At 41.6% G+C, this 136131-nt stretch overlaps 6 protein-coding genes across 8 annotated transcripts; 2 read left to right on the forward strand and 4 right to left on the reverse strand.

The window, feature by feature from the left end:
• Nucleotides 1–21232: 21232 nt before the first annotated feature.
• Nucleotides 21233–45918, reverse strand: LOC109200265 (nuclear factor 7, ovary). Its single transcript, XM_019355775.2, has 2 exons — nt 45356–45918; nt 21233–21390 (listed from the first exon to the last, which is right to left on the reverse strand). The coding sequence occupies exons 1-2, from the start codon at nt 45836–45838 to the stop codon at nt 21322–21324; spliced, it is 552 nt and encodes a 183-aa protein (XP_019211320.1). The 5' UTR covers nt 45839–45918; the 3' UTR covers nt 21233–21321.
• Nucleotides 45919–67789: 21871 nt separating this feature from the next.
• slc25a11 (solute carrier family 25 member 11) lies at nt 67790–73663 on the reverse strand. Of its 2 annotated transcripts, none has more exons than XM_003458551.5 (9): nt 73416–73663; nt 71257–71409; nt 71048–71165; nt 70821–70909; nt 70641–70731; nt 69028–69118; nt 68854–68953; nt 68725–68776; nt 67790–68066 (listed from the first exon to the last, which is right to left on the reverse strand). In XM_003458551.5, exons 1-9 carry the CDS (start codon nt 73469–73471, stop codon nt 67911–67913), a joined length of 906 nt encoding a protein of 301 aa, XP_003458599.2. In that variant the 5' UTR covers nt 73472–73663; the 3' UTR covers nt 67790–67910. The 2 variants fall into 2 exon arrangements, with proteins under 2 accessions (XP_003458599.2, XP_025761518.1); XM_025905733.1 differs by lacking the exon at nt 73416–73663 and adding an exon at nt 71505–71527.
• A 1073-nt stretch (nt 73664–74736) lies between these two features.
• LOC100699792 (motile sperm domain-containing protein 1) lies at nt 74737–77270 on the forward strand. The gene is given in 7 exon segments (XM_025905734.1): nt 74737–75023; nt 75474–75720; nt 75723–75752; nt 75826–75901; nt 75980–76197; nt 76296–76432; nt 76979–77270. Coding segments are annotated over 6 exon segments (867 nt in total). The 5' UTR covers nt 74737–75023; nt 75474–75548; the 3' UTR covers nt 77213–77270.
• A 1637-nt stretch (nt 77271–78907) lies between these two features.
• On the forward strand, nt 78908–84971 carry LOC100699524 (zinc finger protein 782). Of its 2 annotated transcripts, XM_025905731.1 has the most exons (3): nt 79101–79163; nt 79422–79505; nt 83141–84971. In XM_025905731.1, the coding sequence occupies exon 3, from the start codon at nt 83222–83224 to the stop codon at nt 84197–84199; it is 978 nt and encodes a 325-aa protein (XP_025761516.1). In that variant the 5' UTR covers nt 79101–79163; nt 79422–79505; nt 83141–83221; the 3' UTR covers nt 84200–84971. The 2 variants fall into 2 exon arrangements, with proteins under 2 accessions (XP_005463685.1, XP_025761516.1); XM_005463628.4 differs by lacking the exon at nt 79422–79505 and having other exon boundaries at nt 78908–79163.
• Nucleotides 84972–85277: 306 nt separating this feature from the next.
• LOC102078012 (uncharacterized) lies at nt 85278–87900 on the reverse strand. Its single transcript, XM_005463627.4, has 7 exons — nt 87702–87900; nt 87558–87617; nt 87198–87290; nt 86742–86783; nt 86604–86633; nt 86360–86518; nt 85278–85844 (listed from the first exon to the last, which is right to left on the reverse strand). The coding sequence occupies exons 1-7, from the start codon at nt 87753–87755 to the stop codon at nt 85602–85604; spliced, it is 681 nt and encodes a 226-aa protein (XP_005463684.1). The 5' UTR covers nt 87756–87900; the 3' UTR covers nt 85278–85601.
• Nucleotides 87901–98620: 10720 nt separating this feature from the next.
• On the reverse strand, nt 98621–121421 carry LOC109200266 (uncharacterized). The gene is made up of 6 exons (XM_019355779.1): nt 121036–121421; nt 112902–113287; nt 111357–111464; nt 102812–103132; nt 99539–99807; nt 98621–98671 (listed from the first exon to the last, which is right to left on the reverse strand). Exons 1-6 carry the CDS (start codon nt 121419–121421, stop codon nt 98621–98623), a joined length of 1521 nt encoding a protein of 506 aa, XP_019211324.1.
• Nucleotides 121422–136131: the final 14710 nt, after the last annotated feature.

Genomic DNA, 136131 nt, shown 5'->3' on the forward strand with positions numbered 1-136131 from the left:
GTCATCTTGTACCCTGTCAGAGCCCTGTATGCTTGCAGAGACCCCTACAGTAGGGAAACATGCAAAACAGTGTCCAAACCTTTGTATTTGAGCTTTATTTATGTCTTACACAGCATCCCAACTCTTTAGCTAACTTAATAACTTTAGCTAAAGTGAATAGTTAGTGTAATTCATTAGTGCAGCATTACTGGATCACCTCTGTTTGAAGTGATATAATATGATATACAACTATCACTGTGTTTAACTATCATAATAATTCTTAGGGTACTGAGTGCATGTTTAATTAGTTGTTTTTTGTTTTTTTTAAACATACTGCTCCATTGCTATGTTTGACAGGCTGAAGTTGTCGGGTCACCTCCTAAATCGACCATCTTTTACAGGTGTTTTGTGCCAGAAATGGAGTGTCCACTGAAGACTGAAGATACTGAATCTCTACGCCGTGCCATTGATCCCTCTTGTGCCTTCATCTAGACGAGAGACATCAACTTAACCACTCTCACATGCTCTGTACCTACATCACCTTCCCTGACAGTCGTAGCTTGGCTCATCTGAGGGTGAAATTATAAGAATGTGTTATTTTGCAAAGTGCTCTCTAGGGTTCCTAAATAAAATATGGCATTGAGGTCATTTCTTTTGAATTAATCCTTTCTTCTGAAATATAAGAACCTCTCCTGGTTTTAATGGCACTTTGGATTTCCTTACTTTCTGTTCCACTCCCAACCCCAAATAGATGCTGACACAGTAACATGGAAGAGGGAAAGAAGTTGGAAAGGACTACTATAAATAAACCTAATGCCTAACAATGAAAAATGTAAAATAAGAACAATAATAATAATAATAAAGATAAAAGATGAAGTAACAAGTTTTTTGTTTATTCCAAATGATCATCCAGATGTCTGTGACATGTGATGACAAACACCATAATGGAAGGCCTTTGTCATCACATGCTTAAACTCATATTTTTGCATATGCTGAACAGGCAGTCAGACATGCTGTAACTGTGGGGTAGAAAACTGCATGAACACCATACGGCAGGGGTCTCAAACTCCAGTCCTCGAGGGCCACTGTCCTGCAACTTTTCCATGTGTCCCTGTTGCAACACACCTAGTAGGTCATTAGCAAGAGTATAGAACTTGAATGCATGCTGAGTTGGCAATTCAGCCATTTGATTCACGTTACAGCAGCTCATAAGTGAATGAACATGGTGCAATAAAACTATTTTAGAAGTATATGTTTCCAAATACATATATTTACTTAAATTTACTTGAGTAGGTAGGGTTAGGGGTTGCCACCTCAGCATGCAGTCAAGTTCTATACTCTTGCTAATGACCTACTAATTGTATTCAGGTGTGTTGCACCAGGGACACATGGAAAAGTTGCATGACACCGGCCCTCGAGGACTGGAGTTTGAGGCCCCTGTCATACGGAATATGACAGGTGTGGTTGAACTGCATGAAGACTCTGAAGTTTCTCTTCTCTTCTGGCAGGACAGGAATGTCGCCTTGTCCTGTGAGCCACCGTAAGGATGTACTTGGAGTAGAACTGGACTGTCACCGGCCTCAGGCTCTTCACCTTTTCAAAGACAAAGCAGTCATTTAGATAAAATATTAGATATTGTTTACCTGTAAATGCACAAAGAGAATTTAGAAATGTAATTATTGTCAAGAGTGAACAAGCACTGATAGTGTAATCTACAGCTGTGGCCAAACGTTTAGAGAATGAGAAGTGTTGTTTATTTACAAAGTTTGCTGTCTCAGTGATGGTTATATATCATATTATATCACTTCAAACAGAGGTGATCCAGTAATGCTGCACTAATGAATTAGACTAACTATTCACTTTAGCTAAAGTTATTAAGTTCGCTAAAGAGTTGGGATGCTGTGTAAGACATAAATAAAGCTCAAATACAAAGGTTTGGACAGCGTTTTGCACGTTTCCCTACTGTAGGGGTCTCTGCAAGCATACAGGGCTCTGACAGGGTACAAGATGACAACTTTGGAATTCTACTAGAAACAGTCGATCATGTTTGTTTGTCAAAGCTGAATCCAGGGCAAACTAGGCTAAATTAGTGTTTTTAGCTAACAGCTACAATAAGCATAAAAGTTACTGTACGGCTATCAATTGTTAACATGACGCTTGTTCTTATACATGTAATACATTTATTACCAACCTGAGAGTTTATCCGCTGGTCATTCGACATGACGAATGACTTCTGAAGTCTTAATTCAGCTCAAGACCCTGTAGATTCCTGTCAGTAACACTTTTGGTCCGCTAGTAAAACGTAGTTCTATTAATCTGCGCTCGTTTACTCTTGAACCGGAACCGGATGTAAGTTCCAAAAAACTGAATTGTAGAACTGAAACTGAATGGTGGGAGTGAAACTGAAATTATTCGAGAGCTGAATTTTTAAAGGATAAAATGCAGTTTCAAAGCAAATGAATTCATTTTCAATATATAAAATTCAATTTCAATTTAGTGATGATCATTTTCAAACCATAAATTCAATTTCAAATTAGACTAATTCAAATTCAGTTTTCAAAAGTATTTATTCAAGTTACAATTCAGATTCAATCCGAGTAATTCAAATTCAAATTTAACTTATTCAAATTCAGTTTCTGATGGCACAGATTTCTGCCCATACAACCACACCTCACCTCACAGTAAATGATCATTTCCATTTTAAGCATTTCCAAATAATGATTTTCCATACTGCCAGTATAAATATACACAGTATACTGCCATCACTAAAATATACATGTTTTACACACTCCTTTTGTTGTTGACATTTACAGGCTGTGTACAAAATGCCACACTCTTCAAATTCATGCCAACTAATATTTTTATGTCCACTAGATGTCCTACTAGAGCAAATGAAGCTTCAAGAAGTTTTGCGCTGGGGTGAACCAATTGGATGAAAAGCTTCAGTGCTTCATGAAGCTTCATCTGCCCATCACTATGTGTAACACACAAAAACATGAAAAAAAATTTTTAAAATATAACATGAAGAAAGCTGAAAGCTACAACAACAAAAGTAGACAATTCATGTCGACACAGGAGAAAATAAAAGTCAAAAATTAAGATCACAAAGTAACTATGGCAACCTGCTCTACTTACTACAGTTAACTTCTTGTAACAGTCAAGTTGGTGTCAGTTATGAGAACATCCAGCATGCATTACAACTGCACTCCCTTTATAGTAATGATTCAAATTTATATCAGGTAAGGCTTGGGACTGTTATGGTCTCATTTATTCCTGGTACAGTTATCAAATAGTAAAAGTAGAAACAGGACATAAACAGTACAATGTTTTGTTGTAAATCCTGACCGGCTCAAGCAGATCTCTGGCTCTCCTCATGTTCTTCTTTACCATTTGTGTAAGTCAGAATGAAACAGAACTATGGATCCTAATAAACTGCAAACAGACAAAGCCTGTGCAGTGACGTCCACAGAAGGACAGTGTCTAAAGTGTTGAAAGAGATGCTGCAAAACAAATCAAGAGACTAGAGCCTATCAGGAAAACTAGTGAGTGGACCTCTGATTAAAGAATTTCTACCAAACTCCAACTGCAGCTGAACAAATGAGCTGTTGGTGGAACTTTACACTCCGAAATATTGAAAGATTTAAAGGATGAGACAGCTCAGCACAGCATGTTATTAACATCACACATGAAGTGGTTCAGTCCAGTCAGACTTCAGTTTTGCAGCCACCGTCCACATCCTGCTTCTTCAACTGGTCGCCATGGTAACTCTGGACTTTCCTCCAACGAATCCTGAAGTCTGTCAGTCCTTCTGACAGCATGAGGCCTGACAGCTGGACAAAATGTGCAGAGGATGAAAAACATGAAGCATAGTTTGAACTTGTGTCAAGTTTGTGTTGGTGACTGAACTGCTGACCTGCTGTGAAACCTGCTGCTGGATCTCTGTGCTGTGCATGTCTGCCTCTGACTGAAGCTTCATTTTCACCACTGTTTGCTTTGTCACTGCTAAAAATGAACCACATATAAAAACACAAACATTAGTGTTTTACATGATGACAGGATCTTACAGTGTTTGCATTCTGGATCTCACCTGTGAAACAGAAAAAATAGTATCTGTAGTTACGAGGGGCATCATACAGTTTCCCTGTCATTAAATGAAATGCTCCATAGTACTCATTTAAATTTGCATTATCAGGCTGAGAATATGCCCAGTTAGTGAATGTGGAGGTTGTGTTGTCAGACCAGAAGGACCAGGGATCCCTGTAGAGACCAATCCACACATACTGAACCCCTGATCCATTCAAAGTGAGCGTGATGTTGGATTTCTCCTCTTTGCTTCTTATACTGGTCAGGTCTGTGTGGTATGTCCTGCAGTACGACTGAGCCGCTGACCAGGTTTGGTTCTCCTTCACTAAGATGTAACTTGTACTGCTGGCTGTGAAAGATGAAAAGAAACAAAGAATTTTGAAACACACCCTATGAATCTCATAAAATTGTAGGGAAACTAGGGCAACAAATCTTTTTTCCTACCATTGTAACACAGGAAAGGGTAAGAATCTCCACAGGGTCTATCATTCATCTGTGTTTGTCCCTGAAGAGCCACACAGTATTCATTTGCATGTAGAGAGTCTGGTTGGCCGTTAGCCCAGATCAAAAATTCATGTGTACTGCCAACATAAAAAAGTTTTCCCTCCATGGACCACTTCCAGCTGTAAGGATCATCATAGAGCCCTGTCCAAGCCCCATTACTAATCCTTGGCGTCATTGAGAAAAGCAGTTGGTTGATGTTGCTGTTGTAGATGGTGACCAAGTCAGTGAAGTGTTCTCTGCAGTAACTCTGAGCTTCGGTCCAGTTCATTGTCTGGTTCACAAAGTGGTATTCTCTGGAGTGGGGAGGAAGAGTGGAAAGTCCTCCTGAGAAAAATAAAAAGGTTTTGTTGTGGAAACTGGGCTGTTAGATGAATCACTGAAAAAGACTTAAATATTAAATCCCTTAAAATAGTCACACAATGTGGAGGTTAAAAAGAGGTAGGAAATAACTAAGTATAAATAAATAAATAACTTAAGTAGAATTTTCGGTTTCCATCAACATTTGTCCGGGAGGGAGACAAGTCGAGGACGAGCCCCTCAACCCCGGACCTGGGCCCGCTGAAGGTTGCCAGGGATTGGCAGATGCAAGTGGACTTGGATTAGAGGCTAATTTTTCCCACAGAGATCATAACAACTACTCTGCGACCAGACCTCGTCCTTTGGTCTAACTTCAAAACTTGCGTACGTCATTGAGCTGACGTTACCATGGGAGGAAGCAATTGAGGAAGCATTTGAGCGTAAGAAGCTACGGTATGCCAACTTGGCAGCTGAGGCAGAGGACAGAGGCTGGAAGATCAAGGTGCGCCCGGTGGAAGTGGGGTGCAAGGGCTTTGTTGCCAGTACAACAGCCAAACTGTTTAGAGAGATTGGGATCAGAGAACAGGCGCAACGGCAGGCTATAAGAGAATTAGCTAACACTGCTGAGAGGACCAGTCACTGGCTATGGCTAAAAAGGGCTGACATCACTTGGGCAGCTAAGGCAGTCAGCTAACCGTGAGAGAAAAGAAATATTCCGCTCCTCTCCCCTCTGCTCTTCTTCCCTTTTCTGGGAGGCAGTGGGGAGGTAGATCGTACAGCCCGATCCGGCGGGGAGGTGTGGGAAGCCAGATCGGGCGCCCCCTTTCCGGCTCTCCTCTCTGCTCTCTCCTATCTTGTCCCTTTTGTCTTACTTCTCTCTATCACCTTTTCTATCCCTTTCAAGAAGTTAGGCTCCATAAATGCTAAAGAGGTAAGTATTACTTCTCAGTTGCAGTGAATAGATAGAAAATAAACTGTAGGAAACTAAACAGAAGAAAGAAGAAGAGAAATAAGAATTTAACATAAACCAGTGAGACACTCCAGGGCCTGATCAACCCTGGCAGGGACTCCTTGGATGAGGGTGTCTAGTGATAATGGCCGAAACATCCGATTAAGGAACACCCGATTCTTCCCAAGGAAGAAAAAATGGCAGATTAGCCTGGGTACAAGACAGAAAGTTGAGGCACAAAACAATGTGTGCTGCTGGTAAGGTTTCTGGCAACCTTTCCTCATAAAAGCCATCCCTCAAGAGTCTCTCCATTTAAAGCAATGCATTACCAGGGACTGTAACATCAAGTCCTTTTTACTGAATCTGTGAGGGAGGGGGCATAGCCTCCCCGTGAGATGGGCCAACATGTGAGAGTTGTGGAATGTTTGGGAAGGTATAAGAGAGTTCAGGGCAGTGTCCATCCTCAGAAAACTGGTGTTTTATCTGAATGTTTTCTCCACATTGCAATTTTTAAGTCACAAGATGGTGGCGCTAGCAGTCGCAGCGGCCCGGCGCTCTCCACAACTTAGTGGTTTTCTTTTTATTTTGTGTATTTCTGTTTCACTTGTCCTCCAACATGCAGGAGCAATATGCAGTACAGCAAAACTGAACTGCTTGCTGTTCTAAACCACAAAAACCGGCTCACCTTTGCTGACAATGACTGGGCCTCAATTCTCCCTGAGATCCGGAGGGTCACTGACTCAAATTTCACCACACCACCGCTGAAGTGGCGTAGGCGACAGAGGCACAGGAAACAGAAGAGAGGGAAGAGAGCGGGGCTGAGGGCTAGGCTACATGCTAAACCACACGGACCGGCTATTCCGAGTCTCTCCCTCACCAATTCACGGTCACTAAATAACAAGATGGATGAGCTACGACTGCGGATCACCTCACGCTGTCTGGATTACTGTGTTATGATCATCACAGAGACTTAGCTGGACTCTTTTTACCCCAGACACTGCGATTGAGCTAGCGGGCCACGCTACATTCAGAGCGGACTGGAACAAAGAGTCCGGTAAGAAATGCGGAGAAGGTCTGCTAGTGTTTGTAAACAATAACTGGTGCACCAACAACACAGTTAAAGTCGTCCACTGCTGCCCGGACATAGAATACATGATGGTTCAGTGTAGACCCTTTTACTTGCCGAGAGAGCTCACAGCGATCACAATAATAGCAGTTTATGTGCCGCCGCAAGCTAATGCTAAGTCAGCCATGGAGCTACTCCAGCGCTCCATTAATAAACAGCTAACAACGCACCCGGACTGCGCTGTGATCGTGGCAGGAGATTTTAACCACGCAAACCTGAAATCTGTCCTGCCTGGATTCTTTAGAAACGTGAGTTTTCCGACGAGGGAAAACAACACACTAGACCAGGTCTACACCAACATCCCAGATGCTTACTAGGCCACCCCCCTGCCTCATCTCAGACTCTCTGATCATCTCTCTCTGTCCCTGATCCCTGCTTATGGGCCTCTAATTCAAAGGCAAAAACTATCTGTAAAAACAGTACGAGTGTGGACCGGGGAAGCCACCACGGCCCTACAAGACTGTTTTGATAACACGAATTGGAGTGTATTTGCAGAAGGATCGACTTGGAGGGCCACACATCTGCCGTACTCTCATACATCAGCTTCTGTACTGAGAGTGTAACAACAACAAAGACTGTTAAAGTGTTCCCGAACCAGAAGCCATGGCTCAACAGTGAGGTGAGAGCCCTACTAAGAGCACGTGACAGCGCCTTCAAATCAGGAGACCAACAAGTCTACAAAGAGGCACGCCAATCTCTGGTTAAAGGCATAAAAGAAGCCAAGTGCAAATCCAAACAGCGCATCGAGGAACACTTTAACACAAAGATCCAGAATCCAGAAACATGTGGCAGGGGATCAAGACACTCACCGGCTACAAAGACAGTTGAACACAAACCAACTCCCCGGACATCACCTTACCTGACACCCTAAACCAGTTCTTCGCCCGCTTCGACCAAGAAAACAGGGACACCATCACCCATCCTGCCGTTACAGAGAGGGACGACGCCCCCATCCAGCTGGAGCAGCATCAGGTCAGAGCCACACTGCGCAGAGTCAATGCGAGGAAAGCAGCTGGTCCTGACGGTGTAGCCGGAAGAGTGCTAGTTGGAAGCATGTGTAGACCAACTAGCAGAGGTTTTCACTACCATCTTCAACCTCTCACTGCTACAGTCTGTAGTACCATCCTGCCTTAAGTCAGCCACCATCGTTCCAGTGCCCAAGAAGAACACAGTGAGCTGCTTGAATGACTATCGTCCAGTTGCTTTAACACCCATAATTGCCAAATGTTTTGAGCAGCTCATCATGCCACACATTAAAGCTGCCATCCCTGCAAACCTCGATCCATACCAGTTTGCATACGGGGCAAACAGGTTGACAGAAGACGCCATAATAACACCTCTTCACACAGCTCTCACACACCTGGACAGTAGTAACACCTATGTTAGTGGACTTCAGCTCTGCCTTCAATACAGTTCAACCCCTTGTCTTCGTTATCGTTCCCCCTGTACGTGTTATTACTCCAATTCAGTGTTTTCGCTTCATAACTAAAGCGTGCGGTTTACTTTGTGTCCACTCAAAAGGAGTCGAGTCAATTACCACCACCTGTGGCCAAGTGCCATAGTCTACAGCCAGATTAACTTGTGACAGCCAAATCTGCATCTGGCTCTATCGCCACGTTTGAATTCATTCCATGCAGTTTCAATTTGTAACTTTCAATGTTGACTATTTTTGTGTCTTGCAAATAAACCTTTAAACTGAATGAAATGATGTTATGTATTTATTTCTGGCCTACATCAGTAGAAAAGGCCAAATTATATGCACAAAGTTATAGAAATCACCACTCCTGTTGTTCATCATGATTTTCATTTTCTTTACCAAAGAAATACGTAACATGTAACATCACATCTTGTAAGCATAGCTTGCCTGTGTCTTTTCTCTGGAAATGAACATTTCGAGCCAATATGGGTAATACATAAACATGAACATGAACAGCTTCTTCCCTACAGCTGTCAGACTCCTGAACTCTGCCTCCTGACGTCTGACCCATATTACACTCTTGTACATACACACAACCACGACCACCTACACACACACAATGGACAAAAACAAACAAATGACCAACTGTACCCTTATACACACCATAACATGGATTGAACCACCACTCACAGCCATGAGTACTTTATATAGCCTCTGTAGAAATTATCCACATACTTCACTGATCTAAACTGCACTACTGTAAATGCTGTATAGACAATTATTCTGTACAATACAATGGTTATAATTCTACTACTACTATATAATTATAGTAATAGCTTATTCATAACATACCTTCATACTGTGTACATTGTAACATACCCATAACAGACCCATTTCTGTAATATATCTATATTATGGCTAAAGCACTTCTGGATGGATGCAAACTGCATTTCGTTGCCTTGTACTTTTGACATTTGCAATGACAATAAAGTTGAATTCAATTCTATTCTATTCTATTTAATTAAGTTTATTTAATTTAAGTTTACGTCACTTAATTGATTTAATACCAGCACCAATACCTTTATTCTCTGCAACATATCAGCCCCTTCTTTCCTTTTACAGTCACAGTGTCATGGTCCCTGTGTCTGTCCAGCTGGCCCTGTGTGGCTACATGTCTTTTGCTTTTCTCTCTCTCTCTCCTTTCACTCTCTACACGCTGCCTGGGCGGAGCTCATTGTGGGCTCCCGCCCCTGGCCTTCACCACCTGCAAGCAATCACCTGTGGCTCCTCACCTCGTTTGCTCTCACTACTTAAGGCAGTGACTGAGAGCACCTCGTCGCTGGACTATTGAGTAACGCTCGTTAGTGCTACTTTAGCCTAAGCCAATTTTGAGTTCTCTCCGTGTTATTTCTCAGTGTTAATTCCTGATCACTGTGTACAGATCCTTTGTGCCCTGTTTGGAAGTTTGGACACCGAAGCCTGCCGAGTGCGGCAGTGAGAGTGGCGTGTGTGAGAAAAGGACCTTTTCGAGTGAATTGTGTGTATCTGTTCGTGTGGAGCTGTGCGAGAGAAGACGTTTTCATGATTCTTCTGTGGACCCCTGGCAACTTTGGACCCTTTCCCCCTCACCTGTATATAGGGGTTAGGGAGTGTGTAAATAAAATTCAGTTTTCTGTGATTTCAGTCGGCGTCTGAGTCCTCCCTGTTTCACCCTGACACACAGTCCCTATATTCAAAATCCTTACTCTCACACACCATACTGCCTTTACCTCTCTCTATTTACACACCTTCCCCTATCCTCCTCCTTTGTCTAAGCCCAGCAGTTTGTAATGACGCCAAGCTTTGGCAAGTTTTAACTCAGGCCACTAACAATCCTGCATGGAAATGTAATTCTTATCCACACATTTGATTTGGTGGTGATTTGATGTTAGGTGTCCACAATGATGGAAGTCTTCCCATTTTATCTGGGCTTGGAATAGGCACTAAGAATACACTGGCTCGTTGTTAATAACAGTAATAATAAGAATGAGTAGGAAAAGAAGTATTTATTCCCAAACCTGGGGGATTACCATGTATCAGCATTCAAAACATTCAAAACTACTTAGTTCAATAGATATACTATAAATAGCTTCAAAAAGTCATTTAATGAATCAAAATCCAGATATTAAAAGAGTAACTTAATTTAAAATGAATACAGGTATTTTGGGATGAAGAGGTAAAGATTTTCTCTCCGTTTTTGTGGTTGATGTGTTAATAAATACATTTTCAAAATTTTTTAACATGTAATTTGATTTCCAAATAACATCAGTCTGCCTCAGCGTGTTTATAGGCTATATTTGAAATGTTTAAGATATTAATATTACTTAAAGAAAATATTAAAAAATACTAAATATTAAAAATACTTAAAAAGTATTTAAAAAAACATTTAAAACATGCGCAAATAGGTCTCATTACATACAGTACTCTGTTAAAAGAGGGAAAAGTGATGAGTTTCGAGGCCCTTAAGAATAAGTTTGGGTTGCAAAATCAAGATTTTTTTTTAGATATTTGCAACTGAGGGATTTTTTGAATAAAAAATTACAACATCCCCAGTTACTGATGGGGAATGAAGAAATTATTCACATATTCGAGAATGATTATAAGGATGCATCCCATCAAAAACTTATCTCAAAATTATACCCATCATTGATCAATTTAAAGGGTCATGATACAGAACATGTAAAAACAAGATCAGAAACAGAGGGCAATTTAACCTTATCAAGAGAGTAATATGATAGAGTCTGTATGCAGCAGTGGTTAGTAACAAGCTCACCCTCGGGGAGGGAACTCAGCTGGAAGAACGTAACTCGCTTTTTGTACCCCGGCGCAAAAAATTTAATATTCTCACCATTTTGGAAGGAAATACATAAGGTCCTGGAAACAGTCTTTAAAGAGAAAATACAGTTTCATTTTGCTGTACTGTATTTAGGAAACTTAAATAGTCTTAACTTGTGTAAATCGGATAATTACCTGCTCAATGTGCTGTTGGTGGCTATTAAAAAGGCCAATAGCACATTGTTGGCTTAAAGTAGATACTCCTACTACTAATGAGTGAATTGATTTGATATACACTATCTTTGTTATGGAAAGAATAACTGTCAGACTGAAGTCGCAGGCAGACCTGTTTGAAGAACACTGGGCAAAATGGTTGAATTACATAGCAAAAGGAGGCCTGATTTTGTATAATTTCTTTCTCTTTTTTTTGGTTTGGTTGTTTTGTTATTAAATTTACTGTTGTATTTTTTTGTGTGTGTGTGTAAAAAGAAAACCAATAAAATCTAAATTTAAAAATAGACATTAATATTACTGACCTGAGAGCAGCAGGATGAGCAGTAAACAGATTTCTTCCATTCTTTGCTTCTGCATAACAAATATAGTCATCATGATTATTATTGTACCATCATTATTATCAAAGATGTTTATCATGTAAGATTTCTAATCTCCAGTCTAATAAATTGATTAGTATGCATATCCAAAATAATTATATCCAATACTTTTTGAATATTTCAAATCTATTGTGTCTTTAAATAATGGTTTAAATCATCATCATCAAGTTTTAAAATAATGTTTAGAATATAAACATGTACAAGAATATAAGTTTAGAGTTAATGATGGGTAACTTACCTGACAGTTTATCTTTTCATCTGCTCACTGAAGCTTTGTTTGTCACTTTGTTTGTCTTTGTCTTTGCTTCTTCTTTTCATATATTTTACTGTCAAATGAGGAAACCAGAAGGGAGTGACCTCTCTGTAGAAACACACTTTTATCTAAACTATAATATGTTCTGAGCTTTGATCAAAGGCAAAACCAGTTTACTGATTATCACCTTAGCTTCTCTAATTGGAGACCTTACAAAAAAATTACTGAACATGAAAACGTTTCAGTTTAATGCTCCAAACTGAATGCTGTATATGTAAATGTTTGATAACTTCAAGTTGGCCTATCTGTAATTTTCAAAAACGTAAAAAGTGAACTTGCATATATGTCTGTGAAGGTTCTCAGTCATCCAGGTCATCGTACTTGAAGACGTTTCACCTCTCATCTGAGAAGCTTCTTCAGTTTAGTTCACAGATTTAAACACCCTGGGAGTATCCCCCCAAGGAGGGATCAGCTTCTAAGTGAAAGGATTAGACAGGCTCATTTCACTATGCCCTCCAGAGCAAGATTAGCCAGTCTATCCTATCCCCTAGCCTATCCTAGAAGAGATTTACAAGTTTGTGGACAAGGATCAACAGGCCCAACACTCTAAAGGAAAAGAAAGACAACGCAGAAAATTCCACACCTTGCTAAAGTGTTAGCCAAAGGACTCAATTTTGCCATTTCTCTGCAACAGTCGCCCATAGTAGACCTCATCACAGCCACAGAAACCACCATAAGGATTAATAAATTATCACAGACAGAAACAGAGCAAATCAGGATGAAAGTCTCAGCCACCCTCTCCAGTGCCAAAGTCCCTCCGTCCCTCCTCACAATACAAGAAAAGAAGGCCGTTGCTTCCCTGAGCAAAGACCATAACATCATTATATTACCAGCTGATAAGGGAAGGTGCACCGTGGTCCTAAACACTACGGATTACCACACAAAGATCACTACTCTCCTCAGTGACAACAATACCTACGAAGCTTTAAAGTGAGACCCCACAAGCAGCTACAAAAAGAAAGTTATAGCTTGCCTTCAAGACCTGGAAAAGGACAAAATGACTGACCACCTTACATATCACTGCCTTTATCCAGGGGATGCCATAGCCTGCATTTATGGACTTCCTAAGATCCACAAAGAAGGTGCCCCACTCAGACCAATTTTCAGCAGCATAAACTACTAGCTACTTACTTGCATTTCGAAACACCTTCCTACCATCCAAGCACCTCTTGTGGGGAACACCCCACACCACATCAAGAACTCCACCGACTTCACCAACAAGGTCCAGAAACTTACCCTGGATCCAGATGAAACCATGGTGTCCTTTGATGTAGTCTCTCTCTTCACTTGCATACCCACCACGGAGGCAGTGGAGACTGTCAGAAAACGACTACAAGAAGACAGCTCCTTGGAGGACAGGACCAGATCTGCACACTGTTAAACCTCTGCCTTACCAAAACATACTTCAAATACAACGAAGGCTTCTACAGACAAAAACATGGCTGTGCCATGGGCTCCCCTGTGTCACCTATCGTAGCCAACCTTTGCATGGAAGAAGTGGAAAGAAAGGCTCTTGGCTCTTTTAAAGGGAGAGTACCCAGCCACTGGTACAGATATGTAGACGACACCTGGGTCAAAATCAAAACATAAGAAGTGCAATCCTTCACTGCGCACATTAACGCCGTGGATAAGAACATCAAGTTCACCAGGGAAGACACAAAGGACAACTGCTTGCCTTTCCTGGACTGAAGTTTATCGGAAGCCCACACACACAGACCAGTACCTCCTCTTTGACTCCCATCACCCTCTGGAACACAAACTTGGAGTAATTAGGACCCTACACCACCGGGCAGAACATGTTCCCTCTAAGCCTGAAGGGAAAAAGAAGGAACACACACATGTAAAGGAAGCACTGAAAACATGCGGTTATCCTAACTGGGCGTTTATAAAGTCAGCAAAGAGGCACAGAAAAGAAGATCAGACACCAGCGAGGGAGGATAAGAAAGACAGACGCAACAACATTGTCATCCCCTATGTAGCCGGTGTATCAGAGAAACTCAGGAGAGTTTTCTCCAAGCACGACATCCCAGTGTACTTCAGACCCAGCAACACACTCAGACACAAACTGGTTCACCCGAAAGACAAAACTCCAAAACACAGACTTAACAACGTGGTGTATGCTGTACAGTGCAGCGAGGAATGCCCAGACCTCTACATCGGACAGACCAAACAGCCACTTCACAAGCGCATGGCACAACATAGAAGAGCCACCTCCACAGGACAAGACTCAGCAGTTCATCTGCATCTTAAGGATAAAGGTCACTCTTTCAAGGATGCCAATGTTCACATTTTGGACAGAGAGGACAGATGGTTTGAAAGAGGAGTGAAAGAGGCCATCTATGTCCACTGTGAGCGACCATCTTTGAACAGAGGCGGTGGTTTACGACACCAACTGTCTGCCATCTATAATCCTGTTTTGAGATCCCTCCCCAGACGCCTTAACACCCACTCACATCCTGGGCCATCTGACCTCAGGAAATCACATGATAGGGTGGGGCCAGGTTTCACAATGAGCTCACCCGAAACTCTGGCTGATTGGGACCCACACACATTTTCACACCTTGGCTCATGTGATTAGGTAGAGGATCACCAGGGGGTCCTTTGTCCCTCTTGGAGGGGATACTCCCACAGGGTTTAAATCTGGGACTCTCCACCATTTGACCTTAGAACTGAAGAAACTTCTCGGATGAGAGGTGAAACGTCTTCAAGCAACGTAAAGAAGTCCAGACGCTTTTTTTCCAAGCTCCTTAGACAACTTACATATAAAATCTGTGAAGCAACAAGTTTTGTGAGTCTATACAGTCATCAAACCTTTTCGCAGTGGCACCAAAGTGTTAAACTTTTATTTACGATGTTTTTATGATATATTGACCAACAAGATGTTGTATAGTGCTCATGTTTCACAGATTTTATTGACAATAAAATGGTCATGGGACCATGGCTATGCTTCTTTAAAACCAGGTATTCTGTAAATGACGTGCCTCGATGTTTAAAGAAACACACGCAAGGTTCCGCAAAGATGATTCTACATCCCCAACATGCAAATCATTAGGAAAATCAAGCTGTTAAATGAGAAAAAAGCAAATAAGCTCAGACGTGGTTCTAGGAACAGACATAGTTGTTAGTAGAAACAAGTGGGGAGGGATTATGGAGTCTGTGTTTGTCATTTGTATCCATGATTCAGAGAACTGTACAGTTTGTAACTGAATCTCAGGGATGGGAACGCTTAAGCCTCTAAATCCTAACCTGTCGCTGGCTTTAGACAGGAGTCATCCAACTGTTTTTAAACATCTGTAACACCTGAAACCGTTCCAATGGTTCCTGAAAGCAGCAACTCTGTGCTTTTCAGTGAGATCAGGGTGATTTTGGAAATCCCAGGCAGTGTCACAGCAGAACCACAAAGACAAATGTTGGTTGAAAGGAGAGAGTGAGTGAGAGTAATGCAGCTCTACAGCAGCTGAGATTTTACTTGACATTTGGGCTGTTTAAACCATGTTATTTGTTGTTTTGTTATTGCTGTTTTTTTCTTTGTTTTTTCTTAAGATTTGGATTTGGTGAATCAGCTGAACACATGGCTGCTTCAGCTGCGCGAAATCGATAAAAGCGACAGCAACGCTGTATTATTGGTGTTTGATCAACAGGAACATGATCGATACTTTACTTTGTGTCTCTGAGCTCAGCCCGCTTAATAAGACGGCAGTAAGGTCCCGGCACGCGCCGCTCCTCTCCCGCCCTCACTGCTCTGCTGTGGTTTGCAATGCGCAGTCACGTGACGCTATGCATTGGTTCATGTCTTACGGAGTCTGGCAAGGGGGATGTCCCTCGCGGGCCTTGGTGATACTCAGACAGCTTTGGATAAAAACACTCGGACATATAAACATAAATGTTTCATCAACCAGAGGTTAAACTTCCTCTTCACTTTTTAACAGCTGGTTCATCTTTATATAAAGTAGCTCCAGTGTGTTAGGCAGGGATGTCATCACGTTCATTCACAGGGAACAGAACTGGTTACTTTTTAAACCTGAAACCTGGGGTTAGGTTATTTCGTCATTCTAAATTGCCAATAGGTGTGAATGTGAGTGTGAACCTGAGTGTGCATGGCTGTTTGTGTCTGTGTGTTAAACCTGTGACAGACTGGCAACCTGTCCAGGGTGTAACTCTCTCACCCCATGGTAGCTGGGATAGGCTCCAGCCCCCCCGCAACCCTGAAAACGATAAGCGGAAAATAATGGATGGATGAAACCAAACTCATTTCTTCAGCACGCTTCGCTGGCTTCATGTTTATCTTTGAAGAACAGAGCAGTGTCACCTGCAAGCTGACTCCATTTCAACTGTTTCACAAACACATGCATGTCTGCTCTGCTGAACTTCATCAGGTAACAAACTGATGAGCAGTCAGGCTGCAGCCTCTATTTCTACCTGTTCGTGTTTCTACACGAACAGGTAGAAAAATCACCATGGCAACCACTCTTTGTGCTTGTTTTCATCTTCGCTTTGTGTTCATACATAAATACTAAGAGAAAGATCACGTGTGTCCTCATTAGTAGAGGGATGTGTGTTGGTGTGTGGGGCTGTAACCTGTAGGTTTATATCGTTACCTGGTAGTTATGAGACAGTTTCAGATCATTTTACAGAGTAACATGAAAGTAACTTAACAAGTAGTAGTATAAGGAAAGTATTTCTCCTGGGTTTAATCAAGTACACTGCATGCTCTGGGACAGCCCTCATGTCTGAGCAGGGACACTGGGATTGGACCTCTTACTACCATTGGTAAAAAGTTATATATAAACACAATTCTACTATAAAGCATAAGTGCAACATTTGTGAATATTCTCACGACTAACTTAAATACCTCTGATTTTAACATAAACCTCAAACTTCCACAGAGAGGAAAAAAAAGACAAGCAACAAAACCTTCAAACAAGCTTTACTTTCGTGGATCTGTAGCAATGTCACCTGATTTCTCACTCAGTGTAAAAACCCACAAAGGACTCATTCATTTATTAATAGAGAAATAAGCTCAAATTACTTACAACAAAGATTAAGTTCGAACTTCACTCCTTTTAAAATGATGATTCAAATTTATATCAAGTAAGATTTGGGACTGTTATGGTCTTATTTATGGCTGTTACAGTTATCAGACAGTATAAGTTAAAGCAGCAGATAAAGCCTGTGCAGTGACATCCACAGAAGGACAGTGTCTAAAGTGTTGAAAGAGATGCTGCAAAACAAATCAAGAGACTAGAGCCTATCAGGAAAAGTAGTGAGTGGACCTCTGATTAAAGAATTTCTACCAAACTACAACTGCAGCTGAACAAATGAGCTGTTGGTGGAACTTTACACTCCGAAATATTGAAAGATTTAAAGGATGAGACAGCTCAGCACAGCATGTTATTAACTTCACACATGAAGTGGTTCAGTCCAGTCAGACTTCAGTTTTGCAGCCACCGTCTTCTTTTGAAGACCACAAATTAATTTCACATTTTTATGCACACATCAACATCATTCCACAATTTAACCCCCAAAACAGTAATACACCACCAACCTTTTTTTTTTTAAGCCATGTGTGTTGCTGCTTGGTATTACGACTGTGCCATCATTGGTATGAATGTTTATTTGATTTTAAAGTGTTATATTACAATAAATTTGTTATAGCAAAACAGTTAGCAGAGAGACAATAGCTTGTTGAGGTCAGAGGAGAATGGACAGACTGCCTCACGCTGATAGGACAGCAACAGTAATTGAAATAACTACTTGTTACAACCAGGTCTACACAATAGCATCTCTGAGTGCTCAACACACCAAACCTTGAAGCAGATGGACTACAGGAGCAGAAGACCACACCAGCTGCTGCTTCTCTCTGGTCTAAAAGTCTGACAGGAAAACTGTTCTGAAGAGTTAAATCACAAAAGAACAAAACAAAATCTAAAAGTTAGAAAACAACTTAAAAGATGAAGAACTAAACTGTACAGATACTTCACAAAGTACACCTTAATATGACGAGAAGGAATTTTAAAAATGTAAAAAAAAAAAAATAAAATTATTATTCAGACTCAGCACAGAGCATCCTGTACCCCAGAAAAGATTTGTAGTCCCTCACATCGATGTAGTGGCACCCATCCTGTTCAGTCTACGTGTACAGTGAAACCTGTAAAATGCTGCCATTCATATGAAAGTGCTCTATTTACAATGTCCACTGGACTTTTTTAAGTGTGGTACTTGTTAGGAATAAAATGATTAAATAAAGCTGTCTTTTATGATTTCTATATACATATTGCTGTGTGCTCATTGGCACTCCATGTTTTGAGAGTTGACAGCTTCATTCAGCCCTGTGACTGAATTGAATTATTGTGATTGACATGTACAAGTGCAGAGGGTTTTGCGTCATGCTTACACATCATGCCATCAGGATGTTTTCTGACCCAAAGGAGTCCAAACAAAATGCCCCAAACTTAGATAATAAGTAGACCAGCAGGCTTAGGATTGCTAGATAATTTTAGTAATCAAGGCTAGGCTAGGGAGATGTTTTTTCCCTTCTTTGTTTTATTACAGGAAAAGCAGCAGATACGAGGTGAGGTCAGACGTGAACGAAGAATCAGAATCAGAATCAGAATACTTTATTAATCCCAAAGGAAGAGAGGAGAAGATCAGGCAGGGAGACAGTAGCACCACCACGTCACTTCAGCAAGAAGAAGTCATAAAACTGTTGGCCCACTCCAGGGACATCCTTTGTGTGAGATAGACGGCTGATTTCACATCAAGGTCAAGCATTGTTAACTTGTAATTTCAACTACTGAGGCAACTAAAATCTTTTAAACCATAGACATTCTCCTGTATTTCCATAAGAAAATGACCATGTCATACTGGAAAACATGCAACCCCTCAGTGAAATACCTAAAAAACTACTTTGTGGAAAATAACTTTTGTTTTTCAAATAACTGTACTGCTCCCTCGTTCTTCTACAGTCTGTCCTCTCTCTCTCTCTCCATCCCCCTCACTCAATAATCATTATCAGTGCAGGTTGGAGATCCACAATCAACAACAGTAGTTATGTTAAATCATTATCAGTGAATGAGGGTAAAACTGAAAATACAGATTAATAATCTTCTGTGAATTTGACCACGTGTCCTCTCTCACCTGTTTTTCTTTACCTAATGCTCTCTTTGCTTTCTTCATCCAATTTTCTCTCCCTCTCTTTTTCATTTTCACATGTGTGAGTACCTGTTGTATGTGTGGAAAAGAGAACAAGTGTGAGGTTTCGTAAAGGTTCAAACTTTGCTTTTTACTTCACTTTTTTGCTCTGTTAACACAACTTTCTTTCATTGTTGTAGTTATAGATGATTGTTTCCCTGATAGAAAGTTGTTTGTTCAGTCAGCCAAATGTTTAATGAGACAAAGGACTCCTGATGGCTTAAGGGATACAAGTGTATAACCTGCAAAAACTGATGCAGAAAATGAGAACTCGAATTTAATGTTGTACCTGAAGGATAAAAAACAGCTTATAAGATGTTGTATATTCGTTTTTTCTATCTTTTTTTGAGTAGCTATCAGTAGCTTTAAAATCTCATCTTTGAATCTTAGTGGTGCAAGGGATACAAAAAAAGGGTGATGTATTTTGAACATCTAAAATCTAAATGCATTGACATACTGTTTGCTCAACAAACTCATAGCAGTGTTGATATTGAATTTGACTGGAAACAAGAATGGGATGGGAGTTGGGTTCTGAGTCATAAAACCTCACTGAGTTCAGGAGTAGATTCTTTTCGCGAGAAACTTTCCGTCAGTTTCTATTGAAATAGACAATATGTAGGTAGGTATATGTACCTAGGAGGTTAGGCATGAAAATAGGAAGTTGACATTATTAAATGTGTATGCTCCAGTGTCTCCATATGATCTATGTGGGGTTTTTTTTTTTTTAGAAAGGTTAGCGAGTATGCTGTTAAGTTGTCCGTCAACAGATTACTTGATTTTAGGAGGTGACTTTAATTATACAGTTAATGATTTAGAAAGCAATCACTTGCATATGAATTTAAGGAGCATTATTCTTGACCTGAGATTTGGTCGATGTGTGGTGTTCTAAACATGGGAAAAAAAGCATTTTTCATGTATCGAGAATTACATTTCTTTAGCATAATTTTCTCTTATGGTAATCATTTAGATTTTTATGCAATTTGTGTCTGGTGGGCTTTTCTGATCATATTATGATCGTAGCAAATGTGTTTATAAATAGATAAAACCTAAGAGTGCCTACTGGCATTTTAATACAGTTTTATTAAATCATAGTTGTTTTTAAAAACAAGGATTTTCCTTTTTTGGTTATCAATGGAAAAATATTAAATGTCTGTTTACTTCTTTGCAGAGACAGAGGGATATTGATAAAACAAAAACTCAGCAGTTCTGTAATCAATACACACATAATGTCACAAGAGACATGACAGTCAGGCTATAATTCCATCAAATGATCAAACTGAAAGGCTCAACCAGGAACTGGAATCAGCCCTCTGTTGCATCTCCTGCAGCGTTGTTGGTGATGCACCTTAGGAGCAAACCTTCTGCTGACGTTTCCATTTAAAGCAGTCGAGAACGTTGGTTCGACTACAGGACTAGCTTTGCTTTTACAGAAAATAGAACTCAGAAACTTTTCTCTACACACCTCTACACTAGTTTATCTCATGACTTTGAATCCCCCTGAAGATACTGACAGTGAAGCACGTACATAATACTCCAGCCTTTCAACTCTGAGCTTATTTAGTTCTATTAATACACTGAAATCTCATTTGTGTCATGAAGAAAGTCTTTAATCAAACAGAATTCAAAGATCAGAAACATTTCATATATGGAGTTAAACATGAATCATTGTTTCAACAATATATTTATTGTTGTCATAAACAGACAAGAAGACAACAACAAACTGCTCCTCCCATTCAACACATGTCAGTCCATATCCCAGCAAACTAAATCATCTCCATTTACACACATCAAACAGAAACATGAATCACTTGTAATGATTAGAAACTTGATAGAATTTCAAATCTAGTTTGGGGAGTCATTCAGTGAGAAACAGTGAAATGATTTTCCATGTGAAAAGGTGGACAGCAGAAACAGAAAGAAACAGTGAGAACTAAAAGAGAAACAAAGAGCTTTGGAACAACGAGGCAGCAGGAGGACAGCTGCAGTTTAACAGCTTCAATTCACTGACAGGAAACAACATTAGAAATATCATCATCCTCAACTCATCTGCTCCACTGACACTGACACCTTCAAGGGACACACCTTCACTTCATCATCAGTGTTGATGTACTTTGGGATATAGAGCAGACTTGATTCTACGAAGAGCACAAAATCAGCTTCTAAGTGAAAGGATAAGACAGGACCATTTCACTATAGATGCCCTCCAGAGCAAGATTAGCCAGACTCTGCAGGAACTGGAAACCCTTCTGCCCTCTTCAATTTTAGAAGATGTTTACAAGTTTGTGGACAAGCTCATCGGGCCCAACACTCTAAAGGAAAAGAAAGACAACAGAGGAAATTCCACACCTTGCTTCCAAAAACACTCACTCCTCAGTCTGAATCTACACAACTCAGAGAAGAACACACACCTGAGGACAGTCAGGAAAAATGGGTGAAGAACTTTTCAGACCAGAATCTCACTGAACCTGAAAAGAAAGTGTTAGCCAAAGGGCTCAATTTTGCCATTTCTCCGCAACAGTTGCCCATAGTGGACCTCATCACAGCCACAGAAACGGCCATACGGATTAATAAATTATCACAGACAGAAGCAGAACAGATCAAGATGAAAGTCTCAGCCACCCTCTCCAGTGCGAAAGTCCCTCCGTCTAACCTCACATTACAAGAAAAGAAGGCCGTCGCTTCCCTGAGCAAAGACCATAACATCATTATATTACCAGCTGATAAGGGAAGGTGCACCGTGGTCCTAAACACTACGGATTACCACACAAAGATCACTACTCTCCTCGGTGACAACAATACCTACGAAGCCTTAAAGCGAGACCCCACAAGCAGCTACAAAAAAAAAGTTATAGCTTGCCTTCAGGACCTTGAAAGGGACAAAATCATTGACCGCCTTACATATCACCGCCTTTACCCAGGGGATGCCATACCCTTCATTTACGGACTTCCTAAGATCCACAAAGAAGGTGTCCCAATTAGACTCATTGTCAGTAGCATAAACTCAGCCACTTACAACATTTCGAAACACCTTGCTACTATCCTAGCACCTCTTGTGGGGAACACCCCACACCACATCAAGAACTCCACCGACTTCACCAACAAGGTCCAGAAACTTACCCTGGATCCAGATGAAACCATGGTGTCCTTTGATGTAGTCTCTCTCTTCACTTGCATACCCACCACGGAGGCAGTGGAGACTGTCAGAAAACGACTACAAGAAGACAGCTCCTTGGAAGACAGGACCAGATCTGCACACTGTTAGACCTCTGCCTCACCACTACATATTTCAAATACAACGAGGGTTTCTACAGACAAAAACATGGCTGCGCCATAGGCTCCCCCGTGTCACCTATTGTAGCCAACCTTTACATGGTAGTGTAAAGGTTGCTTTACATGGAAGTGGAAAGAAAGGCTCTTGAAGACGACACCTGGGTCAAAATCAAAGCACAAGAATCCTTCACTGCGCACATTAACGCCATGGATAAAAACATCAAGTTCACCAGGGAAGACACTAAGGATAACTGTTTGCCTTTCCTGGACTGCGCTGTGCACATTGAAGAGAATGACAACCTCAACATCGAAGTTTACCGGAAGCCCACACACACGGACCAGTACCTCCTCTTTGACTCCCATCACCCTCTGGAACACAAACTTGGAGTAATTAGGACCCTACACCACCGGGCAGAACATGTTCCCTCTAAGCCTGAAGGGAAAAAGAAGGAACACACACATGTAAAGGAAGCACTTAAAACATGCAGTTATCCTAACTGGGAGTTTATAAAGTCAGCAAAGAGGCACAGAGAAGAAGATCAGACACCAGCGAGGGAAGATAAGAAAGACAGACGCAACAACATTGTGTGGTGGATTTTTGTGTGATATGTATAACTATGTAACTATATACACTATATATCTATGTGCACTGAACATATATATTTTAACTTTCATGTGGAGTCTTAAGCACAAGACATTTTTGCTTCACCGAGGTTTATTAAGTTGGTACAGTAACAGGGCAGTTAATGTAAGGGGAGCGTTCTCTTGAATAATTTACTTAATAATTAATTAATTTAACATCTTTAATGCAGCACAACCAAAACAGTAACATTGTAACAGAGATCCTGATCACATCACGATAAAATACCATACAAAATAAACACACACACACACACACACACACACACACACACACACACACACACACACACACTTTGAACCCACACTGAAGTGTTTTTAAGCATGTAACCTGTGTATTATATGTTATAAGATTGTGCCACTTGCTGTATAAGATTTAATAATTAGGATTAATGTGTGACCTTTGACCGTGTCATGACCTATTGTGATAAGCCAGAGCAAGGGGTACTCAGAGTCCTGACTGGCCTTTGGCCAAGACCTTGGCTGCTACCTGACCCCAGCAGCTGTGCTGGGCATGTGGGAAAGTTACCCAGCAGCAGGGGGCGGGGATACTGGTCCCTATATTAGGGGACCAGAGGACGCCCCCAGAGCTCTTTTTCCTCCTGCTGCTGCTTCCTGTCCGTCTCTGTGTTGCTCTGCTGTCTGTGCTTAAGGCTGTACACCCCGGGGTTTTGCTTTGCTTGCTTTCTGCTATGTAATTCTCTTGCTAAATGTCTGTATGTAGTTTTCCTGCTGTTCATATGATTCAGTGTATTAAACTCTGTTCCAAGAATTCTACTCTTTTACAGAGCATCTTTTTGAGTTTCTTGATTTTAATTGGATTTGGATCTCCACATCGTTGGTGGAAGAAGGTTATCAGGATGGCTTCAAAATTTGCGACCACAATTGTCATCCCTTATGTAGCCGGTGTATCAGAGAAACTCAGGAGAGTTTTCTCCAAGCACGACATCCCAGTGTACTTCAGACCCAGCAACACACTCAGACACAAACTGGTTCACCCGAAAGACAAAACTCCAAAACACAGACTGAACAACGTGGTGTATGCTGTACAGTGCAGCGAGGAATGCCCAGACCTCTACATTCGAGAGACCAAACAGCCACTTCACAAGCGCATGGCACAACATAGAAGAGCCACCTCCACAGGACAAGACTCAGCAGTTCATCTGCATCTAAAGGTCAAAGGTCACTCTTTCAAGGATGCCAACGTTCACATTTTGGACAGAGAGGACAGATGGTTTGAAAGAGGAGTGAAAGAAGCCATTTACGTCCACTGTGAGCGACCATCTTTGAACAGAGGCGGTGGTTTACGACACCAACTGTCTGCCATCTATAATCCAGTTTTGAGTTCCCTCCCCAGACGCCTTAACGCCCACTCACATTCTGGGCCATCTGACCTCAGGAAATCACATGATAGGGTTTCAGGTTTCACAATGAGTTCACCCGAAACTCTGGCTGATTGTGACCCACACCCGTTTTCACACCTTGGCTCATGTGATTAGGTAGAGGATCATCAGGGGGTCCTTTGTCCCTCTTGGAGGGAAACTCCCACTGGGTTTAAATCTGGGACTCTCCACCATTTGACCCTTAGAACTGAAGAAGCTTCTCAGATGAGAGGTGAAACGTCTTCAAGCAACTTAAAGAAGTCCAGACGCTTTTCTTTCCAAGCTCCTTAGACAATCGTAGCATAAACAAATCACTCACTCACTCACTCACCCCCTCCCTCCTGGCTCATAGCTTCTTATTCTTCTTGGTTGGCGACCAATATTAAGGCGCATTACCGCCCCCTGGCTCACAGTTCAGTGGGCATTTAGATGAGAAAATATATATTTGACACATTTGAGGAAAATACTAATAAAATAAAATAAAAATAAATAAAATAAATGTTCCCTTTAGAATTTCTTTTGCTCTTTTTTGTTCTATAAAAATAGTTGTTTTTCTTTTTCAATCACTCATCTTAGCAGTAGGATATACTTGAAAAGGGAAACAAATTAAGTTTTAATAAAACTGTAAATTTTTTGCACTCTCTGGTCAACTGACTCAGTGACTCAAATGACTCAAAAAACCCGATTCACTTTGGTGAGTCACTCATTCAAACGTGATTCAGTAAAAAGAATCAAATTTACCATCACTACCACTGACGTGTGTCATAACATGCAGCATGTAGTGACACACACAGGAATATGAGTGTAAATGCAGCCTGCCATGTACAGATGTGCTCATGTGTTCTGGTTTAACAGCAGATTTCTCCATATGCTGAGAAATTCCTGTCCCTGTCCCACAAACAGTGAACGATATAAAGTGGCTTGCAAAAGTATTCGGCCCCCTTGAACTTTTCCACATTTTGTCACATTACAGCCACAAACATGAATCAATTTTATTGGAATTCCACGTGAAAGACCAATACAAAGTGGTGTACACGTGAGAAGTGGAATGAAAATCATACATGATTCCAAACATTTTTTACAAATAAATAACTGCAAAGTGTGGTGTGCGTAATTATTCAGCCCCCTGAGTCAATACTTTGTAGAACCACCTTTTGCTGCAATTACAGCTGCCAGTCTTTTAGGGTATGTCTCTACCAGCTTTGCACATCTACAGACTGAAATTCTTTCCCATTCTTCTTTGCAAAACAGCTCCAGCTCAGTCAGATTAGATGGACAGTGTTTGTGAACAGCAGTTTTCAGCTCTTGCCACAGCTCTATGGCAGCTGGGATAGGCTCCATCGCCGCCCTTGACCCTGAAAAGGATAAGTGGAAGCAAATGGATGGATGGAACTTTATTTATGAAGCGCCTCAAACAAAGTGTTGAACAGCTATTTGAAGGTAAAAAAAAAAAAAAGATGAATCAACAAAAATAGTACAGAAACAATACAGTTTAAAAAGACAAAGGGGGACAGCGATAAGAACCACTAAACATGTTAGGCATAGAATTAAGACACGTTGGATGGGGTGAAGAAATGGGTTTTTAACTTAGCTTTGAAAACCTCTACAGAGCATGCCTGTTCCAAAAAGATGGGGCATGAAAAGAAAAAGCAGGCTCCCTAATAGTTTTTCTTTTGGCTTTAGGAACCTTTAGAAGACAAGTGCCCTGAGATCGGAAAGCACGGGAAGGAACATCGAGGTCCGAAAGGTCAGAAAGATATGTTAAAGGATTATAGGTGAGCAAGAAGACCTTAAAATCTGCTCAAACCTAAATGATCAAGGAACTGACCTCCCAGCCCATTGTTCCTTCAGTGGGCTGGTTTCAGTCATTATGCAAATGTACTGTTTATAAGGTTTGGGGAAACCTGCAGTCAGCTGAGACTGAAGAAGTCACTTGGATGAGTGACGAAACGTTTCTCCCACAAAACGCTACGTCCAGATGAACAGAATCAACTTTTGGAGATACACACAACAGCAATTAAAAAACCTGAATACTGGTCAGTTTTTCAATTGGTATACTGCGTGTCACTGTGATTACAAAAATAAATATTCAGTTTGTATGTACTCAATTTCCATATCTTTAAAAGATGTATGCACATTCTATGTCATTCATCCAAATGACATCTTCAGTTGCACATTATCAGAATCAGAATACTTTATTAATCCTGAAGGAAATTATAGGTTACAGCAGGCAGCACGCTAATGGCGCATGCGCACTTACAAAGGAACCTTGTGACCAAACTTTACACAAGCATCACATTGGAAAGACATGTCAGAGAGGTAGGCTGATAGGAAAAAACAACAAAAATACATAACATGAGGTGAGAGGAAGAGAAAAAACTCCACTCAGACTGAGCTCCTAATGGGAGAACAGTTTGATAACAGAAAAAAAGACCACAGCACAAAAAGCACATGACTGTCACCATAGAAACACAAGACAGACAACAGGGGTAGATAAGGGTAATAGAGAGCCGGTGTAGACAGTGCATCCGGTCCTGAAGCATGTCTGCGCTGGTCCACTCGACCAGCCATTTGCCCCGGGAGGGAACAAGCATCGAAGGCGTTTGGAAAGGGAGGGGTATCAGTGTATCCGTGTGTGTCCACAGTTCAGCTGAGACAGTGTTCTTCGCCCTGCCAGGCTAAGTAAACAGTCTTCCAGCCAACCCAGGTGGCCTTGCATAGAATGGGAAGATCAGACTCAACACAGTTGTTATCAGGGTGAGAATTATAGATGCATAAATAATAACATTTGTTTAAATCTATTGCAAAGTTGGCAAAAAGGTTTGTACAACCTTGTGACAGGATAAAGTGTGTGAAACATGATACTTGACCTTGATCTTGGCTTAGTCCATCTCCTAACAATTAATTGCAAGCCTTCACAACCACAGACTGGTGTGCTTCATTTTTGTTTTGTCCTCTCTGAGCAAATGTCAAGCATAGTGTTGGAACTCACCGCTTCAGGATTACAGACAACTTGACATCAACCAAACAACAGCAAATAATCTTTTAAATCTTACTTTACTGACCCTTTTCTTTTGTTTCAAAATTTCAGGATGTGTGGTTCAGCTCTTGCAGAACTCATAGGCCAGCAGCTGGAATCTGGAGGAGTGTCTACGCAATGTCAGGAAAAGGCTTCATTCTATCAGGAAGAAGAATTCAGCACCAAAGGACCCCCTAGAAAATGTTCATCTTGCCTGGTACGAGAAGATAGATTTGTTTGTGCTTTTTGCAACAATCTAAGGTCTGTTGATGCCTGCTTCAATAGATGAATCCCAGGACATGAATCAAATATGATGAAATTAATGAGGGCTCATTTAGCGATGGAAGAGTAAAATGTTACTCATAAAGGTGCATGAAATGATCTGAGAGGGAGACTACCTCTTGCCAGGTGTTCATGTATGTTAAGTACTGAAAAAAATCATCAGTTCATTAGCTTTTTTAAAGTTAAAACTTTTTATATGTAATCTGTTCTAAAAACAAAGCTGCCTTTACATAACATGTCTTCATGTGTACTAACATGTACATGTGCTGTAACCAAAGACTGATTTGAGGTAATGGATATAATATAATGAATTATATACTTTTTTTTAACTTGCATTTTACTTTCAGTGATATATTTTGTATGATTATGCTGTCTCTCTTCTATGTATCATATGGCAATAAACAAATTTTTTTAGAAAATCTGTTTTGAATCTAGTTTTTATAAGCTGAATTTTATAGTAAGTAGAAATCTTAACCCAAACGTTAATGGTAATAAAACCCATGTGATGGGTTCTGAGTTTCGACCCAATTTTTGGTAACCTCAGCTTTAAACATTGGTCAATTTAACCCAATTTTTGGATAGTTATCCTATTCCAGTGTGCTGGATCAAATCAGTAACCCAACCCTGTTAAGTTGAAACAACCCAGCATTGGCTCGGTCCGTATTTGACCCAGCACTGGGTTACAAATTGGGTCATTTTTAACCCAGCATTTTAGGGTGTATGGTCACTCCTCCTCTGTGATTTCACCCTCTATGAACTTTCACTTAAAAAATGCTCACAAAATAATAACTACACCCAATAAAGAATCCCACAAAACAATAAATGTGTCCTTTCTCTTGGCTCTTGGCAGACAGATCTTTCACCCTCTCCTCCCTTATTTCTCCTGCTTGGCTTCTATGTCCTTGTCTAGCCTCGTCTAACTCTAACCCTCAGACACTCACCCATCCCGACGAGAAGCCTGGGCTCGGGAGAGCCTGACTGATACTCTATGGAGGACACTGAACGACATCTATCTATTCAGAACCATGACAACAGAGTTCTGGCTGATCCGACCTCGGACCTGGCTTATGGAAACACAAAGATGCAGTTACAGCTGTTCAAAACCCCCACAAGGCTGGCTGACATGATTGACGATGGACTAGCCGTGAGTACTCAGACTCTGTTTATTGAACGCAATATGGATAAGATCTTAGAGAAGCTCACAGCTCTGCAACAGGAATTGAGAGACTTGGTGACCAGTTGTGGACATTAGACCAACTGGTAAATTGAATGCAGTTGTTCGCATTACCCAAACAACCATCTCATGTGGCTCCAGAACAATAAATTCTTCTCCTTGATAACAAGACTGTGTTTGGACTCTCTGCTCCTATCCTTCAAGGACACCTGCACAGCTGGAGGACTGTTGACCTTTGCTTAACTGGGTGAAAGAATAATCTCTCTCAAGTTGAACACGGGATACACACACACATATGCATGTACACCTTCGATGCTTGCTACCTACCCAATGAAGACAGTGGGTCTCCGTCCAGCGCCGGAGGATGGTGCAGGACACGATGACTGTTGCCTACACCAGATCATTCCTTACCCCATTCCTCCCCCTGTTGCATGTCACGTCCTTTTACATGGTGTAAGATGTGAAGATTCATGTGCTTTTTGTGCTGAGGTGTTTTTTTTTTTACTATGTATGTTATGGTCAGAAGGGGTCCGGTTTCACTTCAGGTAACATCTTTGCATGTGACAAATAAAAGGAATGATTGAATGATTTATTAATTGATTGGGCAGGGAGCACAAGGAACAGGACCTCAATAGACTTTGAAAGCGGGAAGTAGAAACAGGTCGGCACAACCAATCACAGAAGAGGACAGAGATGGCTGGGCAGACAATCACAAACGAGAGAAAAAAAACAGGAAGTCACATCAAGGCACAACTCATCTGTAAAAAAAACATTAAATCACCAAATGATAAATAACTAACACAGGGAGGCAGCCGGTTCACTATCATTAGATAACTATGAATCCTGTGAATATGACCCAGTAGATAATTCAGGGTTCAATGTGGGTGAGCATCCAGGTGTTGACATCTAATCATCTGATGTCCACCCACAGCTTATTTCTCTCTCTCTATCTGACTCACCTGATTTAAATTTTCTTTGTTATTCTTAACATAAAGAATTCACATCACATTTAAATTTTCAGCCACACATGGATATAATTCACTTCATGTTTAACTCAGTTTATGCTTCAGGGCTGGTCCACTGTCTGGTCCAGGGCAAGGAGAAGCTCCGAGTCTTGGAGTACTCTGCGGCGTTGTAGTTGTGGCAGCCAGTGGTCTCCACGTCTGCTGCTTCTGCTTTGTCTCCGCCAGCAGTCCCTGCACCTGCTGGCCCGGCTACACTGTCCCCCGCAGTTCCATCAGTCATGACTCCCCCATTGTCACTTGCCGCCCCTTCAATCACGACTCCCCATGTACAGTACGACCGGGGCCTGCCAAGCTACGTACAGTTTGTAAGCTTTGTTTAATTGCTGCATTTCCTGATTTCTTAGTATATTGATATTCTACAGTTTTGTTTCATATCTAGTACAGTTCTTTGTTTAAGTTTATTTTATTTCCCTTAAGTCTCTGCTTTATTCATGAAATAAACATGTTTATAGCCGCTTCAAAAATACTTTGGGCTGTGGAGCTGATCTGTCACAGTCCTTTATTAATTTCTGTTGCTTCTAGTCTTTTTTTCTGCTCAAGCTCTCTGTGTTCGCTGTTGGTCTTCACGTCTCTGTGTGAGTTATGTCATTTGGTGATTTCCTGTTTATTCTTTAAAGATTAGTTTTCTCATGTGTTGTGCTGTGATGTGAATTCCTGTTGTTATTTCCTTCCTTTGTGATTGTCTGCTCCGCCCTCTTTGTTCTCTCTGTGATTGGCTGAGCTCACCTGTTTCTAGTTCCTACCTCCAAAGTCTGCCAAGGTCCCACTACTCATGCTCCCTGTGCAGACATTTGTTTTGGGAGATTCTTTATTGAGTGTAGCTATTATTTTGGGAGCATTTATTAAGTGACAGTGGCATGTACTGTGTGCAGGATTGGAGGACCCAAAGTGCAGGCGGGCAGAACACATTTTATGGGATGATGGAGATCACGACACAGACCAAGGAAATCACAGGGCTTCAATACAAAGAGGGATCAATCAGGGAACTAGAAAGCGAAAATTTCAGAAGAAATTTTATGTGTGCCTATGCCGCTGCTAATCTGTGTAGTTTGCCATTCTTACGGCTGCTTAGGGCAAAACTCAGAAGAGCAGCCATTCTCCACCATGAACTATGGTAAAAACAAACACCGCTCACACTTCACAGATGACAGCTTACAGTTTTGTGTAAAGATGAAGTTGCTTTGTACAGCCCCGATTTGCAGACGCTGTGCACAGAGGTTCATGAGCAGAAGTCCCCATTGTAGCACGGCAGACCCGACAATGTTTGCACGAACACGCTTTGAAGCATTACGTTATGGACCACTTTTCACACATGGTTGGTGTACCCACACAACCGGCTGTAGCTCTTCAACTTACACACACCCAAAAAACAGCCGAGAGAGCACAGACAACGCCCGAGAGGCGTGATTGCAGATGCCGCTCAGGTGGGTCCACCTCCCCTGCAGCGGCACTGCAGACCACGCCCCGCCACACACATCAAACACGTAAAATAAATATTTATGCACTTTCGCATTCACTTTTTGTCTTTTGTTATTTTTACACAGTGTTCTGAATGATGAGCAATGGTCTACAGCCAATCTTGTGTATTATTATACAAACTTTGGTTGTAAGATTCAGATAACTATTTAATAAAAGCTAAATATTTTATATGAGAGTAAGAAAGAAAAGTATCTCTTTGTGTCCACCTTTCTCTGTTAATGGCCTACCTGGCCCCCTGGCAAAAGCTTTGCTAGATCCGCCCCTGCACAGTTACCAGCTGTCAGCTACACAAAAAAAGGAGCTTGGTGTTTACAGGGAGTGCAGAATTATTAGGCAAATCAGTATTTTGTCCACATCATCCTCTTCATGCATGTTGTCTTACTCCAAGCTGTATAGGCTCGAAAGCCTACTACCAATTAAGCATATTAGGTGATGTGCATCTCTGTAATGAGAAGGGGTGTGGTCTAATGACATCAACACCCTATATCAGGTGTGCATAACTATTAGGCAACTTCCTTTCCTTTGGCAAAATGGGTCAAAAGAAGGACTTGACAGGCTCAGAAAAGTCAAAAATAGTGAGATATCTTGCAGAGGCATGCAGCAGTCTTAAAATTGCAAAGCTTCTGAAGCGTGATCATCGAACAATCAAGCGTTTCATTCAAAATAGTCAACAGGGTCTCAAGAAGCGTGTGGAAAAACCAAGGCGCAAAATAACTGCCCATGAACTGAGAAAAGTCAAGCGTGCAGCTGCCAAGATGCCACTTGCCACCAGTTTGGCCATATTTCAGAGCTGCAACATCACTGGAGTGCCCAAAAGCACAAGGTGTGCAATACTCAGAGACATGGCCAAGGTAAGAAAGGCTGAAAGACGACCACCACTGAACAAGACACACAAGCTGAAACATCAAGACTGGGCCAAGAAATATCTCAAGACTGATTTTTCTAAGGTTTTATGGACTGATGAAATGAGAGTGAGTCTTGATGGGCCAGATGGATGGGCCCGTGGCTGGATTGGTAAAGGGCAGAGAGCTCCAGTCCCACTCAGACGCCAGCAAGGTGGAGGTGGAGTACTGGTTTGGGCTGGTATCATCAAAGATGAGCTTGTGGGGCCTTTTCGGGTTGAGGATGGAGTCAAGCTCAACTCCCAGTCCTACTGCCAGTTTCTGGAAGACACCTTCTTCAAGCAGTGGTACAGGAAGAAGTCTGCATCCTTCAAGAAAAACGTGATTTTCATGCAGGACAATGCTCCATCACACACGTCCAAGTACTCCACAGCGTGGCTGGCAAGAAAGGGTATAAAAGAAGAAAAACTAATGACATGGCCTCCTTGTTCACCTGATCTGAACCCCATTGAGAACCTGTGGTCCATCATCAAATGTGAGATTTACAAGGAGGGAAAACAGTACACCTCTCTGAACAGTGTCTGGGAGGCTGTGGTTGCTGCTGCACGCAATGTTGATGGTGAACAGATCAAAACACTGACAGAATCCATGGATGGCAGGCTTTTGAGTGTCCTTGCAAAGAAAGGTGGCTATATTGGTCGCTGATTTGTTTTTTTTTGTTTTTTTGAATGTCAGAAATGTATATTTGTGAATGTGGAGATGTTATATTGGTTTCACTGGTAAAAATAAATAATTGAAATGGGTATATATTTGTTTTTTGTTAAGTTGCCTAATAATTATGCACAGTAATAGTCACCTGCACACACAGATATCCCCCTAAAATAGCTAAAACTAAACACAAACTAAAAACTACTTCCGAAAACATTCAGCTTTGATATTAATGTGTTTTTTGGGCTCATTGAGAACATGGTTGTTGTTCAATAATAAAATTATTCCTCAAAAATACAACTTGCCTAATAATTCTGCACTCCCTGTATGAGAGTAAGAAAGAAAAGTATATCTTTGTGTCCACCTTTCTCTGTTAATGCCCTACCTGGCCCCCTGGCAAAAGCTTTGCTAGATCCGCCCCTGCACAGTTACCAGCTGTCAGCTAAATAAAAAAAGGAGCTTGGTGTTTATTTCTCTCAGAAACAGTTCATAACTTCCCTTCAACTCATTCATGTCACCTAAAAAAAAGGTAAACCTGTTTCTCCATCACCAGTTCAGCTCTGATGATTCAGTAAGGTCATCTCCTGGTTTCGACCAGCCGCTTCTACAGCTGTGGCTCCAGCAAACATCAGCTGATACTAGAAATTAAAATCAAATGAATTCTAACAATAGCTGATCAAGCTTAAACGTGCTGCTGTTGTTTAGCGCGATAAACAAACAAGAGAGAAAAGCCGATCATTGATCAGTTTCATGACTGAAGTTTGAACAGGCGAGAGAATGACAGGGGAGGCTGTCATAAACTCCATCGTGCTAGCTACCACGCAGTACGAGTTATTATAACTGATTGTAAAAAGTCAGCACAACAAAAATAAACTACACCTAAACTCGGTTTATATCTGACCCAAATAGAGTGCAGGTCATAACTTCTTACCTGAAATTCAGTTCACCTCACGCTCCGACGATTGTAAAACGGCAGCCGCCTGCTTCTCCTGCCTTCGGTTTCCCTGATCCACGATCTACCACCGGTCGATCGGCGGTCGCCTCGCCGCCTCGTTCCCCACATGTTCTTTCTGACACACACCGGTGGATAGCTGCCCTCGGTTGTAGCTCCGCGTCAGCGACTACCAAACAACTCAGTTATTTTTTCCACATCGACCAGCATCTGGACAATCCACCGCCTTTCACTGTTTGTACCGTTACTAAAAAAAAACCCTCATCGGCTCATAAAAACGAAAAATAAGTCCAGCTATGACCCTGAGTCAAAAAGACAGCCAGCTCGGGTTAGCTAGCTACCTGTCTAGCTCTTTGCAGGCACCGAAAACATCAGAGCTAATATGGGATGTCTTGGTAACACGAGCAGATATTTGAAGTTTACATCTGGCCAATCCACCACCTTTCACTGTTTATACCGTTACTAAAATGAATAAATAAATAAATCATCGGTCCATATAAACGAAAAATAAGTCCAGCTAAAACACATACTGTCGGCGAGCGACCGGGTGCTGACACGAGTTTCACCCGCCTCAATATAAGCCAAGCCTGGGTGCTTTTTCACGAAGGGTCGCTAGCGGTGCTAGCTAACTATGCTAGCGGCACTAGCTAGCTAGCCGGCTATCAGCAACACATAAGAGAACTGCTGCTAAATAAACTACACCTAAACTCGGTTTATATCTGACCCAAATAGAGTGCAGGTCATAACTTCTTACCTGAAATTCAGTTCACCTCACGCTCCTGCCTTCGCTTTCCCTGATCCACGATTGAAACGACAGAGAGAGTCCCCTCGCTATCCATTTGCAGCCAAGTGCGGCAGCTAGCTAGGTAGCCGGCTAGCTGTCAGGCAGGACCGACGTCGTCAGAGCACTGTCGCTAAATATGGGATGTCTTGATAAAACAAGCAGATATTTGAAGTTTACACACCTACATTCTCGCCTGAAAATATCTTAAAAGTTTATTTTGTGACCTAGAAACACGAATAAAAGACATATAAAACGAAGTGGTGGCCGCCATTGTTCACTCTGTAGAGGCGTGCTATGAATTGTGGGATATGGAGTTTTCAACACAAGGATAAATCTTTTCGGCTGTACTACTCCCGGTATACCACTAGAGAGAGCCAAGACACCACAAATGAAGTCTGTTTATTTGGCGCCAAAAGATGAATTGGCCTAAATTTGTACTAAAATATTAATATTTAAAAAACTATAAAAGTCATAAACACCAAAAGTCACAACATAATAGTCCAGCTCCAGCCGCACAAAATGATCTAACATATGTAATCCTAATGTCAAAACTGTTTGGCAGAGGAGCGCGGGAAAATTTTCACTAAAATATTAATATTTAAAAAACTATAAAATTCATAAACACCAAAAGTCATAGCACACCATTCCAGATCCGGCCGCACAAAATGAGGTAACATATATGAAGCTTGTCTCAAAACTGCGGGGCGTGATACGTGCCGAAATTTAGGCGGAAGATGGAGAATAATAATAATAAGAATAACTAGAAAGCGAAAATTTCAGAAGAAATTTTATGTGTGCCTATGCCGCTGCTAATCACTGTAGTTGCCATTCATACGGCTACAGACAGCAAAACTCAGAAGAGCAGCCATTCTCCACCATGAACTATGGTAAAAACAAACACCGCTCACGCTTCACAGATGACAGCTTACAGTTTTGTGTAAAGATGAAGTTACTTCGTACAGCGCCGATTTGCAGACGCTGTGCACACAGGTTCATGAGCAGAAGTCCCATTGTACCACGGCAGACCCGACAATGTTTGCATGAACACGCTTTGAAGCATTACATTATAGACCACTTTTCACACATGCATTCACTTTTTGTTTTTTGTTATTTCTACACAGTGTTCTGAATTATGAACAATGGTCTACAGCCAATCTTGTGTATTATTATACAAACTTTGGTTGTGAGATTCAGATAACTATTTAATAAAAGCTAAATATTTTATATGAGAGTAAGAAAGAAAAGTATATCTTTATGTCCACCTTTCTCTGTTAATGCCCTACCTGGCCCCCTGGCAAAAGCTTTGCTAGATCCGCCCCTGCACAGTTACCAGCTGTCAGCTACACAAAAAAATGAGCTTGGTGTTTGTCTCTCAGAAACAGTTCATAACTTCCCTTCAACTCATTCATGTCACCTAAGGGTAAACCTGTTTCTCCATCACCTGTTCAGCTCTGATGATTCAGTAAGGATATCTGGTTTGGAACAGCCGTTTTTACAGCTGTGGCTGCAGCAAACATCAGCTGATACTAGAAATTAAAAGCAAATGAATTCTAACAACAGCTGATCAAGCTTAAACGTGCTGCTGTTGTTTAGCGCGATAAACAAACAAGAGAGAAAAGCCGATCATTGATCAGTTTCATGACTGAAGTTTCAACAGGCGAGAGAATGACAGGGGAGGCTTCGTAACGACAGAATAAATCGTAATATTTTCTCTGAATGTGGCACGATTCCGTTTGTACGGCAACTCTACGAACTAACCATTATGAATAAAATAAAGTCCAACGTCAGTAACTTAGCGCGCACACAGCTGTATATAAACTCCCGTCGTGCTAGCTAGCACGCAGTACGATTGTAAAAAGTCAGCACAACGAAAATAAACTACACCTAAACTCTGTTTATATCTGACCCAAATAGAGTGCAGTTCATAACTTCTTACCTGAAATTCAGTTCACCTCACGCTCCTGCCTTCGCTTTCCCTGATCCATGATTGACCACCGCGTTAGCAATCGCCTGCCCGGCCTCATATGTCTCGTTGGCGGCATGTCCTTTCTGTCACACACCGGTGGATAGCTGCCCTCTGTTGTAGCTCCACCACCAAACAACTCAGTTATTTTTTCCACATCGACCAGCATCATCGGCCCATATAAACGAAAAATAAGTCCAGCTAAGACACAGACCCTTGCCGAGCGATCGGGCGATTAAACAAATTTTAGCCACCTCACTATCAGCCAAGCCTGGGTGGTTTTTCACGAAGGGTCGCTAGCCGCGCTAGCTAGCTAAGCTAGCGGCGCTAGCTAGCTAGCCAGCCGGCTATCAGCAACACGTAAGAGAACTGTTGCTAAATAAACTACACCTAAACTCGGTTTATATCTGACCCAAATAGAGTGCAGGTCATAACTTCTTACCTGAAATTCAGTTCACCTCACGCTCCTGCCTTCGCTTTCCGTGATCCACGATTGACCTCCGCGTTAGCAAACACCAGACGATCGGCGGTAGCCTCACCGCCTTGTATGTCTCGTTCGCGGCATGTCCTTTCTGTCACACACCGGTGGATAGCTGCCCTCTGTTGTAGCTCCACCACCAAACAACTCAGTTATTTTTTCCACATCGACCAGCATCATCGGCCCATATAAACGAAAAATAAGTCCAGCTAAGACACAGACCCTTGCCGAGCGATCAGGCGATTAAACAAATTTTAGCCACCTCACTATCAGCCAAGCCTGGGTGGTTTTTCACGAAGGGGCGCTAGCTAGCTAAGCTAGCGGCGCTAGCTAGCTAGCCGGCTATCAGCAACACTTAAGAGAATTGTCGCTAATATGGGATGTCTTGATAAAACGAGCAGATATTTGAAGTTTACACACCTACATTCTCGCCTGAAAATATCTTAAAAGTGTATTTTGTGACCTAGAAACACGAATAAAAGACATATAAAACGAAGTGGTGTCCGCCATTGTTTGACTCGGTAGAGGCATGCTATGAATTGTGGGATATGTAGTTTTCACCAAGCATGGCACTCTTTAGGCCGTACTACTCCCGGTATACCACTAGAGAGAGCCAACACACCACAAATGAAGTCTGTTTCTATGGTGCCAAAAGCAGAATCTTTCTCAGGAGCCTAGAAATTGGCCTAAATTTGCACTAAAATCTAAATATTTCAAAAACTATAAAAGTTATAAACACCAAAAGTCACACCATACTAGCCCAGCTCCAGCCGCACAAAATGATGTAACATATGTACCCCTATTGTCAAAACTGTTTGGCAGAGGAGCGCGGGAAAATTTTCACTAAAATATTAATATTTAAAAAACTATAATAGTCATAAACACCAAAAGTCATAGCACACCATTCCAGATCCAGCCGCACAAAATGAGGTAACATATATGAAGCTTTTCTCAAAACTGCGGGGCGTGATACGTGCCGAAATTTAGGCGGAAGATGGAGAATAATAATAATAATAATAATAAGAATAATAAATCCGACGAATAGTAATATGTGTGCCTCTTTCCATAGGCACACATAATAAATCCGACGAATAGTAATATGTGTGCCTCTTGGCATAGGCACACATAATGAGAGACAGGAGGGAAACATAGCTGGGACAAATCAGATCTAACAAGACAAGCAAAACCAGGCAGTATCCCAATTCAGGGTCTGCAGCCTTAAAGGCCGATTACATCACAGCGTCGTGACGAAGGCTGTCCCAATTCAAAGGCTGCTCGAAATACAGCCTCAAATGCAGCCTTCATTTCCCCGGATTTGAAGGATGTGGCGGTGTAGACTTCGTGGCCCACCATATCCCACAATTCATAGTGCGGCGGTGGGTGTGGGTGTTGCCGGAAAAAATGGCGGACGGCTGAAGAGTAGTAAAAGTAAGTACTGAATATTATGTCATTTATTTATGTGCAAATGTTTAATAATGAACAGAAACATTACTGTTGGTCACATGTCGTCAAAGTTATGTGACATTAGCGATGTTTGTACTTTGTGCGTTAACGGGATTTTAAAGCCTATACTTTAAAATATACGACGGTCAATACTCGACTTTAATCTTACAGAGAATGTGATGATTTTATGGATAATTAAAGTCAGTCATATATCCACAAACACAACAAGCTGAAAGTCAGTGATGCTGTTCGGTTTGCAGTCCTGAATATGACGGCACAAGCAGGATTCACTGCACTGTTAATGTTAGCTATGTTATATTGCTGCCTCTGTTCGGTGGTGTCGAGCCAAACGGACTTTAACGTGTGTTTGAACGAGCTGACGGTTCACTCGTTAAGCTGAAAGAAAGATGCTTTAATCACAGGAGTCACACATGTGTCCACTGGACCATCTGGGAACTCTTCTTGTTTAGCACTCGTAATAACACAAACACTAAATCCTCCTTCTCTTGTGCTGTTTTGTAGCAGTGTATACACCTGAGACTGTCACCTGTCTGTCTGTCCTGCACTCTCTCTCTGTTTCTTTCTCTCTGATTGAGGAATAAAAGTGTCATGAACCGGCTGTGTGGAGGCAGGTGAGGACCCAAACGCAAAACTCACAGAAACAGAAGATGAACTCAAAAACGCTGCTTTATTGCAGGTCTTACAAAGTAACAGAACTAAACTGGGTAAACTAAACTGAGGACCGAGGGAACACAGAGACACACAGGTTTGGGGAGGAGACATTGACGATGCGACACTGAACAGAGAAAGACATGCACATAAATACACAGAGGGTTAACGAGGGAAGTGGGAGCACACGGGGAACACAGCTGACACAGATAATCATAACGAGACATGGCAGGGGTAAACAACACTGACGGGAGACTATCAAAGTAAAACAGGAAGTACGCAGAGGTGCAGACAGGAGGAGAGAGGACGGGGAGAACACAGGCATAGCGGGCTGGGGAAACATGGAATAAAACACAAGGAGGGGACACGGGGGTTCACAGATACAGAGGGGCACACAGAGGGTAACCAAATAAGGAACATTTTAACTGAACGACCCAGGAACTAATGCCTAAATAAAGAGAAAAATACAAAATGCACAAAAACTAAGAATACTGGGCCAACATGGCCCAGGACCATGACAAAAAGTATGAACATGTATTTATAAGTTACATTTGTGTTTGAATCCTGCAGCTTATCACACATTTGATTTCCATGTGTGACGAGTGCAAGTCTCCAGAGTGAGGACAGACTGAGGGACCCACTGCTGCACATCATCTGTGAGGCTTTGCACCCCTGATGATCCACCAGGACAAACTCAGCAGTGTGTGAGGAAGAGGAGGAGGAAGAGCCAGCAGCAGCTGACAGATGGAGAGAATAGACAGACTGTTCCCTGTTTGTGAAGGACTGCTAGGAAAGTTTAACATAACTAATTGTCTGTCCTGAATCAGTCTTGTTAGGTAATGTTCAAATAATGTTATCATTCCAGTGTCTTCAGTGTGGGAGAAAGTACTCAGGGCCTTCAAGTTACACACTATGAAAGGCAGCAACAAGTTTAATATTCAGAAACCTAAAGTATGTATCAGCAGCAGAATGGAGCTAAAAATAAATGTTTGTTTCAGTTCTATGAAGCTTTGAGTATTTTGGATTAGTAGTACTGCTGTGTTTGTTGCATCATATTGCTGTAATTGTTTATATGCTTTATATATTCTGAGGTAAGTTGATCTATAGTGTTACATCATATTCTATAAGGATGTTATGTGTTTGTTTACTTTCTACCCAGTTTGACCCATTTAGCAGAAGTCAGCCTGTTTAAGGCTCTGATATCTATTCTGTATGACTTAAAGCAGTTATGACATGGTCTGATTTTCTCACCCAATAAAGGAATATTTAATATATCAGTCTGATCTTCAGTCTATCAGAAACAGTTATCACAGCTTGTACATTTTCTTTCTACACATGTATGTAAGCATTGAGTCAAATTTAGTAATGTCAACATATTAAAAGAACAATACTTGTCTCCTATATATGATACATCTATATATACGCTATCAAAGATACTTGTCTTAGAGTGAAGATTTAAGGTGATAGGAAATATAAATACGCGCAACTTGAAGCTTTACTGAAGCCCAGTATTTGACACAGAGTTCGAGTTTACTGCTGTAATAACCACTAATGATTAATATAATAACTATATTATTGGCCATATTACATTTACATTACCAAAGTGATATGACTTTAGTCTCATGAACAACATTAGCTAACTAATCTTAAAATGACTGTTCAGTACAGAAATGAAGCCCAACAATCATGTTTTACAATCCTGTGGTCTCAGCCTCACATACTTATTAAATCAAAGCTCATGTAGAAACAAATGAATAAAATATGTTCTCCTTCATTTCTGTCAAACGAAGCTGTATGAAATGTTTCCAGCTGTTAGTATCATGGTTGCTAGGCAACCTGGGCAGCGCGACGGAGGCCAGACCGCCCCATTTCACAAGCCTGCACGCCTCGCACTTCTCCTTAGCGGTCTTTGAGTATGCGGCCCTTGAGGATTGTTAAGGCTGCGTACTTTAAGTCTGCAGACCCTGAATTGGGATACAGCCCCAGACACTGTACACAGGGCAGGAACTATCAAAATAAAACAGGAAACACACAACAGACACAGAGGCACGGGCTTGACATTGAACAAAAGGAACACAGGAACAAAACCTAAGAACTAGAAATCACAGAACAAAGGACTAAAACTAGAAATACAAAACTAAATAATAGAAACACTAAGTCACCAACTATAGACAAAATCAAAACTGTCACCAGACCCAGGTACCCTAACAGACAGTTCCTCGAGGGTGAAATAACAGAAGAGGACTGACCATCCTACCTGTGCTGGAAACAAAACCTTGTTCGAGCTAGTCACAACTGGTAACAATTAAAATCTTAGTTCTGCAGTGCATAGTATACTGAAAGTCTAGTTTTCTTCTTTTTTTTTTTTCCTGCTGTGCCACATTAGGGCAGCAGATTTTGCCTGGGGTTAGCTTCTGTTCCTGGGGATAAAGGTTGGCTGTGCTCCCTTACCTTCTCAAGGTAAGCTATGTTAGCCTTGTTATGCATGCTTTTAAGTACATTTTAAGGTTCGTGGGATTTTTGTACCTTTAGAAATGTCCTACATATTTTATCTCGTTCCACCACAGAGTTATATTCAAAGTAAAACCAAACTGGACTCTGATGCAGATGAGTTGACTCATGGATCTACAGGGTGGGCCATTTACATGGATACACCGTAATAACATGGGAATGGTTGGTGATATTAAAGTCATGTTTGTGGCACATTAGCATATGTGAGGGGGCAAACTCCTCAAGATGGGTGGTGACCATGATGGCCATTTAGGAGTCGGCCATCTTGGATACAACTTTTGTTTTTTCAATAGGAAGAGGGCCATGTGACACATCAAACTTATTGGTAATGTCACAAGAAAAACAACGGTGTGCTTGGTTTCAACGTAACTTTATTCTTTCATGAGTTATTTACAAGTTTCGCTTTATTCACAGCCATTGACATGTCGAAGAGGTTATGTGAGGAGCGGATCGAAATTGTCATTGACTGGGTCATTGCAACAGATTTCAATGCAAGACACCCTACGAGACCACCCATCTCCCATGCTACAGTTAGCAAACTGCTTGCTAAGTTTCCTGAAACTGGTTCAGTGTTGGATTTGCCAAAATGTGGACGCAAGAAAACTGTCACTAATGAAGAAACATCAGTGGCTGTCCTAGCTTCATTCAGCAAGAGCCCACAGTGTAGCAGTCGCCGCATGTCACTGGAGAGTGGCATTAGTCGAACATCCCTTAGGCAGATATTAGCTACTCACAAATGGCACCCTTACAAACTCCAGTTACTGCAGCATCTCAACGAGGATGACCCAGATCGGCACACAGAATTTGCAGTATGGGCAAAACAAAAATTGGAACAGGACCCTCAGTTCACGCAGAAGATTTTGTTCAGTGATGAGGCAAACTTTTATGTGAATGGTGAAGTTAACAAACAAAACCACCGCTATTGGTCTGACACTAACCCACATTGGATGGATCCCTCCAAGACTGTTGGAACAACAAAAGTGATGGTTTGGTGTGGTATATGGGGTACAACGATAGTGGGTCCATTCTTCATCAATGGAAACCTCAAGTCCACTGGATATTTGAAATTGCTACATGATGATGTGTTGCCCTCTTTATGCACTGAAGCTGGCATGTTCCCTGAGTTTTTCCAGCAAGATGGTGCACCACCACATTATAGTGGTCCACCGACCATTCCTAGATGAACATTTTCCTGGAAAGTGGATTGGTCGTCGTGGGCCAGTTGAATGGCCCCCAAGGTCTCCCAATCTGACCCCCTTAGACTTTTATCTTTGGGGTCATCTGAAGGCAATTGTCTATGGTGTGAATATACGAGATGTGCAGCACCTGGAGCTACGGATACTGGATGCCTGTGCTGGCATTTCTCCTGCGGTGTTGCTATCAGTGTGTGAAGAGTGGGAGAAGAGGGTTGCATTGACAATCCAATACAATGGGCAGCACATTGAACACAAAGTTACGTTGAAACCAAGCACACCATTGTTTTTCTTGTGACATTACCAATAAGTTTTATGTGTCACATGGCCCTCTTTCTATTGAAAAAACAAAAGTTGCATCCAAGATGGCCGACTTCTAAATGGCCAACATGGACACCACCCATCTTGAGGAGTTTGCTCCCTCACATATACTAATGTGCCATAAACAGAACTTTAATATCACCAACAGTTCCCATGTTATTACGGTGTATCCATGTAAATGGCCCACCCTGTAGATCCATGAGTCAACTCATCAGAGTCCAGTTTGGGTTTACTCTGAATATAACTCTGTGGTGGAACGAGATAAAATATGTAGGACATTTCTAAAGGGAAAAAATCCCATGAACCTTAAAATGTACTTGAAAAGCTTGCATAACAAGGCTAACGTAGCTTACCTTGAGAAGGTAAGGGAGCACAGCCAACCTTTATCCCCAGGAACAGAAGCTAACCCCAGGCAAAGCAACATAATGCATCCCGAGATAGCATACAGCTTCTTCAGAATTGAAGGCGAGCAGATGATACCAATGTTTCTTAGGATGAGCAAAGAGCTGCTGGAGAGGGCCGAGATAAAATGTGGATGGAGTCTGAATCGGAGGAGTCGGACACAGAATGTGAGGAAAGTGGGTGAGTGGGTGAGTGTTGTTATAGGAGCAAACACATTGTTATTGTTGTTTTCTTTATATTTATATAAACCGCTGCATTAATAAACAGCATTTGCAGCTATAATGTTAGAGTTACCTATTGATTTTTCTGATTCATATATAGAAGACATCTAATTCCTCTCATTTACCCCATCTAGTGCAGATAGTAAATATGCTGCAGAAAGGCTGGAAATGGAAGCTAACTGTACCTAGGTTCACTATGGCTGTCTCCAAATTCACGGGCTGCATCCTTCGAATGACCTCATTTGCAAATGAGGGATAGAGAAAGAATCTGGCATCTGTGTGCAAAAAGGGTTCTGCTTTTTGCAATGATAGATGCAGAAAACTGGCAACTCGGTGGTAGGAAGCCTGCTGCATTTTGCAAATGATGGCTAGAAAAAGAACCTGGCATCCCAGTGGCGAGCAATCAGATTTCCTTCATAACTGGATTTAGCAGAGAGAAGATAACTGAATAGATCGACGTACAACACGTTGGACAAGAAGACTGCTCAAAGTTTCACGGGACGGCTGGGGGTATTTGGTCTCTGTTTGGGTTTCTTGTATTGCCTAAGGGAAATCCGATGAAGCAGAGCTGTATGGTTCTTTGTCTGATGTGCTGACTGACAAGAGGGTAATTAAAAGCAAATGGAATAATGAGTAAAATTATATTACTCTTGTAAGATAAGCTGTTTTAAGGACCTTCTTGAGAAGTGTTCGCACCAAAACAAGAACAAACTGCTTGTAGAACTGGGGGGTCACTTACGTATACATAAGAACTGGAAGTGGTGTGTTTGGCGGTGTGGTCCCGCTACTGGAATTCAGATAGTTTATCTCCAATTTATCAAATGGGATTGGAAATATCAGAAACATTTCATATATGGAGTTAAACATGAATCATTGTTTCAACAATATATTTATTGTTGTCATAAACAGACAAGAAGACAACAACAAACTGCTCCTCCCATTCAACACATGTCAGTCCATATCCCAGCAAACTAAATCATCTCCATTTACACACATCAAATAGAAACATGAATCACTTGTAATGATGAGAAACCTGATAGAATTTCAAATCTAGTTTGGGGAGTCATTCAGTGAGAAACAGTGAAATGATTTTCCATGTGAAAAGGTGGACAGCAGAAACAGAAAGAAACAGTGAGAACTAAAAGAGAAACAAAGAGCTTTGGAACAACGAGGCAGCAGGAGGACAGCTGCAGTTTAACAGCTTCAATTCACTGACAGGAAACAACATTAGAAACATCATCATCCTCAACTCATCTGCTCCACTGACACTGACACCTTCAAGGGACACACCTTCACTTCATCATCAGTGTTGATGTATGGAAACATCCTGTGAGTGAAAGTGTGTCTGAAGGTGTGTATGTGTGTGTTAGTATCAGGATCAGAGAACGACAGCTTTCCTCTGTTCCAGTTCAGATTCACTCTGATCCTCTGGAACTTCTTCTCAACTGTGAGGTCAGTGGATCCAGCTGATGGTGAATGTGTGTAGTACATACCTAAACTGCACCCTATTATCCATAATCCAGACTGTATGTCTCCCTTCCTCTGCACAGACTCTGCTAACACCCCCAGTCCCCACCATGTACTGTCTCCAACATGAACATCCCAGCTGTGAGTCCCTGAATTAAAGCCCTCAGAACCCAGGACTGAGAAGATTAATCCATTAAACCTCTCTGGATTATCAGGAAGCTGTTGCCTCTTTCCTTCTCTAACATTAGTCAGATCTTCGGACAGGATGAGGTTTGGATCAGAAGTGTTTGGGTCCAGAATGAGAGGAGTGTAGGAGACCATGTCCTTCATGTTGTTCCAGATGTTGAAGGTCAGGTTGCCCAGGTGTTTGGCCTGGTCTATCAGAGCTCCTGAGGGCAGCTGTGGATCATCCAGCAGGGGGCAGCGCTGGACTCTTTCCACTGCAGCCTTGTAGTTGTGCAGGAATGAGACGTCTTCAGCTCTCAGCTCCTCCTCTGTGGCTCTGACTGTGTCTGAAAGAGCTGCTATCTCTCTGCTCAGAGCCTCCATCTTCTCCTTCATCATCCCACTCTTCTGCTCCTCTTCCTCCCTCAGTGCAGCCAGCCTGTCCTCCTCTTCCTCTGCTAGAAAATGGTGAAGCTTCTTAAACTGCTCCTTAATCTGCCTCTCTGTGTGTCGGGCCTGGACCTTAATGTGTTCTGCTGTTTGATCAAACTTCACTTGAACTTCTTCATAAATCTTTAACTTCTCCTTTAAGGGCTCCAGAGTTTCCTGAAGTTCCTTCTTTTGTTGTCGTGCAACTTCATCGATGGGTCTGAATCTGTGCTTGGTGTGTTTTTCAGAGTCTCTGCAGATGAGGCACACTGGCTGCTGATGGTCCAGACAGAAGAGTTTGAGTTTCTCAGAGTGCAGACTGCAGAGAGCCTCTGAAGCTCTCTGATCTCTCTCCTGTAAGAACGACTCACAAAATTTCTTCAAAGCCAGGTTTAAAGGTGGATCATACACTGATATTTTATTGCAAACTGGACACTCGTGTGTTGGTCTCTCTCTCCACCATCTCTTCAGACAGTCTTTACAGAAGCTGTGGCTACATGACAGAAGAACAGGATCTCTGAAGACCTCCCAACAGACCGGACAGCAGAGATCCTCCTCTGATCTGGAAGCCATTGAGTCTGTGAGTGAAGCTGAAAACAGCAGACAGGAAGTACAGTCAGTCCTGGCTCCCCTCCCTCCTCTACGACCTTCACTGAAACTTCCTTTGAGTCGTGTTTTTGCTCAAACTCACATTCAGTGTGTGGAGCGTCAGCAGCTTGAAGCAGCAGTGTTGGAGTTTTCCACTTTTCTCTCCTGTAGCTGGACTCACTCAGAGGAAGCTGCTAGTTTGGTCTGAACTCAGTCTGATCGTCTGTGCGTCTCTCTTTACTGAAGAAGAAGAACATCCTGTTTCCTGGTTTGTCGCATTCAAGTGATGTGAGGGAGCCTCTTTCCACTTCCTTTTATAGATGTGTGAGTATGACAGCAGAGCGCAGATGTTTACCACAAGTCAGGAAACAAAACCTTTTTTGAATCTTATATAGGTTCCCAGCAGCCGGAGTGTAATGCAGTCACACAAACACATGTGGTGTTAAGATGGATTCACTTTGTTACCCAGTTATAAAAGTGAAATGGATTGTATACGTGTTTCATTGGCTCCTCTCACTGAAGAACCAGCTGTTACTATAATATCAGCTAGTTTTCCATCAGACCAACACCAAATTCTGTCTTACACAATCAATGGCTCTTGGTGGAATTTAACCTTTGACTTTAAGTCCTCTTTATTCCCTGAAGCACACTGTCATTCATTCATTGATTATTTTAGTAAGAAATGTGTTTTATTACCATTAAATAAGATTAAAAATCAAATATTTACATTGAAGAAGCTTCGCTTAAGGAATTTTTACTTAAAAAACCAAAAATATTGTTGTTCATGACTTTTCTGGAGCTCATTGTTCAACCACAACCAGAGATGGGCAGTAATGCGTTACTTGTAACTCGTTACTGTAATCCGATTACTTTTTTCAAGTAACGAGTAATGTAAAGGATTACCATTGCAAAAACGGTAATTTGATTACTGTCACTTTCCCGTAGGAACACTGCGTTACTGTGTTACTAAAACTGGTAATGAGGTGTTTTTTTCAAGAATGTCTCATGACAGTGACGTAAGCGAGTGCGACGTTCGTGACAACAGCTGTGTGCAGATCAACAATGGATAATATATTGAGTGCGGGAGAGAGTATGAGCGTGCAGCGTTTAAAGCGTGGAAGTACTGACCTTATTTTGAGTTTGATTCCATAAAAAGTGACAAAAACATTAGTGTCCGTTGTGCGTGGGAAGAAAACTTCTTTTTACACCGAAAAAACCCCCCTAAACTTCCAAGCAAGCACCGAGTGCGCTACGACTGTAATGTGAAATTCACAGAGAAACTCGCGCAGTCTTCAACTGACTGCTGCGGCACACCTGCACCAGGGTAAACCTCCGCCTACCCCTGTCCTGCTTTACAGGTGAAAACAGAGCAACTAGTCTTTGATTTTATTTATTTTCTGCTGTGTTTTACTTTCATCTATTTGAAAGAGTGAGTGTAAACACAAAAAAACAATTATTTTATGTGCTGGAATGTGCAGAAAATAGGTTTAAATGTTAAACAAATTTCTTCCAGAGAATGTTGCATGTAATTAAATTTTTACTTGATGCATAAAGTTAAGAGACTAAAACTAACAAAACAAGTTTTAAGAAGAGACTTTTCCATTTGATTACATTTTGTATGGTGGATTATGCAGAAAAAGTAGAATTGGGCTGAAAGATCTATCGCTTTATCACCTATTCAGGTTGTAAATCATGTTTTTAAAAAGTAACTAAGTAACTAAGTAATTAATTACTTTTGAAAATAAGTAAAGTAACGGGATTACTTTTTGGGGGAAGTAATCAGTCATTAGTTACTGATTACTTTTTTCAAGTAACTTGACCAACACTGGCCACAACCAGAAGTTCTTGTTTTCCTCCATGCTGCAGATATGAAATATTTCTTTGTGGTGTTATAAAAATTTAAAAGAGCAGAAAGAACAGAAATACGTTTGAAGAGTACAGCAGCATACATGTTTTAGTGTGAAATGATTCATCTACTCCCGGAAGATGAAGGTGTGGATGGTGTGCGGTGGGCATAGTATGGAGTGAAATGGCATGGCAGTGACTCAGTGTAGTTAGACTTGTAAACATGAAGACGTGAACTGTATTAATAGCTTTATGAAGGACCAAAGGTTTGTAGAAAATGCGGACCCAGAAGCAAACTCAAAAGCTGACTTAGATCAGAACTTAAAACCTTAAAATTATTTTATTTACACACAAGAAACAAGGTTTATTTATATACATGGTAAATGGAAAATGGTAAATGACCTGTATTTGTATAGCGCTTTACTTAGTCCCTATGGACCCCAAAGCGCTTTACACTACATTCAGTCATCCACCCATTCACACACACATTCACACACATATATATATATATACATATATAGACATGAAAACCAGTGGCAAGGCGAGGGGAACAGGACTTCTGATAGGCAGCTCTGAAAAAGAGGAAAGGGTGAGTATTGTGTGTTGGATGTTTGCTTACTAGCAGGTGGAAAGCAGGGTTTGGCAGAGTTGTGGTCTTTGGCTCAGCTGTAGGGCAGGGATAGTGCAGCAGGCTCAAGGGGCTATGCCAGGGAGGCTGGCACACGAGCTGCAGCTCGTCAAGTGCTCACGCTCTCCTTGCTCAGGGGACAGCAGTTCCAGGGGGAAGAGGTGTGGTATGTGTGCTACAGGAGCAGGGCAGCTGGAATGCTGCATGCTGAAAAGCCAATAAAAACATGTTACAGTGCAACACTACTGTTTTTGGTTCCTTCATTGTCACAGTAATGCAGAAATCTGAAATCCCATCCATCACATAGAACCACAGCTGACCGAACCAGTTAGGGCGCTGGCCTGGATGGTGGCCGAGCTGGTGGCTATGCAGTGGGAGCAGGTGCCGCCGCCAGTTGGAACAGCTGCAGGACCACTATGAAAACTGGATAAAGGTGATGGAAAGTCTGGTCTCTCAGGCTGGTTGCTTGCTTTCACTACTGCAGAGTTAATTAGGCAAACTCAGGTAGGAAAACCGAGGAGTGATTCAGTAAGTGCAGCTGCTTCCTTGTATCAGAGTGGTTTTCCAGTTGGGAGGAGGAGTCATGAACCTGAGTGAGTGGTTTAGTGGCAGGGAATGGTCCAACCTGCAAATCCAGAGCTTCAAAGCAAACGGCGGGCAGGGGGCAGTCGGTGATTGTGGAGGAAATCTGAATTCCATTGGAGCAGTTTTCTGCAAATGGAGAGAGTTCCCGGTTGTAGGCTGTCAACTTAGTGACAGAGTTAATAATGTGGTAGGCTGCAAACTAAGGAGAAAACTGGTAAGGCAAAACATTGACCCAAAGGAAACACTGAGGTATGTGGTCTGTTACCACCATGAGTAGCTGGCAGACTGGCAAAGGAGAGTTGACAATGCCAGGTTTAAATTCAGCCTCCTGATGGCAGCTGATGAGGCCCAGGAGATTGTCTGACTCTGCCTCAGGGTGGATCAAGGAAGAACACTGCCAGCCCCGATGATGCACCCACCACTCACTTGGATCGAGGTGGTGTGCGGCAGGGGTGTGGTATTTGGCTCAGCTGCAGGGGAGGGGTGGTGCAGCAGGCTTGAAGGGCAGTGGCAGGCACGCTGGGATGCCAGCTGGAGCGCGTGAAGTACTCATGCTCTTTCTGGTTAACCCTTTAAGGCAGATTGGAGCGTGTAAAAAAAAAAAAAAAAAAAACAATTTTCAATTTTTTTTTGCAATTTATGTAGTTACTATGGACTTAATGCATTTATATTATTAAAATCTGGGATATAACGGTTGTATTGATGTATAGCAATTTAACATGCTGCCAAAAATGGCACTACACTATATAAAAATATAAAGATAAGCTCTGGGAGACTTGGTTCTATGGTAGGTCTTAAAGGGTTAAGAGACAGCAGTTCCAAAAATTGCCAAAGCGAAGCTTTATCTTCCTCCTAAAGACCTGGAAAAACTATTCATGCCTTCATCACCTTTAGATTATTTATTTTGGTCTTCCAAACACTCATCTCTCCATCACTTTCAGTTAGTCCAAGTCTTGTCTTTTAACAGGTGTTAGAAGGTATGAACACATCACTGTAGTTTTAGCAAATTTACACTGGGTCCATTATCATACTGATTTTAAGATACTTTTACTTATTTTCAAAATTTTAAATGGTATGGCGCCCAGATATTTAAGCAAACTCCTCAACATATACAACACCAAAAGAACACTGAGATCTTCTAGCCATGTGCTCTCGGTACAGCCGAGGTCTCGATTGAAGCATGGAGGAGTTCGGGCCTTATAACTTACCAATTGATATTTGTACTTCAGAGTCTATACGGTGTTTCAAATCACCTCTTAAAACTCATTTTTTTATGTTGGCTTGCCTTGGTATGCTTTGCTGTGATATGGGCCCTTGAACACTTTCGCCCATATGTTGAAGGTGTTCATGTTACTATCGTCACTGACCACAACAGTCTCAGGTGGCTCATGTCTCGTCAAAACCCAACAGGCCGATTCACCCACTGATCATTTCGCTTGCAGGACTTTGATTTCCCAATAGCGCACATAAAGCTGTCGCACATAACAAAGTGCCAGATGCGCTGTCCCACAATACTTTCCCTCTGACTTGTGACGGGCCAACAGATCTTTTACCAGAACACGCTGTCATGGGCATTCTGGAGATTCCCACTCTGCCTCCTGTCATTCTAGCTGATCGTTCACAATCAAGACAGCTGCAGTTAGATGATCCTGTCACAGGTCCACTCCTCAGAGACATTGAAGCAGACTCTCTGAACAGCTCAGACAGTGCCACCTTGTTACAGTATGTTGTGTATGACTCTCTTTTGTGTTACAGAGACCCCAAGTCCACATGTGCTTTGCACCGTTTGAAAGAGCTGAAACTGTTTGCACCTTGCTGGAGTATTACCACGATCACCCGACAGCAGCTCACTTGGGTGTTTCTAAGACATTGGCTAGACTGTGCTTTAGGGTTTTCTGGTCCAAAATTGCAGCTGATGTGGAGCGCAATGTGACTTCATGCTCAGTGTGCCAACTTACCAAGCCCAGTCAGAAAAAGCGGCAGGTCTTATGGTTCCCATTGTCCCCCAGAAACCCTGGGAGTATGTGAGTCTGGATTTGTTGGTGACCTTATGAGAGTTAAGATGCACCCCAGGTCAGACGCTCCTTCTAACTTTACTGAAAACTTCCACCACTGTTTGAGGGACCATTGTTTGTATCTCAGAGACTCAGTGATGTTAACTACAGGCTCACTATGGTGATCTCTGGTGTGGATTCAGGTGTTTATCATGTTGTGAACATGCAACGGTTCCATAGCTGGGACTCTCTCACTTCTGTTTCATCTCCTGCTGAGAGAGAGACCACAAGATCTGGACGCTGACACTCAGGCCCACCCTTCGCCTTTCTTGGCATTTAAAAACAAAAAGAGAAAAAAAGAGAAAAACAAAGAAAAGTGATTTTCCACTCTATACATATTCATTTCATTTTCGCCAAATTCAATTTTAAATGGTCTTTTGTCCTGTGTGAGTGCCAATCTTAGCTACAACCTATAGGACACTGTTAGGTGTGGTGTGTGCTTCTTCAGCTGTGTATGGCTGAGGACATCCTTTTTCTCACCAGGGGGGACTATGTAACAGTTGGTGTTGTAATGCAGTGTATTGCCGCATGGTGGCACCTATTGTCTCATGACTGGTGGGTCACCCTCTTTTTGTTCTTCTTCGTACCGTCTCCGTAATGGATTCTTCCATGTGTATGCAGACTAGTGTGCTCTCAAGTGATGTGTGGTAGAGGCAGCACTTTTATTTTTGATATTTAAAATAAATGAGTACTTGTGGAAAGTTAGAAGTTGTTGCTTATTCGCTATCCACCTGCACACCTCCGGAGCTGGATTCAGCTCCACCTTATGTTACTGTATGTGTGTGTTAGTATCAGGATCAGAGAACGACAGCTTTCCTCTGTTCCAGTCCAGATTCACTCTGATCCTCTGGAACTTCTTTTCAACTGTAAGATCAGTGGAGCCAGCTGATGGTGAATGTGTGTAGTACATACCTAAACTGCACCCTATTCTCCATAATCCAGACTGTATGCTTCCCTTCCTCTGCACAGACTCTGCTAACACACCCAGTCCCCACCATGTACTGTCTCCAACATGAACATCCCAGCTCTGAGTCCCTGAGTTAAAGCCCTCAGAACCCAGGACTGAGAAGATCAATCAATCAAACCTCTCTGGATTATCAGGAAGCTGCTGCCTCTCTCCTCCTCCTTTCACATTGGTCAGATCTTCAGACAGGATGAGGTTTGGATCAGAAGTGTTTGGGTCCAGAATGACAGGAGTGTAGGAGACCATGTCCTTCATGTTGTTCCAGATATTGAAGGTCAGGTTGCCCAGGTGTTTGGCCTGGTCTATCAGAGCTCCTGAGGGCAGCTGTGGATCATCCAGCAGGGGGCAGCACTGGACTCTTTCCACTGCAGCCTTGTAGTTGTGCAGGAATGAGACGTCTTCAGCTCTCAGCTCCTCCTCTGTGGCTCTGACTGTGTCTGAAAGAGCTGCTATCTCTCTGCTCAGAGCCTCCATCTTCTCCTTCATCATCCCACTCTTCTGCTCCTCTTCCTCTCTCAGTGCAGCCAGCCTGGCCTCCTCTTCCTCTGCTAGAAACTGCTGAAGCTTCTTAAACTGCTCCTTAATCTGCCTCTCTGTGTGTCGGGCCTGGACCTTAATGTGTTCTGAGAGTTTCCTGAAGTTCCTTCTTGTGTTGTTGTGCAGCTTCATCGATGGGTCTGAATCTGTGATTGGTGTGTTTTTCTGAGTCTCTGCAGACGAGACACACTGGCTGCTGATGGTCCAGACAGAAGAGTTTGAGTTTCTCAGAGTGCAGACTGCAGAGAGCCTCTGAAGCTCTCTGATCTCTCTCCTGTAAGAACAACACACACAGGTTCTTTAAAGCCCGGTTTAAAGGTGGAGCATAAACTGATATCTTATTACGAACTGGACACTCGTGTGTTGTTCTTTCTCCCCACCATCTCTTTAGATAGTCTTTACAGAAGCTGTGGCTACATGACAGAACAATAGGATCTCTGGAGACCTCTTGACAGATCGGACAGCAGAGATCCTCCTCTGATCTGTCATACGTAGTGAGGAGGCAAAATTATTAACAAGATAATCGACCTCTGTTGGAGTAGCGTTCAGGTAGCTGCTCTGCTCTATGTTGGTACACGGCATTGAAGATGATAACAGTGGGTGGATTATATTCTTAAACTTAGTTACAGCGCTTTCAGAAAGACATCTACTGTGATAAAGTCTACTCCCCACTGCTGTGTAATCAATTATTGTAAATGTTATCAGGAAATGATCAGACAGCAGAGGGTTTTCAGGAAACACTGTTAAATGTTCAGTTTCTATGCCATTACAGACATTACATGGGGATACAAGTCGGAGATCGGTAGCGTTACAGAAGAACACTGAAATGTACACTACAATGGGCAAGGACAAGAGGAAAAAAAGAGACCTCTACTCATGCTGTGCTTCCATGATAGGACAGGAAACGAAAAAAACTCCTCTGCACAAAAGCACACAAATGTCCACAGCACAACATTGTGAGAGACATTCCAAGCCACAGGGTTGGGTCGGGGTGAAGAGTAATCCGAAGCGAATACAGCAACCATCCTGCACAGCGCTATCATTCTAGCGCGGCACACAGACCCGCCGTGTTCCCACGCAGGAAACAAGCATCAAAGGCATTTGGAAAGGGAGGGGGGATGAGTGTGTGCATATGAGTATGTGTGTATGTGTGTATGTGTATGCATGTCCAGAGTCAAGCTGAGGCACTGTCCTTTGCCCTGCCAGGCTAAGTAAACAGTCTTCCAGCCAACTCAGGTGGCCTTGCATAGGATGGGGAGGAACAGACAAAACACAGTCGTTATCAGGGAGTTTTTGTTCGGCTTCAGCCTTGAGCCCACAGCTGGCGCCGAAGGGGTAGCAGCATGAAATGATGATGGTTTTAACTTTAGTGCGAACAACTCATAAGAATTTCAAAGCTGTTCTAACAGTCCAACACTGGTATCTCAATCTCCCGTTGGAGAGCCATGAGCTTCCTATGATGTTATCAAACTTACATTCCGTGGTGTTGTCATTCTTGTGGTCAAAGAGCAGGTTCTGAGAACTCACAACTGCGGTGCGCTTCCCAAGATGTGATCAATTTGCGCCCAGAGGTGTTATTCCCAGTGAGCCGCTCCAGATGTAATCAGTTTGCACTCAGAGGTCTTGTTCTGAGTATTCACGGCAGCCGTGCGGTTCTCCAAGATCTCATCTGTGTTGCACTCAATTACCCATTTCGAGAAACCCACGCCTCATCCCATCATTTTAATCCCAGCGGGCAGCCTTGTGGGGGTTTGAACAGCCGGTTCCGCTTCCTTAATTCTTCGATAAGCCAGGGCCAAGCCAGCTCTGATCAGCAAGAACCCTGTTATCATGGTTCCGAATAGGTAGATATCTTCAGCAGTCAGGCTCACCCGAGCCCAGACTTCTCGTTGAAGGGGTGTCAATTGCATTCAGAGACCAGTTGATCAAATCCATAATTCCTCTTTTAGGCTTTAGAGAACAAACTGTGAGAGAGTGTTCCAGGGAAAAGTAATAAAAGCACGAGACAAGACAAAGACATAAGAAGCTAAGCAGGGAAGATAAGGGAGAGGAGAAATGTGCGACCGCCTTCGCTGAGAGCCAAATGAGAGAAAGGCAGGGCTTCAACATCTACCAGAAAAATGCTGAGGATTTTCTACGAGTCTGTTGTGGCCAGTGCGATGCTCTATGCTGTGGCATGCTGGGGGAGCAGGCTGAGGGTCGCAGATGCCAACAGACTCAACAAACTGATCCGTAAGGCCAGTAATGTTGTGGGGATGGAGCTGGACTCCCTCAAGGTGGTGTCGGAGAGGCGGATGTTGTCCAAAATAAAGACAATGTTGGATAACACCTCCCACCCACTCCATGACATGCTGGTCAGTCACAGGAGCACGTTCAGTGAGAGACTGAGATTACCGAAAAGTACCACTGAACGACACAGGAAATCATTCCTGCCTGTGGCCATCTCCCTGTACAACTGATCCACTTAACACACTGGTTACTGTTACAACTACACGTTTCTTTCCAGCTATTTATTAATGTGTGACTTCCCCCAGGGATCAATAAAGTATTCTGATTCTGATTCTGATTCTGATATGTACAGAGGAGGCATAGTAGATATAGTGGACAAAGGATGTTAAAAGAGACGGCACAAGACAAAGAGAAAGAAAAAGAAAGTCCACTAATGCTATAATTTAAATTATCAGTTTGAGGATGATGTTAAAACTCTTTCAGTGGGCAAGTGTTAGACTTATGCCAAACTTTTGCAGACATACCTGTTTTGGGATCCTTCCATTGCTTGTGTAATACAATAACTTACCCACTACAGAATGTAGAGAAAGTTAGGATGTTTCGGCTTATGATCTCTGGGCATCGAGTAAGGAGTGAATGACACATGGCTAAAATAACTGTTAAAGAAATGTATCTTAAATGTTACCATGAATAGTCATTTAACATTTCACAGTAAGGAATTCCAGCAGTCCATGCTTGTCAGTCCTCATACTTAGTTTCATATTTCGGAGTTCTTTTCAGTTTCTTCAGTTTAGGTGTATAGAGTATTTGTGCATATAGTGTTCTTGTTAGTAGTGCTACCCGGATAGTGTATTGTATTGAGATCTCATAAGCTTATTTGTCCAGAGGTCACACAGCTGTCACTTCTAAGTATGCTGGAAACGTTCCTGTATCACAGCTGGGGATCATGAATCCTGGCTCACCAAGGGCAAATTTACTTGCCTCACTCGCACAATTTCAGACTCAAAAAAAATAAAATAACAGGGCAGTGAACACACTTTATATATATAGTATAAAACAATAATCACTGATAGTGACACTTAACAAAACAGTTTCCATAGGCAATTATTAACACACAGTTAACCCTTTATGACCGGTGGGAGCGGGTATGCTTTGTTTTGCATAACTATTTTTAAAGCCTGGTGTTCCAGATTAACTGGTGTCATTGATTAACTAGCATCACAGATCAACTGGTGTTGCTCAAACAGATGTGTGGTAGACTTGCTTTTCAGGAGCCGCTACCGATAAGCAAATGTTTAAAATGTTGCGAGTTTACCTGGTGATATTGTCATGCAGGAGGCGATCGCGAAAACAGCAAACTGTTCATAGGACAGCAAGAGTTCGTGTTGTGGATTTCCATTTCTTTTCCTGTCATTGTGTTCAGCTTGTATCCTCTTTTGTATTAGAATAAGCTGTGCTCCCACCTGTATGTCATTACCTGGTCTCATTGTTTGTGTGTGTAAATGGCCTGTATTTGTATAGCGCTTTTCTAGTCGCTAAGACTGTCCAAGCCGGGGCTCGAACCGGTAACCTTCTGATTACAAGGCGAACTCCCAACTCTTGAGCCACGATCGCCTGTGTGTGTCTGTGTGTGTGTGTGTATATATATATAGTGGGTGTCGGTCTGTGCTTGTTGTGGGCTCGTCTGTGTTCTATGGTGTTGTGTTTCTCTCTCTGTGTCTCTCTGCCCCGCACCCCGTTTCGTATGTTCTCAGGTTTGTTATTTAGTTTTCCCAGTTTAGGTTTCTTTAGTCATTTGTCATTCCTCACTTCCTGTTCTGTTACTCCGTCACTTGGAAATAAACATCACTAACATCATCAATCTACTGCCTGCATTTTGGGTCCTCTTTCCCTTCAACACCAGTAACCAATCAGGAGAATCGTTTCTTTCTTATCGTTCCCCCTGTACGTGTTATTACTCCAATTCAGTGTTTTCGCTTCATAACTAAAGCGTCCAGTTTATTTTGTGTGCACTCAAACGGAGTCGAGTCAATTACCGCCATCTGTGGCCAAGTCTACAGCCAGATTGTTGTGACAGACAAATCTGCACCTGGCTCTATCGCCACATTTGAGTTTGTAACTTTCAATGTTGATTACTTTTGTGTCTTGCAAATAAACCTTTAAACTGAATGAAATGATTTTATGTATTTATTTCCGGCCTACATCAGTAGAAAAGGCCAAATTATATGCACAAAGTTATAGATATCACCACTCCTGTTGTTCATCATGATTTTCATTTTCTTTCCCAAGGAAATACATAAAATGTAAAATTACATCTTGTAAGCATAGCTTGCCTGTGTCTTTTCTCTGGAAATGAACATTTCCAGCCAATATAGGTAATAAATTAACATGAACAGCTTCTTCCCTACAGCTGTCAGACTCCTGACATCTGACCCACATTAATCTCATGGACTGAACATTCACACACCCACAAGCACCTACACACACAATGGACAAAACCAAACAAATGGCCAACTATACCCTTATACACACAATAACATTGATTGAACCACCACTCACAGCCACTAGCACTTTATATAGCCTCTGTAGAAATTATCCACATAGTTCACTGATCTAAACTGCACTACTGTAAATGCTGTACAGATAATCATTTCTGGATGGATGCAAACTGCATTTTATTGCCTTGTACTTTCGACATGTGCAATGAAAATAAAGTTGAATTCTATTCTATTCTATTTAATTAAGTCTACGTCACTTAATTGATTTGATACCAGCACCATTATTCTCTGCAACATATCAGCCACTTCTTTCCTTTTACAGTCACAGTGTCATGGTCCCTGTGTCTGTCCAGCTGGCCCTGTGTGGCTACATGTGTTTTGCTTTTTTCTCACTCTCCTTTCACTCTCTACACGCTGCCTGGGTGGAGCTCATTGTGGGCTTCCACCCCTGGCCTTCACCTGCAAGCAATCACCTGTGGCTCCTCACATCGTTTGCTCTCACTACTGAAGGCAGTGACTGACAGCACTATTGAGTAATGCTCGTTAGTGCTACTTTAGCCCAAGTCAATTTTGTTCTCTCTCTGTGTTATTTCTCTGTGTTAATTCCTGATCACTGTGTACAGATCCTTTGTGCCCTATTTGGAAGTTTGGACACCGAAGCCTGCCGAGTGCGGCAGTGAGAGTGGCGTGTGTGAGAAAAGGACCTTTTTGAGTGAATTGTGTGGAGCTGTTTGCGTGGAGCTGTGCGAGAGAAGACGTTTTCATGATTCTTCTGTGGACCCCTGGCAACCTTGGACCCTTTCCCCCTCACCTGTATATAGGGGTTAGTAAGCGTGTAAATAAAATTTAGTTTTCTGTGATTTCAGTCAGCGCCTGAGTCCTCCCTGTTTCACTCTGACACACAGTCCCTATATTCAAAATCCTTACTCTCACACACCATACTGGCTTTACTTCTCTCTATTTACACACCTTCCCCTATCCTCCTCCGTTTTCTAAGCCCAGCAGTTTGTAATGATGCCAAGCTATGGTAAGTTTTAACTCAGGCCACTAACAATCCTGCATGGAAATGTAACTCTTATCCACACATTTGATTTGGCTGTGACAAATGATGGAAGTCTTCCCTTTTTATCTGGGCTTGGAATAGGCACTAAGAATACACTGGCTCGTTGTTAATAACAGTAATAATAAGAATGAGTAGCAAAAGAATTATTTATTCCCCAACCTGGGGAATTACCATGTATCAGCATTCAAAACATTGAAAACTACTTAGTTCAATAGATATCATATAAATCGCTTCAAAAAGTCATTTAGTAATTCAAAATCCAGATTTTAAAAGAGTAACTTAATTTAAAATGAATACAGGTATTTTGAGATGAAGAGGTAAAAACTTTCTCTCTGTTTTTGTCGTTGATGTAATAAATACATTTTATTATATTATTATTATTATTTTATTATAAGCACATCTTAATAAATAAATTTTCAAAAATTTTTAAAGTGTCATTAGTGCTACTTTAGCCTAAGTCAATTTTGTTCTCTCCGTGTTATTTCTCAGTGTTAATTCCTGATCACATCCCCAAATGACATCAGTCTGTCTCAGTGTGTTTATAGGCTATATTTGAAATGTTTAAGATAATATTATATTAGTAAAATGTAAAAAAAAAAAACATTTAAAACACGCACAAATAAAGGTCTCATTACATACAGTACTGTGTTAAAAGAGTTTCGAGGCCCTTAAAAATAAGTTTGGGTTGCAAAATCAAGATTTTTTTTTTATATTTGCAACTGAGGGATTTTTTTGAATAAAAAATTAAAACATTCCCAGTTACTGATGGGGAATGAAGAAATTATTCTTTAAATATATTCGAGAATGCATATAAGGATGCATCCCATCAAAAACGTATCCCAAAATATATCATTGACCAATTTAAAGGGTCAAGACAAGATCGGAAACAGAGGGCAATTTATCCTTACCAAGAGAGCAATATGATAGAGTCTGTATGCAGCAGTGGTTAGTAACAAGCTCACCCTCGTGGAGGGAACTCAGCTGGACGAACTTAACTTGCTTTTTGTACCCCGGCGAAAAAAAATTAATATTCTCAACATTTTGGAAGGAAATACCTCTAAAACAGTCTTTAAAAAGAAAATACAGTTTCATTTTGGTGTTCTCTATTTAGGAAAGTGAAATAGTCTCAACTTGTGTAAATCGGATAATTACCTGCTCAAAAGGCCAATAACACGCTTAATGTAGGTACTCCTACTACAAATGAGTGAATTGATTTGATATGCACTATCTTTGATATGGAAATAATAACTGTTAGACTGAATTCACAGACAGACCTGTTTGAAGAATACTGGGCAAAATGGTTGAATTACAAAAGAAAGGCCTGATTCTTTAAAAAAAAAAAAAAGTGTACATACGGGTGCTCACACACACAAACTACACCCTTTTTGGCTCCTTCCTCAAAGCACACTGTGCGCTGTCAATATTACGTGCTGCACAATAATGTTTAATATTTAGTATTAACTGTTATATTCCCATATATCATTGTAATGTTGTTTATTCTATTGCTCTCGTTTTCTTCTTTCTCAACAGCTGATATGTATTTTTTGTCTGCTTATTTTGTTGGTTATGTTTGGGGTTTTTTGCCCTTTATCCCCGTCCCTCTTCTCCACTGTTTTTCCCCCCTCTTTCTTTCTCCCTTTTCTTTTACTCATTCAAGTCTGTCCCGTATCTAGCAAGTGAAAAAATTAATAAATAAAATAAACAATAAAAGGTGAATTAAAATAGACCATTACGGCAAGGCTGGGGTGGTCCATTTGGTAAAGTAAATCCGTAGGGCATCTTTCTTCGCCTTTAGACAATAATTCTGATGGCAAAAGAACCAAACGGGACAGGCAAAAAAAAAAAGAGTTAAGACCTCTGCCCATCCGGGGTAAGTCTCGCGACTTATCCCACTCTAATAAACTGTAGCCGCTATAAGACTATAAGACTTTATTACAGGAAGAGCAGCAGATACAAAGTGAGGTCAGATGTGAACGTAGAGAGGAGAAGATCAGGCAGGGAGACAGTAGCACCGCCACATCACTTCAGCAAGAAGAAGTCATAAAACTGTTGGCCCACTCCAGGGACATCCTTTGTGTGATATAGACGGCTGATTTCACATCGAGGACCAATTCAATTCAATTCAATTTTATTTATATATCGCCAAATTACAACAAAAGTCGCAGCATTGTAAACTTGTAATTTTAACTAAAATCTTTTAAACCATAGACATTCTCCTGTACTTCCATAAGACAATGACCATGTCATGCTGGAAAACATGCAATGCCTCAGTGAAATACATTAAAAAAAAACTACTTTGTGGAAAATAACTTTTGTTTTTCAAATTGGATTGGATTGCATTTATATAGCGCTTTTCAAGGCACCCAAAGCTTTACAAATTACTCTACTGTTTGCTCCCTCGTTCTTCTACAATCTGTCCTCTCTCTCTCTCCATCTCCCTCACTCAATAATAATTATCAGCGCATGTTGGAGATCCACAATCAACAACAGTAGTTATGTTTAATCAGTGAATGAGGGTAAAACGGAAAATACAGATTAATAATCTTCTGTGAATTTGACCACGTGTCCTCTCTCACCTGTTTTTATTTTCCCTTGTTCACTTTGCTGTCTTCATCCTGCTTTCTCTCCCTCTCTTTTTTATTTTCACATGTGTGACGGCCTGTTGCATCTGTGGAAAAGAGAGCAAGTGTGAGGTTTTGTAAAGGTTCAAACTTTGATTTTTACTTCACTTTTTCGCTCTGTTAACACAACCTTCTTTCATTGTTGTAGTTATAGATGATTGTTTCCCTGATAGAAAGTTGTTTGTTCAGTCAGCTAAATGGTTAATCAGACAAAGGACTCCTGATGGCTTAAGGGATACAAGTGTATGGACTGCAAAAACCAATGCAGAAAATGAGAGCTTGAATTTAATGTTGTACCTGAAGGATAAAAATCAGCTTATAAGATGCTTATAAGATGCTGTATATTTGTTTTTTCTATCTTTTTTTGAGTAGCTATGAGTTTAAAATCTCATGTTTGTATCTTAGTCGTGCAAGGGATATAAAACGTGTTTTTTTTTTATTTGAATTTTTGAATTTTTGAATTTGAAACAGGTTTTTTGAACTTCTAAAATCGAAATGCATTGACATAGTGTTTGCAAGAAACTCAAAGCAATGTTGATATTGAAGTTGAAACAAGAATGGGATGGGAGTTGGGTTCTGAGTTATGAAACCTTACTGAGTTCAGGAGTAGTGATTCTTTTCTCGAGAAACTTCCCGTCAGTTTCTATTGAAGTAGACAATATTGTACCTAGGAGGCTGTTAAAGGATGTTGTTAGGCATGAAAATAGAAGGTTGACATTATTAAATGTGTATGCTCCAGTGTCTCCAAATGATCTGTGTGGGTTTTCTTTTTTAGAAAGGTTAGCGAGTATGCTGTTAAGTTGTCCATCAACAGATTACTTGATTTTAGGAGGCGACTTTAATTATACAGTTAATGATTTAGAAAGCAATCACTTGGAGCCGCATATGCATTTAAGGAGCATTATTCTTGACCCAAGATTTGGTCGATATGTGGGGTTCTAATCATGGAAAACAGCATATTTCATTAGCTCATTGTAAATGAGAAATTACATTTTTTTAGCATGATTTTCTCTTATGGTAATCATTTACATTTTTATGCAATTTGTGTCTGGTGGGCTTTTCTGATCATATTATAATAGTAGCAAATGGGTTTATAAATAGATAAAACCTAAGAGTGCCTACCAGCATTTTAATACAGTTTTATTAAATTAGAATAGTTTTTTCTTCTTTTTTTTTTGAAAAGACATTATGAAATGTCAGTTTGCTTCTTTGAAGAGATGGCAGGATATTGATAAAATAAAAACTCAGCAGTTCTGTAATCAATACACACATAATGTCTCCTGCAGCGCTGTTGGTGATGCACCTTAGGAGAAAACTTTCTGCTGACTTTTCCATTTAAAGCAGTCGAGAACATTGGTTCGGCTTAGAAAATTTTCTGAGCACTGCTGAAAATAGAACTCAGAAACCTTTTCTTTAAACGCCTCTGCCTCAGGACTTTGAATCCCCCCGAAGATACTAACAGTGAAGCACATTCATAATTCTCCAGCCTTTCAACTCAGATCTTATTTAGTACTATTAATACACTCATGAAGAAAGTCTTTAATAGAACAGAATTCAAATATCAGAAATATTTGATATATGGAGTTAAACATGAATAATTGCTTCAGCAAAAGAACAAACTAGAACAAACAGTTAATAAACTACAATGAGTCATCCAGCCTGAAAAGGTTTATTTTATTTTGTTTTCCTCTAACACACGAGCAGATTTTACAGCAAGTGTAGCAGTAAATGTACTGATGGTATATTTTACTGCACTTGTACATCTTGGAAGACTGTGTTGAATCAGCCTATGCATGTTACCATTCACCACAAAATGCGGTAAAATTCTTTTTTTTCTTTTCTTTTAAATCTTTGTACGTGTTCATGAAATGATAGTAATCTACAGAGAAGTGTGTAAAGCTTAGTCATTTAAGCTCACTGATTCTAACATGTTTTAAAGCATTCATGAAAACTTCATAAGAGCAGTCCTACTGTCAAATCATCAAGTGTATGAAGGCTTTCTTAAACATCATCAACCTTTTATGGAGACTTTTTGTACATCTTCATTTATGCTGTTTTTGTTCTGATCTTAAACCGGTTTATCCAGTGGATAAAAATAGTGTCATGGTCTGGGTGAGTCACAGTAATTTTCCACAGTCCCTGCTCTCGTCCTCTAGGCAGAGTCTTCATCACTTCTCAGACTAATGAAGCCAATTGTATTTAAGACCAGCGTTTACAACCAGCCTTCACCAGAATGTCTGCTACTTCATAGTTCATTCATCCTAGGCTCATTCCTAGCTTTTGCATCTGTAAACTATCACAACATGATTGCAAATAAAACTCTTGTTCACTTCATTCTTAGCTGAGACCTTAAAATTAAAAGAAAGCAGTTTTCATGTTACACAATGGGTTTATTAAATAATTGTTATACCTGATTATGATTACATTTTTATTTCACAGGTACCTGATTCTTTACTTCCACACTGGAATTTTCATTTTTTTTATTGCAATTAAATAATGTAAATGAAACACACAAAATAACATAATTCAAATATGAGAAACATTTCATATATGGAGTTAAACATGAATTATTGTTTCAACAATATATTTATTGTTGTCATAAACAGACAAGAAGACAACAACAAACTGCTCCTCCCATTCAACACATGTCAGTCCATATCCCAGCAAACTAAATCATCTCCATTTACACACATCAAATAGAAACATGAATCACTTGTAATGATTAGAAACTTGATAGAATTTCAAATCTAGTTTGGGGAGTCATTCAGTGAGAAACAGTGAAATGATTTTCCATGTGAAAAGGTGGACAGCAGAAACAGAAAGAAACAGTGAGAACTAAAAGAGAAACAAAGAGCTTTGGAACAACGAGGCAGCAGGAGGACAGCTGCACTTTAACAGCTTCAATTCACTGACAGGAAACAACATTAGAAATATCATCATCCTCAACTCATCTGCTCCACTGACACTGACAACTTCAACGGACACACCTTCACTTCATCATCGGTGCTAATGTATGGAAACATCCTGTGAGCGAAAGTGTGTGTGAAGGTGTGTATGTGTGTGTTAGTATCAGGATCAGAGAACGACAGCTTTGTTTTTTTCCTGTCCAGATTCACTCTGATCCTCTGGAGCTTCTTCTGGAATGAGAGAGCAGTGGATCCAGCTGATGGTGAACATGCTGAGTATTCACCTTCATAGAACGCTATTCCCCATAATCCAAACAGTATGATTCCCTTCCTCTGCACAGACTCTGCTAACACACCCAGTGCCCACACTATACTGTCTCCAACTTCAACATCCCAGATGTGAGTCCCTGAGTTAAAGCCCTCAGAGCCCAGGACAGAGTAGTTATAATCAAACCTCTCTGGATTATCAGGAAGCTGCTGCCTCTCTCCTCCTCCTCTCACACTGGTCAGATCTTCAGACAGGATGAGGTTTGGATGAGCAGTGTTTGGGTCCAGAATGAGAGGAGTGTAGGAGACCATGTCCTTCATGTTGTTCCAGATGTTGAAGGTCAGGTTGCCCAGGTGTTTGGCCTGGTCTATCAGAGCTCCTGAGGGCAGCTGTGGATCATCCAGCAGGGGGCAGCGCTGGACTCTTTCCACTGCAGCCTTGTAGTTGTGCAGGAATGAGACGTCTTCAGCTCTCAGCTCCTCCTCTGTGGCTCTGACTGTGTCTGAAAGAGCTGCTATCTCTCTGCTCAGAGCCTCCATCTTCTCCTTCATCATCCCACTCTTCTGCTCCTCTTCCTCCCTCAGTGCAGCCAGCCTGGCCTCCTCTTCCTCTGCTAGAAACTGGTGAAGCTTCTTAAACTGCTCCTTAATCTGCCTCTCTGTGTGTCGGGCCTGGACCTTAATGTGTTCTGCTGTTTGATCAAACTTCACTTGAACTTCTTCACAAACCTTTAACTTCTTCTTTAAGGGCTCCAGAGTTTCCTGAAGTACCTTCTTGTGTTGTCGTGCAACTTCATCGATGAGTCTGAAGCCATGATTGGTGTGTCTTTCTGAGGCACAGCAGACGACACACACTGGCTGCTGATGGTCCAGACAGTAGAGTCTGAGTATCTCCTTGGGGTGCAGACAGCAGAGATGCTCCTGTGATCTAGAAGCCATTGAGTCTGTGAGTGAAGCTGAAAACAGCAGACAGGAAGTACAGTCAGTCCTGGCTCCCCTCCCTCCTCTACGACCTTCACTGAAACTTTCTTTGAGTTGTGTTTTTGCTCAAACTCACCTTCAGTGTGTGGAGCGTCAGCAGCTTGAAGCAGCAGTGTTGGAGTTTTCCACTTTTCTCTCCTGTAGCTGGACTCACTCAGAGGAAGCTGCTAGTTTGGTCTGAACTCCGTCTGATTGCCTGCGCATCTCTCTTTACTGAAGAAGAGGAACAGCCTGTTTCCTGGTTTGCTGCATTTGATTACCAAGAGGGGAGGAGAAAAATGTTGCTTCACCTGTAACTCAGGTGTGTTCATTCCAGAGTTAAACTGTAATCCTGTCACAAGCTAACAAGGTATAAAACAGATTTTGCTCCATTTTAGCTGCACAGGTCACAGATTGAAACCTTTTCTAAAGCTGAGAAAATACAGTGTTACTCAGTTGTGTAGCTGTTTAGCAGCTTTTATTTTAGACTTTTACTAGCTGGGCCAATAACTTAATTTTAGGTTCGACAGCATGTTGTAATAGACAAAGTTTGGGGAAGGCCTCGAAGGGAACTGGCGGCAGCTCCCTTGATCTGCCAGATACCCAAAGAAGCCATCCCCTACAAGCTGTAAGAACTTTGCGTTACGAAGGTCAAAGACCTCTGCAGTAATGTAAGTGCTAGGCAGGCTGTTGAAGAGAAGTAGCCCCTTGCCTCAATAAGATGGTCCAGGATTGTGGATGACTACACAAAATTAGGAAGAATAGGCAGGAGAAGAGATCAAATGCAATTCTGGGCAATTAAAGACCTCTATAGATGAATGAGGGGAATTAGGTAGCAACATGAATTAACTCTGAATTGAAGCAGTGATGTATGCTGGAAATTTGAGACTTGTAATGGCTAGATTTCTGATGCTCAGAAAATAAAGCGTGACTCATCGGTGCAGATATTTGGCAGTTTTTATTTTAGACTTTGTTGTGATTATTGTTCAGTTTCCCTGGCAGTGTAAGTGTAATTCAGGCAGACAAACACAGGTGGATAAGGTGGATTCATTTGTGCAAAAGACAAACTGAATTGGATTGTAACCAGAGCATTCTGACCAGTTTACCTGCTGATGGGTTTAGCGCAACTGATGACTTAAGGTAAATACAACCACGTCACTCATGAAGACACACAGCTTATATTAGTTTTAAAACATATAAAACCACTTAATTCATTTGCTAGATTAGCCGCTAGCATACCCACTTTGAGGCTTTTTGCTAGCTAGTTAGCGACGCTACACACCTGTTACTCTAATAGTCTGTATTTTTTAATGACTCAGCACTCCATAGTTTTTGTTATCCATATTTAGAAAGAGATGGCTATAGCTGTACACTACAGAGGCCCAGAGTTACTGTTAATTTCAAAATGTAATGCTGTCCTATGATTTTAAGGTTAGACTTAGGATGATCTAAAACTGAAGATTTAAACACTTTTAGATCCATTACAGTTATAGAGGATTATGCAGCCTGCTACCATGGAAACTACATAGAAACAGAAGGTTTCTTAAAAGTGTAATTTATTCTTTTCACTTAATAATAGAGTCTACATTATTAACAGCTAAACTCACCCTGGCAGAAAATTGGTGAGGAAGACCATCAGGACTAAGCTAGGTTACCTGGGTGCAGAGATTTGGAGAAACTTTCTCCCTTACTTTCATAACAGCTGTGCCAGATGTTATATTGAGCCACTGAGAGGCATCAACATCAGTATCGACTACAATATAGTGTAACCGACGTATTGATGTAATTAATAACAGTAGTCCAAGTATGAAGTGATGGAAATGACAATACAAAGCAAGGTCAAAAGTCTTTATTCAACCATGAGTCTGCTCAGCCATGATTGTTACCATGGTTACCCATCACGATGCTGAGTGTTGTCAGGGAGACAGTGGGGCAGGGTTTCTACAAATAAGACTTAATTACTCAAAACATCTGTGAATGATGTCTGAACTACACTTAATTTACATTTTTCTCTTTACAGAAAGAATTCAAACACTGTGTGTGCCTGTCTGTGTGTGCGTGGGCTAAACGTCGAGGACGTAGGTCTTGTAGAGGCGGTTCATCTGCTCCAGGAAGATGAAGGTGAGGACGGTGTGCGGGCCGAGGCGGGCGTAGTACGGAGTGAAACCTTTCCACAGAGAGAAGAAGCCCTCCTTCCCCACCACTCGAACCAGCACCTCCTGATCATGACACAGATAATTCAGTTGGTGCACAGAATATAAACACTTATTAACGGAACAAGTTATATTAATTGAACATTGGTTCAGCCTGTGAGAGTATACCAGTCTTCTCACTGGCCTGTCATGACCACATTTCCTGACACTTGTCAAAAAGCTCGATTTATCTCTAACATAAGAAAATAAGTTCACTGTACTCAAATGGCTGGAGTCCAATGGAGCATTTTCCTCATCAAGGAGCAACTGACAAACCTGCAGCAGCTGTGTGATGATATGATGTTAATATGGAGCAAAATCCTTGTTAAATTTATTAAGATTTAAAGAGTTCTGAAGATAAAACTTGTTACTAGCGATGTGTACCTAATAAAGAGGCCTGTCAACATGTATTGCGGATTGTCAGAAAATGATTATATATAAGAAAATCACAAGAAATCAACTCTCTAAAATCTCTAAATCTAAACGTTACACAAAGAACAAAAGATACAGAAGTAACCTGTACAAATACTTCAAAATCACAGTATTACCAGGAACAGTATTGCATTTATTCATCAGCTCATCTGCTTTCAGAGCATTATTTAACTTTCATGCTAAAAAAAAAAGATTTTAATGATTAAAATGTAATAATAAAAACAAGTAAAAACAAATAAAGTTGGCGACTCACCAAACCATTTTTATACTCTGGCTTCCCGTCGATCATCTTCATGTTCTGGATCCTGCCAAGAAAAAGAAGAAGGTGGTCAGACTCGGCTCGACCACAGAAGAAGAGTTCATCAAACGCCTTCAGTCTCACCTGGTCTTTACGATGTCGACAGGCATCGAGGCTGCCGTGGTAACCAGACCACTGATCATACTGGCACAGAAGTGACACAGAATATCGTCTCTAAAATAACCTGAAAACACAAACATATTCATGAAGACTGTGCGTCACTGCAAGACTGTGTGCTTGTGTGTGTGCGTTGGGCACCTGAGTCGAGCAGCGCCTGTTTGGACTGAGAGTACGAGGCCAGTTGAGCGGCGTTCACGACCACCGCTCGAGCCATGGTGGGAATGCAGCCCTGCAACAACAGAGTTGTCATTAGCTTAGTTATTAAAAACACCCAAAGAGACTCGTGAAAGCTCCTAAACCAACAAACAGACATGAACCCTCCACAGATAACGACTGGAGTCTTTTCTGTGGGAAATGAACCAGCGAGGGTAGACTTGGAGGGATGTCAGCTACCCTCAGAGCATGCTGTAGCTCTGATTTAGAGTTTCAGCTTTTTATCGTCTTTGATTCAGCAGAATAGCTGAGATCAGTCCTAGTTTAGGGTTCAGCACTTAAATCCTCATTTTATTACTAATGCTCATCAGGAAATTTAATTTATTTTTAAATAATCAATTAACTTTAGTTAGTGTCAAAAGTGTCAAATTTTGTTAATCATATAGTGAGAATTTCATGGATAAAGCTTTTAGATTCCTGCAAGCAGAATTTTTGATTATTTTTTTTTTTTAAGTGAAAAGATTAAAATGTTACTACCAAGTGTTTATAACTGAACAAACACTGAGGCAGTGTAATGACTCAGTATTCAGTTTATCTGGCCTATGTTTGCACCATCTTTGGTGGGAAAACTGTTGCAAAACAAAAATAAATAATAATCAGGAAAAAACAGAAAGAAGATGCAGAGATAAGAAAAGAAGAAGATCCCTGTCCCTCCCGTCTTGGATCAACTGTGACCATGTAATTTAAATACATTTAAAAAGACTGAGACACTGCCCTCTGCTGACCTATGGAAGTACTGCAGATGGTCAAAGTAAAGTCTTTGCAAACAAAAAATGTTTCAATTAAAATTTTTAATAAAGATAAAAAATAATTACATTTTTTAATTGTTTGAAATTACTTAAAATATTTATAGACACACATTTTTTAACAAGGGCTGTAAAAACTAATAAAACAAAGTCACTAAATCCATTAGCGTTTTTCCCCCTCAATCTATGTATTTTACTTGCAGAGTTAAAATTAATCTAAAAAGCAGCGAATACTGCACCACAGTCTCACACAGTGATTAGAGATTTGTGTTTGATAAAGAGAGACTCAGATTTTAAACGTGACATTCTTCAGTTTGGAAATGGTTTAGAAGAAAAACTGAGAATTTTGGGAAAATAAAAATTTTGGAAAGATGAGGATAAGCTGTGAAAAAGCCAAATTCAAAAATATCAGAGAATCAAAACTGAGGTAATTTTTCTTGTTTTTGCTCAGGATTCGCACCAGTGAGCTTCAATAAAAGCTGCAGCCGTAGCTCACTGTTCCCATTAACTGCTTTCACACATATTAATAACAGTACAACAGCTTGAAAAACTATAAATAGTTAAACAAATAAAAATTAAACAAACAAATAAGAAAAATAAAAAATAACTAATGTAATGTTCGTGTGATGTTAAATCGGGCAGCATCTACTCAGGGTGAAGGACCACTTCAGGACACAAACCTTTTTATCAATTAAAATTTCGACATTAAATTACTGCATCTGGACTAATGGCTACTCATGCAGGCCCAAGTGAAGAAAATGATGGTGATGATGATGATGATGGTAGGCTCACCCTCCACAGTGTAGTGACACCTTCCTCTTTGGTTATTCGAAAGAGGGCATTAAAAACGTTCTTGTATCCTCTCCGCTGGTCTACAGGTAACCTGGAGACACAAACGGTGAGGAAAACGCCTGCGAGTCATTTTGTGTCCATGCCGTGCAGAGAAAGCTGCTCCAAGGTAAACAGTCTCACCGTCCATCGGCCGTCATCCTGATCAGCGCCACCTCTGCTGGCGTCCCCACAAATGCTCCGATGGCTCCAGCTGTCATACCAATCAGAGCCTGTAGGGGGAGCACACTGTTACTCAGCAGCATGGAGGGTGCTATAGCATCTACACCTTTACCACTGATTAAAAGCTTTCTACCAGCTTCTGGTTAGATGATTTCAGAGCTCATAAGCCTTTCACTCTTTCAGCGCACCTTGAGGAAGAAGTTCGGCGGCCGGCCGTCACTGCTGGTCATTTTCTCAAACAGGATGGTGTAGATTCCCAGACGGGTCGTCGTGTAGGTCGCCTGACGCAAAAGACCTGCTGACAGACTGACAAACACACAAAGAAACTCACAGTGAAGCAGGGAGACAAAACGAGAGTTAAAATGATAAAAATCAGGATGGGGTGAAGCGCTGGTACCCGGTGTAGATGCCTCGCACGCCCTCGTTTCTCAGGATGGAGAACAAGGCGTGGAAGCTGGTTTTATACTCTCGAGCCTTCGTCCCCTGACCGCTCAGCTGCATCCTGTTCTTCACCAGGTCCAACGGCTGCACGAAGACGGTCGCGCCCATCCTGCAGAAACAGGACAGATCCGTTTATTAAAGCTGAAGCATTACCGAGAAAACATGAAAGCAAGTACTTTTTGGCACATTCAAAGACAACAAAACCTGGGAGCGCAGACTTGTTTTCACGTATCTGACACTTTATTTTAGATGTCTGAACCGATTTAAATCGTAACTTATAAAATGAGACCTTTGGACTGACTGTTCCAACAACTTCCACTGAAATCCAAACAATGTGATCAAAATAAATCAAAGTTCACTTAAAAAGTTTTTTTTTATTTGAAAAGAACATAAGGGAGGAGTTTTACAGTTAAGGGAGACAGTAAAAACTAAAACATGGTAGCTCGAGTTCAAGCGCAGTTCGAGAACAGAGGTGTTTTCCTCTAATGAATTTACACTCCTGTTAGTAGTGAAGCTGCAGCGATGTGGTAACTCTGCAGTGATAAGTTATCAGGGACTGGAAGAGCTGGTACTGTGGGTTTATCAGGAGGTGAGAGTTTAGCCTCCCTCAGAAAACCCAGACGGCAGCAGGTGAGAGAGCACAGATTAACTCACGATGATGAAAACCTGCCTGGGGCAGCGATTCTTGTCTTTTAAATCAGAACACGTTCATTTATTTTTCTCAAATGAAGCTTCACAGAAGAGCGTGCTGGGATCCTGACGAATGACAAATTACAAACTGTAAAATTAGAGATGGTGCAGACATACCTCTAAATTATCTCTGATTCACACCAAATATGGATTAAAATATAAATTAATATGCAAACCTACAGCTCTAATATTAAGTCATGCCTTTATTTTTAACTTTTATAGTTTCTGAGATATGTATATGAAAAAATGTGTGCAAGTTTGAAATAAAGTCAACTGTTGACACCACCTCACTAAGTTTGTAAGAAGCAGCCATACTGTCAACATTTGGTGACCTTCAACTGTTTATCATGAAGCTGTTTAACCTGCTACGCCTGCTAAAGTAACCTGACACACACACACTTGAAAGCAAACATTCAGTTTAAGAAGATAGAGTTACTGAACAGCCTGGTTCTCCATATTTCCTCTCACACACTCATGTTAACCTTCATGTCAGCATACGTTCACTAATCCCTGTGAGCCAAAAGGTCAAATTGTTCAGTTTATCATTTTTTTTTCTATTTTTGGATCAATATGATGTCAGAGATAGTCACACACCCTGTTGCGTGAGGGGCATCCAATCACTGAGGCGCAGTATGAGATAATTATTGAGATTATAATTTTAATTCATTCATCAAATTATTAATTGGCTTAATTAACCATAACTTTTATGATACATGATTAAATTTGTAAATGTTTTGTGATAAACATGGATCAGAGTCTAACTGAACCTGATTTCAGAGTTTAGAGGACTCTAAACCCGGTTACATCATCTTCATCATCATGGTCATAAAGCTGTCATCCATCCCGGCTACAGTTAGCATGCTAACGGGAACTCGGCCAGGGCTGAGCTCAGACCGGGGAGCCGACGTCAGGTCCCCCTGACTGGTGCGACCTCCCCTCATCTGCTGTCAGAGTTTACTTTAGGGAAGCTTCGCTGCTAATCCAGCGTTAGCCTGCTAGCACTCCTCGGTGTAGAGCCCAGGCGGGACGCTTTAACAAATAATTTCCCGGGGATACAAGCGGAACATTTTCAGGACTTTTACGAGTTTACATGTTTAAACGTGTTCTGGTGAGAAAAAAGAGACAGGAAGCTCTACTCGAACACGGCTGGCTAACACATGTAGAGAGGTGCCCAGATTTCGTCATGACACCGGTGTGCTGATGAAAACCGTCCCCGCTGAGTTATCGGGGTGCAGCCCGTCCTGTGACAGCCAGCATCAGCTGCTAACAGCTAACCATCAGCGTGTCGCTCCGCCGAGGTAACGGCCTCCGTGCTGTCCTTTAAACCGCATAGAGGTTTGACACAGAGCGGGTTTAAACTGACCAGAGCTCTCCTCTGACCCCTGACATTAGCGCGATAGCATGGCAGCTAGCCGCATCACCTACCCAGCCAGCCCCCGAACAGGAACTTGATGGCCTTCGGGAGGTCTTGGGCTTCGCATCCGCCATGTTTCCCCCGATCGGTCAGTGGCCGCAGAGTCTGCGTTCAGATTTCTGCCGCCCGCCTGCCTGTGTGCCTTTGGGCCGAGCTTTCCGCCTGCTTTCTCCCTGTCTCAGCGGCGGCAGCAAGAGCAGCAAGGTGACTCTATAAAGCGGACGCGTCCCGAGACACGAAGAGCAACGGACCAATCAGGAGACGAGGAACGATCAACGTGCGACGTTCAAGGTCTCATTCTAAACTCCTCCATCCGAACTCTATCAACTAATACAGCGAAGTTAATGACGTACAGCGCATATCCGATATTTAGAAGGCTGTAGTCTTTAGCTTACTGATGTTATATAAATAAGTAAAATGTTATTTTAAAATGACATGCAATAAATTACACACGTGAAGTTGATTATGAATTCATCATCATTTGACCAAAAACATGTTTATACAGACTGATACTTGAAACGATGACGAGCCTTTTGATAAAGACAAAAATGAAATTAAACATTGATTTGCTTCTGCGATAGGCCTACTCAACTAAAAATTCGTGCATGGCATTCTTATGTCTTTCATTTCCGAGAGTTCTTGAATGCAGCAGATGCTGGTTATTTAATCAAGTATATGTATAAATATGTAGAAAACATACATTTAAAAGTGTATAACTGGTAGGACGTTATATAAATGTTTAATTTTTAAATTAGGAAACTAAAAGCCGCAATTATTTGTTAAATAATTTATTGCTTATAATGTTGTACCATTGTGACGAGATGAGATGGCTTTTATTTGTCAGTTGCAGTTGCCCACAACCGAGATGAGAGACCTTGCCGACCGTACAGGTCAGGCTAGGTAGCAAAGGAAAAAAAACTGTGAAATGTGTAACACAAAAGGATAATCCAGAAAGATAAGGAGAGGGTGAAAGATGCGTCCGCCTCCTCCGAGAGCCACAGAAAGAAAACATTTTCTTGTAGCATGGTTGAAACATTGTAGCAACCATTGTTGTACCATTCTCTTGAATATTATGGCTTTAATACATCCAAACTGATTTCTTGTTTAGTTTCAGAATTAAAAATGAATTACAACTGTTGCCACCATCATTTCAGCGTAAACACAGCGTCAAACTAAGGAGTCTGATGTGACACACAAAACAACAGAAGGCTGGGATTCTTTCCGAACGCTCATTGGTTTAGAGCTAGAGAGGGGGAGGGATTTATCACAAGCAACAGCTTGCTGAGGAAGTAGATCCGGGGGCAGCGGTGAGTAGAAACACTGAGCGGTGTTATTTCTGTTTTGTTTTTGTTTTTTACCGGATTAAACTCCCATAAAACGCCTCGGTGTGACCGTCCGACAGCCGGAGATCATACCGCGGAGCTGGCGACAGTTTCTGCTGCGTCACATTACCGGTGTTTTGGCGGGTCGGAGTGATTGGGCAGCTAGCGTTAGCAAACAGCAGGAAGCTCACTAACAGAAAGTCTGTTAGTGAAGTTTTTCGGAGTTTTTTACACAGAGATCCAGAAATAAACAATTTATACTACAGGCTGGCTGCGGAGGGATACACAGGAGCTGAGGTACTTATTTATGAGGCGTTACCTGTGTTTGTTCTCCACTGTTTACATGCTGGGTCCTGTTTGTTTAGGGAAGGAAACGAGGAGCTAGAGAAGTAAACACGGAAACAGAAAAGGAAGGGAAGAAGCACAGAAGGATAAGAGGAGGTAGAGAAGTAAACAAACAAACAGAAGGAAGGAAAGACGTACAGAAGGCAGCAAGGTATCAGGTAAGAATCATGGTGGCAGAGAAAAGGCAGGAAAGAGGGATATGAGGAAGGAAAGTAAATAAAGGGGGAAGGGTTGAAATGAGGACACAGAAAGGACGAGAAGGAGGGGGAAAGAAGTAAGGAGAGGTAACAAGGAGGCATTGTGCAAAATAAGGAGCAGAGGAGGATCCAAGGAGCCACAGCCTAGGAAAGAGAAACTTTTTTCTCCTCGTTAAATGATTTTTTTTTCTCACTGTTTTGGTAGGCGGTGTTACCTCTAGGTATCCAATGACAGCTCTCCGATCATGTCCGCGGGCGGGGCTCCACACAGAGCGGACTAATGAGGAGGAGGCAGAGCCATGACGGGCGAGGAGACGAGGGGGGGTCGGCAGTGGCGGGGGAGCAGAGCGTGGCGGCGGGGGGCATGCCGCGGCTTGCCGTCTTCCTGTTCCCCTCGGAGATGGTGTTCTACGCCGAGCAGAGGAGCTCCCATAGGAGGGTGCTGACCCTTTACAACCCTACAGCTTCAGCCTCAGCTTCAAGAGTGAGTGCAGCCATGTTTAGGCCCCTGGTCACGCCGCCGCTGCCTCTAACAGCCTCTCTCTCTGTCCTCACAGTGTGGTGCACAGCGCCCTCGTTCTACAGGGTGGTGGAGGCAGAGGGCAGCATCCGGGCCAAGTCCTGCGTCGACCTGTGAGTGTTTCAAACTTTATTTAAAACTTATTCCATAACGAGGCTCTCATGCAATCAAGCATTTCATTTTCCTGTCAGGGTCGTGCGTCACCTGGACGTCTCCCCCAGAAACTGTGGCCGCAGGGACCGGTTCCGCATGGAGGTTAGGGGCGGAGGCCAGGTGGGACGACGGGAGATCTGGGCGGAGCTTAGAGGAGGACGAGAGGAAGAGGAGCAAAGAGGAGGTCAACAAAGGGCGCCGCCCCGTCCTACTTCTCAGCTTCTGCCCGCACAGGCACACCTGCCTGCCTGCACAGGTAAGGCACCATGGAGTGCTCTGATTGGTTCCTGTAGCAGTGCATTCGCGGGTGCAGAGTTGATCTTACTGATGATGTGTCTGTGTGTGTGTCTGCAGCTGTGCGCAGCGCGTCTCAGTGGGCGGTGTGTGTGGCTGTGGCGGTGCTGTGTGTCACAGTGTTGATGCTCCCCCTGCACACTGACAGCAACTCGCTGGTTCCACACTGGCTGCAAGTCTCCACCAATCAGAAGCTGGTCTGCGCCTACACACTGGGTAACACCACGCGCACACACACACACACACATACATACACACACACACGTCTGTATGACCTGAGAGAGAGGGGAGACAGGAAGGAAATGCGACAGTGGAAAAGTAAGCAAAAAGAAGGTAAAGAATTGAAATAGATAGAGAAGGAAACAAGGAAGTAGAGAAGAACAGTTATAGGTGAAGAAAGGAGAAATGAAGGGACAGTTAAGGAAATGAGAAGTCAGAGCAGAAAGGAAGGAGTCTCGGAAGGAAATGTGGTGATAAAGACGCAAACAGGAAACTAGAAAAGGAAATAAGGAAGCGGAAAAGAAACTAGATCTAGAGAAGGAATTAGGAGAGAAGGGCAGGAATGAAAAGGAAACAAGAATGTAGTTGGAGGGAAAGCTAAGGAGGTAGAAAAGGAAATGAGATGGGGGATAAGGGAACGAGAAGTTGAAGATTCAGAAGTACACAAAAACATACAAAGACGGAGGCAGAAAAGGAAATGAGGAGGTAGAGAAGGAAGCAGTGATACTGTGGTTGTCTCGCAGGTCTTGTTACCATGGTGTTTCTACGGTGACGTCATGCTGCAGCGACCTGTGGCCTCACCGTCGTCCACACAGGAGGACCCCTCAGACGATTGTCACGGGACAGCGAGTAGCGTGTTCAAAAAAGCTTTATTTAAACGTGTCGACAGAGTAGACAGAGTCATCGACCACAGACGAACAGTTGGATACGAGCGCCGTGAGAAGAAATGGATGTTAAACCGACGAACATGTGACTAAGCTGTGATGCTGCGTAAATAAAATGATTGTAAATAAAAACAGAAATTGATGATTTTAAGAGGATTCAAGTCTTTATTTAAGTGTAAACAGAACAACACAACATCATCTTTGACCAGAGTGTACTCACACGTTTAAATAAAGTTTTTACAGAAGCTCAGTGCATCTCATCATATCCAGGGTAAATAAATAAGTAAAATAAAACAAAGCAGATAAACTCTGTAATCAGATGTGCGTGTCTGAGCTTCAGCTTCTTTGAAGTTTTACTGCTGATGGTAAAATGTTCACAGAGGTTCAGCTTTTCTGTGAGCGTGATGCGTCGTTATCCATCAGAACTACAGAGCTGACCTTCCAGTCTCTGATAAAAACCTCATCTAATCAAGTAATGCATGAATAAGTAAATGATGGAAAAGTTCCAGTTTCTTCTTCACTGCCACGAATAAAAACCTGTTCTTTAAAAGAATTCCCTGCATCTTTCTGCATGATCATCAGTGCTGATCGTTCTCGATGTTCCTCTGGGATCGCTGATCAGTTTCAGACCTGAAGCAAAGTGAGCAACAGATTTCCCATTCATGAGCTTGAACCCTGAATGCAGTGATGAACACACGATGGCTCTGAAGGACAGGTTTCCCCTGAAGTCTGACATTTCATATTATTGTTAAACTTTGTTATTATTCTCACAAACAAGGAGCCGTTCTGACAGGTTAAAAATGTTTAAAAGAATAAACGTAGAAAAGAAAAACAATGAATTAATAAAAATCGATTATAATCTGTGTCACAGATGAGGCTCACTCCAGATTAACGTAAAGAAACAAACTCTCAGATTTATTTTCACCTCATTTAGAAGGTGATTTACACCTGCTGAGTGAAGCACACGAGGAGGAAGAAGGAAATAAGGAAGGAAGGAAATAAGGAGGTAGCAAATGAGGGGACAGAGAAGGAAATAAAGAGGAAAGAAGAGGAAAGGAAGGAAATGAGCCCAGAATGAGATTCCAACACTTTACCAGCGGAGATGTGTGTCAATAAAGAAATACACAAGGGGCCTGTCTCAATATGCGTACTTGTGCGTACTTGCATTCTCGTGTACTCGTGATCAGTACAAAACCCAAACGCGGCAATGGCGGAGGAGCGCGGCTAAAAACTTTTAAATATTACTCTTTCTGGGTCACAAAATAAACGTTTAAGTTATTTTGAAGTGAGAATGTAGCTGTGTACGCTTCAAATATCTGCTCGATTAATCAAGATATCACAAATTTCCAAACAAAATCGGTTTGGCTGAGATATATTTCAATTCAGGAGGAAACATTTTCACTGGGAACAAAAACAGCATGTTAATACTAGATTCTGAAGGCTGCTTCAAAATGATCAGATTATAATTTAAATATTTGTTCAGTTCTCTTCCAAACCCCAGCAGCTGTCTGTTGTAATTATTTTAGTGTCCACTAAAATAAAAATAACACGTCGTAACATCTCACCTGTTTGTTTTTATTAAGGCATACATGTACATATTAATAGAGATTTCGCTGCTGAGGTTAAACATGATATATGAGTCACTTAGATCACTTCTAAATGTTAATGTTTGGTTCATTTCAGTGTTTTCTTTGTTCCTGAGTAAATCGGTTTGGCTGAGATTAAAGTTAAGCTTCATAACATGTTACTCACAGTTAAATTAAGAGGGGACGGCAGTAAAAACTCCGGACCTGTGACATCATCAAGTACGCTGTACAAATCCCGAGTCCGTGCGTGCCGGACTCGCGTACTTGAGAAAGGGCCATGGGAGTGTTTTTGTTCTTCTCGCGTTATTTTTTAGTCACCGCGAGAGTTGGAGAGAGTACTGAGAGGAGCTGCTGAGTTTTGGCGGAACAGGAGCAGAGCAGCAATAATGGAGGAGGAAAGCTGGGACACGGAGAACAGCGACGGAGAGGAGTCCTCCTCAGGTCGCGCTGAGCTCCAGGTGAGAGACCATCGGGACACAGCCGCACAGTTTAAGAAAACGATTTGCGCGTCTGCATCAGAACTTAGGGTCCAAGCTGTAGACGCCGTCAGGAATGCATGGGGCGTTTAGGTGCACCTCGTAAACTCAGCAATCGTCCCCCCAGAAGCCGTGGCGATTATTTAAACGGCTTGAAAAGTGGTATTATTACTATTAGGTAACAATTTGAGTTTTTTAATGTTTTAATGCGAAATTGAATGGATTATATTGGAATTCTAGATTCAAACGTGTTCATGGCCATAAAACATAATAAAAACGGGGAAAGGCTGATGAAGAAACTGTGCATCTGCTCTATAACTACAGGTTAGTGCATCTGTACGGAGAAAGAGTCAGATTGTTCTTATTAAGTAGAAACAGCTCTCGTACACTACATCTATTTCACACTTAAATTTTGTCTTCATTTATTTATTTGTACTATTTGTATTTTGCCTGTTCTATTTGTAAATATTAACCAAGGCATTTGTGTGTGGATAGCAAAGAAAGAATTTCAATACACAGAGAAATACTTTTCTTTGTACATATGACAATAAACACTTGAATCCTGAATCACTAAAGACAGTTTTTAATGGCACCAACAGCTATGCGCTTAATATGCAAGATGACCTGATGATCGTCTCTGCAGTTGTTATCACTCTCTGCAGGCGTTTGCAGTCCATAGCAGTAGTGCTGCCGTACCATGCAGTGATGCAGCTGGTCAGTGTGCTCTCCACAATGCAGTCTCTAAGAGCATCCACAGAGTTTTTTTGTGTCAAAAAACTGGCAGCGAGGACTGAATTTATGATCTCTGAGCTAAACTCGCAAACTTCTTAATAATGTAGCGAGAACACATGGTTCAATACAAAAATGCTGGAGATGCAGCTTGAAAAGTGCAGAAAATAGTGTGGAATGAAGTAATGGAAACGACACAGCTAATGATAATTATTCTTTTTAAATTGAATAAAGTTATTCTGTTGATTTCATGCTGTATTAATTGTGTTTCAGATTGCTTTAGTTTCAGGCCTGCTTCTGTGTAGTCAAAGAATGTGAGCAGCTTGCATAGAAAGGGGAGTAGACCAAGGTGAGCGAGATACGATGGGGAGACAGTGGTGTTACCATAGAGATGGAGAGAGAGAAAGTTACTAGGAGTTGTGTCACAGAGGGCAGCTTCCACGACCCTATATAGATGAGTGCATCCCTTTGTTTAGCCAGACCTCGCCCATAGAGAGCTCTTAGCTGCTTGGTCTCCAGATATGTGTTCAGTGAATGCTTGGAAAATAAAGAGTGTCAAATGAAGTTCTTGTCTCTGTTTGATCTCTACCATCAAAACAATCTGTGAAGTCGGTGAACTTCAACAATAGTTTATTAGAAGACAGCTTAGAGAAAGTGGAGAAGCCCAGACAAAACTAAACAAAAAAACAAATAAATAATAAATATAATAATAGAGCGCTGCTGGGGGGCGATGTCCACACATAATGTATTCGCGCTAGTTTCTCCCTGCAGAGGAGACACAAGATGGTCAGACACACCCACATCACTCCACTAGTGCACAAACACAAAAAGTAGATTAGATTAGATTAGAACAGGATGTTCTGAGCACAACACCCTGTTTGTTATCAGATGGATACACAGTAGGTGAGGCCATAAATAAATGTCCTATAGTGCTACTCTGTTGTAATCTTGCAGTATTTATTAACTTTAAATACTCCCGTGTGAATTACTTTGTGGTCGGCTGTTCCAAAGTTTGTGAGTGGAGGATCTCGGAGTTTGGACTCAAGAGAAAGTCAGAAATAAAACATTGTTTCAGCCTGGGAGCCAAATCGGAGTGAGCTGCTCTTGTGTTCAGTTTTATTAAATAATTTCATGTGCAGAGCTCACAATGAGCTGCAGTCTGCTGAAGCATGAACCTGAGGACAGCACGAGGCACTCAGAGGTCAGCGTGATAACGCTGGCTATCCTCCCTCAGCGTGTTGCTAAACATGTTCTACAGTGAAGGAGAGAGGAAGAAATTAGGCAAGGAGGGAACAGGGAAGGAAAGGAGGAGGTGAGATGGGAGAGAAGTAAACATGGAGAGAGAGAGAGAAGGAAATAACTAAGAGAGAAATAAACAAGGAGGGTGAGAAGAAATTAAGGAGGGGTTGAAGCCAATGAGGAAGGAGAGAAGAAGAAAGGAAGTAGAAGATAATGAAATGACATATTAATAAGGAAGGAAAGGAAATAGTATTCTAGAGAAGAAAACATTTCCTCCTTGTCTCAGTATCTGTGTTTTCTTCTTCTCCTTTTCTTCCCTACCTACTTGTCTTTCTGTCCACCTCTTCTACAGGTGAAACTCGAAAAATTTGAATATCATGTTCAATTATTTCATTAATTCAACGTAAAAGGTGAAACTAATGTACGATATAGACGCATTACATGCAATACGAGATATTTCCAGCCTTTATTTGTTAGAATTTTGATGATTATGGCTTATAGTTTATGAAAACCCCAAATTCAAAAGCTCAAAAAATTAGAATATTGTTCAATATTTTAGGCTCAAAGTGTCACACTCTAATCCGCTTATTAATCCAAAACACCTGCAAAGGGTTCCTGAACCTTGAAATGGTCTCTTAGTCTGGTTTAGTAGGAATCGCAATCATGGGGGAGACCGCTGACCTGACAGTTGTACAGAAAACCATCATTAACACACTTGTAACTCCCTCCAAGTTGAAAAACGGACACAAGGCGTTCTTGATTTTTACTGGCATTTATTGCACACAGGTGCCACCAACGATGCCGTGAGAACTGTACAAACAACATAGAATAATCAATTTCCACAGTAAAGTGTTCTCATAGAGAATAAACAATAAAGCACATTATTAAACAAGATAAAAACATACACAATTTTACATTTACAAATTACACGTGACCACCATAAACTCAACAGTTCAGTTACAAACAAACATCTTATTTCCTATCATGACATAAACACACATTGCATACCTCATTGGCCGCATTAACTTGCAGGGGTTAATGAAAACACATCTTGCAGTGTCACTTCTTTTCACAGCTGGAAAACTTCGTTGCATGCGTCTGCATAGCTCTACCACCGAGTGACAGAGGAAAGCATGCTGCCCTCTATCAAGTGTGGCGTGCAACTGAAAATACTGTCAACCCCAAACAACAGACTGAACATTGGTTCCACCCTGGAGACATTCTGTAAACCATTTAAATGTGTATTTTTAAACCCAACAATGTATACATTAAATCTGATATATTAAAATAAAATATTTTTAACTTATTTATTGTAACTTAAACCATGAAATTATCTTAAACTGCATAACTGCTGCTGACGGCAGCCACAACACTCCATAAGAAGGGAAAGCCTCAAAAAGTAATTGCATAAGAAGTTGGGTGTTTCTGAAGTGCTATTTCAAAGCACATTAAGAAGAGCTGAAGGCAACTATTGAAGCATCCTGGTCTTCACAGCACCTCAGCAGTGCCACAGGCTGATAGCATCCATGCCATACCGCATTGAATCAGTAATTCATGCAAAAGGGGCCCAAACCAAGTACTGAGTACATATGCATGGTTGTACTTTTCAGAGGACATTTCTGTATTTAAAATCCTTGTTTTATTGATTTCATGTAATATTCTAATTTTCTGAGATTTTGAATTTGGGGTTCTCATAAGCTGTAACCCATAATCATTAAAATTATAACAAATAAAGGGCTGAAATATCTCACTTTGCAATGTCTATCCTATATTAGGTTCACCTTTTAAGCTAAATGATTGAAATAAATGAAGTTTTGCACGATATTCTAATTTTTCAAGTTTCACAAGTATTTCTCCTCCCTCTTTCCATCCGCCCTCCTCCACCAGGTTTCAAAGCTCAGTCCCAGCATTTTATGAACCTGTGTGTTGTCTCTGTAATTACATTCACCTTGTTGTACCAACTTGTCCTTCTTTTTCCTCTTTTGTCATAGAAACGTGGTGACCACAAGAGACCCGGACATCATGGCTCCCAGCACCATGACAACGCCTCAAACAAGAATCGGAAGATTCACATGGATGACAAACAGTACAGCTGTGATCAATGCCCATCCACTTTCGCTCGACTACAGACTTTCTTAACGCACCAGCGTGTTCACACAGGAGAGAGACCGTACAGCTGTGACACATGTGGGTCAGCTTTCTCTCAGTTGTCTCATCTGAGGAGGCACGAGCGAAGTCACACCAGGAAGAAACCATTCAGGTGTGATCAGTGCCCTTCCGCTTTCAATCAACAAAGTGGTTTATTGAGCCACCAGCGTGCTCACACAGGAGAGAGACCGTACAGCTGTGACACATGTGGCTCAGCTTTCACTCAGTCGTCCCATCTGAGGAAGCACAAACGAAGTCACACCGGGGAGAGGCCATACAGCTGTGATCAGTGTGGTCAGACTTTTACTCTGAAATGTAGTCTGAACACTCACTGCATACGTTTGCACACAGCAGAGAAACCATACAGCTGCGACCAGTGTGGTAAAAGTTTTGCTTTGAAATTTTCCCTAAAAGTCCACCAGCAAATCCACACCGGAGAGAGTCCGCCCTGGTGTGAGGAGTGTGGAAAACCTTTTTCCCACACGTGCTTCCTTAAAAATCATCACAGAGTTATCATTGGAGAAAGGCCGTACAGCTGCGACAAGTGTGGGAAAAGTTTCAAGCAGAAGTGTATTTTACAAAAACACAGCAAAACTCACACTGGAGAGAAGCCATACAGCTGTGAGGAGTGCGGGCAGAGTTTCACCCGCCCGTGCTCCCTGAGGAAACATCAGCGTATCCATACCGGAGAAAGACCGTACAGCTGTGATGAGTGTGGGAAAGCCTTCAGTCGGCAGTTTAGCCTGACATGTCACATGCGAATCCATACAGGAGAAAAACCATACTGGTGTGAGGACTGCGGGCAAACGTTCCGTCACAAGGGCACCTTCAAACAACACCAAGAACAACATCAGATCAGGGCAGAGAACTTGGAGCCGGGATCAGCAGAAGTCTCTTTATAAAGAACCATTTCATGTTTCACATAGAAGATTTTCAGATCTTCTTCCTGTTTAATGTCTGCAGTGGAATTCCATATGAGTTTGTTCTATTGTTTAGAACATCATAAACACATTTGTGTGGTCTGCTTGTTGCAGTGTGCTGCTGTGAGGGGAAAAAACGCTGAAAAACAGAAATGAATAACTTTCTGTTGCACTCTTAAATTAATACTGTGAATAATACCTTATAGGAGATTTAAAAACAAACAAACAAACACCCAATTAAAGACGACAAACATTTATTTAATGTAGGCACAGAAAATGAGACTGACCAGAACCCACCTCCACAAACTTGCTGTAAAACCAGAGAAGAAGATGCCCTCAGGGATCCACAGACCACCAGGAGCTGCTCACAGTTCTGCATATCGGGCATTTCAGAGCCCCCAATCAGAACCCTTTGCTCCTGTTAGGACTATAAATGGCACACTTCTTCTTTAAGGACCACAAACTTGTGCTTCCTGTAGAAGCTGCCCTGATCCTGCCTTTTTCTGAAGCTATGTTGTTACAGTGCTGAACCACTACCTGGGGGGAAAAAACCTAAAACAAAGTAAAACTGCATTTGTTTTACTTTTTTTTCTGCTGCAAAGTAAAGTTTGTTTCCTTTTCAGGGCCTGTAAAATGTAAAATGAAATCATTAACCTCATTAATGTTTATTATAATGTTTGTTGACAAAAAAATAAAGTGATGCGAACCAGTCTGGTCCTTTCTGTAAGTTTCAAAGAAAATAACCTAAATATCTAAACATGTCGCAGCTCTCTTTATGTCATCTGAGTTTTACTGTGTAAAAAATCAGAAAAAAAATATCTAAAACTAATAAAAACTGACCTGAAATCAGCAAAATGACTAAAAATAAACTAAAAAGATTCAGGTGAATAAGTCTAAATCACAGTGCAGCCAAACACGCAGCTGCTTGAGACTCCACAATTTTATTAACAATTTCAATAATTACAGTGGATCAAGCGTGATGATATTTAAATGGAAAAGCAATAGAACTGGAGTTCATGAAAAATTAAAACTTTTTATTACCAAACAGTGACAAGGCACAGATGTGAAGTTTAGTTTAATAAATGTTCAGGCTCAAACAGAAAAAACAAAACATGGGATCATGTTTATTTACAGTCAAACTCAGCTTATTGTTTCAGGTTAAACTGCTGGGATCCAAACAGAGGCTGATATCTCGGCGTCAATTCACTGTGTGATGATCTGGTTTCATGCTCAGTGCTCATTAAAACTTCAGAGCTTTATTGATCAGGACAGTTAAAACAAACATTTAACATGTGGAGCTACATGTTCTGTGACGCTTCAGTAGTTAATAATAATTGCATCATTCACTGGTTAATAAGTGATCATAACAATGGGGGCGTGGCCTCTACAGCCCCAGCTCAAGCCCCGCCTCATCTCCATGGAAGCCTTGGTCAGGCATGTCAAAGGTCAGCCCGGCCTCTCGCTCAATGCTGTCATCCCACAGTCGCAGGAACTCAGAGTTTTCCTCTCTGGCACCGCCCACGTCGCCAACTTCAGACACGCCTCCCTCTGCGGCCACTTCTGAGATCAGACCGGGTTCTCTGTGCCGAGGTCGTGTCAGGAGGTGGTGGAAGGTCATCAGCAAAGGCTGGTAGGGGGCAGGGTCAAAAAAGAAAGGGGGGAGTCACACTAGAGTTGATTTATTTTGTAGAACCTAAAGGAGCCAAGAAGACGACCAGCTGACTTGAAGGGGAGGCTAAGTTAGTTTCATAGACCCATCCAGGAGATGTGGGACAAGCCCACCTAATGCTTTATCATTACACTTTCATCAATCAGGAATCAGTTTGAACCAGCTGTGCTTTCAGTCTCGTCTCAGCTCGTTTTTTTGTTTTGTTTTATTGCTGTAAGTCATGTGACCTGCACAGGACTGCAGACAGAAATAACCTAAAACCTGACACGTGTACATCTTATATTTTTTATATTAGCATCCATCAACATCAATGTAACACAATATAATAGATATAATATGTAAAAGAATATAATATAATATAATTTAAGCTGTCTGCGCCCCAGAATCTCACTCGTCTGATCTTCCAGAAGATCAGATCAAACATTCTTGTTTAAAGTATTGCCCAGGTGTGTGTGATGTCACAGTGATGTCACCCTGTGTTGGCTCTCCACGCTGTCCTCTCCGTCTCTGGTGTCTCTCTCTCCGTCGCCTTCTTGCTCAGCCGCTCTCTCTCCCAGTAAAACAAGCTCATTGATCCACAGGTTGGTGCTGGTGCTGTTGGTGTCACTGGGAGGCTGGAGGAGCTCCTCGCTCTGACACACACACACACACACACACACACTTTTAACATTTAATCTCATTAAAATAAGCTTTATTTACATTAAAGTGACCGCTCACCTCCTGAGAGGAGTCCACCTGCTCCACAGCCTGCAGGGTATGACATCACACACACGTCATGACATCACACATTGTAGCACAGTAAGAGTGACGATATTTGTTTAGGGAGCTGTGTGCATGTGAGTGTGTGTGTGTTACCGTGTTCTCCAGGTTCTGTCGTTCTCGCACCATTTGCGGACCCTGTAAACAGCAACCAAATGGACTGATTCAGTCACTCTGTCCTTAATAACCACAGCTGATTGGTCACATGGCACTGTGACGCTCATTTTAAAGCTGCAGTTTCTCTTTCTTTTAATCTACAAGGTAAAAACTACAAATAAGAAAAAACTCAGCACATGACAGGACATAATGACTGCAGATGGAGGACATTATAAAATTACTTCTGACAAATGCTGCTGAGGTTTTTGAATAATGTAGCATTTTATGTTGTGATCATTTAACAAGATATAGCAGATATTTGCATTAGCTGGACTGCAGGACCAGACTCCATTCAGTTTTTACCAAATAAAAGATTTTACCAGACTCTACCCTCAAAGCTGCAAATAGACTCAGAGTATACAGTGAGATTGTGTTATAACTCAGGTCACCTCTGACCTCTGAACTCTGGCTTGACTCCGAGGAAACTGATGAAGAAGAGGAGGAGGAGGAGGAAGTGATCTTCTGAGCGGGGTCAGGAGGGGCTGAAGGCTGCAGACACACAGTGATGTTAGAAACTGAAGAACTTCAGATGAAGATGCTTTAATGTGAGGAAGGCGATAGGGTTTCATCTGGATACACATGTTACAGTGTGTGTGGGAAACACAAGGCTCAGGCTGAAGAAACAGCTGCATCAATATCTGCCTAAAGAAAACACCTCAAAATACAAGTTTACTACAACTCTGATGGACTCTACTGCTCTAGCTTTAGCCACATAGAACTGAGAGTACTCTGTGTACTTGTACTGCACTGACTCACTGCTGTTTGGTCCACTTGGCTCTGCAGGAGGAGCTGAAGGCTGTGGAGGTCTCCTGGAAGCTGCAGACAAACGCAAACACGTCTCAGAGTCACAGATGAGCCTCATGTCTGACTCATGAACTGACCAGTATGATCCAGCCTTACTGGCGCAGCCTGGTTCTGATCCAGCAGGCTGACGATCATCAGAAGCAGCCACATCGTAACAAGCGCTCGGGGCGGTCCTGGAGGTTCGGGGTAATCCTGGTCCTGTGGGGGGTCCTGCAGGTTCTGACCGAGTCTTGTTCTGCTCTGTCTGTTTTATCGCGTGTCTGGCAGGAAGTGTCATGTCATCATGTCGCCCTCAGTCCCTGCCCCCCTCCCACGGATGTTACGCCCATCAAGAGAAACATCAACAACAACAACAGGCTGATTTATATTGGCAGGGAGTGTCTCTGTGTGTGAGAGCGAGTGTTTACTGCAGTAAGGGTGTTATGTGAAAGCAGTCGTCATGCAGATGTTTAATTGTTTCTTCTGATGGAAGCAGCTGTTTAACGTGGCGAAGCTCAAAGTGCTTCCATCCTGCTTTAATGGGGAGAAATCAAACATCAGGTCTCAGGGCATATTTGGATGTTTGTGATTCCTCAGGTGTGTCCAGGCCCTTCATTAGTCCAGAGCTCCGCCCTCTGATCCAGGACTTTGGGTTTATTTTGTATAGTTTAACTTTTATTTAAACTGATGATGTCAGAGGAAGTGAAATAAGATAAAGAAAAAGTATCAGGATTAAAAGTACTTCCAGATGAGGTGTGTGTGTGTGTGTGTGTGTGTGTGTATTTGTGTCAGATTCATGGAGCTGCGGTGAACCAACACAACAACACATCCAGCTGGCAGTAAACACATTTCACAACCAGCAGGACTTCCTGCCACACAACCACACGACACCAGAGAGAGAGGAAGCCAAGTGTTACAGAAGAGGCTCAACAATAAACCAGATTAGACACAACCATCAGTTTCATAATAAATTCTACTTTAATATTCATCGTCCTTTCACAGTTCACCTTTTTTTAATCATCTCCCTCCTGAACATCTCAGGTCTGACTTCTTAATAGGAATGATGGGAATTTTCAGATCCTGCAGTTCAAATAATTTATTTAAATGAATGAAGGTGCGGCTGTTTTTAATGTTTCATTTTTTAGAATTGTTTTAAAATCCCATTGAAAGGAGAAAACTTTGTGAGTCTAGTCCTTCCTGTTTCAGGGTGAGTATCTGGTCATGTGACTTGTGAGTTCGGCCTGCTGGAATAAACTTTATCCACCAACATGTGGTCTTTATTATGAAAAGCATGTCAAATTCAATAAACCTAATACAGAATGACCATAAATGTTTCTTTTTCATGTAACGTTTTAAATACCAATCCCTCAAACATATAAAAATACATTTATTTATTTATTTATTTATTATTTATTTATTTATTTACTATTAAAATACAGCTAAGCGTAGTGGAACACCTTGGTCTCCATTACATGCCTCTATGAAAATGGACTTTCAGGATGGATACTGGATGGAAGTTTTTGGGTGTCAGATTTGGAGGATTGGAGAAAACAAAGTACACGGTGTACTCTCATTCCTGCTGGGATCTGAGACATCTGTGTGGTTTTTGGCATCACTGCTTCTGAACCACCCTCAGAATAAAAGCGGGAACTGGAGCGTGGTGGCAGCCAGCATCACATCACTGCCCCGTTACAGATTTGACAGCGCAGAGGCGAAGGCTCAATCACCCGGACATTGAAAGTTCCCTCTGTGGTCAGATTTCACCATCAGCTTTCTGAAAACATCTGTGTGTGTTTCTGATCTATTTCTAAGTCAGTGCGTTGGATGCAAAGCAGTGTTTATCTGCCTGCCACAAACCACACACACATAAACTCACACACTGAAGTGTCTGTCAGCGGCTCGCATCATACAGCATCACAGCAGACATTTCATCATCCTGTTCTTCTTCTTCTGTGAAGAAAACCGATTTCATTTTGATGAAAAAGTTGGCCTCCTCACCTTCTTCAAATCCAAGAAAAGTGGTGTCAAATGTTTTTGCTGCTAAGATTTTCATATTTGTTGCTTTTGTTTTAAAGATAAATTAACCAAATTTTTAAAAAAATGGTATGAAATGTTTGTGCTGGTTTGTGATCAATTATTTTTTAAATTATTTTTGGAATTATTGTGTTAAACTTGAGAGGCTGAACAGTTTCATGTATTTAGTTTTTTCTAACAGGAAACATGCCGACGTTGTTCTGATAGTTTTGTATTTTGTAAATAAAGTTTTCTCTCAGACAGAAAACATAGTTTTTTTACCTGCCATATATTAACCTACTTTTTACTTCGAAGAGTGTGATCATGATTAAAAAATATCCACTGGTTTATGTTTCAGAACCTTTTCACAGTAAGGAAAGGGGCAGGTTGACCTTGGATGACCTTTAGAAACCTTTATTAATATCTTTAAAATGATAGCAGCACAAACGAAAATTTTGCAACACAAATGTTTGACATAAATTTTTGTTTGAGGTGAAGAATGAACTGTTTTCACAATGGCAACAACATATTCGCCCTTTTAGGACATGGGTACCAGGTTAGCAAAGCATTTGACCCTCAGCTTCACTGTTAGCGCCCAAGTTCAAAATTGACCTTGAAGAAAATTGAAACCATTTGAAAGTTCATGGAAAGAGCTGTACAACACACTTTTTTTTAACGCAATGCCCTGCAACCAGTTTTGGGTTAGTTAATTACTAAATAAGTAATTAAACTAAATACTTCTTAAAATCCCTATAAACCTTGAGTGGACAAACAATAGAAATTAAACTCTTTAAATAATAAATAATTTTTTTCAAAGACGGAGACTCTACAGTACGCAGCGGTAGCATCTGTTCCACAATGTAGCCTGCAATCATTTTTTAAGCTCACCTTCAGACGCTTTCTGTGCTGCTGAAGTAAAATCAAGTTTTGCCTGCTTAAATAATGATATTCAGCGAGTTTAATTATTTATTTATTTATTATTTAATTATTTTACAATGTAACACAAATACATTGTAAGTAACTGTAATTAAAATTCCTAAAAATGAATAGTAATTAGTTACTCTACTTTTTCAGTGGAAAAGTAATTTAATTACAGTTACACCCAACATTGCCTGCAACTATCACAATGACACCATAGTTTTGGAAAATACCACACTGAGTTTAACTTTAGCAGCACTTTAACTCGTTATACAGCATTACTGACAGTAGCACAAAAAGATTCATTTATAAACACTAGACTGATGCATGTTGTAATGAAGACATGTTTAGGGCTGTTATAAATTTTTAACAGGCATCGATATTAAAAGAAGGCTCATAACGGAGTCGATCTCTAATAATTCTCTCTGTAATGTTCAGTATATGTGTGCGTGCTGTGATTGGTGTTTTCCCTGTGAGTGTTTGATGTGACACCTGTAGCTTTAGCTCACGTGAAAACAGAGGTGCCATCATTTCTGTCATCCTAATTTACTGCATTTTGGAAAATTTTAATCCCCCACACACGTCACAGCCAGGTTATGACTGTTTGCATACATCATCTGAACACATGTACAATATCCCTTCTCTATCATCATCTTTGTCATCTACATCCACATCAATCACAATCATAGAAACTCACATGTCAAATAAATGTGCTTGTGTTGTGTCCATGATGATGTTGACAAACAAACTGTGACAGAGCCTCAGACGTGATGAAGAAGCTGAATCAGCAGAAAGAGCAGAGCAGGAAGCAGCATCATCCACACAGGTGTGTCTCAGGTGAGTCCTGCTCCCACACTAAACACATCCACATCATATTAGCATGTGCTAACATGTGCTTCTGCTTTATTTCAGTCTGATATGTTTCCAGTCAATATGTCTGCTGTGTGTCTCTCAGCACTTGCACTAAATCTTCCCGTGTGTCTGTGATACTGCGTGATGCTAACAGACTGTAACGTCAGTGAGTCTGTGAGTATCTCTGTCACCTACAGCTTCCCCTGTGGAGCTCATTTCAAATGCTCAGGTTTACACTCAGGAACAGGAAATGCTGCGTCTGCAGTTTGTCTCCTTCAAACTAAAGTGTCTCAGACACGTGCAGCACGTGAGCACAAAGATGTTTTTGGTCACGTGGTGGGCACGAGGAGCTCTCAGTGAGTTTGGAGCTGAAACATCTTTGACTCCCAGAGTTCAACTGTGAGAGTGAAACAAGCAAACATGGATATTTAGGAGCCTCAGACGGTGTGATGATGATCATGAAGCCAGGAAAGAAACAAAGAGAGAAAAGAACAGATTGGAGATCAGAGCTGAACACACACTTTTTTAAAAGCATGCAGGAGCCGTGAGGACGAGCACGGATTCATTCATTCATATCTGCACTGTAATCTGAACTCTCTCTCTTTCTAATCTCATGTCTGAAGGTGAGAAGGACACCGTCTCCCTAACAGAAAAGCTTCTCCACCCACACAGCTGAAGAAGAAGAAGATATTTACAGTGTGTACAATGGCATCACTCTTCCACACACAGACAATCACTTGTTGATGCAGCGTGGTCCAGCTGGGAGTAAGGAGGTAGGAAAGCTGAGCCAGTGTTCCCGCTTTAAAGAAGGCACCTTCAGCCAATCACTGACTCCACCCACAACTCAGCATAGTGACAAATACTCAGTACAGGCTAAACAGCACCACCCTCAGGCCAACATGGAGAAAAACATTCCCACTGAAACAAGACAAATGATGATCTGGGCTCCAAACATTCATATCCAACACATGTAAAGCCTTCAAGGTTTCAGCTTTCAAATAAAAGCTGAAATGAAATTTGTGGCGTTTGCAGGATTAATCAATCACACAGGATCAGGGGATAAGACAGCAGAGCAGCTGATTTTACACCTGAAGATAAAACTGTAATATTAGAAACATATGAAGATATTACACACACAATACAGACTGCAGCTCAGACAGCTGCTGGAGACAGATGTAGGTTTCTACACATGCTTGTCCTCTGGTCATGTGATCATGTGGTTTGTAGGAACGCTCCTCTTCCTCAGAGGATCCACCTGTGCTTCCTCTCCTCTCTCCTCCACCTGTTACAGTGAGGGAACGTCCTCCATGATGGAGGAGCTGCTGGAAAGTGCTGAGAGTTTCCTCCAGAGTGAGACCTCTGTCACAGTTCAGAGGATCTACGGCAGCAGAGACCTTCATGGACACTAAAAGTCTCAAACACACAACAACAACATCACACTGACTCCACTCTGACATCACTGATCAATAATCAAAGAACACACAGATCAAACTGATTGATCAGCCATCAGAGGAGTCGGATCAATGGAGCTGCTTCTGTTCCTGATGTCCCCTGTTTGATCCTGAACCTGAACTCTCCCTGCAGAGGAGACACAAGACAGTCAGACACACACACACACACACACACACACGCACACACACACAAGTGACGGGTTTTCAAGGTGATAATTGCTCCACTAACAGTGAGATAATGCCATGGATTCTTTTTTATTCATTGCTGTTGGATTTTTATTGTGCTGGCTTGTTTCCCCTGATGCGTTTGAGGCTGTGAGTCAGCTGAGGATTGTTTACTCCCGTGAGAAGCTGCTACAACTTAATGTCTCATATGGTGGTAAAGACCTCACTTCATGATGCTGGATTTTATACGGAGAGATTTTAACAGAACAAGTGACAAAAGGAAAAGAAAAAGAGGGAGACTCAGAGGTGTCAAATTGCGTCTGAGGAGACAACAGGTTGGACTCCCCTGGCCGCTGTAGCTTCTTTCCTCTAGACCAGTGGTCCCCAAACTATGGCCCACGGGCCGGATACAGCCTGCCTTCACATTTGACCCGGCCCCCTGAACAATATTAGAGATGCATTAATTTTTTCCCTCGTATTATTATTTTTTTCAGTCTGGCCACGCGATTGACACTAATGCACACATAGAACACTGGGGTGTAGTGAGCCTGCCCGACTAAATGTCTGGAAATGTTTCCTCATGTCAATAAAGCTTATTTGATTCGAATTGTGAACCACGCTAAAAAGGTTCACACTGATGAACATACGGCACATAGGTAAGCTCACTTTTGTGACTTGAATGAGTTATTCTGAGTATTAACAAATATAATCATAATAAAATTTACTGGGAAAAAATCCATCTCCACAACCACACTGGTATTGAAATGTTTTGTGTTGTGTAGGTGCTGTATCACTTAAGTCAGTTTCTCAGCCTGCTTGCTTTGTGGTTTTCAGAGGGAAGTTGATAAGAGAGAGCAAACAGTGGTATCTACTAGGCTACCCTACTGGAACCTACAAAACTGGATTATAAGGAAAGCACACGGCACAACAGAAACTTTCTTTCTGTGAAGAACCCAAAGAGGGTTATTTGGTTATTATTGATGTCATAAATAGTGTTATTAAACATTTCCTAAGTTAATTTTTTCTGTTATTTTAGAGAGGGTTATTTTATCTCGGAAAGGGTTATTAATATTTGGTTATGTGTGGCTTTCTGGAAAACAATAAATGTTTACATTTCGGCAAACCTGCGATTGTCACACTTTTTCTGTTACAAACTGACCCTGGCCCCCCATCAGAGAAGGAAAAAGTTATGTGGCCCTCACTGGAAAAAGTTTGGGGACCCCTGGTCTAGACGAAGGTTTATAGCTCCAAACTGCTGCGGTCACTAAACACAATGTTATTGATCTTATTTATATTGTTTTTTATTGCTTGTGTAATAATCAAATGTGTTTGTCAGGTTTAATGGGTAGGTGTGTTTTGTGAGGGGATGCCAAATGTTATAATTATTTTCATAAAGCCAATTTAACTATGGGTATAAATAAAGTAACCCTGACAGTAGAACCACATTTGTCTTAAAACTTGTGGGGCCAGACATTTTGTCCCCACAAGTATAGTGCCAATGTTCTGTCCTCACAAAGATGTGTCAACATGTACACACAAACCTTTGACTTTGAGCTGCACTCTCTTCCTTCGAACCACAGCTCGATTCCTCACAACGTAGCATGCATATCCTCCACTGTCTCTCTCTGTGGGCTGTTTCAGGGTCAGACTGAGGTCTCCAGTTTTCAGCAGGTCTTCGTTCATCTTCGTTCTGTCTCTGTAAACCTGGTGCTGTTCTTCAGGCTGGTCAGAGCCATTGTCATATACATGGACCAACATTACTGGTTCAGGCTCTTTGCATTCCCAAACCACTCTAACATCTCCAGGCAGGTTTTGTGTGGTTTTGAAGGGCAGCTGGACAGACTCCGCCCCCTCCTCCACCTCCACCTGACAGACTGAGAGGACAATAGACACAACATGAGCTGTACAAAGTGTGATTGGTGGATGAAGAGCCATGAAACCTGACAGAAAAACGTCTATCAGTTAAATAGGATGTGAACCATTCAAGTGCAGTTACTTTAATACCAACAAAGCTCTCCAGTCTTAATAAGAGAATCTCATGATCCACTGCATCAAACGCCACCCTCAGATCTAAAAGCACTAAAATGGCAGAGTTACCAGAGTCAGCCATTAATTTCCAGAAAAGCCTGGAGATGAAGAAAGACAATTTTCTCCAACAATTTGGACAGGAAGGGGAGTTTAGAGCTCTAATAATTGAGGGAACTGTTGCACCAAGATTTTCTTCTTTTTTTTCTTTTTTTTGAGAAATGGGTGCACTATGGCACGCTTAAGATCAGCTGGAACGGTTCCTGTTAGAAGAGAGGCCCTAATAATGGATGAAACACTAGATCCTATTGTGTCAAAGACTTCTTTGAAAAGACAAGAGGGGACACTGTTGAGGTGACACATAGTAAGATAAGATGGGAGAATACTTCAGTCAGAGTTCACAGAAAAACAGGCTAAAAGTGATAAAAATTTAACTGAGGAATAAGGGCTAATGGAAGAATCATAAGTTGGAGGAGTGATATGAGACATGATAGTAGCAACAAAAAAACGTATAAAAACTTTTCACAGGTGGCTTGAGACCCTGGTAAGTGTGTGGTGGAAGGTTGATAACAGAATTAATGTAGTTGAAAAAGACACCAGGACCTGTAACTGCTATTAGAGATTATGTCTGATAAATACTTAGTTTTTGCTTTCCTAACAGCATACTGATAAAAAAAAAAAAAGAGCTGTAAGAACAGTTTGAAAAATGTCTTCTTGGAGCTGCTAGGAGGAGTTATGTGATTATAAATCATCAAAAAAAGGTGCAATCAGGAGCAAAGTTTTGAACTGTAGTATCATTAAAATCCCAGAAGTTCAAACTCCTTCGTCTGTGAGCTCCTTGTATTGAAAGAAGGTTCAGTTCAGGTCCAGTTCAAAAAGGCTTGTAGTGCAGATGGTTACTATTATGAAATTCCAGCTAGTTTAATCCATCAACGTTTCCTGTGTTTATGGCATATTTGTGTTCTGCCAAACTAAACATCCCAGATTAAAAGAGGACTTAGAATTTACTTTATTTTTTATTTGATTATGTCATCCGAGACCATTCTCATTCAGGACGTGTAACATACTGACAATTTGTCATGTCCTGATTCATCTCATAGTAACGTGAAAGTAACCTTCTGCATCCCTATGATACACGCCGGATTGTGAATGAAATCCAATGGACTGATGCTCCCGGTGGTAACACACGTTCCAGCCATGTATTACAGCCCTAACCCTAACCTTAATAGTGTTAGATAGTGTTTTCCAAAGCGATTTATGATAGGAAAGTAAAATAACTCTACATGTGTAGATTCATGTTTCCTCCTGTTTCCAAATGCATAACACAGAGATGTGTTGGGTGGCTGAAAGCGTAACAAACCGACGATTTGTCACAGAGTAGTATGTTACGTTTTGGGATGGTCATCCATGTTTGATGATGTCACATGTTCGTCTTCATGTGTTCTTCTTACCGCCTGGTTTGAATTGAATTTGGTTGAATCTTTAGACATGATGATGATATTTTTAGGCTCAAAACCTGCCCAGGTTTTGAAGACTTCTACTGTTGGTGGAGCTTCACTGGTGGAATACTCCACTCACTATTAGGTGGAAGCTTGCTATTGGTGCAACCCCACTACAAAGAGGAAGTGGGCTCATGGACTGTTTTATTCCCTGATGAAGGCCTGTGTGCTGAAGCATGTCTTACATAACCTCATTGTGAAAATGATGACTTTTATTTTTGAAAAGGGGTCTTAGTAGGTTTTTTTCCCCCTTAAGTCTGCATGTGTCCATCATTTCTGTAATATACTTACACGTATATATTATTGCTAATATATATTGTAATATATCTATATCACGGCTAAAGCACTTTCTGGATGGATGCAAACTGCATTTCGTTGCCCTGTACCTGTGCATGTGCAATGACAATAAAGTTGAATTCTATTCTATTCTATTCTAAATAAAAGTGGGCTGAATCTTTCTCAACAGCAACTGAAATCACCTTGGAACAGAGGATATTTTGATATTTATGGACACAGACATGAGCATGAAAAGCCCGGACATAGTTTCCTGTCAGAGCTTTTCATGCTCATGTCTGCAATCATGTGAGCTGAGGATAAAACATGAGAAGAAGAAATGACGTGTGAGCCAGAGTCCAGAAAGTCTGTCCTCAGTGACAGCCAGGAAAACAAGACAAACAAAGGATCAAACTTTGTTTCCTTGGTAGCAACTAAGTAATAAAAGATCAAACCTTTGACTTTGAGCAGCAGTGATTTTGTTCTAAGGATGTTTCCACTCCTCCAAACTTCACATATGAAATCTTCGCTGTCCCAGTCTGTGGGGTATTTCAGGGTCAGACTGAGGTCTCCAGTTTTCAGCAGGTCTTTATTCATCTTTGTTCGGTCTCTGTAAACTTGGTTCTGTTCTTCAGGCTGGTCAGAGCCGTTCTTATACACGTGGACTGTTCTGGATCTCCCATCCTTCCACTCCACTTTAGCGTCTTCAGGCAGGTTTTCTGTGGATTTGAAGGGCAGCGGGACAGACTCCACCCCTGAATCCACCTCCACCTGACAGACTGACACGACAACAAACACAACATTAGAAATGCTGATTAGATGAGAAATGATCTGTTATCCAATGTTATGAATACAGATGTAGAATAAGGCAGTTATTAACACAGAGCTGAGCTGCTCAAGAACATTCATTCAGACACCGAGACTGTCAGTGTCAGGCTCGAACCAGCAACCTTCCGATTACAAGACGAGCTGCCAACTCTTGAACCACGATCGCCCCCTAACATTCAAACAGGAATGGTATTGTATTTCACTGGTAGTCTAAGGCTAAAGAAAACAAACAAACTAATATGTAGTTGTGTGTTTCATGAGAACTGTTCAGCATTTTTCCAAATGAAAATTTAATTTTCACAATAGTGTGTGAATGGGTGGATGACTGGATGTGTAAAGAGCTTTGGGGTCCTTAGGGACTAGTAAGGAGCTATACAAATACAGGCCATTTACCTTAAACATGGAACTAACCCGAAATAAACAAGCACTAAAAGTCAAGAGCCTTTTCCCTTTTAGCTCACAGCCTTACTTGAAGGATAAATGGCAAACCAGGAGAGCAAACACAAAAGCTCAGAGTATTTAAAAAACAAAATGAAAAAAGCAATGAAAACGGCTCATGGAACTCAAATACTCTACGTTATGGTTTACTTACACTTTTCAGTTGTAGTTTGTGACAATAAATAATATTGATTTGAATAATTAATGATTTTAGTACAAGATAGTGGTGAGTATAGATACCTATTTCTCAAATAATTTGATTCAATTTTAAACAAAAATATTAAGTACATGCAAATAAGGTATTCTGTGAACCACATACTGAATATTTTTGTCTGAGATAAATGTAAATAAATACCTTAATTTAACACAAACAGATAAGTTAACATTTTAGACATTTATTTCAACTTATCAAACTCAAATAATTACTAAAAGGATATTCATAGATTTTATCAGGCTCATCTAACGTATATTTATAGTGATATTTACTAAGCCTCTGAATTACTTTTAGAGTGTAGCACCACTGAAGGAACAATGGGCAGGGAGGTACGTTCCTTGATCATTAATACTCAAATTCTCATGACCACTGATCATTGGCCATGAGTATCCGCAGAAATTTGGTGAATGGCTGCAATCACAGCAAGATGTAAGATGGAAAAGAAGTACCCTTAGACCCCCTCAATTCAGAGATGGTCTTTAATGAGATACTAAGCCTGTTAGTTTCCTGCTGCCTCCATCACTCACGTTGGTCACAGTGACATAAATGTCATCAGACGGGGAGTGTGAGGGGCTGTGCGGACATCCACTTTTCCCATTTTTGTTACTGGGCAGATTTCAAGCAGATTTCAAAGAGGTCTAACAGGAAGGACTCCTCAGCCGTGGGTCTCCAGCTGTCTGTGTCCACAGCAGAGTAGAATCAATGTTTTAAAGAGGCTTTTATTGTGAAACACTGAACTTGTTTCAATGAGATTTACATTTCAGGGAGTTTTCCTAGAAAAAGACCGACTGATTCTGTTTATCTGGATGTAGCATTTTTTGGTGGGAGAAACGTTTCGTCACTCATCCAAGTGACTTCTTCAGTCTCAGCTGCAGGTTTCCCAAATCTTATAAACAGTACATTTGCATAATGACTGAAACCAGCACCACTGAAGGAACAATGGGCTGTGAGGTCAGTTCCTTGATCATTAATATTCAAATTTTCATGACCATTGATCAAAGACCACTGATCAATGAGTACCATTTGCAGAAAGTTGGTGAATGGCTGCAATCACAGCTATGTAAGATGGTGAAAGATGTACCCTTAGCCCCCCCTCCTCAATTCAGAGATGGTCTTTCACTGAGATAGTCAGCCTGTTAGTTTCCTGCTGCCTCCATCACTCACACTGATTCACTCTCAATCACACAACATGACCTTTGACCTGTATCTACAGCACTGACCTCTGACTTTCAGCTCCACTTGTTTCTTCAGCAGGATGTTTCCCTCCCTGCTGTAGACGGTGCAGGTGTAGGTTCTGTTGTCCCAGTCTGTGGGGTATTTCAGGGTCAGACTGAGGTCTCCAGTTTTCATCAGGTCTTCATTCATCTTGGTTCGGTTTTTGTAAGCCTGGTGCTGTTCTTCAGGCTGGTCAGAGCCGTTCTGATGAACATAGATCATCCTGCTACCTTTGTCCTTCCACTCCACTTTAGCATCTTTGGGCAGGTGAAGTGTGGTTTTGAAGGGCAGCTGGACAGACTCCACACCTGATTCCACCTCCACCTGGGGGACTGAGAGGACAGCAAAGCACAACATGAGTGTGGATGGAGACATTTGTGTTGACTCTAACAGGCTGAATGCAGAGCAACAAACTATTTGAACTGATCCAACTTTATTAACACAGACAAAGATTTGTGGATCAGCTGCTGTTTGCTGCTATAGATATAATCCAGCTGATGTGGGAGAACTACATGTGACACTTTGATGCAGCCATGAATCTGACTGATTTCTTTCCATTTTCAAAGGTTGATGCATCAGTTAAAGTCCTTAAAAAGCTCAGAAATAAAGAGAAAGGTTGGTTAAAGCAAAGAGAGGCAGTGGCAGCATTTAAGACACAGTTTGAATAATTTTTTTATACCGCGCCAAACCACAAAAACAGTCACCTCAAGACGCTTTATATTGTAAGGTAGACCCTACAATAATACATACAGCACGAACTCCAACAATCATATGAGCCCCTATGAGCAAGCACTTTGGCGTCAGTGGGAAGGAAAAAACTCCCTTTTAACAGGAAGAAACCTCCGGCAGAACCAGGCTCAAGGAGGGGCAGGCATCTGCCGCTACTGGTTGGGGCGAGAGATGGGAGACAGTATTAAAAGACATGCTGTGGAAGAGAGATGATTCAATGCAGAGAGATCTATTAACAAATAGTGAGTTGCCACTCTGTTGGTCTTCCTTGGTCTCTTGTGTTCTGGGTGCCTCAGTGTCTGGAGTTTTGATCTCCTCCATACCTGCTTCATGCCCTGGAGGACGGGGCTGTGGCCCCCCACACCCTCTAGCAGATCATTACATGAAGGAACCTTTTAAATACAAGCGTGCTCATGCTCACAGGTGTACACACAGGTGCTCACACAAACAACACCCTTTTTGGCTCCTACCTCAAAGCACACTGTGCGCTGTCGATCTTACGTGCTGCACAATAATGTTTAATATTTAGTATTTACTGTTATCTTCCCATAGATCATCATGATGTTTTTTATTATATTGCTCTTTTTTTTTGCTTGTTTTCTATTTTTTCTTTCTCAACAGGTGATCCAGGTGATTGATATATGTATTTTTTGTCTGTTTGTTTTTGTTTTTTGCCCTTTATCACCGTCCCTCTTCCCCGCTGTTTTGCTTTCCATACCTCTCTTTCTTTCTCCCTTTTCTTTCCCCAGTCATGTCTTTCCCATGTGTAGCAAGTGAAAACAAAATAAAATAAACAATAAAAACAAAGGTCAATCAAATGGACCAATACAGCAAGGCTGGGATTGTCCATTTGGAGATCTTTCTTTGCCTTTAGACAATAATTTTGATGGCAAAAGAGCCAAATAGGACAGGCAAAAAAAAAAAAAAACCCAAAACAAAACAAAAAAACAACAACAAAAAAACAAATAGTGAGTGAGAAAGGTGACTGAAGAAGAAAAACTCAATGCATCATGGGAATCCCCCAGCAGGGTCACCTGGTCCAGCCCTAACTATATGCTTTAGCAAAAAGGAAAGTTTTAAGCCTAATCTTGAAAGTAGAGATAATGTCTGTCTCCCGAATCCAAACTGGAAGCTGGTTCCACAGAAGAGGGGCCTGAAAACTGAAGGCTCTCCCTCCCATTCTACTTTTAAATACTCTAGGAACAGCAAGTAAGCCTGTAATGTGAGAGTGAAGATAAAGATAAGATAAGATCAAGAAGAACTTTATTGTCATTGTAGTTATACAACGAAATTTGTTTGGTAGCTCACTGAGGCCAGCAGCAATAAAACAAGAAGCAGCATAGTAATAAATACCTGTAGTAAAAGTATATGATATAAAGTAAAAGGAAGGCACTGAGCACAGTAAATAACAACGAAAATATAATAGTATTTACAATATGATAGTTTGAGCGCAAACAGTTTAAGATAATATAACAGTATTTACAGTTTGGTAATTTAGTGCAAACATTAATGCCCAGTTAATGACTTTGTACATTAGCAGCAGACATGATATGGGATAAAGGAGAGACAGGGAGAGTTAGCTAATGGGGTGAACCCTTTTGTGCATAGTGGTCACTACAGTGAACAGCTATTCACAGGCTGTTTTCTTGTATTTGTGTCAATGTTGATGGTATACTTGCACATAAACAACTACATTGGACACTCATGTGTCACTCCATGTTCAATTCAATGTCCCCCACTGTGAAAAGGTGCAAATCCTTTTTGCAGACTTTTCAGGTGGATTTGGTCGTTGTCTTATCCATGATTTATACTTGTTATTTTCCAGCAAACACTTATTAAAACTGCAACCTCCAGGCATGTTAGTGCACCCATTCCCGACTGTTCGGGGGGAGTCACATATTGAAACAGACTATCATGCTGAGGTGCCATTGTGGAGAATGAAATACAGTTACAGTTTCAAGCACTTATAAGCACCAGATCTGAAATTCAAGCACTTTTTAAACCTTGACAATATTAGAATCCAAACAATTTCAAGGATTTCAAGCACTTGTATGAACTCTGATAAGAATATCAAAATACAGTGCATCTTTACATTATAACCAGCTGGCTGTGCATTGTGCTTCTGGCACACCAAAGTGTCCCATATTTGATAGTTAAAAAGTTGGAAGCCTAGCTAGAAATCATCTTCTAGTTATTGTGACTCAGATATGACTGATTATAGATGAGGACCAAAGAAGGTTTTTACTGATGTTTGAACTGACTTAGCTTAGCCAGTGTTTTAGCCGCATGCTAAACAAACACATGTTGAGAAACTAGAATGGTAAATGGCCTGTATTTGTATAGATGTTTGCTGGATTTTGAGTTAAAAAATAGTTGTTCGTTTAAAAAAAAATCCTATTCCCTCTGATTATTTTTCTTTTGTGCTTTTAGTGTCAACTGCTGCAAGATACAGTCTCATATATAAACTTTGGCCTTAAAATTAATCTGCCAAAGCTTTTACATTTAAATGGAAATCAAATAAAAACCAAAACAGGATGTAATCAACTGAGTATGAGCTGAAATCATACGTCTGATCTCTGAGTTTTGACCTGTATCTGCAGCACTGACCTCTGACAATGAGCAGCACTTCTTTTTTCATCAGGATCGTCCCCCTGCTGCTGTAGACGGTGCAGGTGTAGGTGTCTGTGTCTGTGGGGGGTTTCAGGTTCAGACTGAGGTCTCCAGGTTCCAGTAAGTTTCTCTTCATCTTTGTGCGCTCTCTGTAAAAGTGATGCTGTTCTCCAGTCTGGTCAGAGCAGTTCTTATAAATGTGGACCTTCCTGTTTTTTTTGTCCTTCCACTCCACTTTAGCGTCTTTAGGCAGGTTAACTGTGGTTTTGCAGGGCAGCTGGACAGACTCCACCCCTGAATCCAGCTCCACCTTATAATCTGAGAGGGAAACAAAGCACAACATGAGCTGTATCTTGTGTCATCTTCTGACACAGAAAATATTTCTGTCCTCAACCTCAATACAGCATTTGAAAAAAAAAGATCAGTATTTTCTAACTAGTACACACTTTGGGTATTATAGTAATTCCACTGCTGTGGGTTCAATCATATGTATTCGATAGGCTCTAATTTGTTTAATGTAAATGACTGCAGTAACAAGTTAATCACACAGTTACACAGGGTTATATCCTTTATACTGTATAGATACTTCCCTGAGGAAACATTGTTCATTGCTATGTATAATGAAAGATGACAATTAACCTGTAGCCACACCTAATGATACAGGCCTAAATGAACTTCAATTTCCTTTTCCTAAATTCACATAAAACTGCTCGGTAAAATCTAAAAAACAAAACAAAATATGGTGTGTCAATAGATAGTAATGTTGAATGCATTACCTCGGCCTCCAGTAACACTGTGAGGAATCTTGGAGTCGTCTTTTTAACCAGGATATGACCTTTCTGACACATTTTTGCTGTACATATGAGATCATCTGATTGTTTGGGTTTTCTCCAAAAACACTTTATGGTTTTAAGTACAATAAAGCATTCTGAGGTGACTGTTGCTTGTCTAGACGTAAGTCAGAGGCTGATTTTATCCCTCATGACGTATCTACTTTTCAAATTAAACACTTACTCAGTTGTAGAGTGTCACAGAAAAATGGCACATTCTTGAAAAATACTTTGACTTGTATAGTTTGCTATAGAAGATTTTCTCAGTATTACTGTTGGCTCTTTGCCTTATAATACAAAAAAAAAACAAAAAAACCCCCCCAAACATATTAAGGCCACTGTTTTGATTTGGGACTACATAAAAATGAATTACATTTCACTTTTTTGATAACTTTCAATGAAAAGCGTATCACCAAATAAAATATAACAAAAGTTGTGCGTATGAGATGGTGTTAACAAAAGCTAAGTTTTGAAATGTAAAATAAATGGATAAAGCTTTACAGGCAGTTAGACAATTAAGAAATTTCTGGGACTGGTAAAACTTCATTTTTCATTTGCTGGGTTGTTACTTGCTAAGGCCCCGGTTTGAAGTATGAGCACGCCCTTCATTTTTTTTGTTAGATTCATTTTAATATTTGAAATTATTCTTTAGATTTTTTTAAATTGTTACAAATTGCAAAAGTCTTCAGCAACCTATAATTTCTCTATTTTGTTTATTTATAGTTTTTCTTTTTTAAGTGCTCTGCTGGCTTTATGAAGGTGTTTCAAAGTTGTTCTTTGGACACTGGCTGCTTTTTAAATCATTTTTTTTTAAAGATTTTCTTTCTTTCATGTGGTACATGTTTTATATATGAAAGGTATTTTGTTAAAAAGTGTGTCAGACCCCAGGGTGAGTAGCTGCTGCTATTGCAGGGGCTAAATGCATCCATTTCTGTGACGCCCTTAACACCAATGTACTGATATTGGAGTTTTTATGAACACAGCACTGCAGTGGAAACTTTTTCTCTGTCTTAGACATAAATAAGCTAAACAGGCATGTTCTGTCAGGTCATTTCACCAAGTAGAAATTTCTACTTGGTATATTTTGTATATATTTTTAAGCTGCACGTAAGTTAGAGATGTACAGAGCATGGAAGGAAAGCTAAACAAAAATACAGGGGTTCACAGTCGTCAGTTTACTGCACTTTAAAACGATGCAATCCATGCATTATTACTACAATTATTGTTAAGACATTTATTTAATAGATTTTAACAAATTGAGTTATTAAAGTTTGTATTTATTTATTCATCTTCAGGATATAGAAGATTCTTCCCCATAATTTTTGCATATGATGATGATATGATGGATATGATGAACGCTTATCTCCAGGCCTGAGGTCAGACAGCAGGTCTGGCCCCAGTGCATGCTGCAGGACCGGATGCGCTGTCTACACTGCCTTACTCTCACCCCTTACCCACCCCTGTTGCTTGTCATGTGCTTCTATGGTGTATAAAGATTCATTTGTGCTGAGGTGTTTTTTTCTGTTCTCCCATAAGGAGCTCAGTCTGGGTGGAGCTTATTTCTCCTCCTCTTACCTCATGTTATGTATTTTCGTTGTTTTTCTTATCAGCCTGCCTCTCTGATATGTCTCCCCAATGGGATGTTGTGTAAGTATGTTTGGTCGGACGGTTCCTTTGTGAGTGAGCATGCACCAACCAGCATGCTTCCATGCTGTAACCCATAATTTCCTTTGGAATTAATAAAGTGTTTCTGATTCTGATTATAAGTAAATACATTCATACTGCAGGTTGGACACTTATTTGGGGGACATGTACCAGTTGTTGGATTTGGAGTGTCCCTTTGAAAGCGCAATTTTTTTGAAACAGAGTATAAAAATAAATCGGTGATATACTTGAGTGAGCAGGCAGGACTGTGATTTTTACTGCTATTACTGTTAATTTATTGAGGAAAAATTGCCATGCCATGCTTTCATGTTCAGAAACATGAAACATTATTTAAAAATAACCAAGATTCCAAACATCATATTTTGCTTTCTGCCTGTTCAGTGTGCATAACCCCTGTTGTTATATTTATAGAACTCATGAATGAACTTTAATTAGTACTGCTTCCTCTAGTGCATGCACAAGAGATTACCACTGTTTTTCATAAATGCTGTTAACATTCATGTTAACATTGTTCACATAACAAGTGGAGGATGTCATTAGAGTCAGGTCAGTCAGGAATCCACCAGTTATCTGTGATGGTCCTGTCAAAAATGAGGCGGCCATTTAAAGCTGCTGTATCTGTACCTGCAGTATTACTATGCTGACAACCACGCACATTGGGCAGTACTGGATTGCAATGTAAAACCTGTCGATCCGATTAATGGAAAAGTAACTAATGGAAAAGGGGCCAGTCTCAGTCAGCTTGTGTCTCAGTTTGTTCCTGATGTGTTCCTGACTCGTTCTTTGGTAACTAGTCTGCAGCGTCCTGTAAAGTGCTGCAGTCATGTTGGATGAAGAGCAGAAGAACAGACAGACTGAGCCTCCACAGTCGGCCATGTCTCACACACATCAGCACAGAAACCATGAAGATCTCATGTGTCTGCTCTGAACATGGGCTTGGTGGCGCTGTCACTTGGTGTTCGCTCGCTCTGCGGTATAGTATCACTTCCTGTTCCTGCTCAAACACAGTGGTGTTTCTGAGTAGCTTTTCTGCTTAGCAATTTAATTTAAATCTTTTGATACATCCCTTTTTCATAGTATAATCTTAACGTGCTTCATCTGAATCACCCTTTCTGTGTACTCACTACCTAATTTATAGCCAAAGTATTCACTCACTGTCTCTTTACTGTTTCGCTAGCTTAGCTTAGCTCGTAGCCGACTCGTTAGCACCATGGCTACTTCACCTGTCCCTCCTGCACTTTCCTGCTCATTGTGTCAGATGTTTAGTTACTCCTCGGCCTCCTTTAGCAGTAATGATACCTGTAACAAATGTAGCATATTTGCAGCTCTGGAGGCCAGGATTACTGAATTGGAGACTCGGCTTCGCACCCTTCATTCACCCGTAGCTAGCCAGGCCCCTGTAGCTGGTGCAGCCGACGATAGCGTAGGCCCCGCTAGCTGTTCCCCGGCAGACCCCAAGCAGCTGGGGAAAGAGGGCGGCTGGGTGACGGTGAGGAGGAAGCATAGTCTTAAACTGAAGCCCCAGGTACACCACCAACCTGTTCATGTGTCTAACCGTTTTTCCCCACTCGCCGACACACCCGCCGGGGGTCAAACTCTGGTAATTGGCGATTCTGTTCTCAGACATGTGAAGCTAGAGACACCGGCAAGCATAGTCAATTGTCTTCCAGGGGCCAGAGCAGGCGACATTGAAGGAAATTTAAAACTGCTGGCTAAGGGTAAACGTAAATACAGTAAGATCATAATTCACGTCGGCAGTAATGACACCCGGTTACGCCAATCGGAGGTCACTAAAATCAATATTGAATCGGTGTGTAACTTTGCCAAAACAATGTCGGACTCTGTAGTTTTCTCTGGTCCCCTCCCCAATCAGACCAGGAGTGACATGTTTAGCCGCATGTTCTCTTTAAATTGCTGGCTGTCTGAGTGGTGTCCCAGAAACGATGTGGGCTTCATAGATAATTGGCAAACCTTCTGGAGGAAACCTGGTCTTGTTAGGAGAGACGGCATCCATCCCACTTTGGATGGAGCAGCTCTCATTTCTAGAAATATGGACCAATTTATTAAATCCCCCAAAATATGACTATCCAGAGTTGGGACCAGGAAGCAGAGTTGCAGTCTTACACGCCTCTCTGCAGCTTCTCTCCTCCTGCTACCCCCCCAAAAACCCATCTCCATTGAGACTGTGTCAGCTCCCAAAATGACAAAAAACAAACCAAAAACCAGCAACAAACAACTTAAACATAAAAAATCAAAAAGAAAGAACAATACAGTATCCACATCTGAACCAAAGAGTAAAACAATGAAATGTGGATTATTAAATATTAGGTCTCTCTCCTCCAAGTCTCTGTTAGTACATGACTTAATAATTGATCAACAAATCGATTTACTCTGCCTTACAGAAACCTGGTTGCAGCCGGATGATTATGTTAGTTTAAATGAATCAACACCCCCGAGTCATTCTAACTACCAGAAACCTCGAAGCACAGGCCGAGGGGGCGGTGTGGCAGCAATTTTTCACACCAGTCTATTAATTAACGAAAGACCAAGACAGACTTTTAATTCATTTGAAAGCCTGATGCTTAGCCTTGTCCACCCCAGCTGTAAAACTCAGAAACCAGTCTTACTTGTTATCATCTATCGTCCACCTGGGCCTTACACAGAGTTTCTCTCTGATTTCTCAGACTTTTTATCTGATTTAGTGCTCAGCTCAGATAAAATAATTATTGTGGGTGATTTTAACATCCATGTAGATGCTAAAAATGACAGCCTCAACATGGCATTTAATCTGTTATTAGACTCAATTGGCTTCTCTCAAAATGTAAAAGAACCCACCCACCACTTTAATCACACTCTAGATCTTGTTTTAACATATGGCATAGAAACTGAACATTTAACAGTGTTTCCTGAAAACCCTCTGCTGTCTGATCATTTCCTGATAACATTTACATTTACAATAATTGATTACACAGCAGTGGAGAGTAGACTTTATCAAAGTAGATGTCTTTCTGAAAGTGCTGTAACTAAGTTTAAGAATATAATCCACCCACTGTTATCATCTTCAATGCTCTGTACCAACATAAGAGCAGAGCATCTATCTGAACGCTACTCCAACAGAGGTCGATTATCTTGTTAATAATTTTACCTCCTCACTACGTACGACTCTGGATACTGTAGCTCCTGTGAAAACTAAGGCCTCAAATCCAAAGTCCCTGACTCCGTGGTATAATTCTCAAACACGTAGCCTAAAGCAGATAACCCGTAAGCTGGAGAGGAAATGGCGTGTCACAAATTTAGAGGATCATCATTTAGCCTGGAGAAATAGTTTGCTGCTTTATAAGAAAGCCCTCCGCAAAGCCAGAACATCTTACTATTCGTCACTGATTGAAGAAAATAAGAACAACCCCAGGTTTCTCTTCAGCACTGTAGCCAGGCTGACAAAAAGTCAGAGCTCTACTGAGCCAACAATCCCTTTAACGTTAACTAGTAATGACTTCATGAACTTCTTCACAAATAAAATTTTTATCATTAGAGAAAAAATTACCAATAATCATCCCACAGATGTAATATTATCTACAGCTACTCTTAGTACCATCGATGTTAAGTTAGACTCTTTTTCTCCAATTGATCTTTCTGAGTTAACTTCAATAATTAATTCCTCCAAACCATCAACGTGTCTTTTAGACCCCATTCCTACAAAACTGCTCAAAGAAGTCCTGCCATTAATTAATTCTTCAATCTTAAATATGATCAACCTATCTCTAATAATCGGCTATGTACCACAGGCCTTCAAGCTGGCTGTAGTTAAACCTTTACTTAAAAAGCCATCTCTAGACCCAGCTGTCTTAGCTAATTATAGGCCAATCTCCAACCTTCCTTTCATTTCAAAAATCCTTGAAAGAGTAGTTGTCAAACAGCTAACAGATCATCTGCAGAGGAATGGCTTATTTGAAGAGTTTCAGTCAGGTTTCAGAGCTCATCACAGCACAGAAACAGCTTTAGTGAAGGTTACAAATGATCTTCTTATGGCCTCTGACAGTGGACTCATCTCTGTGCTTGTCCTGCTAGACCTTAGTGCAGCGTTCGATACTGTTGACCATAATATCCTATTAGAGCGATTAGAGAACGCTGTAGGTATTACAGGTACTGCGCTGCAGTGGTTTGTATCATATCTATCTAATAGACTCCAATTTGTTCAAGTAAATGGAGAGTCCTCTTCACCCACTAAGGTCAATTATGGTGTTCCACAGGGTTCAGTGCTAGGACCAATTCTGTTTACATTATACATGCTTCCCTTAGGCAGCATCATTAGAAGACATAGCATAAATTTTCACTGCTATGCAGATGACACGCAGCTCTATCTATCCATGAAGCCAGGTAACACACACCAATTAGTTAAACTGCAGGAATGTCTTAAAGACATAAAGACCTGGATGGCCACTAACTTTCTGCTTCTTAATTCAGATAAAACTGAGGTTATTGTACTTGGCCCTGAAAATCTTAGAAATATGGTATCTAACCAGATTCTTACTCTGGATGGCATTACCTTGGCCTCCAGTAATGCTGTGAGGAACCTTGGAGTCATTTTTGACCAGGACATGTCCTTCAACGCACATATTAAACAAATATGTAAGACTGCTTTCTTCCATTTGGGCAACATCTCTAAAATTAGAAATATCCTGTCTCAGAGTGATGCTGAAAAACTAGTTCATGCCTTCATTACTTCCAGGCTGGACTACTGTAATTCATTATTATCAGGATGTCCTAAAAACTCCCTGAAAAGTCTTCAGCTAATCCAAAATGCTGCAGCAAGAGTACTGACAGGGACTAGAAAGAGAGAGCATATTTCTCCTGTTTTGGCTTCCCTTCATTGGCTTCCTGTTAAATCCAGAATTGAATTCAAAATCCTGCTCCTCACATACAAGGTCTTAAATAATCAGGCCCCATCTTATCTTAATGACCTTGTGGTACCATATCACCCTATTAGAGCACTTCGCTCTCGCTCTGCAGGCCTACTTGTTGTTCCTAGAGTATTTAAAAGTAGGATGGGAGGGAGAGCCTTCAGTTTTCAGGCCCCTCTTCTGTGGAACCAGCTTCCAGTTTGGATTCGGGAGACAGACACTATCTCTACTTTCAAGGTTAGGCTTAAAACTTTCCTTTTTGCTAAAGCATATAGTTAGGGCTGGACCAGGTGACCCTGAATCCTCCCTTAGTTATGCTGCAATAGACGTAGGCTGCCAGGGATTCCCATGATGCATTGAGTTTTTCCTTTCCAGCCACTCACTATGTGTTAATAGACCTCTCTGCATCGAATCATGTCTGTTATTAATTTCTGTCTCTCTTCCACAGCATGTCTTTCATCCTGTTTTCCTTCTTCACCCCAACCGGTCGCAGCAGATGGCCCCGCCCCTCCCTGAGCCTGGTTCTGCCGGAGGTTTCTTCCTGTTAAAAGGGAGTTTTTCCTTCCCACTGTCGCCAAAGTGCTTGCTCATAGGGGGTCATATGATATGATTGTTGGGTTTTTCTCTGTATTTATTATTGTGCGATCTACTGTACAATATAAAGCGCCTTGAGGCGACTTTTGTTGTGATTTGGCGCTATATAAATAAAATTGAATTGAATTGAATTGAACATCTGAAGCTCTCCACCACATGACTGAGCACAACTCAAGGAGGAACATTTACTGAAGCTGCTGCAACATTTACTGTCAGCACATGTTTCCATGTCAGCCTGCTGTTTACCACCACAGAAGAAGAACAGCTTGTCCACATGCAGCCTCTGTGTCAGATCAATGCAGTGAAGCACACACACTGTTTAGTAAAGTCATGTTGTGGAGATGTGTCACTGATCAATGACTGAGTCTGAAGGAGGTTTTCTGACTGACAGGAACAAACCTGGAAGTTTCTCTTCAGCTCTCTGTATCAGCTGTTTGTAACTCTCAACTCTTTCAGCTTCTGGAACAAGTTTGTGTGAGCCGCAGTCAAGGAGCCACCAGAGGACACCTGCTAACCATCGGCATTATGGGTAGTGTAGTAGGAGACACTCACCTGACATGAAATAGTGCCGGAAATAAAATAGAAGACCTCCAGAAACCACAAGAAGAACCAGGAGAAGCAGGAGAACCAGGAGAGCTATGGCCCAGGATGGAAATGGTTCTGTAGAGAAACATAAAGAAAATAGCAACGTGACCTTTGACCTCTGACTTACAGCTACATTCCTGATCTCTAACTCTATCCTCTAATTATATAAAAAATAATCTCTGGCTCATTTTGTTTTGAATGGCAGCTAAACTGTACTCTATAAACCATTGCTATTGTTACCAATAACTGAGAGATCATAATAAATGTTTTGGGGGTCAAATCATTCAAATCTCTAGTTAGAATAAGAAACGCTGATTATGACACATTTCTTAAAAAAACAACCCTTAACAGTTTCATGTAACCGCTGACCAATGGAAAAAGTAAAAAAGAAATTATAAATATATAACAGACGTGTGTGTGAATGCTAAGATGTTCTAACTTTCTTATAAAGCAGCAAACTATTTCTCCAGTCTAAATGATGATCTTCTAATTTTGTGATATGCTATTTCCTCTCCAGCTTAGTTATCTGCTTTAAGCTACGTGTTTGAGAATTATATAATAACAAAGCGTCTACTCAGTTCTTATGAGGGTAACACCAGGATCCTGTTTTCGCTTCTCAACAAACGTCTTCAACGCCCTGAGGTTGTAATCGGAAGGTTGCCGGTTCGAGCCCCGGCTCGGACAGTCTCAGTCGTTGTGTCCTTGGGCAAGACACTTCACCCGTTGCCTGCTGGTGGTGGTCAGAGGGCCCGGTGGCGCCAGTGTCCGGCAGCCTCGCCTCTGTCAGTGCGCCCCAGGGTGGCTGTGGCTACAACGTAGCTTGCCATCACCAGTGTGTGATTGTGTGTGTGAATGGGTGAATGACTGGATATGTAAAGCGCTTTGGGGTCTTAGGGACTAGAAAAGCGCTATATAAATACAGGCCATTTACCATTTACCATTTACCCACCACACTTCTATTCATCTGAAACCCTTAACTCCTGAATGCTGTTCTTCACTACGTACAGTAATAACATCCACCAGCAACTTATTGTGTCAACTCTTCAGAACCTTTTCTCAATTTTGTACCTTTTCCCACCTTTCATGTTCCTAATATATCTGAGTTCAATATTTCTGAGTTCATATATAAATCAAAGCAGGCCACATCTCATCTTGATCCTCTGCCTACAGCACTTGTGAAATCTTGCCTCTCTTCCTTACTTCCACTCATCTCTGCCATCATTCACTCTTCACTCACCAGAAGAGGAGAACAACAATCATCTAATATTAAAGACCCTCCAGCAGAATCAGGCTCTAGGGTGATATAAAAATAACGAGTGAAGAATGAACGCCCAAGAAAAACTTTGACGATCCCTTCCAGCCCAATCTCTCCACCTACCCAGTCATATTTGTCTTTGCTTTTTTTTTGCCTTACATTTTACCAACTATTCCCTTCAGTTTTACCCCTGACCTTTGTCCATAGCGCTGACTTTTGACCTGTACGTACAGCAAGTATTTGGGTTTGTGTCTGACCTTTGACCTGCAGCTGTACATCTATCAGTCTCCTTTCTTCTCTTCCATCACTGATGGAGCAGGAGTAGTTGCCGCTGTCTGTCAGTTGTGGTTTTCTCAGAGTGAGGCTGAAGTTTCCAGTGTTCAGAGCATCAGGCCTCATCGATGTGCGCCCGCTGTAACCCTGGTTTTGCTCTCTAAGATCATCTCCTTCTTTTCGTCGTAGGTGGACAGATTTGTTATAAAGGTCATCGTGAGTCCACATCACAGTGGAGTCATTCTCAGGTATTAAACCTGAGAACTCACAGGGCAGCAGGACAGACTCTGCCCCCTCATTCACCTCCACCACCACAGCCAGAGCATGCTGGGAAACTGAGGACAGGACAGAAACACAAATGAACTGCATGCTGTGCAGGAAGCAGAGAGACCAGTTTACAGCCAGACAGTCCAATTTAATTTAGACAGTGAAGTCAAAGAAATGTAAATATTTAATCTGTAAAGACCTCGCTGCATGAGCAAGACCTCGCAAGGCTTGAAGAAGACTGTAGGATGTATTCCACCAAAGCAAAACATGGTCTGTTATTCATTTCAGGGGTCTGGAGAGTAAAATCATTCTCTGTATTTAATTATAAATGATTTTTGCTAAGTCTACAGTTAATGTTGGAAAATACACCTCTTCCTGGTCTTTATTTTACAGTCCCGATCAAAAGTTTAAGACCACTTGAAAAATGGGGGGGAAGAAATCGTATTTTTTCATGTTTGGATCTTAACAAGATTCCAAGTAGAGCTTCAACAAGCAACAAGAAGAAATGGGAGGGAGACAAAACATTTTTGGAGCATTTAATTTATTGAAAACAACAGTTAAAGTGAAACAGGTAATCACACTGTCATGATGCTCTGTTGGCAAAGGCAAAAAAACCTTTCCCTTTTCGAATGTGGTGAGTTTGTTGAACTGCATAAGAAGTGGGAAAATAATTTAGGGCAAGAAATCATCCCAGGCTACTCATGATTGGCAAAAGCAGGTCATGTGGAGAGGAGAGAAGTACACCCAAGCAGATAAACAGAACAAAAAAACTAAACAACTAGGAAGGGGAACTGAGAAAAACTAACTAAAACCTAAACAGGGGGAAAGCTAAACACGAGAAAACCACAATAGAGGAAATTGGAGAAACCTGGGGACTGAAACCACGATGAATCAAATAATGGCCGATGAGCAGACAACCCAACGAGGAACAAAGGAAACACCCATAATATATACACAGAGGGTTACGAGGTGTGGTGGAAGATTTCTTTTCTGATGTATTAATCACATATTTTAATCATATCACTTTAGTAAAGCAAGATCACTCCTGTCACCAGTTGTATGTATGCATGTATAATGTTATCACAAGTGGGTCCCATGTTTATTGCACTTTCACAGAGGGCCCATTGTAAAGTTCAAGACATCCATCCATAGAGTGGGAGAGGGTCAAGGATGAGCTGGACTGAAGGCACATGGATATATGATGTGCTGTGGAATGTTCTTTCTTTGAGAGTGTTTGGGAAGGTTTAAAGGAGTTTCAGGCGATGTCCTTCTTCAGACAACCATTTTGGTGTTTGACCTGAATGTTTTCTCCACTGCAGTGTTTTTCTTTTTTAGTAATCCTCACTTCAAAAGAGATGTTCATCTGGTGGTTGCAATTTTATTTAAGATTTTCCACAACAGAGGGAATACAAAACAGGAAGGAGACATAGCTGATCATAATCTGACATGATGAACCAAAGGGGAAGCAAAACTCAAAACACTGAACATGGGATGCAAGACTGTCTAAATAAAACAGGAAACAAGAGGCATTTACACAGACGCAGACTTCGCACTGTGACGTGGAGACATGACTGACTAGGGAAACAGATGGAACATGAGAGTAACTAAACCTGGGACAGAAAACTAGAAACTATGAACTATAAATATAACACAAGCAGAAATCAATAAAGAGAACCAAACCTATACTAGAGACATGAAACACTTAACAGCACAGGAACAAAACCTAAGAAGGAGGAATTACCAAAATATAACCAGAAACTATTGAAAGCATATTAGTAATAAAAAAACACAAACATGGAGTCACCAGACTCCGAACCTTGACAAAAACACTAATTATGTAGATTAGGACTGTCACAATATCAGATTACCACATGACCAAATTATCATGATCACAAGAATTCCTGACAATGTTTTTATCTCAATGTTTGTCCAGATTTCAGAAACAGAAAGAAAATATTAGTCAAATTAAATGTTAAATGTCTTTTCAGCCTCTCGCCCTTTCTCGAGTGGATAAACCTGTTTCTGTTTTCTGCTGTACTCATGATCTTTCCCCAACACACACACACACACACACACACACACACACACACACACACACACACACACGCACACACCCCATTGCATTCCTTAAATGTCCCCCTCTTCCCCTCTACTTGACTGACTGTGATGCATCTGCACAAAAAAACAACTTTGTAGATTGCTTAAAACTAAATAATTTAACCAATAAACAGTTAACAGACTCTAATCCAGTAACCGACTTTTACTCAGGTATCCATGAAACATATTTCCACGTTTGCTGTAAACCTTTCCTGCCTGAAATGTGCAGTTCACACACTTCAAAACTTTTAAATATATTCAGAGTTTCTTACCGAGGAGCAGGAACGACAGCAAGTTTTTCATCATCCTTCAAAGAAGGACAGCCAGCACAGAGTCCTGATCACTCCGCTCATAACTGAGTGAATCCAAAACTCAAAACTCTGCCATTCCTGCCTCACTGCTAACGAACAGAAAGGATTTCCTGCTAGGCTCTGATCCAGTAAACTGGTTCAACATGCTCAGAGTCTGAACTTGAAGTTGATAAACCCTCCAGGGCGTGGGTGCGTGATTCATCGTGGTAAGAGCAGAGCCTTCATTTGGTTTCAGTTTATTTAAAGAATCACATAAGTTTGAAATAATGCCACATATTTGAACTGGATCAATAACACATAAGAAACACCATCAGCATCTGAATCCCAACATTAAGGTGCATGTGAAAGAAACCCTGCTTGTCTCCAGGTGCACCTGAGTGTGAGAGAAGTGCTCAGGGACCGTCTACAAAGTGCAACACCACAAAAACATGTTGCTGCTTCACTCATATACAGTGGTGTTTCTCCCAGATCACTTTATACTGCACGGCCATCTGGTCCTATCAATCATTCTGCCATAATAAATACAAATGTGAATTTTTGAACTGTCTTGATGCATGCTCAAACAAACAAGCATTTGTCATATACAATATCATACAGAGAACGGTGTGTAGTGAAATGTTCTTGTGTATGTGCTGCAGACAAAGCCACGCCATCCCAGGGTTTTTTGGTTAGCACGAGGGGTGAAGCCAGGATCCTTACTGGATACTGGATGGGAATTAAACTTGCAACTTCTGCTCCAAAGATGTCTAGTCTTACCACTGCACTACTGTTAAGAAATTAATATATAATCTTAATGCTTATTTGCTGATTAGATTGTTTTATGAGAGGCCCAGACTTGACTAGGTCACAGGCTGACAGGAAACTGCATGTTTTTGCAGAATATGAGGACCAGACAGAGTGAAACTAAGTTCAGCGGCAGCTACTCAGTCATCGAGGTAAGGTTCATCTGGAGATAGACTGAAACCAATCAAAAGGAAACATTTGAAAGAATCCAAACTAAAGTGAAAGAAGAAAATCTTCTGAGGAAACTCACTGAAACTGAAGTGAAGCCAAAGAAAAAGTCCAAATGAAATTCAAGTAAAAGTCAGTAGAAATACAAAGTAGAATAAGTGAGCTTTGGATGCTGCTTTGGGACTTTGTTTAAAGAGGTTCAGTGTGGACTTGAACTCACTGATCCTCCAAACATCAAATGAGTGAACATCAGGAGCACATCTGCACTCTGGCTCCATTTATGTGAAAAACAGTCTGAAGGTGTTTGTGCTCCTTCACAGCTCCACCTCAGGAGCTTCATCCACCTCAAACAGCAGGAACAACACTTGGTGAGGACACCAGCCACAGACTGAACGACTTGAACGACTATAGACCAGTTGCACTCACTCCAATCATTGGTGCCTTGAAGTGGAGAGGGTGAGCAGCTTTAGGTACCTGGGCGTCTACATCACTAAGGACCTCATCCTCGAGACGAAGGTTTAGACTCTGAAATCCAGAACATCCAGACTCACTAACTCCTTCTTCCCCACTGCCATCAGACTCTTGAACAGCTGACCTATTTTGAACAGTAATAATAATTTTTGTTGCACATCAGGTCATCTTACATATTAAGCCAGCATATTAAGCTATAGGTCTTTTGCACACATCTGTTTCAAATCTCCATATTTTGTCTCCTTTTCTCTCTTCAGCTATTTATTTGTACTATTTGTATTTATATGTTCTATTTCTATTGTATATATTAATTGGCATCTGTGGGCAGACAGCAAAGAAAGGATTTCATTGCACAAAGAAATGCCTTTTCTCTTGTGACACATGACAATAAACACTTTGAATCTTGAAGCACGGAGACATCTTTGTGCTCGATATCACAAGCACTCTTTGCAGCATCTCTGCACCATCAACACAACAGCAGCACATGTAAAACATTTATATTACATTATATCAGCCAAGGTACCTTGGCTGATTGTGACCTACACCCGTTTTCTCGGACTCACCACCATTTGACCCTAGAACTGCAGAAGCTTCTTGGATGAGAGGTGAAACGTCTTTAAGCGACTTAAGGAAGTCCATGCGCTTTTTTCTTTCCATGCTCCTTAGACTTAAACAGATAGTGAGACTCCTGCTTATCAGGGACGTAAATCTCTAGGTGACTGCTAAGCAGAAAACAAGGTCTTTCTTTCTGTGTGTGTGTATATAAGATGCCAGGGCGGCGGCTGTTGGGCAGAGATCATGTTTGGCTGGGATATTTCTCTCCACATTGTTTTGTGTTTATTAAACCCACTTCAAATAATGCTCATGAGGGGTGTGTTGCAGGTTATTGTTAAAATTTCCTTAAAAAAGCATTTAAATGGCATTTCAATTCAAAACAGAGAAACAAAAATAATATTTCTGGTGAAAATTGGGCAGACTTAAAAATAAAGTGCTATTTTAAGTGCTTTAAGTACATTTTAAAAATGATATTGCCTTTAAATAATAACAATAAAAATTTCAACATAAAGTGGAGTTTTTCTTCTTAAAAAATAACACATAAACATAAAAGGTTGTTTGACCAACTTGACCTTTAAGTGAGTAACCTTAGCCAAAATTATTTTGTACATTGGGCTAAAACAGTGTGATCATTGAACATTTTAGTGCAAAAAAATAACAAACAGAGACAGAGATGTAAGTTGTAAGAAGTGAAAAGATGTTTGTGGAACTTGATTCCAGCTGTCGGTTGGAGTCCTCCTTGTCCTGTTGGCTGTTCGGAGAGAATATTCCATTAGTGGCACGACTGACGAGGAGGACCTTTGCTTCATGTTTGCTGTGAACTCATCAGAACAGTAACTGATAACATCCATGAAACAATAATCAGAGGAAGGAGGAAAAAAGACATTTTTCAAACAGTTATTACCTTTTATGTGTTGTGAAAATTAATAACTGTTATTTGTCCACTGCCATTGTAGCTGCAACTTTACTCACTGTGATCACCAGCTCCTCTATAAAGCTTGTTCAGGTCCAGGATATGAGTGGCTGTATCAAGCCATGGATCAATAGTACTGACAGCAGTGTTGGTATTGGTTGAATATCAGCATGATATGAGTGTCTCTTATTCACTGATTTGTTCTACATTAGTTGATCAGAAGGTTTTTATTTTCATTCGTCATATTTTTACATAATCTTCAGCTTTACAGCAGGAATAGGTTCCTAATAAAGTGGACACCGAGCATGGAATGTGTTGGAGCCAAAACTGCACCCTGAATTAACTTTGACCTTTAGGTGGTGTTAGCAGCTGGACTGTTTCCCCACAGTTGGACACCAGGTGAGGCACCTGCAGCTTTACTGACACCCAGTGGATGCAGAAGTAAACTGCAGCAGCTCAGACAGTAATTTAAGTGTTTATGCAGTAATTCATTAAAAACTCTGAAATTCAGATAAATGAAGGTCTTTTTCATGTCACTCGCTCAGCGTCTCTCCTCTTATCACCGCTGATCAGACACATTTATTTATTTGAAGATGCAGTTAGCGGCTGACACGCTGATGATGCTCAGTAGATCTGATCTTTGTATCTGGATTTATTTGACAGGGACAGAGTTCATGTTCATGGACATCAGGATAAAAACAGAAGATGGAAACCTGCCAGATTTGAGCTAAACTGCTCATTTCCATGTGTAGTCCCTGGGCAGGTCACATGACTCTATCCAACATACAAAGACACACAGACACACAAGAAAAGCCAGAGAAACAAAGACAAATCCAAACAATCCATCATACTGAGTTAAAGTGATCACAGGTCTGCTTTGTTGGAGATGAGCCTTCAAAGTGGAACATGTGGACTGTTCCTTTATTACTACCACTGAAGGCCACGCCCCTCTGGTCATGTGATCATGTGGTTTGTAGGAACGCTCCTCTTCCTCAGAGGATCCACCTGTGCTTCCTCTCCTCTCTCCTCCACCTGTTACAGTGAGGGAACGTCCTCCATGATGGAGGAGCTGCTGGAAAGTGCTGAGAGTTTCCTCCAGAGTGAGACCTCTGTCACAGTTCAGAGGATCTACGGCAGCAGAGACCTTCATGGACACTAAAAGTCTCAAACACACAACAACAACATCACACTGACTCCACTCTGACATCACTGATCAATAATCAAAGAACACACAGATCAAACTGATTGATCAGCCATCAGAGGAGTCGGATCAATGGAGCTGCTTCTGTTCCTGATGTCCCCTGTTTGATCCTGGACCTGAACTCTCCCTGCAGAGGAGACACAAGACAGTCAGACAGACACACACACACACACACACACACACACACACACAGACACACACACACACAGAGAAATAATCAAACAAACCTTTGACTTTGAGCAGCACTTTTTTGTATCTCCAAATGTTCCCACTGTCAAGGTCACATCTGTATTCTCCACTGTCTCTCTCTGTGGGGTGTTTCAGGGTCAGACTGAGGTCGCCAGTTTTCAGCAGGTCTTCATTCATCTTCGTTCGGTCTCTGTAAACCTGGTCCTGACTGTGAGGCTGGTCAGAGCCGTTCATATACAGGTGGACCATCAGTGATGGTTCAGGTTCTTCACGTTCCCACTCCACTTCAGCATCTTCAGGCAGGTTTTGTGTGGTTCTGAAGGGCAGCTGGACAGACTCCGCCCCCTCCTCCACCTCCACCTGACAGACTGAGAGGACAACAAACACAACATGAGCTGTACAAAGTGTGATTGGTGTTGACAGAGCAGCATCATGTGACTCTTGTTCTGCACTAAATGAAGCGATGGAGTGGCGCCTCCTTCAGGCAGAGAAACAGCTCATGGAGAGAAATAATTATTAGAGCAAAAACAAGAGTGGAGCTGCAAATAAGGCCGAGAGGAACGCTGCAGAAAACTGTTCATGTGTGAATTCATCACTTCATAGATTTATTTGAGCACTAAAATCAGAGCTGCTTCTATTTCTAATATGACAGCTGTACATTAGAGCTGGAACACTTTAAATGTGAGCCATAAAAACATGATACTCTACAAGTGCATTCAGCTCTGACACTGTCACATCATGAAGGAGACGTGGAAATCACTTTGTTACACAAATCAAAGTCAAATCAATTCTATTGATGGAATATTGTGTGATCAATAGACTGATCGGTTTCTAATCTGTCATCTATCAGCTGGAAATCCAGCAGTGTCAAACAGACTTGGCAGCAGATTAGGACCAAACACAAACACATTGAGACTTTTTCTTCATCAGCAGTTGCAGGTAAATTGCAGCAACAATGCGACTCAGACAGTTTCTCTATAACTGCAGGGCTTCCTGCGCTGCTGTTAGTCAGATACGGATCAACAGGTTGTGGATAGAAAGCAGATTCCTTCAGCAGAGGATCCATATCACACTTGAAGCATGTCGTCGGGACAACAATCAGTGAAAATGGGACACTTTGAGCCAATTTGAGCCTCAAACTCTGAACATAACCTGCTGCAGACCAGCTGATGTGTTCAGTTACCATGGTGAGGAATTTCACAATAAAGGAGGCGTACGCTCTGTCTTTTCCCGGCCCGACGCTCTGGGACATTTTAGACAAGTTTCCTGGCAGAATACGATCCCGTCCGGAGGCCGACACCATCCTTATCCACATGGGCACAAACCGGATTCCAAACAGCGCTCCCACTTCCTCAAACTGGACTTTGTGTGTCTTTGTGAGGCTGTGAAACAAGCCCACCGTAGTGTTTGTATCTCCGGCCCCACTCCCACCTGTGGCCGTGGGGCGTTTGGGCGGCTGCTCGGCCTCCACACCTGGCTCTCCTCTGTGTGTGACTCCCACAGCCTGGGCTTTAGAGACAACTTCAATGTTTTCTGGGACAGGAGGCATCTTTCTGCAGCAGATGGGCTCCACTTCAACCAATCAGGAGCCAGATACTCTCTGCTAACATATCATATGGAGTCCAGCGTGCAGGAAACACTCCATCAAGTACCTGTCCACACCTGCCCACACCTGCTGACCGCTCCGTCACTGACTGACGTCCCCCAGGTCCTAGTCCCTATCATCTCAGTTCCACTCTAAACACTAATACATGTTCAGCTGGACTCGGAGCCTCTGGAGACATTCTGGATATTCCAGTCATAATAACTAACAGGGCAGTTTGTGCAAGGTGGAGAAAATCTGCTGCATCATCCCATTGATGAAGCATTCAGCTCCACCCTACAGTTTCTCTGCTGCCTCCATCCACCTTGGTTCACTTTGCTCTTCTTGATGTTGGAGCTCTGAATAGTCAGGCTTTTATTCTGAAGGATTTTACAACTTCCCCTCAGCTTGATTTGATGTTTTGAACAGAAACATGATGAAATCTGGAGAGGACTGTCTAGTCTGTGAACTCTGACCCCACATATGATTGTTTCAGTCAGCCCAGACAAAGTGGCTGGGTGGGTGGAGGTTTGGCTTCAAATGCTCCCCTATTAAGGTGGATGAAGGGTGTAGTTTGGAGGTGCTGCTTGTTAAAGTGTGAAACAGCTCCTATCTGTGCAGGTATCTCCGCCCTCCTAAGACTCCATCAGAGTTGGAGCTCTCAGATGTTTCCTGCTCCATGGTTCTTATGTGTGATCACATGATCTGAGCTGCTGATTTTAAGATCCATGTTGATGATCTTACTGACTCATTTGCCACAGAGTTCCTCAGTACAGTAAATTCATTGGTTTCAAACAGCGTGTTGTTGGCCTACATATAACTGTGGGCTTCAGTATGAACTCCAGGCTTTGAGCTGATGTGTTTCTATCTGATCATTGATGGATTCTGTTTGAGATCATTTTTCCAAGTGATCAGGCAAAAGAAGCTGTGTCAGTACGCTGACGCTCTTTTCATGAGGAAACAGGAGAAACATGTTCATCAGTGTTTCCTACCACCACTGGTGTTCCTCCTCCCTCACACACACAAACACTCTGAATGATCTGAACCTCCTTTGTACATCCACTTTAGATTCAACTGCACCTTTTAAGATCAGGACTAAACGTGGTGCTCGCTCGCTGCCCTGGATTCACAAAGACATTCACAGTCTGAAAAGACAATGCCGGAGGGCAGAAAGGAGACGGAAGAAGGTGAATCTTCAGCTCCGTCATCAAGAAATGAAAGCATGAACGACTGCTTTCAATGAACAGGTGAACGAGGCGAGGGCCGGCTATTTCTCTCCTTTAATTCATTCTAATAAGCACAGCCCAGAGCTCTTTGGAGCTCAGTGGAGCGTCTTTGAAATCCTGCAAGTTTTCATCAGATTACGGCATCGAGTGAGGAACGTCTTCACTTTCTAAACTTTCTGAAGGATCAAATGAATGAGAGGAAATCCAAAGCAGCAGCTCCTGATTCTTTTCTTGATGTCCCCGACCCCAGCCACAATATCTGATCTTCTTTTCTGCCAGTCTCTGTGGAGGAGCTTTGAAGGACTGTGGCACAACTGAAACGCTCATCAAGCTGTGTAGATATGATTCCTCCAAAGTTCCTGAGTGAAGTTTGGGATGTCCCTGCCCCTCGGCTGCTTCCAATAATGAACACTTGTCTGTCCTCTGGCTGTGTCCCAGAATACTTAAAGACAGCCTGTGTGCAAGCACTCATCAAAGATCCAGCCTCCATCCTTCTGACTACAACAATTACAGAGCCAGCTCAAAGTTTCCTTTTAGAGCAGAACTTTTGGAGAACACTGTCTGTCTGAAGCTTCTTGAAGCGTTACGTCCATGCTAGAACTCCACTTTGACTCTGACTGTGGATCCTGCTGAAGCTTCTCCAAATAGTGGAGAAATGAAGACCTCCACAAGATCAGCAGACCCAGCTCAACAATGTCTGCAGGTGCTAACAGGTCAATCTTTGAGACGCTGAATGTTCCCAGTTTCCTGCTGTGAAACTAGAAGTGATGACTATTATTGTAACAGCACTACAGCTGGAACTGCTGACAGGGCTGGAGATGATCTGGATTCTGATTTCAGTCACAGTTTTGGCTTTCAGTCGTCATCAAAACACTTTGTTTCATTCATGTTGCTCTGAAGCTTTCCTTTCTTCTCATTGACGTGTTATGAACCAATCACAGCCCTTTCCTTTACAGCGCTCTGCTTTCACCCCTCCCTAAAAGCCCAAATTCACTCTCAGTTGAGTTCAGCTGGAGCCAAGATGACACAGAGAGCCTTTGGTCCATGAGATCTATCTAGGAGACATCAGTAACATCAGGTTTGTGTGAGCCGTCCTGTAGAACGCTTACATACAGCTGCTTCTGTCTCTGATCTCTGAGTATCTCTCAGCTTCAGCTGGGACTCCACCCAGGTGTTGGTTGGTTGTTGGCACAGGTGTAGAGCTGCTGCAGTGACTCACAGCTGCTTTCATCCAGTTTAAATTCAATGGTGACTTTAAGCGTGTTTCATGTATGAAAGCCAATAAAGACAGAATGAGTGGTCAGAGGTGTCATAATGAGATTCATGGTCAGATTTACTAACAGTTCAAAAGCTGCTGTCTGAATTTACTAAAGAGCTGCAGGTCAGTCTGGGACTGAAACACGAGGAGCAAACTGGTGCCATGCTGCAGTCACAAACATGAGCTGATGGCTGATCTACCAGCAACGTGCTGCTTTATATACAAACATGCAGCCAATCATGACTCTGTCAGAGCAGCCAATCAGAGGAAAGCAGCAGATGAGGGAGTGTGAGGCAGAGAGTGATGGAGCAACCAGAATAATCCACAGTAAGCTCAGGTTTCACTGATGAGTTTCTCTGTGGAAACAGTTCAGATCAATGAGAGGAGGCTGAAGGAGGATCAATATGTTTGTGATATCAGGGAGAACTCTGCTGATAGAAGCTGCTGGACTGTGTGAGGTCCTGAGGACTGAGACTCAGGTGGAGCTCAGGATTGATCAGAGGAGAGCTGCATGATTACAAAGTGAACTGTGAGGATCAGCTGACTGTACATGAACATGATTTAGCATCAGATCTGATCAGTTACACACTCTGATAACATCTCCCCCTCTCTGTGCAAATACATGAACACTGCTAGAAGCAACAATCACAACCACATCAGGATCAATCACATTTTGATTGCTTTTTGTGTTCCATTGAGAACAATCTGCAGTAAAGTGTGCGTCACAGACCTGATTTATTTCAACACTTTACTCCAAACTTTGAAAGTGAAACTCCTACAAACACATATGAAATAATCCAGCCACAGAAACTGTCCACAGCTTTCAGTCTCCACATTTACTGTGAACCTCTGCAGGAAACCCTGACAGCAGCTTTTTAGCTCCAAAGCAGGTTTAGCTCTGGTGCAGAGTGTTAGTGACTCTGCCCGTGGACACAGTGATTTCTGCAGGTGACCTTGTTACAGGTGGATTTGGAGGAGATTCCCTTTCAGAGCACTCAAAGCTTTGTGGCAGGGAGTTTACTGCAGACTGCAGCATGTTTAATACCAAGCATGATGTGAGCCTGATGTGGCTGATAGCTGCTTCTAGCAGTCTTCATGTATGTGGAATGAGAGGGGAGATGTTATCAGGACCAGTTGCTGATTGGACGTCTCAAAGCTGTGAGCGCAGTGCTGAAACTTTGGCTCTGTCCTGTAGCTCTTCACTCAGTCCTCACCCTGAGTGTTTAGAGCCCAGCCCCACATATTCCTGCTCCTCAGGAATTCTGGGATTTGGAGGAAACACAGCTAAACTGACCTGAAGCTAACACGGAGGTCAAGGGGGAGGAGCCACAATACAAGCTGCATCCAGCCAATGGGTGCACTGTTGAGCCTGAGCCCATGGATGTGCAGAGGGTCACATGTTTAGTCCCATTTGTAGAAATGTGTCCATAATGAAGACAAATGCAGTCACACAGCTCTGCAACAGCACAAATCACTTTGATGGAGTTTGTTTGTGCTGCTCTCAGATCTGTACAACACTGACATGTGTGTCAACATGCTGCAGACTCACAAAGATGTGCCGTGTTAGCTTCATGTGTCCATCTGACACTATATTATAGTGACTTGAAGAAATCCCTGCAGCATCACATGCAGAACAAACAGAGGCCACGTGTGGCACAGTTCCTGTAACGGGATGAATCCGTGGATGTGTCGGGATCTGACGCTGAATCATGTTGCTGTTCTTTTCCACATGGTACAGGTCAGCTGTTCCACACAGATTTCAGCTTTCTAGAAGAGTTAGTCTGGAATAAAGCAGCTCTCCTCTGGACCAATCCTGCCTCCAGCTGAGCCGTCACACACACACATTCACACACAGTCCCAGCAGTTTGTAGCACAGCAGTGATCCTTCTATCAGAAACATGCTGCTTCTCCTTCATCCTCCTCTCATTGATCTGAATCAGCTGTTTTCACAGAGAAACGCTGCACAAATCCTTCACTCCACTATTTCTGTCAGCAGATGACTCGCTCTATCATGGCTGCTGCTCCTTTTTCACTCATTTGTGCTTTGAATCAAATCTGTTTCTCATCATCACCATGAACAGGCTGCTCATCAATCAGCACATTAGCTGTAGATCAGCTGCACACTGATGAAGATGCTCAGACAGACGGGCACACAGAGGACTTTATGATCTGTTCTTAAATTCAGTCCAACATGGATCATTTCAGAGTCCAATCATCTCTGGAAACTTGTGCTTACATGGCACACGGTGCGCTGGGCTACTTCAACAAATAGCACTACACCTCTGGTTGTCAGCTTCATCTCTCCATCGCTCTCCCCGTGGCTACAGTACAAGTGAGCTGACACATCCATCAGTGGAGACTGTGGGCCAGTAAGGAGCAGCAGCTGCCTGCAACATGGGCTTTACATTGAAAACAGCCACAAGTCTGGGCCTAACCACGCCTTTGGACTTCTTCTTCATTTCCATGAGATTTACATTTCAGGGAGTTCCCTGGAAAAAGAGCCATTTTGAAAGCTGTTTGCTGACTTCATCAATAATCTGCTTCAATCATCCAGATGAGAATCCTGAGAATGGAGCAGCCCTGATAGCAGCTCATAGGATCACAGTGTTTTTCATTCAGCTGATTGATTTCACAGGTTAGGAGGTGAACAATCTAACTGTGCTCCTCCTTCCACCTTTGGACCACTCATTTAGTGACAGCCAGGATTTGACAATCAGCCGTGACACAGGAAAACATGAGGTGGGAAACTCTGGAGAAGATTTGCTTTTCTCTACAGGGGAGGCTCGCACATCTAATCTGCTCACAATCACTCAACTCACTTCAACAACATGCTGACTCAGTCATTTCTGCACGTTTGCTCATGTTACAGCCCTGACTTCAGTTCAGCTGAGGAGGAGATGAGGGAGGAGAGAGCAGTGGTGGAGGAGGCAGATAAGGAAGAAGAGGAGGAGAAGATCCAAAGAGGAGGCAGGGGGAGAGGCTCAGGAACAGTTAGGATCAGAGACTTTGAGCCATCATGGACTCCCACTCCTTCCATCCAGCCCTGTGTGGATCAGCAGCTCCAAAATGTCTGCTCACTCATGTTCTTACTGTCTGTGCTCTTCTTTCATTTCACTCATTATATATGAACGGCTCCTAAATCACACTGGATATGGATTTTCTGTCCATCCACACTAATTCTCTTCATTCTCACCTGATTGTTTGGATGCTCTTTGATAGCACATTGAAAATCCTCACAGTGACTTCTATTGCCACACTGACTGGACAAATACAAAGTTGAAGGCTTCATGTGTTTGGCACCAATAATACTTTGGTAGGTCTGAATTGTGTTTTGAACCATCTCTCAGGACCAAAGTCTTTTTGCTTCATTCACAAAGAGCTGAAGGCTTTTTACCTCACAGTTTGTCCTGTGATATTATTGGATGATGGACTATGGAAAACACAAATGTGCACTTCTTAATGGCTCATATGTGCTGTGAAAGAGCTCTTTGTCATCTTGAAGCCTTTTCAATAGTTTTTCTTTGGCTGTTTGTAAAGTTTTCTGTGTGAACTCTCAGGAATCTGGAGCAGTCTAATAGAAGTCTACTGGGGTATAGAGGGAGGAGCTTCTGTCAGACTCTTTCTGATGAGGAACTGAAGCCGCTCTCATGGTCTCATCAAATCCATCAGACTCTGCTGAGAAAAACAGTCATGTGACCTCTCAGAACAAACAGCCTGTTAGTTTCCTGCTGCCTCCATCACTCACTTTCATTCACTCTCAATCACACTAACATGTTAAAGCAGCGCTATAGCTCACCTGGCTGAGCAGGTGGACTGAAGGCGGGCTTACTACAGGTGCCTGTGTGTCCTCACTCTCTCCCCACTTTCCTGTCTACTCTCTGCACCTATATAATAAAGGCAAAAATGCCTCCAATAGAAATCTTTGCAAACACAAAGTCCCACAGCAGCCCCGTGTTCTCCGGCTAAAATGAGAGTTTTTGTCAGTGGAGTCTGGTGGCTTTAACCACACAAACATTACAGCTGCACTCAAATATCACAAAGAGCTGTGACAGCAGAGAAACACATGAAAATCCTCCAAATATCATCTAGAAATAGAAATCTGTCCACTGTGGGACATGTGAGGCTGACATTAATATGTCTTAAAGTGGGAGATGAAGAAATGATTCCAGGGCCCAAATCATTGAGACAAACATCAATCCACACTTCACTTTGTTTCATGTCTCTAAAGTGGGAATATTTCAGTGTGATGAACAAACGGCCTCCAACAAATAAAGCTGATTTTCTTTTCCTGTCTTTTCTCCAGCGGCCTCAGCTTCTTCCTCTTTCCCCTGTCTTCTTCTGCAGACGCTCCTCTGTAGCTTCAAGCTGTTTCTCTTTACAAGGAGAGCTACAAACCTTTGCATCCAGCCACAAACACCCCATGGGCTCCTCTGGATCATCACACTCAGCATTTTCACAATAAAAGCCTCATATTTATGGCTGCTCCACCCTGACATGTGACAACATCCAAATGACTGGATCAAAGTGTTTGAATGATCTCAGCAGCTTTAAAACTATTGATATTTATACATTTACACTGATTTGGACTAAACTAACAAACTATTGATTTGATCCAAACTCAAATCATGCCAGAGGCTTTTATTTTGAAGTTAGGATCATTTTTAATGGTCTTCTTAGTCTGTTCATTTAAACACACAGTTGCTCCGCCTGACATTTTTGGCTTTTAGATCAAAACATCAAAGAATTTATTTTATTTGAATGAACTGAAAATAGATTCAAACTAAAAGCTTTTAGAGAATAAACTCCTACATGACCTCTGACCTTTGACCTGTATCTACAGCACTGACCTCTGACTTTCAGCTCCACCTTTCTCTTCAGCAGGATGTTTCCCTCCCTGCTGTAGACGGTGCAGGTGTAGGTCTTTGTTTCTGTGGGGTGTTTCAGGGTCAGACTGAGGTCTCCAGTTTTCAGCAGGTCTTCATTCATCTTCGTTCGGTCTCTGTAAAACTGGTGCTGTTCTTCAGGCTGGTCAGAGCCGTTCTCATACATGTGGACTTTTGTATCGTAATTATTCTTCCACTCCACTTTAGCGTCTTCAGGCAGGTGAAGTGTGGTGTTGAAGGGCAGCTGGACAGACTCCACCCCTGAATCCACCTCCACCTGGGGGACTGAGAGGACAACAAAGCACAACATGAGCTTGGATGGAGACATTTGTGTTGACTCTAACAGGCTGAATGCTGCTGCTTCACTGGGAGCTCACTGTTAGATAGAAAGTGGTCAGTGTGAAGAGGAGACGCAGCAGAAAGATGAAGACTGACAGGAAGAAAGCAGTGAACAGACTGTTGGAGCTGCTGTTAGTGGGACAGGACTTTATTCAGTCTCTGAGGACCAGATTTGACTTGATGAAGCAGAGAAACACAGTCTGAGTGTTTCTGTCACACTCACTTCATCACACAGCTCAGTTTGACAACATTTGGAAGAATTTGATAGAAGCCTTCCTTTAGTAAAAGCACCAATAAAACACCATGAAAACACCTCACTACACACAAACTGCAGTACTGGCAAATTGGACATAAAGTCTGAAAAGTCAAAGTACTTATTGTGCAGAAAATGTTCCCATCAGTGTCTATGGATCAATATTACTGCTGCACATGTTTAAGGCTGAGCTCATTTCAAATCCTTTCTATTGTGTTGAATCTGCAGTAATGCATCATATTCTATAAAATCATATGTTTGTAGTGGCTGTCCTGTGAGGACCACGTATCTCTAAATAAACAGCTGTTAATGAGCTCACAAACACAGGCCTACAGCTGGATTTGAAAAAGTCCATTCAATAGAAAATCAACAATCACAGCTGGATTCAAAGGCTTGAGCTCTGTGTGACATGGTTACCTGTCAGTATCTACAGGGGGATTCAAATATGAAGGAAACATGAAGGTGGTGCATTAGAAAAACTGCTGCTTTCAAGTGCAGAGCAACAAACTATTTGAACTGATCCAACTTTATTAACACAGACAAAGATTTGTGGATCAGCTGCTGTAACATTTGTAATGAGCATTAATATTAATAAGTGTGAGTGAACAGAGCTGCTGAAACAGTGAAACTCTCACTGACTGATGTTACGTGAGGCCTTGTTGGCTCATTGTTAGTTCGCTGCACTGAAACAGGAAAATCCAGCTGTTAGTCATAATGTTTGGGTTTGTAAAGCACTTTATAACTGAGGACAGTGTGGAGGAGAGTCTGTGTGAGTCAGCTGCACCAGTGCTTCATGGTTTGGTGTTTTTAACATAAAGTCGTCCCTGTAGATGCTTTTAGTTTGAGTGTCCTTATTTTGCCCTCAGTTATTGGTTCTCACTGTCTCCAGATCAGGTTCAAACACAGAGGAGATCAGGGCTTTGCAGCTGCTCCTAAACTGTGGAACAAAACGCAACATTAGAGACCTTCAACACCCTCCATCCTCTTCCTCTTCTCCTTATCCCAGCTAACACAGAGAGACACTCACAGCACACAGAGAGGAGTGTCGGGGAAAGGCCCCACTCAGGTGGTGGAAATGACCTCAGGAACTTGTTGCTGTGAGGCAACAATGATCAGCACCACCATCCTGTTTGTTTCACTCATGGTTTCTCATTTTATGTTTTGGTTTAATCTGTTGAATTATTTCAGGACTTTGACTCATTTAAATGTGCATCACTTTGGTCAGCAGCTGTTTCAGTAACACTTTATAACACGACCTGCAAATAAGGCACAAGTAGCCTGTAGTTACCTGTAAGTTTGTGTAACAAGTAGGTTTGTACAGAAAGAATAAATAATTACACTGTAAGTACATTTAAGTACAGCGTCAGTCATTTTAAGTGCTGGTTATTTCATGGGAAATTTCCAGAACAACAAACAATATTCCATCTTTGTACTTTCCGGGCCGCGGCTCATATTATGGAGCGACTCAGCCTCAGCCTAACATCCTGGTATTTTATAGCAAAGGACGCTAAGAAAGGAAATCCAGCCACACTGTAGCCGACTGTCTGCATTGTAATCAGGCTGCAATGTAGGAAGTGTCTACAAAGAAGCTCCAGCTGAAAGGATTTACAGCAGGTTAGTGTGATGACAGATAGAGGTGTAAATGTACTGACATGTAAAGAGTGTGTTGAGAAGGTGGAAGAGTGACGTGTGAGCAGCAGGATGGCTTCATGACAAGAACAAGCACTTCAGATGTACAGAGAAGGTCAGGAGGAGCTGCACTGTTCTGTGTGCATGCAAACAATGGTTGGTGCAGTACATGTATGAGGACAGAGAGACAGTGGGAAGGTTTGCAGTAGCAGGGAAAGATGGGTTCCTGCTGGGGCTGGGATTACATCAGAAATCCACTCTAAGCCCTTCTTGTTAGCAGTGCTGATGGACAGGCTGGCAGATGAGCTCAGGCAGGAGTCTCAGCAGCTCTGTTTGCTGAGGACATTGTGATCTGTAGTGAGAGCAGGAAGCAGGTGGGTGGAGAGAGCCTGGGGAGGTGGAGGTATGCTCTGAAGAGAAGAGGAAGGAAAGACAGAACACATGTGGTGAAGAAGCTGCAGATACGACAGTGAAGATGAAGGAGTCGAGGTGGTGATGGTAGATCAGTTTAAATACATGAAGTCCTCCATACAAAGCAGCAAAGTCCAAAGAGGTGAAGTGACAGTACAGGCAGGATGGAGTGGGTGCACACATGTATCAGGTGTGATCTGTGACAGGAGGACAGCAGCTAAAGTCAATATGAAGCTTTACAGCCTAGTGAGGCTGTGATGATGGAGACATGACACAAAGACAGGAGGCGACCTGGAGGTGGCCGAGTAGAAGATTTGAACAAGTGAGCAGAATAGAAAGGATGGAAATGAGTGGGTGACAGGGACAGCTCAGGCTGAGGAGTCTACAGGACAAAGATAGAGAGGAAGGCTGAGACTGATGGAAACGTGCAGAAGAGGGACGCTGGATATATCGATGCACCATGTTGAACCTGCAACTACCAAACATCAAGTGTTTGTATGGAAAACCTGAAACAGCCAGGAAATGTGTTCATCCATAATATTGTGTTATTAGTCTTTCTATAGTCACCTGAATACAACACAAATAACACACAAACCAACAATCAGCAGTGTTGTGTTGTTTTACGTTCACTAACCATGAAGCACAACTGCAAACATTTAGTATCACAAGTAGCAGCTAAAGCATCAAATAAATGTTCCACTCGTATATTTACACACAAATGTTGTGTTATTTTACCTGTGTGTGATTTTGATTTTAGCCTCATCATTGTTTTCCACAAATATACTGCACAGCATCATTTCCTGCTTCTGTTTTTCACACTAAATCTCTCAGCTGAAAATAATTGGTTGTTATTGGTAGAATTATCAAATGAAATGAAATGATGAACAGACTTAATAACAGGACTTCAAAAAGCTCAAATCTGGAACCTTTGGTTTGTTATGGATTAAATGAAGACATTAACTGACCTGACATCTGATACTCTGTTTTAGTAAACACATTTTCTCTACTCAGCAGTTTAGTTCTTTTATTGTTGTAATCAAAGCCTCAGGTGGGATGATGTCATTTCCTGTCAGCAGAGGAAGCAGTTGTTGTTGACGGTCGCTTTGCAGCCACAAACTCTGCACAAGCAAGAATAAAGAGCGCAGAAGACTTCAAATCCTTCCTGTCTCACAGTGTTTTTATCAGCTGATGCTCTAAAATGTTTCCTGATAGTTCAGAGCTGAAGCTCCGCCCACGTGGTTGCTTAGTTACAAATACACAAGCACATGATTGGACCTTAAATATAATCAGACATCACAGCAAGCTTTAAACAGCACTGTTTTTAAGCTGTTTCAAATATGACAAATAATATTGACAGATTGAGTCACAGATGTGTTTGAGTATTTAATCAGTCACAGCACCAGTGTCCTCACAGCTGTGGATGTGTCAGTTCTCCTGCTGGTTCACTTTATATACAAACAGTGTTTATTCTAAATATTACTTTCAGTTTGGTATTATTAAGTTTACAGTTTAAAAAGTGAACTTTAGCCTTAATGAGCTGAAGCTGTAACATTGAATGAAACAACATGTTTGATGTTATTTTTCTGTTGTTGAATATTAAATCACTTTATTACTGAATGACTGTTTCTGTCTGTCTGATGACATCACAGTCCACACTTCCTGTTACAATCTGAGTCACTTTAGTATTTCCCACTCAGATGATGTCATTTTAATGAAAGCACTCTGGTCCTATCTAATCAAGTCCAGTCTGAACTATATACATCCACACAACTGCTTACTGGCTTCATATTATGTGGAGCACTAAAAGCAGCCTTTCTGTCGAGCTACTGGGAATCTACAAACCATTAAAGAGGACAAATGATTCTGTCTGTAGTCGCAGCATCAGATTAGTGAAAGAAACTAAAGTACTAAAAGATCAAACTGAGTAAACAGATTGAATTGAATGTTTCTTTCTTTTTAGTGACGAGCCTGATCATGTGACCACAGGTACAAGTTATATGAAAGATACAGAAAGTCTGTCGCAAGAAACCAAGTATGACCGTGTGAAAACACAACCCTGTCAACAGCAGCATCATGTGAGTGCAGCATGTGCATTTAAAACTATATTTATGAAGTTATGCTTCTATCTTACTGTCTGTGAATATTCTGTGGAAATGACACGTCACACTTTTTAATGGGCCCACAGTAACCAGAGATCATTAAAGCTGCACTAAGGAAACAAAGAGGAAGACTTATAGTGTTATATCTAAGTTTGCTCTGTGACATTCATTTGTAACACAGTTGTAAAACTGTTGCAGTTTCCTGTCACTTGCACATGGATCCTTGTAAGAAAGGTCATTTAAATGATGTGAACAGGGCTCGGTTGTTCTGATGTGCTGGGATTTGACCACAGCCTCCTCCAGAGTTTACTGACAATGGTCCAAGAAGAGAAGCTGTCCAGTGAGCAGCAGCTCTCTGTGTGAAAATACTGTTGGTGTGGATTTTTTAGCAGGAAAGCAATCTGACATCATCTCAAAGCAGTTCTTCAAACATGAAAATCACTTCACTGGATTCAAATCCACCAAGTCTGGATCCAATAGAGCAGCTTTGGCTGTGGTGGAAGTGGTATTTGCATCATGGATGTGGAGATGAACGTGTGCAGTAACTGTGTACACTATCATGTTAACATGGTGAAAATGTCTCCTTGTTAAAACTATACTACAAAGAATGAAGCAGCTCTGAAGGAAAAAGGGCTCCAGCCATTACTAACAAGGTGGACCTAATGAAGTGGCCAGTAAGTGTGGTAGTAATGGTTGTTTGTAAAAGCAAAAATCAAACACATGATTTTAGCTCTGTACATTCGACTTTTTGGGTCTCCAGATGATAATGAAACAGATGTATTTACATCTATAACTGCTTATTCAGTTCCTGGTGGTGGGAGGTGGATTTAGGCCGACGTTCATCCAAACCTAAATGAATTATTTGTCTAATAGTAAGAGGCCAAATGTATTAATGAGTGCTGGAAACTCCATGTGTGTCTGTACAGGTGGAGATCACTGGAGAAGCTGAAAGCTTTGGTGCTTTCTACTAGTTGGGACGACTCTGTGAAAATCTGCTGACGTCTGAGGAAGTTTTTGGACTCTGCTCACAAAGTAAAAGACATTTTACAAAGTGAACAGAAAAGAACTTGTTCTGAGTGTAAGTGTTGTTTTGGATGCTGATGGATTGTTGAAGCTCATGTTTGAAGAGTTATGGATTGTTTCATGTTCTTCTTTTTTAAGTTGAATGAACACAGCTCAGCTCGTCTCCATGTTTATAAGCTCACATGATGCCTGTGCTCTCCACAGTTTGATCGTACGGATCAAAGTATCATTTCCAAGAAGAAATGGAGGAAAGTGTTTATCACTGTATTCATTTTATAGGTAACATGTAAAGACAGCTGAACAGTGAAACTTCCATTATGCAGAAAATTTCTTAAGCAGAACTTACTCAGTAATGACTTCGGCTGGAACTAATTTTAAATTTACTGCCAAACTTTGTGCTCTGAAAGTGAAACTCCTACAACACATGTGAAATAATCCAGCCACAGAAACTGTCCACAGCTTTCAGTCTGTTTGCTGCTATAGATATAATCCAGCTGATGTGTGCTTTCTCATTTCTGCCTGGTCTGAGCTCATACTCTCTCATACTTGGTGGTGACCTTAACTGCTGGCTGGACCCTGTGTTAGACTGATCCTCTCTGAATCCCTGCTCTTTCAGTAAATCTGCTCTTTTCATTCAATCCTTTCTATCTAACTGTGGTGTCTCTGACGTTTGGCGCTGCTTACACCCCACAGAAGAGAGTACTGTTTTTTTTTCCACAGGTACAGCACACTTATTCTAGGATTGTCTATTTTCTCATTGATAATCAGCTGACTTCATGGGTCCAATCCTGTGAATACCAGACTATAGTAAATGTGAATACCAGACCAGTAATATCAGACCATACCCCTGTTGTGCTATCATGAGTTTCCCAGACGTCCTCATCAGACGACACTGGCATTTTAATTCGACTTCCTGGCAGATGTAAACTTTCTGGAATTCATGAAAGAACAAATAACCTTGTTTCTTAAACAAATGCCACAGGAGAAACTTCTCGCTTAATAATTTGGGATACACTAAAAGCCTTTCTCAGGGACAAGTTATTTCCTATACTGCCAATATGAAGAAAAAGGCCCGTATAGAACGACTCAATTTAGTCAACCGATCAAGAAGTAGACCTGCTCTGTGCTAAGGTAAAAAGCCCAGATTTATACAATAAGCGCGTGGAGCTTCAGACTAAATTCGATCTCCTCTAAACGCACTCAATTGAACGTCAGCTCCTGAAGAGTAAGAGTTTGTTTTATATTCATAACACAGGATGCTTGCCAGCCAGTTAAGGGGCTTCCAGGCAAAACAACATATTACGAAGGTTAGAATGGCTAATGGTAATACCACTTCGGATCCTTCCAAAATAATGATATGTTTAGGACTTTCTACTCTCAACTTTACACCTCTGAATTCCGCAGGAAAGCACCTTAATGGATAACTTCAGTAAAAACAGACTAGACAAACCATCACGCAGAGGAGCTAGGTGCAGCATTTCTTCACTGCAGCCTGGAAAATCCCTGTCCTGACGGCTTTCCTGTAGAATTTTTCAAAGCATTTTCACCCCTGTTTA

Source organism: Oreochromis niloticus, linkage group LG3 (assembly GCF_001858045.2).
Source record: "Oreochromis niloticus isolate F11D_XX linkage group LG3, O_niloticus_UMD_NMBU, whole genome shotgun sequence".
Lineage (NCBI taxonomy): Eukaryota > Metazoa > Chordata > Actinopteri > Cichliformes > Cichlidae > Oreochromis > Oreochromis niloticus.

Excerpts from the sequence above, each read along its gene's own strand:
- LOC102078012 (XM_005463627.4), bottom strand. The coding sequence starts at position 87,755 with ATGTGGCTGCTTCTGATGATCGTCAGCCTGCTGGATCAGAACCAGGCT. Across the intron at positions 86,784-87,197 it reads AGTCAAGCCAGAGTTCAGAG|GGTCCGCAAATGGTGCGAGA; the intron begins GTCAGAGGTGAC and ends TGCTGTTTACAG. Across the intron at positions 85,845-86,359 it reads GCGTGGAGAGCCAACACAGG|CCTTTGCTGATGACCTTCCA; the intron begins GTGACATCACTG and ends GCCCCCTACCAG.
- LOC109200265 (XM_019355775.2), bottom strand. The coding sequence starts at position 45,838 with ATGAAGGACATGGTCTCCTACACTCCTCTCATTCTGGACCCAAACACT. Across the intron at positions 21,391-45,355 it reads CTCACAGGATGTTTCCATAC|ATCAACACTGATGATGAAGT; the intron begins ATCAACACTGAT and ends ATCCCAAAGTAC.
- LOC109200266 (XM_019355779.1), bottom strand. The coding sequence starts at position 121,421 with ATGCCTCCTGTCCCAGAAAACATTGAAGTTGTCTCTAAAGCCCAGGCT. Across the intron at positions 111,465-112,901 it reads TGTACAGCTGCAGGTCAAAG|AACCATTTCCATCCTGGGCC; the intron begins GTCAGACACAAA and ends GTTTCTCTACAG. Across the intron at positions 99,808-102,811 it reads AGTGCTGCTCATTGTCAGAG|TCCCCCAGGTGGAGGTGGAA; the intron begins GTCAGTGCTGCA and ends CTGTCCTCTCAG.
- slc25a11 (XM_003458551.5), bottom strand. The coding sequence starts at position 73,471 with ATGCGAAGCCCAAGACCTCCCGAAGGCCATCAAGTTCCTGTTCGGGGG. Across the intron at positions 71,166-71,256 it reads GTGCGAGGCATCTACACCGG|TCTGTCAGCAGGTCTTTTGC; the intron begins GTACCAGCGCTT and ends TGTGTTTGTCAG. Across the intron at positions 69,119-70,640 it reads GTGTCACTACACTGTGGAGG|GGCTGCATTCCCACCATGGC; the intron begins GTGAGCCTACCA and ends CTGTTGTTGCAG.
- LOC100699524 (XM_005463628.4), top strand. The coding sequence starts at position 79,092 with ATGGAGGAGGAAAGCTGGGACACGGAGAACAGCGACGGAGAGGAGTCC. Across the intron at positions 79,164-83,140 it reads CAGGTCGCGCTGAGCTCCAG|AAACGTGGTGACCACAAGAG; the intron begins GTGAGAGACCAT and ends CTTTTGTCATAG.